We start from the raw sequence: 144179 nt of genomic DNA, 5'->3' as shown, positions 1-144179 counted from the left end.
CTGGCCTTTGTAGTTATCATCTTGACATTCTTAAGACTGTCAATAAACTGTCACCTGTCTATTCATTCAGTTTTCAAGAGTATTTTGGCCACCATCGTTTTCAAGATTATATGGTGTTTAGCACTAACTCAAATAAAAGCGTCTCTAATGACACCAATGCTTCTCCACTTTGAAAACTGATCATCCATTTCTATGTCCTTTCCACTTTTTAACCAATTATTTTTCCATTCAAGGTCAAGGACATGCAGCTTATGGCAATTCAGTGGGCAGCTTCATTCCTTGAAGCTCCTTTAGTGAAAATTAACTGCCAGGCATCTTTTCAATGTTAAGGTAATCTGCATCACTGGGATTGCCCTGATTGACTTGCTTTTTGGCTACTCAAACAACAACAATAAAAAAAGACGAATTTGTGAGGCATAATTTCCCATCACAAAAATTATGCTAATTCTTCTTCCTTCTGAACCCATTTCTGCAGACTGATTGCCTTTGGAGTCTTGTCAGTGCTTCTCGTGGTCACAGGGTCAATGGTTGGTGTACACTGAGGCAGGCCCAGCTTGCTCATGAGACCCCAACTAAAGTGCCACAAAACTAGGAAAGAGAAAACACTGCAAGCACTGAGAGGCAAAAAAACAAACAGCAGTTACAGAATCTTCCAAATGAGATACAAGGAAGGGGTGGGGGGTGCGGTAAATCAAAAATGTTTTCCCTTTCTACTACAGCTTAAACCCAGCTCCACTTTTGTGTACTATACATTCATTAGTCATGACAAGTCCTGGATCTTAACTAATAGACAAAGGCATAGAATAGCAGAGTATTTAAAGGATGCAGTTCGTTTCCAAGTAGTAGTGGTGATGACATTTGTCCCTCTATTACCATAGAAACTGAGTTAACAATAATAGTATTTGCAAATAATATCTCACCCAAATATACTGTATGCTATCAACAATCAATATTTGCAAAATATTTGACAACGACCATCATGCTGGACAATTTCACAAAAACAGGAGATTGGAGAAATTTACTCTTTCAAGATTGATACTTCAATGAAAGCAGTCAAAATTATGTATTTATCTGCAAATGCATATCTCAAACATGCCTAGAAATTATCTCTATACTTTTATAGCATGCTTAAATAGTCTCAGTTTGCTTGTAGTTGCTCACAAGTCTGATGAACAGCTGTTCAAAGCATGTTTGGAGAGGTTATTCTTCCCTTAACTATTGCAGGAGCATGGAAGTGGAACTTAATTTTATTTATTTATTTATTTATTTTGCCAGTTTTAAAATATTTAACTGGTTAAGGATGATGCACCTTATGACCACCCTCAAGCAATACAAACTCAGTTAAAGATTACATAAAAGGGGAAGTATCTACTTCAAGATACAACAGAGAATGCACAGAACAGACTGTTTCCATTTAATTAATGTTTAGATTTTTAATTCAATGCATATCTCAAAATATTCATGCCTCCATATGAAAACCTCAGAGAATTACACAGTCCCAGACAAGATATATGTTTTTTTGGAGTTTTCTGGGGCACAATAGCAGCCAGACAAAGGACACTGGAAAATTGACTATTCTTCTTTTCCTCTAACACCAGTGATATCTGAAGTCCCAGTAAAGTTTTCTGGTTTCATTTAAACGTTGTCTCTCTCACTTTTTTCTCCACTTCTGTATAGTTTCCTCAATGTTTAAAATGCATCACTTATCTGCTTAATAGCACCAGCTGAAAGATTCATATAAACTTTTGCAGAAAAGTATTTGTAAAATAGATGGTGTGAGAGCCTCCACCAAAGGGTTAACAAGAACCTTTCTACTCTAGAAGGTAATTCAGATGATTCCTTTTTGCTTGTGTCCTCCCAACATTATGAAGCTTTTTATACATCAACCACCCTATCCCCCATTCAGCTGGAATTTTAAGAATATGTGGTTTAAAACCACAAATAATTCCATCAACTCTGATAACCCCCACTCATGTGCTTAAAAGGTATGCACCTCTAAACCTCATGCTTATTTTGCATGTCTCTCTCCTCCCCTCAGCAACAGGAACGTCTGCATTAGTATTCAGGCAAACCAGAGTAAGATAGCTGTGCATGTTAAGTGTTCCACTCTAGGGAACACTATTCACATCTTGAATTATTTACCAGCATACTAAAAAAACTGTTCTTTTAAGATAAGTACTCTAGTCAAAGCAGGAATTATGGTTTCATGCAGAGATTACCAGGAGATACCCTTTGGTCTGTGTTGTGAGACAGTCTGATCAGACCCTTATGGCCTTCCCTTCCAGCAACACGTCTCGAGGAAACTGCTGGAAAGCAGTTATTGTTTTAATCACAAAATTCAATGTAAATAACCAGTCGAACTTATGGCAGCAGCTGTCCAGTAAGGATATAGCTTTAAACTCTTCCATTAATAAATCATTAAAACATGTGCATTTTGTGAAATATTACATTGTAAGTACCAATTGTCTCAGCTCCTTTTTGCTTTTGCAAAGCCAGAAAGCAAAGTTTGTCAAATATTCATACCATTATAATGTATCTACTCAATGAAGAACGTGAACCCAGAAAAATTTTTAAATGCCAAAGATAAAAACATTGTCTTCCAGTAGGGTTTGCAACAGTCCTGTGGCACGCAGTCGTCCTCTAAATGGATCTTCCAGTTGCCCATGTGTCCCATTATCCCAGCTTCCTAAACTTTTAGCCATCGGTCCCCTCTGACTGGATTGGTGCTCATCCTACACTGACAGCCCTCAGACTCCCCTGGAGCCTGAGTGTCTGAAGGCACAGGCTGAAGTTGCAGCTGTAACACTAGTATACTGTGAAACCATCTGTGCAGTCTCACAGCAACTGTTCATCTAAATGTCTTCAAAATGCAACACTGATGAGTCTTTTCACTTCTGCTCAGTGGGTAATAAGAGAGCATTTTACCCCAAGCTGTGGCCCAGATGTATTGAACACTAAATGCATTACTTTTATTTCATTTTACAGTGAGTATTAATAAAAACTACCCTTTGCAAAGGATTAGCTCACTCATCTGTTAGCTATCATGGCATTTGCCATGTGGGTCCTTCTAGTCACTCCCTGACACTAAGCTACTGCAGGGTCATTCATAAACCTCCAAGGAATCTTCAGGCCACAGGTCACACTGCTTATTTTAAGACTGAATTTCCTGTCTGCATTGGAAAAATGTCTGTACTGTTCCCTGCCACCTCCTCTTCCCTCTTTCTCTCTGTCCCTCCCAGTTTCCAAAGGTGACCTTGTTAATGGGCTATCTGGAAAAAAAGAAAGCTTTTACAGGGAGTCATTCTTTCACCAAGTGACATCTCTGTTCTCCTCTGACATTGTCTGAACAATTTTATTCTCATGTACATACTTATCTTCCTATTGCACGTAATTGTGCGTCTATCTAAGTAGTTAATGCAAGATGCCAATTTCCAGCATGTCAAAGTTATTCCAGTGATACAGGCCAGTGGCTCTCCTATTCCTCCTCTTCACTCAGCTGATTGCTATAAACTCACCCTAGAGACTGTCAAGTTGGAGGAGAGCAAAGGTAAACCAGGCAGCAACTAAACTGGAAGATATGGAGAGCAAAAAGAGCTGGGAAGGCTGGCAAAGCAGTTCGCATCATCACAAGCAAGTGACTCATTGCACAGAGAGACTCCATTTTATGAAATATTTTATTCATTCATTTTAACTCCATTTACTGTTCCTACTTAGAGTTAGCTTTGCTTCTTTGGCTTTCCTTCTAATTGTGGAGGAGAAGGTGAGAAAGTAGTATGTTGTGCAACTAGAGATAAATGGGTTATCTGCCTAGACGCTAGAAATTTGTAGTTTAGCACCAGCAAAAGGACACTGTGTCTGGTTTCAGATTTCCTTCTTTATCTAGAAAGGCAGTAGAGGCTCCAGAGGACTGTTTTGCAGGAGCCGGGAAGTAAAACCATGAAAATGGGGCTACAGGGCATGAGGAATAGCAAGTTTGTAAAGTTCAGTGGCATGTGGAAAACCTCCAGGAAGTTTTTACCTCATGTTTTCCTACATGTTTACCATCACCTCATGGAGCTTAGAAAGAGCCGGTATCATTGCTCCAATAACAGAGGTAATTTTCAGTTCAGAGAGGAACCACCAGTGCACAGACTGACAGTTAAGATACCTAAGGTAAGAACTCGGACTGAGCACTGGCAGCTCTGAAGAACTCCAGCTACAACCTAGTACTGCTGAGGACTCCACAGCTGGGTGCAGTACCGCGGGGGGTGGGGTGGCGGGTGTCTCGCTAGAGCAGAGTGGAGGAAGAGAATCACCTCCCTCAACCTGCTGGCCAAGCTTCCTTTGGTTCAGGCCAGGAGACAGCTTTCTGGGCTGCAAGCGCACATTGTCACTCTATATAAATAGTGACTGTTCACAGGCATGAAATTGCTTAATGCTGGGGCAGCTTACTCCAATGCTTCTTTCACGGTCCAAACTTTTTGATAAATTAAGCAATCAAGACCAAAAAAAAAAAAAAAATAAAAATCTTATCCTCACTACAGCAATGAGGTCCAGGCAAAGTAATGTAATATATCAGCATCACATCACACAGAGATGTGGAAACTGATTCCAGATTTCCAGGGGCCCCAATCTTGTGCTCCACAGTATAGGACCCCTTTTCTCTCACAACAAGCTTTGGCCTGTGAATTAACAGCAAGTCACTGCAATTCCACACAAGAGGCAGAGTATGTGCAACTGATATATCAGGAAAATTCATTAGGTTTTTGGAAGTTACTTGGAACAGAACTCAAGACTATATAAACAATGCAAACTCAGATAATTTCCCTTAACCTAATAAATCTTTTCCACAAGAGAGAGCACAAGTGTGTACAGTGAATCAGAATGTGCCAAGTAAATTGCATTTGTTTTCCTCAGACTAAGATAGCAGAGGAATATTTAGAGCTGATTGTAGACCCTGGGTTAATCTGATACCTGGGTGTAAGTTTATTGGCTAAGCCACTTTGGTTCTCCTGGATACCAGAAGATCTTTGAGTCTATTCCCTTTCCAGTCAAGAATATCTAGAAAGGCATCATGATGTCTTTTCACAACTCAGAGAAAGAAATGTTTTTTCCGCCTCTTATAATCTTATAAGGTCTAAACAATGAATTATACCTGATGTCAGAATTTAACCGCAGGTATGACAAAACCAGGTGGTCTCAAAAGCAAGAACACTTTAGGATGACAATCTGTTTCCAATTCCTATTCAGATTTGACATACGTATTTTTCATTTGCCCACACGGACTAAGATGCCACAAGAAAAAAAAAAGAAAAAAAGTCTCCCACACAGCCTATTTCAATTCAGGAATTGGAAGCTTGCCCCATTTTCATTTGCACTAAGCGAAGTAATAGCAAGATATCATCTAGTATGTTTGAGCAATCTTGGAAGATGCAGAGGTCAGACATGAGCATCTGGAAATATAAACAATGATCATGTTTTTGAAGCTGCAGGCTTTGACTTTCATTCCTCACTGTTGACAAGGTACTGCTTTATGACAACGTGTTAGAAAAGGCAACAGTTACCTGTAGGGACCACAGGAACACAGAGCAGAATAATCAGGTTGAGTGTGAGAAGTTCTCTTCCTTTCGAGAGTAATGAATGGGATCACAGCCCTTGTTTTGGGATAGACTCAAGGTTCTAACATCCATGTCCCAAAAGTTACCACAATTCAGCCGGAGAAAAAAAAAAAACACAAAAAAAACCCCGTAGAGACATCACTCATGTGCTCCTACCCTGGCCCAAAAGACAAAGCACACCAATGCAGTTCCTTTGTTTGCTGCTACCCTTTCTAGCACTTTGCAAGGGAAGAACATGTCTTATCTGTGCTCACTTACAGAAACAAAAGACATCAATACAGATGACAATGACAAGATGCCCCAAACTACCAAGGGACATAGCTACACAGATAAGTAAAACCTAATGCCCCCTGCCTAACACCCACCCTTTGTAAAAACACCCATTGCTGTTTGTTTTTCTCAGCTTACAACCTCATCCAAGACACTGACTGGAAGAATACAGAAAGACACCTAAACTCATAGTTTCCTTCAAAACCAAAAATTCTATTAACACTCAAGTGAAATGGCCAACAGACAACCAAAATCAGAGCACAGTAGCTATACCGTGCTTTCTTGGATAAACCCATAAGAATGAAGGCAACATCACAGACAAGATAATTAAAAGCACAGTGCTAGGCGCTCTGGCCCCTGGCCAGCAGTGCAGCTAAGTGATAGGCTACGGTCTGTTGCAAAACAATTAGGTTAAGTTTTAGGGAGGACGGCCCAAAAGCAAAGCCTCTCCCACCCCAAAAAGAAAGACTAAGAGTATGCAACAGGTACACTAACTTGGGGAAAGTGACGCTGTGCTAATGGGTTTTGCTGAATTCAAATAAATCTGCTAGAATAAAAGTTACTTTACTCCACACTGATAAGGGCTTAGTGATTTAAATGTTCAAAGGGACAGCCACTGAGGTCCTGAATTGCCTGTTTGGAAATAAGTTGAGGAAAGTGACTTACAGAGATCTTAAAACCTGCCTGTTTGGGGTTTGTTTGTTTTTTTTTAATTTGGGTGGTGTGCTATTTTGGCTTGGGTTTTTTCATTTGGGTTTTTTTTTTGGGTTGTTAATTTTTGGTTGGTTTGTTGGGGTTTTTTTAAAGCTAGTGGCAATTTAATTTTGTTATGATAAAATAATGGGGTTTGTTTGTTATGATAAAATAATGGGTTTGTTTTGTTATGATGGAATAATGTTTTGGTGTTGTGGGTTTTTTTAATCTGATACTATGTAGGCAGGTTTGTTTATTTCTTTAATTGTGTTTACCTTCTGCTTCCAAAACAATGACAGCCATACCTTACACTTTACACAGCCTTGTCTTGCAACCTAATACTTACAGCATTTGCATCCTTAACTTTAGATACCAGCAGCTATTGAGCTATTTCTCTACCCTTTACTTGACTGTACTACGCAGTGAGAACAGGGTGAATCCCAGGGGTATTACAGGTTTAGAAAAAAAAAAAAAATCACAGCCTTTTTATTTCTCATAGGTCTCATCTCACATTTCATGTCACATGCAATGATTTGTGCATTTCTTTTTTGATTCAAAACTGCCTAAAGCCCATCCACTGATGTCCCTCCCCACCATCAGATAATTGTAGTCTAATGGGTCCGATACACAGAGCATAACTGCTGGGCACACTGATGTTCTTCACATGGGAAAATGGTTTCTATGAGGTTAATTTTCTGCCAGTTAAGCTCTTGGAACCAAGCACCATTGCACATGTAGGACAGGATATCACCCGGGGGAAGGCTGGGAAGAAGCAGATAGCCATTCATTAGATGAGGTGTGTCATCAATCTGCATCTCTCAACAGTTTTACTAGAGACACAGGGTTTCAGGAAGACTCCACTGCACTTCCAGAAGGGACCTGGTCACCGAAACTTCAGCTTTACACTGTTCGCAGCTCAGAATGCCACCTTCCTTCTACTTGAATTGTCACAGTCATCACATGGAAGACAGCAAAATGGACAAAGAGACACTCTGAGAACTATAAATACTTCGGTGGTATGACCTTGCTTATCAGCAAAACTTAATTGATAGTAATTGGTGAATGATCTCTCCCCATCCTTCTCTACCTACAAGCCTTTCATTGTATTTTCCTTCCCCTGTTCAGCTGAGGAAGAAAGCAACACAGCAGCTTTAGTGGGCACCTGGTATCCAGCCAGGGTCAACCCACCACAATAGTGTTTTACAGAATCTGCATTTCTCTGCGCTCTCAAGAATCACTGAATAGCTGCCACTTCAGGAAACCATTCCAAAATGGCTTACTTTCCCAAGTAAAGTAAGTCTACCACCAGGACAATTTTCTTCCTTCTGTATTTCTCTTTTCTCTTTCCTTCTCACTCATCGCTTTACTTCCTGTCAAATGAAAATCACATTTTATGTTTTGTTATTACAGACATTACCTTAGAAAACTGCTAGATGGTGCTAGCATATATACATATGCAATACTATGCTAATACAGTGATTTAGTCTACAATCCTCTTCCCTTGATTTAGTCTTCCAATACACCTTGTGATTGCTTGTTGTGTATAAGCCACAAAGCTGTGCCCAGGAAAGCAGTTTTATTTCCTCATACTCTGGAGTGGGGGGGGTTGGGGGGAAGTGCACACAGACTCAGCTGTAATCTCATCAGGGCCCAGGTGAAGGAGATGAACTGACCCAATCGCTGCTCATTGAGAGCATGAAGGTCACAATTTTACACATACATAAAGCAAGTATGCAACTGTATGAATTCTATATTGCAAGTACAAGCCACCATGCATAGAAAAGCATCTTCCAGACACTGTTTTGTTCTTTCTCAATGTAAATATTCTTGTAAGAAGAAAGTGTAGGAAGCAGGAAAAGGGAAAAAACCCTAACAACAAAACAAAACAGGAAAAAACCTGCTCCAAAGCAGGTCTACAGCAAAAGAGAGTTTTGTCAACAGATACCCAACTGGTCTGTGACTCACTCACGTTACCACTCTAACTGATGTTAGTGACTTTGTAGTAGTTCGTGTGGAGAAGTTTAAACATGATATATCATAAATACATGTGATAAGTGAGAGATGCAGTTAAAAAGAAGTACCATAACATTCAGAGGAACAGAGTAACTCTGGAGCAATTATGATTACACAGTACATAATCCATCATAATCTATCTGTAATATACCAGAGCTTTTGTATGAAAAAAAAGTATTTAAAAATGGTATAATATACTTTATTCTTAACACTAATGGCTAAGCATGTGGACCCTGAAGGGAATAAAAAGCCCCAAGCAGACTAAACTCAGCTTTAATTACTGTTAATCTTCAGAGAGTTCCACATCGGAAATATCACCCTGGCATTTTCCTGTTTACCAGCTGCAGATCAAGCTCTGTAACATTTAATCTTTGTAAGTACTTGCCCTTTGAAAACTTTGCTTTCCCTCATCTTTCTCTCAACGAATCACCCACCCTGCTCATACTTCACAGCAGTTTCCTCCAGCCACTCTTTGACTCATCCCCCCACAAAGAGAGTTGGGGAGCCCTCCTTCCTAACTCCTCTCTCCCCTTTGCGGTTTTTCCTTCCTGGGATCCCACACCAGCATTGGGGATACCAGCTTTACCCTGACAACCGAGAAGCCTGGGAGGCCAGGACAGTCAAGGACACATTCCCGATGGTGGGAACCATATCTGGAAAAACAAGGAGAATTTGCCCAGCAGAACTGTATAACTGTCATTAAAGACAAATAAAGTGCCCAAAGAGCTGTTGAGATCAAAACAAGGCATAGACCAGCCTAGAAGCACACAAGCAACTTCAGGAGATCTAGAGCTATTTAGTTCCTAGATAAAGACAAAGTTAACACCACTTTAACAGACCTACACTTAATCAGATTGCAGGTACCAGTGACCACACTGGAGCAATGTTTATCCTTTAGGCTAGCAACATCTGAGAAGGCTAATACCTCTTTGCATTCATCTTTGCCGAGCTACTGTATCCAATAAGGTTTAGGATAAATTGATTTGTTTTCTGCTTCTTATGTACGGGAGAATCACACAAATGAGAAATGTTCAACAGAAAATTTCAGACCTTCAGGTGCCCCCAAAAATCTTTCAGAGTAAAATAAGAACAGAAATGATAAAGCTAATTCACTTCTCGGAAATAACAGTCTTTATAAGGGTCAATTGTGCAAGATTAATCCCCTTACATTCTCCTCCAGGAAAGTAAGCCTGTCATCACATGCATCCTCTCTCTTATGCTCTTTCAGACCCATAGGTAACTGGACCTACCTCCACAAGAGTGCTAGAAGTTTCAGTTGTGCCTCATACTTTCCAAGAATAAATTACATGGAACCATTTTCCCCTGACCTCTTCTTTTCAAGTATACTATTTCTACTTTTAAGAAACCACATATAATCATGAAAAAACCCATCTATTAATGCCTATTTCTACAGGTATTTCAACTGGAGATTTTTAGTAAGGTTATGTGATGTTTGCAAGGAAGAAAACTACTGGCATTTATCAACTTTTTATACTTTCAACATAAAGCATAAGAGATTTAATTTCCTGGGAAAAAGAAATAAAAATCACTGCTGCCCTGTTGCTACTTAGGCTGAGGTGAGCATTTGTTCTTCACACTAAACACAAAAACACAGAATGGGGAGAAAGCCCATAAGATTAATACATTTCATCAAAAAAACCACAACTCAACAGAACTTCTGATCAAAAAGCATCTCAGGAGTATAACACCCTTATTAGCTTTATTGACATTGTGACATTATTATCTGCAAAGCACCAATTAAGAAAGATTTTAATTATATTTCCTCTGCAAAAAAAATAAAAGCCATTTGTTCAAACAAGTGAAATTGAGGATTCAGGTCTTTATTTAGCAAAGCATTCAAGCACATTTCCAGCTACCGCTCTTTACCTATAATTGTTTTTGCAGTAATGCTGCATCAACACATACTGGGCAATGCCTATTTCCTATACCCACTTTTTAGATCAATAGCTGTACCCTGAGATAGAAGCTCCTTTTATATACAGCAGAGAGCACTTAAGTACCAAAAAAAATAATCCACATTCAGAGAACTACAGCCTCTAGATGGTCAACAGAAGTTTCCAGAGACTACAAATCCCCAGATAACACAGCTAGTGAAATCACACTTCATTATCTGCTTTTCCAAGTCAACAATCAAATCAGCAGAGGAAGTTCAGGTGGCAGCTAGTAGAAGAAAATCAAGCTCATCTGACATTCATCAAATGAAGACTATTATTCCCAAAACAGTCTTCATATAAGGTTAATTTGGCATCAATTTCAACACATTCATATTTCAATTGTTTCAGTCAATTCTGCCTGATGCATATCATTACCTCAACATCAGCTAAGCACAACTTCTCTTGCTCCCACACATCTGCACACCCTGTGGCTATGCTTTTTTCCAGGTGATTAAAAATCAAGTAAAAAATTTATTTTGCCACAGTCAAGTCTCTCTGTCCTGCTCCAGTCCATTCTTCCTTGCAATTTCTCTTAATACAAGTTTAACATGGATTAAAAAGCAGTACTGGGCTGTAAACACTACAGTCTGCTAGGTCCTACATTTATGTTCAGGCCCTGCTGGCTCAGAAGCTTACTGCCTTATAGGAGGCAGGGTATTATACTTCATTGCACAAAGCAGCTCTCTCCACAAAGCTCTCTGGAACCCCATCATGAACTGGGAGATGCGGACTTGCAGGGAGCAAAGAACTGTCTGTATCACGTGGCACCATGAGACAGCGTTGAAATGGAGCTGTCTTTTCAAGAATGCTTCTCCCACGAGCTGTGGAGCTCATCAGAGGCTGGCATGGCCCCGTGCAGAGGAAGAGTTTCCTTGTCTGAACAAAAGCATCAGGAGTTTGGAACCCTCCTGTTCCCCTATTCCATTTTTAACACCAACTTCCCACTCTCTTTTTCAGACCATGCAAAGAAACTTGTTTTCTTGGGTCAACATTCTTTAAAGTTCTACCTCTCCACCTGCTCCCCCACCTCCCCCAGCAGACCCACTGGCAAGAATTACTTATCGCTGGGCAATATGTAACCACTGGAGTTTTTCAAGTATCTGACAAAAGCTGAAATATCCAAACATGGAGTTTGGTTCTTTTGTTTTCCATTGTGGAAACAGAATGCACTTAGCCGCATTGACAGCAGTAACATATTTTAACTAAAATTGTCTTACTCAAGTACTCCAGGCACAAATGTGCTTACTGCCTTATTGCTAAAGCTTATTTTGCCCACAAAAGTTCCCATAGCAGCCATAAGACACACAATGCGAAGTATATGGTCTGAAGGGCAGCAGTCCCTGAAGTGTTACTGAAAGGCCAAATCACCTCTTTCAAGTACTGACTTGGAAATAAAAGCCGGACCTGCAGGAGGAATGCTGAAAAGCTGGAGAAGCTCTGGGAGTATTCAAGGCTGGGAGGACACATGGAGAGGTAACAGGTACACAGAAGGGCAGGCTGGAAGCTGCTCACAGTGACAAGGAATGGTCTCCCTTGCACAGGAGAGAGTTCCTACGCGGGCTGTTGTCTAACCTGAGAGAAACAGGCCTGAATTTCTCTAGACCTCCTTACTCTCAACAGGGGAAAAAGTATCTGGATGCATGTAAGTAGTTACCAGGACAGCTGCGGACTGGAGAGGGGGCCCAGTCCGGACATACACAGTCCTCTGGCCTGTGCAGCCTGAGTCCTTTAGGTCTCTGGCAGGGAGGTATCACAGTACGGGGATTGGCTTAATTCAGATGTGTCACATCAGGGTTACCAAAGAAGAGCACCATTACCATTACCATAATGACTCCATGCCATGCACGCACACCTATTCCCTCTCAACTTGGGAAAGGTAAAGAAAACTCATCAATAGAGAAATTAATTTGACAGTAACCTTGAGAGAGTTAGAGAAACTCTTTCGCTTGCCTAATGACTACAGAGGGACTTTTTGCATTGGGATTTCACATAATCTAACTGTTTGCTATTTAAACAAAAAATAATCTTATAGAGCCTGCAACTACCTGAGACTGAGTCCCCTTTCAATTACAAAAGTGATTGTGTTTGAATAGCTGGCTTTCTCCTTCACTGCTCTGCTTGTCTCCACTCTGGTGACTTCTACAGGGAAATCATCTTTCGGACATCATGGTTAGCTGCTCCAGGAGTTAGTGGATTGTAAAAAACTCAGTGTCTCAGCATTACTGCTAGTACTAGGAATGGAAGAAGAGAAATGGACTGTTGAAAAGAAGAGTAGTTGTTTAGATACTTTTGAGAGCCCTTATGCACACCGGAGAAGTCTCCTTCTATCAGCACTCGTAACTAGGAGTCACTTAACCCTTGACTGTTTCATGCAAAAAAATTCCATGATTTATTGGGTTGCCACTGTAGTAATAATTAAGGAGCACAATGTAGGAAATAATAATTTACACTGGTATGTCTGCAATCCCAAGTTCTCAATGTGTTCTACAACTGTTAATGAAAAATATTCAAAAGACAATGGGTTATGTGTTTAGATATGATTAATGTTACAGTCTTTCCCAGTACAGAAATGTCATGGAGGGAGGATGACACCATCAAAACAGAGAAAGGAGAACGCCTGGGGTATGCACTTGTTTTACAGACGTTACTTGCTTAGTTTCACTTTAAACAGGAGCAAAAGGTATGAGGCTGTTATAATTTCATGCAAGCTTGCAAAGCTGTGTCCTTATAAAGAGAGTAATTATACACACACTTTAAGCACGAAGCAGCACAATAATTAAATGAGTAATTACCTTCCCACTTTTAAGCTGTCATGCAATTAAACTTAATTAAACATTCTCTATACTTCACTAATCTTATACAAACAGAAGAAGGTAAGAAGGGTGTGGTAAAGAAAGGGCATTTGGCAGAAGGTTGAGCCTATTATTCTGCCTATAACAAAAAAACAAACCCGCTGTACAGTCAGCACTAGATTCTCACATAATTGCCTTGCTTCTAGTGAGAATATAGCCTGGCCTGAGCTGCAAGACAAAAAAGACAGGCTCAAACAATACATTACCATTTAATTTTATGTAACATTCTTGTATGTAACATTGCAAAATGCTCTTCAGAAGTGACAATTTCAAGGGAAGAAAAATGTTGGCATTTTAGAGCAGAGAGAGCAAAGAATTCCATACAGAAAGGCCAGTGTAAATGTTAAACAAAACCTTTAATGTAAGCCCAAGTCCAAGGTTCCATTTTTCCCCAGGAAAAAAATGACAGAGGTAGGTCCAAAGTAAGACACCAGAATTTTGTTGATACAGAGACAAGACTGCTATGGTGCAAGAACAGTTGTAAACTTGCTCCTATCCTGGTCTGAACTTCAAATGAGCTTTGTAAGGGCACAGCACCCTACTTCTGTTAATTATTTATTCATTCACAGATAAGCTATATCACATATACCGTCACTAGCTGCATGTTATTCTTATGTTGATAGAATTAAGACCAAAAAAAAAATAAAAAAATCCTTCAAGTTACAAGGATTCTGCCTTGCATCACTTCCCGAGACAAAGGTACCAAAACAAGAAGATACAGAAGTAAAGCCTGACCACACTTGCAAAATCACGTTTGTTAACTCCAGGTGTCCTCAGATTCTGGCACCCTCATACCTACATGTGTGCACATGCCTTTCTCCTCCCCTTTCACCGAGCCCTGGTTCTGAGTGCTACAGAAACAATTTCAGCACATCTCAGCAAAACATATCTAGGAAGAGCAATTTTGCCATTTTCCACCCTAATTTCTTCCAGCACCGAGAGCAGTTCCACAAAAATGAAACCCGTCACTGACATTAGCAGAGGGGATTTAAACATGGCTTGAGCCTATCAGCACAATGATGGGACAAAACCAGGATGCTTGAAGATGAATGCTGCTGTCAAACACTATTAGGTGTCATTATGGACATGGGGCAGGGGTGTGTGTGGTGCAGAACCACCCTATACTAAGCAGCATTCCAAAACACTGAGCATGACTGAGTGCTGAGATGCCTGAAAAACAGGTGAAAAATATTGTGCCACACACCCGGCCCTTCTGCCCCATACAAAGATAATTTTTCATTTATTTGCCATAGCCTGATGATAAACACAAGTGTGGTTAAAATGTATCAAGTAAAATTTAAAGTTATGTTTGGTTTTCATGCCATCTTCCATAAAAAATGAAAAATTTTAGTTTGATGAAGCCTAATACACAAATTGTCGTCCACATATTTGGACCAGAAAAGCTTGGGGAGAACATGAAGCAAATTGTAATACAAGTGTGTTGACCCAGCATGAAGATCTAAATAAATATAAAAAAGTGAAAGACTTTCATCCATTCCTCTTAGTATTAACTCTAGTTCAAATCACAAGTAAGGGTACTTTCAGGATCTCTAACAGCCAGAGTCTGTTCACAGCATCCCAGCATAACAGCAACATGCAACGCCACCAGTATCGGCTATGCATTTCAAAGATATGTCACATAGAAAAAAACCCACTACTACACAAGGAAAATTACATTAGAGTAGCAGAACCCAGAAAGACTTTTAAACAACTCCTAACCACTCAGGACTTCTCATCCCACTTTCAAAGCACCAAATTATTTCCAAATGACACTTCCTAACATTGCCAGTAAAAAAAAAAAAAAAAAAAAAAAAATCACAAATATAAGGCAACTGGTAGAAAAGGTCTCTCATCTACCAACCAAAAGAGCCTTCTGTCATGTATTTCTCTCTGAAACACAATACTGTTTCTTATGCACTGTAGGCCAAAATAAGTAAATAAACATCCTGAAAAACATTGGAGGAGCAGCACTTAGTAAAAGACCGCTATGGCTAGTCCACGTTTGCTTGCAAAGAAGAATGGCAGCCCAGGGAACATGGCTTTGGCTGCTGTGACCCTGCTGTCTGTCAGTCCTCTGTGCAGAGGTAGGCAGTGCCATGTAGACGCTGCCAGGCATACAGCTGACAGAGCCATTCTCCCAGCTCCCTTGCTGCGTGGCCCATCTAGAAGCTGAGGACACACTGGGTCCAGTCCCAGTGACTGCACAACTGCAGGGAGCCTTCAGGAGCCTCCAGCCTCAGCTGCTTAACCCAATCTGACAAGTTCCAAAGGATATTTTATTTCTTGTCTGGGTCATTGTATCATTTTGTTAATGGAGTGGAAGTCAACAGTCCTCTATAGCTAACAACAGTTAAGTGCTAGTGACAACTGTGTTATTGAAATTCAGAATCATCAACACGGAAAGCATATCCAAGTTATTGTTTCTGCCTTATGATCCATTGCCCCACCCATACCAGCATGTCCAAAAAGACATTTCAGCAGACCAGAATTCATCCACAACTAACAAGTCCTTTGTTTTCTGTGATTTAGGCTCTGGTTTGGAGTTACTGGCTTTCAGGGGTTTTCCCCTGCTTGTTTCATTTGCACATTTTTCTGCCAGATTTGGTAATACTACCTTAACTCCTCCTACTGCTTTTCGACACAGATCCGGCACAGCTCCTTCCAGCTCCATGAGTGTAATTATCACCTGCTACTGAGGAACTTGGTTGAGGTGAACAGCTTCCATGTTACCTCATCTGCAGAAGCAAAGGAAATAGTCACATGAAACTAACTAGCAAATAGGAGCCCTCAAGGCAGTGCTACCAAAAAGCATGGTGAACTAACCCACACCATTCTGCAATGCTTGTTGTACCCAGCCCAACTCCTTTAAGTTCATTTTAGTATATCCAGAAAGGATGTGAGAAAGAGTTTCCATGGCACAATTTCCTTTTTGCACGGTTCCCATGACGGTACTGACATATTATAACTTCATATCTGCAAATATCAGAAAACCCACCCTCCCTCTGGACTTACAATGTGAAATGAGACTGAGGCACAGGCAGCACAGCATTGTGTTTAATGCTGTGGGGGCTGTCGCAGGGATGTGCTTAACCCTGTTGGGGGTGGTTGTCTCTTGCTGGCTGGGGCTAAAAGTATGGTGGGACTTGTTATTGACTGGGTTTCAAGGAGCACTTTGGTTTATATATATCAGTAAACTTTGCACTGCTACTAAAATACTTACACAAAAAACAGCTGGAGCCTGCTTGCACTAGACTCAGCAGCATGCCTCCGTCTCTGCAGTAGCTGTTTCCTCAGGATTGCTCAGAAGGTATAAGCACGCTGCGTTACAGATATCAGTGTTTATCATCAGCTGAGCTTTTCATACTGGTTCTCCAAAATGCACAGGAACTAATCAGTGTGTGGTTAGGTTGTATAGCACCATCGTGGGAAAGCTAGAAGCAAGAAAACAGAGAAGGTTAGTTTGGGAAGAATATAGAGCTCCTCTAGTACCACCTCCTACTCAATGCAAGGTCCTCTAAGGTCAGGCTAGTTAGCTGAGCTCACTTTCAGGGTAACCTATTCTGATATTTCACCTTATGATCAATTTTTCTGTCCTAATATCTAATGAGATTTTCCCATGTTGCAATTTGTCCCTAACGCCTTCCATCCTATCATTAAATGCCTACAGGAAGATGTTGACTCTGTTCTTTGTATGCCCTCCCTGCCATTAGATTGCAATACATTCTTCTCATCACCTTCTCTTCTCCAGGCTGGAAAAAACAGCTCTCAGCCTCTCCTGCTCCAGCCACCTACCAGCTTGATGGAAACTGTGGGCAGATGCTACAGTTTACCTCTGAAGAATACGAATCTATGAACAGAACAGGATTTCTGTGAGGCTTTTCTCCCTCTTTGTGTACCTCCGATAGCCTTTTCATCTGAAAACTTTTCTTAAGACTCTCAAGCTTTCAGATAACAGAGCTTTAGCTTCTTGTGGGAAAACACTGTGCTTCTGGGTTGAGTTCACAGCAAGACAGACTGTAAGTGAAACAACCTCTATTGCCACTTCCATCTTTAGGGTGTAACTGCCATGCTACCACAGTCTTGCCTCTAATGTATGTCTTTGCCATTGCACATGTAGGCAAGCCCTTTGAGTGTACTGTCCTTGTGACAGCTCAAGAGAACCTCAGCTCTAATCACTAAAGAGCTACAATAATACATTATCTACCTTACAATAGAGAACCATTGCAACTTCACAATTAATAACCGCGCTAAACATTAAGTGAGAAAACATACAGAAATGCATACGTTCTCTTTGAAACAGTCTCCCTGCTACATTTAACACGTAGAAAAACAAGACTCCTTCTGGCTTCACTCTGAGTGAGATGTGTATAAGCTGTTCTCACAATGTTTGTTACTGCAATAATAAATACAAACCTGAAAATGAGAAAGGAAAAAAATCCACTCAGCTCAGAGACTACTTCTTGGCAATCAATATACTCTGAATGACCTACAAAGCTGTGGTATATGAGTTCGTCAGTCAAGTCCCACTGCCCATCCTCCTTTAAACACTGATCTTCCTAACAGCTCTTCATTTAGAAATGTTCGCTTCCATCAGTGCTGCTGCTTAGCTCTGTTCTCTTTCCCCAAAAGGCAAGAGTGAACAGACTGAGACAGCCTTTGACTACACGCTTTCACTTACAAGGCAGTTCTTAACACTGCCTCTCTGAAGTCTCCTCTAAGCTGATTTGAGAACATCCAGGGGCACAGAAGATGCAGCAAAAACTACAGAATTACTCAGATAATTGCTGATAGAGCTCACTAAGGAGCGCAAAAGCTTCACAGCTCTTTTTTTTAATTTATTTTTTTATTTTAAACCTGATAAATTGGTCCAGGGAAGAGTTCTTTCCTTGCAAGTCAGTGGGAATGGATTATGCACATTCATTCTTCCAGTCCAGCCCAGGATGTTAGGACAGAAAAGCACACAAACTGAAATATCTCAAAATAAAACAGAGAAGGATTTAACTTTTCTAAACAGGCATCTAGAACTCTGTTGTTTAGTGTTGTTGGAAAAAAATGCCATTTCTGTAGAGGGAAATGACCCCTTACTCCAGGAAGTGGTCACTGCTAAAACAAGGAGGGCAAGTGTTTGAAATACTATTAGCGCTATTTGTCCTAACACCACAGTCTAAACAGGGGTCCTCAAACTTTTTAACCAGGGGGCCGGCGCGCGGATGCAGTGGCAGGCAGCCATCTGCGGCTGCTTGGTTTCCCCCCCAACCCCCGGCGGGGGGGTCTGTAAATACCGGGGACCGGATTGAGGACCCGGGGGGCTGTATCCAGCCCATGGGCCGTAGTTTGAGGACCCCTGGTCTAAGACATGTGACGCATGAGATAAGAATTGTGAATGATGTTTCATACTACCCAGAAATAGAGTGTTTTCTGCTTATATATGCTGTACTTCTCCCAGAGTGCCTTCCTATATGACCTATTAGGCTGTAAAAGTTGTTTCAGAGATGCTAAGGATTGTTCCCTGCCACAATATCTCATATTGCACTTAAACCCTCAGTCCCACAAGCCCATATCTTACGGGGGAACTCCCTCCAATCCTTCAGACTCTGCTCTAGGTGCAGATTTCTCATATTTCTTGGCAGTATCTCCCACATAGTACCATTTCCAAAGCTATGAAAGTAGCATTAAGCTCACACACACTCCAGCAAATCCAGAATTCCCTTGTAGCAGTTCCCTACCACGATCATCAGACTACAGTGAGAGTCAGAAAGCCATCCTCAAGCACAGAGGAGTTTCACATCCAAAAGAAACTCACAGAGCCAATAGGGGCCATTGCTGAATGTGTGTTAGATGCCCACATGCTTTAATAACACATGCGAGCTGAAAGCTGTTTCGAGAAAAACACAACAAAGAAATGCCAAAGAGACAACTCGGGCTAAGGAAAGAATATTTTTGGGAAGCTTGCAACAAAAAGCTGTAGACAAGCAAAATTCCCTTGTGCCTCCCGTGGCCACTGGTTTGTTAAGTGACTGTTCTCTCCACCTGCTGTAGGAGTGTGGGCATCTGTGGACAATGACTACTCACTAACATCAATTCATTAGCTTGGAATTAAGGACATTGCTCATCACAGCAGCATAAAGGCTAAAGAGAAATCAAGCATTAGGCAGCATTTGCATTGATCACAAAGACAGGTTTAAGCTGCAAACAACTGTCCATGAAAGGACTGTCACAGGCCATAGGCCATGCCAGAGGCGTGTCTGACAAAGCCTGTGTATGCTGTCTGTCCTGACACACAGTTCAGCCATGCAATGGTGGCAGCAGCTGAAAACATGGCAACAGGTACTTCCTGAACTGGAGAGCAGACTATTTATGCCATAGCTGGCATCTTGCACCACATCAGTACTAAACAGCGAGGCAAGTGAGAAACATATGTATGCGGCTCACACGGAAAGTGAGTTATACCTAGTTGATCCACAGGGTGATGCAGCGATAATGGCCAAGTTGTAAAGCCCTGCCCTCGTGTTCAGTTGGATGCTCAGCTCTAAGTCCCTGAACTCCCTCCCATGGAGACTGAATAAATTTCTTCTTGTGAATGGAAGAGCATATCATCAGTAGTTTGCTGCTAAGGGGTTGAATACTAAAAATAAACATTTCTTGTTTTGACACTTAAACCTCGTTCAGGCATATTACATCCATCAAGGAAGATTGAATAAGCTTCTAGTACCTGTTTTTACTCCAGAACTGAGAACAATAATGTAATTAAATACAGACATGACTAGAAGTACCCTAGTATTCAAACTGCAAAAGGAAATCAGTAAGTAGCTTTCAGAGATGAGGTCATTCAGTGTCAATTCCAGTCATACAGTGTCAACTGCAAGATTTGAACCGACAAAATGGAACTGACCACTGATGAATCACACACAAACATGAAAAGATCCATAATGTCAAGCACAGGGAAAATCCTATAAACATTTACTAGCACTTTGCAGGCTGCTTTGGTTACCTTATGTTGATAAGTACACCTCACAGAGGTTTAACTTACTTATGTTGCAATTAAGATTTCAAAAGCAGCATGGACATCTATTAACTCTTCCAACAGTCTAATGGGGACTGCAAAATAAGGCATACATCAATAACATAATGTAAGTCTCAGTCAGCTAAAAGCAGTAGCTGGCTGAAAGAGATGACATTACTTTTTCTTTTTTTAAAAAACTTGCAGAGAAATCCTATAGGAAGCATTTCAACCTGGAATTTTAAGGTGGTACTTTTCAAAACACTTGGTGAATTAAAATATTTAGAGATAAAAATTTTTCATTGAAGTCATCTGTCTTGACCTTTTCAGATAAAATCCTAGTGTATCTATTAAGAGTTCTGCTGCAATCAAGTTACTCCATTCTAACAAGGTACAGATCTACCCTGTAAACATTCTTCCCCTAGAAAACTTCTCTTCCACCTTATACTAAGAAACAATCTCTCTGCCATTCATCCAAGCAGCTGAAGTCTCTCTGGTTCATTTTGTATTTGGCTAAGACACTTTTCAGGTAGAAAACCAAGCTGCAAGTGAATCCATATTCAGTTGTTTTCAGAAGCGGAGATCAAAGATTGCCCAACAAGTAGCTTCTAGGACTACATCTATCTGGATAACCTTGTGTCGTGCAATCCCTTCCCACAGCGACTGCACCAATACTGGCCCTGAGAATGTGCTATATTCAGTAGCACCAGGAATGATGGCCATGCTAATACGTTAGTACCACAGAGGCGCCTAAGGAAAGGCTCAGTAGACAGGCAGTTTGTACTAAACACATCGTCACAGTTGCTCCTGCTGTGCACAGGGACAATCCTGGAACACCACACAGCTGGAATTTAACTTCCCTTGACCTTCTCAGGTTTTAGCTGCTCGGCTCAAACAGGAACAGCAGGAAGTGAGCAGTTAAAATCCCTAAAAAGGCTTTGAAAGCTACTTGCAAGAGCAAAGTTTGGCTATTACAAAACCAGCAGCTCAAAAAAGACCTCGAGGAAGAGTCTAGTAGCTCCCCATCGTGCTTCATTACACAGGGCTCTATTCTTCTGCTAAGGTTCCCAGATGTGGGAAAAGGTACTCCAATTTCCAAAGCAGAAGTTTATTCTGTTCTTCAAAGACAGATTTAGGGGTTTTTTGCCAGCTTTTTGCCCACTGCATCATGCATTTTTACACTTGGCCTGCGAAACTGCAGCCAAAGCGGGGTGGATCCTCCAAACATCTCTGGCAGCAAATCAGCAGCTGGAAATCCTGCAACGCATGTCTTGACTAAGGCTGTTCTGGGATCTTGCTTCACAGGGTCAGTTAAGAGCAAGGAGGAATATCTTCCAAAACAACACCTTAAATCCCAGAAGGGTGACGTGCCATTTTAACAAGGTCATTATCTCAGATATTGACATGTGTATACACTCCTGGGCAATGCCTACGTTTTTCCTTTCACTGCCTTGGAGCCTCATTTGTCTCTGGTCAGTACAGCTCAATTATTTTCTTAACTGTCTGTAGTCTACATCAGTTCACCTGATTGATGTAGACTTCTGGATGCTGAGAACAAACTTAAAAAATTTGCATGGACACAATGGGTAGAAGAGGAAGGATAACATACTGCTATTGGCATTGGCCAGACTGTACAAAAAAACCCCAAAAAAACAACTGTAGCTGATTTGGCAACCGTCCTTATACCCAATTCTGAAGCTCCCCAAATATGTTCCAAATTGAGACCCCAGCAACAAGCTCCATATAAAGCCCAGGAGGCAGCCAGTAATTTCATATTCTGCACAGGGCTTGAAACACGTGAGGTAAGCAAGATCTGAAATTTCAGTATTAAGGAACAGATTAATTCTGTTCAGTGAGACTATCCTTGCAGTATCTCCACACCAGAGGAAGAAAAAAAAAATTAAAAAAAATGTGTGAGATCACTTAACAGACTACACAGGCAACCAGCTGCAGCATCTTCCTAATTCTGAGTGCTCTGCATTGCAGTCTCAAGAATGAGGGGAGGATGTTACTGGGTTTATTATTATTTTAATAAGCTTCTCTCATCACCAAGGAAATATGTACATGTATTTAAATCAAGGATTCCCTGCCTTCCACAAACACATTGGTTCCTGTATCACTAGGGTGGCAACCTCAGATACTTACGAGGTAAAATGAAAGATCTACATACTTAATGGATTCAATTGTCATCATCTCCCCTCCCACCAACCCACCCCCTGCCCCGGTTTGACAGGAAGAGAGGGAGAGTATGTCTAACACCGCTGTGGAGCCTCACTGGCTGTTCACAGGGTCATGTAAAGCTCTGACCTACAGAAGCTGTAAGAGGAAACTAGCTGCTTTGCAGTGTAAATCTTTGCCATCAAAATAGAGCTCAAACTGACAGGTTCCAGTTGATTTCCTTCCTCAGTCTCCGTTAATTACAAGGTCTTTTAATTATTACAGGGACATGAGGGGTGGAAACAACTTAGCTGCTTCTCCAAGATTTAATTACCAAGCTCATGCCAGCAGTGACCTAGCATGGCCCAGTGCAGCAGGAGCTGCTTACTCTCACAAAATCCTGTTCACTAACACAGCCAGTCTCCAACACAGCAGCACCTTCCTGCTGCACTCAACCCAGGAAAGCAAGTACTGGTGGTAGTGGGGAGAAGATCTCCTATCTGCCTTTTCCTCTTCCCATTCAAGCAAGAGGTAGGCACAGCTAGTCACCCACACAACTAGAGCGCTGTTATGGCAAGGAAAATCTTTGTAACCTTCTGGATGGGCAATGTCCATACTGATTATCCCTTCCCCACTTGTCAGATTCTCTCCTTATAACTCCCCCAAAAGATAGGGCACAATGATCAAAATGCTCTCAGGTCACTCACGTACAAGCCTGGCTTCCAACAGCATGCTTTTTTCCCTCCTGAAATACACCGATGGCTGGTGTCTGAAGTGGACTTGGGCAAGAGCAGAGATCCTGATGGCAGCTCAGCACCCTGAAACCAGCTGTACTTGGGAGAGTGGCACACAGGAACCCATGCCATCTCCAGGCCAGCAGCTATTTTGCTGTAGGTGAGCTGGCCCAGAGCCCTAAAGTAGGAACTGTAACCCTGGCAGATCCAGCTGCCCTGACTCAACACACAGCCTATAAAACTGCTAAATAGTGGAGGAGGGAGACCAGCTTAGTCCACATCAAACATAGCAATGCATCCAGAAACCAGAAACACTGCAAATAATGTATTTCATTTTTGTCTTTACAGCATGTTCTTGCACACCTTCCACTCTGCCAGACCAGCCAACAATAAGAACACCCAAACAAAAGGCAGGGAAGAATATGGATTGAAAAAGCAAGCCAGCACTGCTCAGCCCCTTTGAACAGTCCATTTAAATCCAACTGCAGTTCTGTTGAGAAAATACTGTTCTGCAAACCTTCAAAACAAGCTTCAGGTAGCAGCTTTATGGGTCTCAGATTGCAACATGATAAACAGCAGGTACAGAAGCCACTATAGTCTATCAGAAGGATATTAATACCTGGTAGAAGAACTTCAGCAAACACTTAGTAAGCCTGAATTTACAATCTGATCCTTCAGTTCTCTGCTCCAGAAGTGACTAGACCTTGGCTTCTTCATACAATATATGCTCATTCCGAAGTACGGCTTTTGGAAAAAGGCAGAAGGGAACTGAGCTGAGTACCAGCTCAAAACTCTGTTGGTGTTTTACTTGCTGTTTTCTATTAATTCTTTCAAAAAAGAAATCATGTCAACTTCCTGCATAAGACAGAGGAAGAACAGAAGCAATAAGAAAGACAGAAGCAATAAAGGCTGCTAAAAGAATAATTCAGAGCTGTGAACAGAGGTCAATAAATAAATTAGAGACCTGTTCAGCCACCACCTCCCAGAGCTGAGGAGAATTAAAAACCAATTAAAAACCATGCATCTGTCTCCCAATCATTCAAATGGGAAGTGAAGGACAATCATAGGGCAAAAGTTGTCAAGAGAAAATGGATCTTACTGGGACACCTTTTATGGCTGATCATATAGCTATTAAGTTACAAATAAAATAACCCCAAAATTAGGTCTATTATAAAACTTTGGTTCTGGTTTTACAAAGCAACAGACCCCTCTCCTCGTTGATCATCTCAGCACAGTTAGCATTTGATTCATGAAGCTATGCCTCAGGTTGCCAAGAACAGAGCTGCTCATTAATTAATAATAATGAGCACTAGCTCAGGAGCCTCACACTTATCAGACCCCAAAGGAGCACCAACTGAAGCACGGACCTCAGCGGGCAATTTTTATATTCAGCCAGCAGCAGAAGCACGAAGAGATTAGTAACAGATAGTGTTTACAAAAGATGCATTAATCATCTTTGTTGTTCATCTATAGTATCACCAGCATTGTCAAAAGTAACACCTTTTTAGGTTTTAGCAAAGCATTTAGTACCAAAGCCCATGAAACTACCTAAAAGTGGTTGCATCCATAAGTTTAACAGCCGCAACTTGGTAATAACCTATCAGAGAATAGTGAGCAAGTTCACTGTATCCGAGAAACCAAATGCATTTGATTTTCTGTGGCAGAATCTTGTGGAAAGGAAGGAAGAATGAGGCTGTTGCATGAGCAAATAACATGACACAAAAACGTTTACACAAATACAGTGTGAAAGTCCATTGAATGTTCACATTAGGCAGGAATCATTCCACCTTCTGGTTTAGGACACCCAACAACAGCTCTATTGCATACACCAGATCACTTGTTTGCAGAATTAAAACCACTAAAGCACAGGCGACTGATGCTGGGTCAGAGTTTTGTCTCCAGCTCCATCCCCAGAGATAAACCAGCAAAAACTCCAAGTCTGCCAATAAGTCTGACATTCAGTAGTTTGTTTAGCTCAAACAAAGCGCTGGCACACAAACAGGGAAAACTAGCATCTTTTGATCAAGGCACTCATGTTGGTAAGCTTTTCAAGGATCCATGAGGTCCCATTTAGCTGGTGGTGAAATAAACACAAGTGTCACCAGAAAGATCGATGCTGTTGAAAGTGAAAGGAAACTGAACTGGCTTCCATGGAGCATCTGGGGCACCAGGACAAGAAAAAGAAAAGAATTTTCTTTTTCAGAACTGAGCAACTTCTTTTTTTCATTCCCATTATTTAGAGGAGGAAACTAACAGCCATTCAAAAGTGCCAAGAAACCTTTCGTACCTTTCAAACCCTACATGAATCACGCCCACACACAGTAATCCTTTCTAATAATCTGTTTGTCCTAGCCTGGTTCAATACCAGGTGCTTCCACTGTACATTTTCACTTGAAAAAACCCTGCACAACAGCACCGTGCACCTCAAGACCACAGACCTGCAAGCAGCTCTTCCAGGCATCCCCAGGACCACCACCAGCCATTTATTTCCAGCTTTTTCCACAGCACAGGTGGGATTTCCCCAAGTCTCCTCTTGAGAGCCCCAAGAATCTTGAGTCCCTCCCTCACAGTGCCTGGCCCACCTGGCTGCCCCACAGCCGTGTCTCTAATGGCCGGCAGCGCACACACAAAATGGCCGGCAGCGCACACACAAAATGGCCGCCAAGGCTGTGCTGCAAGAGCACAGGGGAGACTTGGCTGCCTCCCCCGGGCCCGGCCTGTCTCCCTGCAGGGTGGCTGGCCTCAGGCCAACGAGGACTGTGGTTGGGGCCCATCACCCACCAATGCTTAGCAGTGACAATTCCCCTTCCAGAAATCTCCAGAGATGTGAAGGCAGCACCGTGCTGGTGCATGTTTTGACCTCATTTCGATGCGCAGTTCCCTTCTAGTCTAACAAGGCCTAACATGCTCCTAGGGATCACAGAAGTCTCAGGATCGCCTTAGGCAAAGCCACAAGCTCTGCAAAGGGTGAGCCCACAGATCGCAAAAATGTCATAGAAGTATAAAATGAAGAGACAGCCCCGGGCTGTGGGAAGGAGTTTCCTGTAATCCCTGGCACTGGTGCTGCTGGTCACGGTCAGCATCACAAGACTCGCCAGGTCAGTCGTGACGGGTGGTCATTGGAACCAACAGAAAGCCAAAGTACTACCCTGCACCCAACTTAGTAACTGCTGAACAGGCAAATAAAGTCTGCAGGACATTCAACACTCGGGCAAACGGCCAGAGATATCCATGTATCTTCCATCATGGTAGGGAAGGCACATTACCTTTGTGCAGAATAAACATACTTCCAAAACGAGAGGAACGCAAGGAACCCAACATACCAAGCAACCAAAACACTTCTGAATAAATGGACCATCCTGGGAAATGGCCTGTTTGACCCATGGCCATTACCTTCCAAAAAAAGAGCAAAGAAAAAAGAAAGGCCACAGCTCTACGCAAAGCTATTGGCAGCTGGGCCAGCTGCTATGGGATTCATGGCTGTGCCCTTCCAGCGGAGCTCCCTCAGGTTCCCTGCCACAGCAGCAGGCTCAGCTGCACTCAGTCACAACACAGGCAAGTGCTAAAGGTGTGACGAGCGCTCATGCACGTTTTCATGGGGCAAATTAAAGGAAGAAAACAGAGGTGGAATCCTTATCAAAGCTGCAGCTTTAAAGAGACTTACAAATAGCTGACTTAAAATGAATTCAAAGAGCATGTGTTTTGTTTCTCCACAAAACAAACCAAACCCCAAAGCTGAGAAGAATTATTCCCATACCTTTGATAGCGCAGTGGCTGACAATATGGCTTCAGACAGCAAGCAAACATCTCTGAGAAGCGGTCTCAGGACCGAAAAGTGATTTCCTTGGTTCCACTAGTAAGAGGTTAATTCATTATCAGCCTGCACTCTGCTGTTGAAGGGCTTGTGTCCTCTGTAGTTACCTGATGAAAAGATGAACTCAGTAACACCCATGGGTCACTATTGAAGGGAGGAACAAGGAAGTAGCTACCAATAATCAAATAAGCACCAAGACCAAATGTAATCAAGACTGACAGGAAAAGCAGGTAAAATGATGCAGAGATGAAAAGTTGGGGCAAGCAAATGGTCTGCAGATAGCTTAAAAAAAAGAAAAGGAAGGGAAAAGATGCATAATGCTCAAAGTTATAAGGCTGATATACATATATATATTATATATATATATAAAATTACAAATAAAAGGAATCCACATATGTAAGCAGCTAGGTGTACCGTGGAGATCCATAGCAGGCAACAGCCTATGTACATGTACAAAAACACCCTAGGGGAAAAACAGGAAAAGGATTAAACTGGTATGGTCATGTCTGCAGAGCTGCAGAATCCCAGCTGTTTCACACTTCTCCCAACTTGGACAAGACTGATCAGATCCGTAGTGGAACTGGACATGTCAAAGGAGAAGCAACAGTCTTCTGGAAATGGAGTCAAAATACTTCAGCAAACAGAACTGAATCATTTCTTCTAGACCCTGCACCAGTACCACTTTGAGCTGTATCACTGATACAGCAGGCAAGAGGAAAAAAAAAATATTAAAATGATTCTTCCACTGCCTCGTTTTCCTTTTTGTTAGAAAACTACATACACATAGTGATCTTCCAGCTTGGCTAGGTACATTCTACATCTGTGTGTTTCCTTTAGAATTTAAAGAAGAATTGCCTTTGCGAGCTCTGCCCTGCTGTCCATGGTCTGTTTTGCAAGGGCAGAAAGGGGAAATAGAAATGAGGCACATATATGCCAGAATACGATGTGGTTAACAGGTGTCTAAATTAGCACCGGCCTGAGCCAATTTATTTTTTCAACTTCCACACATTGTGATTTGAGTGGGACAGGCATAGTTAGCAACACAGTTGTCCTGCTTGTGGTCTTGAAGTTAGTGCAATCTTAGGTGAGTCTGCACCGTCTTCAGCTGCACAGCAAACATGGCAATTGCATGGCCAGTCCTTCAAGAGATTTTACAAGATGTGATGTTACAGCCTTTTCACGCAGCTTCAGCAATGCAGTTTCCTTCAGGCCTGCAACAGCTACTGTCAAACCGTTTATAATGGTGTTAAGTCAGCACTGCCCACCTGTTCTTCATGCTTCTGGTATGTACCAACAATAACTCATATCGTAACATCTGCGGAACATAGGAGAAGAAGCCATTGTTACTTTTTTAAAAAAGACCAAAAAACTCCCTCTGCTGGATTCAGTCTGAAAAACTGCATTATTCTTCAGGAATGGTGCAAAACACTGAGAAGATCACACAGATTTAGCAATAGAAACCCTGTTTGCTGCGTACCATGTTGCATTTCTATAAAGCTTACACCCAAGGTATAAAGCCCTGATTGTGTATTGTTAAAATTAACATAAATTGTCATTTATGAGTGATTCGTTTGCTATCGGTCAAAATAAGATTTTTTTCATAGAAAAGAGGCCAAGAAAAAAAAATCTGAATAAGCACTAAAAAGCAAAAGTTGTATGAGAATGCAGAGACAGGCTAACACAGATTCAAGCTACTTCAAAGGGAAATTTTCAAACAGTTCCATTTAAGGGGTCATTAGGAATCTATTCATGGTGTACTGGAGCAGAACTGGTAGTGAAAACAGTTGAGTCCAAGGTTTCCCTGAGCTACAAATCAAACAAACAAGTCACAATGTAAAGCCCCAGGTCTAATACATCACTAATTTAATTCCCTGAAAAAATGCTCGCTTGTATCTATCTTAATTAAGGGCAGTAACATGTAATTCTTCAATTCTTCCAATCTTAATTCATACTCACTCTACTTGTAGAAATGTTATCTTTAAATTAACACGAGCACAACAGGCCTCATGTTTCACAAAAATAAAATGCAATTAATCTTTATCCCTGGGTTTATTCCACATTAAATATTCTTATAGGATTCCAGTGCATTCTCAATGGTAAGCAAACCAAACCAAGTTCTTAAACATGTTTGTACGTAAAAACCTCCTCCTGTGCAGAATGGAAGGCTTACTGCAGCGGGGCTGCTCACTGCTATAGCCTCTGCATGTCAAGGTGCAAATCTGAACAAATCAACAGACAACCAAGACTGCTGGGAAATGAAACATGGTAGTATAAGCAGGCAACACAAGGGATAGCTTCCATTGCTGAAGATCTGAGGAGGAACTGTTACCCTACTGGATACTCAGATCAAGGAACCTTAGGCGTGAGTAATTTTTTTTATAGTTGTAATGAAAGGATGCTCAAGATATCAGGCTCATTTAAAGCACACTGAAAACTGAGGACCTAACAGCGATAGTGATTTCTGATTCTTTGATCTGTGCTATATACAGTAAATGTCATGCACAATTAGACAGGAAAGAAAACACATATTTTCCTCAAGTAATTTTCCAACAGTGACCACCAGCACAAAAAAGTGTTGCAATATAGTGAAGGGAAACACCTCTTCCTAGGCAAGAAGGATTTTCTTTTCAGGGCACGTTTAGGCACTGAAAGTGCAGTTAAAGATTTCTACTAGGGCTTGGGGTTGCAAACACATTTGTGCATTTAGTCTTTATCTCCCATACCCCTTATAGGATTTCCAACCTGAGCACTCAGTGAGCTGAACGATAAATACAGCTGACTGAAACAAGACAAACCTGTCACAGAGACCAAGCAGGTAAGAACAACGAAGTGATTCCAGTTCAGGTTATACAGCTTCTTTTGCTAAGGTTATCGATATCAGTTTTACCCCCTCCGCCTCCAAACAGATATTGCTTCTTTCTACTGAGCAACGTTGCTTCTGCTCTCCGAAAATAATATTGCCTAGTTTGGGGCTGGCCCATCAAAGCAAACAGGACCGGGTGGAGACAAACGGTCTGTGCTAGCCAAAAAGACACGGCCCCACCTATGGCTGGGAAGGTGCTTTAACGGAGAGAGGAATTCCCGTTACAAACGCGCGGTCTTCCAGCTGCTTGCATTGCACTGCCCTCTCCCGTTCACAGGAGCGAGAGGCCAGCCCTCTGCCTGTGTTGTGACGGGGTGGCGGAAGGGCAAGAACGGCAGTTTTCGCTATCGAAACAGACCAAAAAAAAAGAATTCTCTTTTAAGCTGATCTGAAGAGGGAAAGGGAGTAGATGGAAGTATTTTTCCATGGGATTTTTTCCCAAAATAAGCATGTCATCTCGCTTGCTTTTACCCACCTGCTTTCTATGCATTTACAACTGAAATAATAACACTCAATTCTTGTCCTTTTCTGCCAGTAAAGCTCCAAGTGCTTTACCAAGAAAGCGCATATTACTAGACCTTGATATTTACCCTGCAGACACTAAAACGTTTGCTAAGGTCTGTGCAACTGCTACTCGGTTTAGAGCAGTTAGCACAACATGGAGACACATGCTCTTACAGTAACAGCTGAAAAGCCCCTCTATAACATTTATCCTGTGATCATTAGTATATTTCTAACATGCCCCCTCAAATTTTTTAGTTTCAGTTTGTACCTACACTAATCACGTTGCAGGATAAGACTCTAGGAAACATGCAAAACAGAGGTGATGCAGTGTTCTGTGTCATCGCTGTAAGACACATAGTACTGCAGCATGAAAATAACCCCCATGACCCTTTTTCTCCTTTAAAAGAAATACATTTGTATGAAATCAGTATTACACAACAGAATAATGACTGTCAAAGATAACTGGTTGAGAAAAATAACACCCTCAAAGCAGGTAAAAAAAAGCATCATTAGAAGCATATTTTAAAGGAAATAGGTATTTTGCACGTATAAATACAAACTACTAAATACAGAGTATTTTTTCAATACCCTGCATGTCCCTGAAATGCTACACAACACACAGAGCTTTCAATAGCCATTAATATAATGCACACACATAGACCGTAACTAACTCTTTTGAATTAAGAAATTGAATGCCAGCATAAAATGTACATGAGTATTATTAGCAGAGAGCTTGTGCATCATTAAGCTTTCCTGCACAGTAACACCAGATCTGCAACAGTTTATAAGCATATGGTTTGAACATCATAGACTTTCTAGAAACATAAGTTCAGATCCTGACAGGATCAACTCAGCTTGACAGCCTTCTGTTATGCATCTTGCAGCAGTAACTACTTCGCTACTACTGTTTGGTACATCTCACACAAGAGGCTCTCACCTGTGATTAAGGGCTTCTAGGGTTGCTACTGTAGTACAAAAGAAAAAGCAAGCAAACAAACAAACCCCAAAACACCAACCCACTTTACAGAACAGAACTTGAGAGGGGTTTATAAACCAGGACTGAAACCAGAGCTGCCTGTAGTAGTCTGAATAACACAGAAGTTAGTTGCTTAATTCACTTTGCCAAAGGTGAGTGGAATTAAAAAAAAAAACAAGCCACAAAAAAAAAAACCCACACCCCACAACCACCACAACAACAAAAAACACCCTCCCACAAACTCACAACTTTTAGTATAAACATGACATACACTTTTGGGATCCTCCAGGAAGATGGGGACATGGGTTCCTACTACCCCATGACTCTGTCAGTGTACTCTTTGAGATACATATTGCCAGGAGTAATTCCTTACACGTCTTTAGAGATTTTGTCCACTGTACTGTAACGTAACTCACAAGAGAAACCGTTCCCTCTCATTTACACTTAATGAATCCCTGCAAATAACTGCTGTGGAACTCTAGCAAGATGGCAATTCACTGGATCTGGTAACAATAACGTAGTTCCAATAAGGTCCACAAGATTTGCCTTGCAAGAAATTGCTTTAAGAACTTTATCTTATTTTAAAAACTGGTCTTTGTACATAGCTCAAGCTTTTGAAGTCTCCTAAGCAGACAAATGCAAGCAGACTAATACTATGTCCAAGAAAAAAAGGGAAGACTCATCTCCTCAGGGAATTTTTATCATGCTGTCAGCATAGAATCCTTGCAAGTCTTGACTTTGCAAACACGGGTATTATTCTCATTTTATACATGAAGAAACCTAGGCACAGAAACTAAAGGCAGCATGGGATAATTAGCAGAGTTTGTCAAATGGAGTAGCAATTAAAATGGGATAAAGAACTGTAGGAGTCACTGGACTTTTATATTACCAAGCACTGAAATCTATCAGACTAAGTGATCCCAGTCTTTAAAGGCTCCCAGGTTTTCTATGCGTACACTTCAAATATAGCTAAATTAGCGTTATTTACCATCCCTAAACTTACCACTGTGTGCGCACAAAAGCTATTCTATGCTGATGATAAAGAAATTAGGGAAATTTAGACAGGCTGATTTTGAAGGGTGCCTCTCTTTTTAACTGTAACACGCAAGATAATGATGTATCTCTTCAAAATAAAATTAAACAATTGTTTTGATTGGAGAGGTATTAAGAGAACCATATTCTGTCAGAATGGGAAGCCTCATTGAAATCTAAATGTTTCTCCCAAATTGCAGCTTTTTAATGGAATATTAGGAGAAGAAAAAAAAAAAAACCCACCCCAAAAAAAATTCCTAAGTAACTGTTGGAGTGGCCCATCTCTGCAATGTTTTTAAATGCCTGTTAGTTCAGGTTATTTCAGAGGCTTGCATTGTAATAGGCTTTAAAAGTTAGCCTCTGTCACATAATGTTTCCAATAGCTCAAGTGATTTTCAGAGCCTGTGATTTAAGGGAGCATTTTGAACAGCTTTGAAGTTTTCAGATTCTCCTCTGCTTTGGAATAACCAAATTTAAAATTATTCTTATAACGGAGTTTCTGGTCTGTTATGTAAGGCAATTACTTCTGCCTTTAGCATCATACTAAGAACTCCCACTATATTCAGTGAGGACTTCAAGCAAACACGCAGACCTACCCACGTGTTGTACTAGAGCTGAGGACCCTTACTGCCCATGGTTTCAGAGAAAACAACTGTAACTCCTAACAGAAAATCCCCCTCTTACTTTTCAGATTGACTGATTAGCACTAAATACTCGAGTAACTCATTTTTAGAGCTCTGGCATTTATGTTCTCTGTTAAAAGTCAATTATTTGAAAGAGCAGCTAATATTCACAACAGCGACTAACATTCATAAATAGGGAAAGCAGCAACACATAAATCTGGTTGATGTTACATATGCTTTGATATTAACTAGTCTCGTGGTTCAGCCACATTCAACCATGCTCATAAAAATAAACCATTGGTATACGAGGAAAGATGCCAAGGGTATTGATTCTGGATTGCAAAAGGAGGGAAATGTCAGAAATTTACATCTAACACTTTCTCCTCACACGTAGCGTTCTGCCCGATGCCACTCCCAGCAGAACTGCTCCAGCATCAGGAGACTGTTGCTCTTAGTCCCGTAAGCAGAACATTGCTCATCACTACCACAAGGCTTTTGCTTCTGGATGGGAGGAGGCAGGGAAGAGAGGGAAGCTATGAATTACAGCTTTTAGGAACACTATCTACAAGGTCATTGCATGAGCTGTTTAACATCTGATGATCACAACGGCAGGACTGTAACACAGTCTTGTCCACCAAGTAACAAGGAGCACACTCACCCAGCAAAACCGCAAGGCAGGAGGATCCACAATACGTAGCTGCCTTTTGAGGCCTCAGTTGAAGAAGGCACCTAACACACTTTTGAACTTGGAAACCCTACACAGGAGTCCCATCCGTCCGTCCCCCCAGAAAAACCCCAAACACCTGTGAAAGTCTACAGAGATTATCTTGAAGCTCAAAACAAAACCTTAACGTTTATAAGTACCCATCTGCAGCACTTCTTAAATGTTCTTACTTCAAACTCCAGGATTGTCCCTTTACCAGTCCCCCAAATTTTGACTGAGATTTCAAACTTGAACTTCCACCTACCGAAACAGGCCGGATTGAATTAGTGAGCTGATTTCCTTTTCTCTCAAGAATAAGGAACTATTCAAATCATCAGCAAAATACTGATACACAGTCTGGAGGTTTTTATGAACGTTTACATGCATGCATACGTTCTATTGATTTAGACTCCTGTGGGGAAATAACTTTCTCAAAGTAGTCTCTTATGGTGATAGCTTTAACTAGTTAATTGCATAAGAAAACTATAAATACTTTTCTCAGCTGAGCACTACAGGTGAAATAACATACCTTTTAAAACTAGCCACATAAGTCCTTGTTCCTCTGGAAACAATGCATTAGAATGTTTAGCTTCTCTATGTCTTTTTTTCTTTTATTAAAAAGAAGTCTGACGCTAAAAGCCTGCAAGTCTGGTGGAGAAAGACATTCCATGAGAAAACACTCCAAGTATAAGCATAATCTCCCCCTCCCCCAAAATTTCCTGTCTACAGTCCTATAATTCTGCACAATTAAAAAAAAACATACAAGTGAACAGTCAGGAGAAATGGATACTTATTAGAATTATGACTTTTATTTTTATTCACTAGAGCAACATTGAGGAAAGAATTTTTACATACAGGTTTTTTAATCAAATTTACAAGCAAATTCCAATATACAGTATTTACTCTGGCCTGGGTTAAAAAAACAAAAACAGCAAAGCAGAGAGTAAGGGTACCTCTTGTTTTAGCTAGTATTGTATTTTAAGATTTCACTGACACTGGAATTATATTGTTTTTATTGTGGTGCTTTTACAATTAAGTAGGCAGTGAGCAGCTTTACCACAACAGTGACTGAATTTCCTTGATAGCATAGTTGTAAGATTACTATACTGAGACCTACCACCAGGATCATCTATTAAATCCACTCTGCTCAGAAGAAGCCACTATAATGAGAATAGCTACAGAAGCCCAATTCAAGAACCGATTTCCATTTGTATGGCAAGAAAATGTCCATATTAAGAAGATTATGTGCTGTGCAAAACCAGAAATATTTCCCCCCAAACATGCAACCTACCCAAGTATGACACTTTATAATGTGCATATGGCTGTGACATGCAAACAAAGGAAATCACGCAACTGGTATTCAGTTTTCTAGCATCATTACAATAAATCAGCATTCAGATCGAGGATGAAATGAATTTTACTGACGTATGATGCAATCTAGTTGCTATGTCTAGTCTCAGTGCTATGAGACGTTAAGTTGAGGAACCCACATTTTTTGGAAGTTATGAAAAGATTCAGCACCTGTTTGGAATTTCAGGGCCTTTGTGATTATTTCAAGAAAGTCTAAGAGATAATATTGCACTTCTTAAACAAAAACATATGCTGGGAACATCATTAAGGGCTATGCTAGTCCTAGGGAAGTTTTGCCATCGGCCTTGATTGGCAGTAGGAAGTGCTAGCTTCAGGGAAAGGGAAGGTAATAATCTGGCTGCATCATCAGTATTAAAATTCCACAGTTAAATTAAAGTCATTGCACAACAAAAACTCAGTACATCATATGAATATTTTTAAACATGCTAGAGTGCATATCAATTCTGTGAAAGTGATGTGATGATACCTTGGAAACAGCAACACTAGCAGGGAAATTAGTTTCAAACAAAAGCCACACACAGCAGGAGGCATCTAGATTATTTTAGGCACAACTCCAAGCAATAACGCTCATTTAAAGTGCAATTCCATTTTTTTCTTTTGTGTTTATTCACTTGTTAAAATGCATAATTTTTTCTGTACACACATACGGAACAGTAGTTTAATACTTTTGTGAATATTCACAAAAGAATGAGAAATCAAAAACAAAAAAATGGCAAAAGAAGTTTTAGAAACCTAAAAAAAACCCTGAAGATATCATATCCTTTAATTGCCAACAATCTGCACCAGTACTGATGATATATCTGCACCTTCCGTAAGGTAGATAAATTACCTGAAAATACTTACTTAATCCCATTCGATAAGTTCTACACAGCGCCCTCTTATCCATCTCCCTCTAACGCCCGTCCTCACTGAAGTGAAGCTTCAAACTTCATTACTTCTCTTCCAGTTACCCATCTACTGACAGGCTTTGCTCATACTCTGGACTTACTGTACATGCAACAGAGCCTTCCCTGGTAAAGACTGAAGTGCCAAAATATGTAGTTGTCTTAGAGGGATGCAAGGTTAATAGTTGAATACAAATACAATTCAGGCTAGAATCTGTCATCAAATCCTGCTGTCTACAGTTCAATGTCTCGCTAATCTGTCAGAATAAAATGGGGAAATGCCCTAACAAGGAACAGAATCTACTCATGCTCCGTTGATACAGAAAAAAAAAACCAAACAAAAAAAAACCACCCACAGAATAAGTAAATTTTTGTTCTTCCGGAAAAAAAACCCAACACTAAGAACTATCTTTTTTATGAAATCCTGATCATCTCCTTGCTTCGTTCTTTAATTTTCAGTAAGGGTGCAGATAGATAGATATCTATACTTTTACATGTAAACATAAAAATTTTAACATTACTAAATCAGGCTGGCGATACCTCCAGAATAAGAAGCAAAAGAATTCATAGTGAAATCTTGTTGAAATAGCATCAAGTGAAAGTCACCTTTTTATGCAAAATCATATACAACTAGAAATAAAATCAGCTTCTATTCAAGGAAAGTAAACTTAAAAACCCCACCTTCCATAGAAATCTGTATGGACCAGAACACAAAACAGGAATCTGATCATTCCCTTAGCAGTTTTTAAACTCCTGAGAAACACAGTTAGCTGCCAGGAGCTAGTTTTGGGGAACACAAAAAGTCAGTTTTATTTTCTTATGGAAGGTAAATGCTTACACTGAAGGCCATCTAATTCAATGCTTTTCAAGGAAAGAATTTTTCCTGGAGAATAATTGTTACAGCAGTCTTGAATTGCAGTTATTTGATCCTTTATCAACTGTAACAATTAATGTCACTCTTGTTACTTCTTGCTTACATTGTCTTTGCCCCCGTTAACAGGAAGTCCTGCAGGTCTCTTATTACAGATTGACAGAAGCAGTTCTGAAACAGAACCTCTCCCCCCAGCTTTCCCCCCAAGCTTTTCATTTTTCCATTTCATTGTCAGTTAAAAGAATTTACAGTGTGACAAATCCAAAAACTTTATTGGATATTAGTTACGGACTGAGAAACTTAGGTGAGAGAATTGTATTTTTTCCTTCTCCCATCCAACTAAGGTATCCATCAGAACACCCCTAGTCAAAGGGCTTATATTACAGAAATTGAAATTATTTATGAAATGTCTGTACCTATTCACTTTAATCCTTTCAAAGAAAATACTGTCATATGCCAAAGTCCTATAGCCAAAGCCTAGAAGAAACTATGACTATGTTTTGTTTTACTGACATTATATGCTGTTCAGGAACAAATCTTGAGTGAAGTTACTGTAACAACCTTCTGCTGATGATGCTAAACCAAATCCAGAAAAAAAAACCCAGCCCAATCTGTAACATCCAAGAGACAGTGATGGGAAAGAAGGGGAAAAAAAGGAAATGGGACATAACATTAAGTTTCTGGAAAGCCTCACTGGATAGGCATGTATTTCGCTCACAGGACATGTCTCATGGTCCCATATAGCTGCACCACGATGGGCATATATTTCCAGACCACTTTCAGAAAAAATACTTCTCCTAGAAAGCAGAAAAATGTTTTTTGCTTTATTTCCCCAAAAAGCTCCTTCCCAGTTATCATGCACTTCTTTAAAAATTGAAAAAAAAAAAAATACAAAAAACTCAAACCCAAAATAAACATCTCTGAAAAACTCTTAAGAGCACCAGCTCTGGATTAGGACATAATAGGATTGCTCAAAGCAAATAAGTGGGGCTAATTCATTCTTTCTTGTTTTTAAAAAATAGTCGCTATTTTGATACAAGTTTTATTCTGTAAAATAGTTTCAAATCCTTACACACATGGCAGATTTTGTGCAAAACGTCAACTCAGGTACTTCAGAGTCTTTCAATATTAAACAGAAATCAATAAATACAAGCAGTACAATAAAAGTTAAAATTCTAATTAAAATGCATGTTGTGCAACCTTGACGTAGGTGTTATGGACCCCTTATTCCCAGAGGCTCCCTACTTAACAATTTGTAAGAGCCTATATTGGAAGATTTTGCACAAGTATCCCTAGCACTGCGTTTCAACAATCTACCCGGTAATGTGTCTATTCAACACAATAAAAACATACCACATTCTTTCAGCAAATGATGATGCTTAAAAGAGAAGATCCATTTCACCCTGTGAAATCTGCTTATTGTCTGTGAACAGTGAAAATGGGATAAACAAAAAATAGAGCAACTTCAGACTACAGCAAAACAAAACAACACAACCCACCCAACCCAATAGATTAAATAACATTAAATATGTCAGTCTTGAGATAATGATAAATACAAGGATTTTTGCATAGGCCTCTGGAATACAGAGTAGGAATTATGGCCAATAAAACATCTGCTAGTAAGTCTAATTTTCCACCACTCTAACCTAACGAGTACTCAGAATCAAGAAATTAAACCAAATAGTAATTTCATTGTCTAATAACTCAAACAGAGGTAAGAAATAATTTCTGCTATCCTGAAATACACAGTGCAGCATTCTGGTATTCGTGGTCACCACAGACTTCAGTGTTTGCTTGATTACTAAAATCACTGGGCAATACAATCTTTAAGACAGACCTACATTATAATAAAACACTCTCAAGAAAAACTGCACAACTCGTAACATGAGCCTCAGAACATAACAGGATGGAGTATGCAAACACTGAAGATAAATGCTATTTTTAATATTCACTCAGGATTTGCAAGCTGCAGATAAAGCAGCCTCAAAGGCAGTCAAAACACAGGAAGTAGTTTAATTTATGGCATCATTCAAGGATATGTGGGTACGTTCTCAATGTGTCTTTGGTTTAGGGAGGCGGGAATGCCGATTAGAGGGTAAGCTATCCCCAGAATGCAAACTGGTATTCTGTATCTGCACATTTTCTTTTCTCTGTACCAGTGGCTTTGGGATGTTAGTCTTCAAAGAGGTGTTCTGGGGCTCTGGAGATATTGGTGTGGATTTCTGACTGCTCATTTGCTTAGATTTAACAAAGGACATAGTCGGTGGGCGAAGTTTAGACACTTTCTGACTCTGTTTACCCTTTAGGTTATCCTGACCAGACGTTGGCTGTAGCGGAGTTGAACTACTTAATGGTAGAAGCTCACGCTCCTTGGAAGCAGTGGAATGATTTGCAGATCGTGTGAGAACGGCCATCGTAGGAGGCACTAAAGCATTTGGGGGCTTTGCGATTCTTAAAGTCTTTGGCAGAGAAGCCTGGTTTGTGAACAAGAGTTGACTTTTCACAGCTAATTCAGTCTGCACCTCTCTAGCATCATGAGAACAGGAACGAGATGGTAATGTACCTTCTTTATTACTAGCCACCTCTCCAGGGTCTTCAGTATTTTTATTTTTCAAATTTTCCAAATATGATGCATTCTCTTCTTTTACATCTAACTGTATGCTCATTAAAGAGTTTACATCATTCGGGCTATTTGTGAGGGAGACATTTGCAGCATTTTGATTCTGATGATTGCTATTTTCATGCAGACGATGTTTAGGATATTCACTGTGGGCCTCGATATGTGGCATTTTTATTAGTTTTCCCTGGGCGAGGTCTGTGGAACTGGGAAGGCTGCTGGAAGGCTGTAGTACTTGAGGCTGTAAAGAGAAAATATAATAATATATTAGGCAAAGAAAACACCAGAAAACTTTCTGAATCCAACGTGTGCTGACTGGATGCTTGATAAGGGCTGTATATCTGTTTGTTGTTTTTTTTAAATAAAAACTTTGACTTTGGCAAAACAGGATGATTCATGGGACGCGCACAAATGTAACTTGTAACTCAAATGGAAAAAAGTATACCAGCACTGAAATACACAACAACATAAAGACAAAAAAAGAAAATAATTAGTTTAAAAGAAACATGAAAAAGGCATGGTTGATGGTTTCACCTAAATCTGCAGTAAGAATGGCATGTGAGTACTCATCAATTCTGATTGAAGTGCTTAATAAACAAATGCAATGGCTATCAGGCTGTATCCATCTTTGAATTTCTGTTTGCCGCATATTCAAGTTAGCTATCCCAAATTTTTGTCAGTGTTCCATACTGTACAGTAGGAAGAGAGTTTAATGGACCACATGAACTTACAGTGCATTTTCCTTGCCTTACTGAGGTCAGAAACTTTGATACAGGTGTGTTGTAAATAGGCTACTGACGAGACCTACGTAACTTTTATCTTGAATGGATTTCAAAGTGGCTCATAAAGAAGCCATCTTCAGCAAGAGAGTACAACAGAGTACACGTGAAGCTAAAGTTCATATACTACTGCACTGATAACCGAGGGATAAAGATAACTTAATGAAGAATTGACATTTTATCAGAAGGTACAATCTAATCAGACATGGATCAGACAAAAGAACTGCCAGTACCTCTTCTGGGTCACTTCTATTTTCTTTGCTCTTCCCTGCAAAAAGACTTTGAAGATTATTGTGTGTACTAGCTCCACAAACATATCTTAGACCTCCAACTTGTATTCTTAGAAGACCTTAGAAGAATTATTAATGATTGTGCAATTCACGGCAAACCCCCAAACCTATTAAAATAAGCCGTAGTTTTAGCAAGTTTCAGGTTGGGATGATTTTCTCATTTTCTTCGTAAAGGAGGGGAACCAAACTATTACAAGCTAGTCTTATCCCTAAACTACTTGAATTCTTACCAACTGACAGATTGCATGTACGTAGTAAACAGGCATATATAACATTTGTTTACTAGTGAAATACAGTCAGAAAAAAATAAGCAATGTTTGTCTTTAAGAGATTTGACTAAAAAATATTACTTCAGTTGCTCTCTTGAATTATTCACAATTTCTAAATAAGAAAGCCAATTATTTGTCTGGTCTTTTTAGTTCTTCTTGGAATTAACAGGAAGAACGCAATGATAAATGTGCATGCCCAAGTCCTGCTACGTTTTCAGGACAATAGCATGTCTCAGGATTCTTTTTTTTTTTTTTTTCTTCTATTTTTCCCTAACAGAATTACTATTGAACATGGAATCCTCAAAATTCGCCCCCCCCCCCCCCCAAAAAAAAAAAAAAAAGACAGAAATACCTAGGTTTCTCAATCTAATTTTAACTTATTAGCAGTTCTTCCCTTTAGAATATATCAGAGTTCTACCTGTAAGCAAAGGCAACATCTACACTGGACCAATGACATCAGCAAGTCATAGACAGGTAAGTGCAAATATATTGAGTAGTCTGAATACGATTGTTTTGGAAAGAGAAAGAAGGAAAAGACAAAAAAAGAAAAAATAATTTAAAATGGTGTCAAATGAATATCAAAACATTATTTCTTATGTGACCGAAACTAGTTTAACTTTGTGAAGACTTCTTAACCAAGCAATCCTACAATAAGGAAGTACTAAATACAATAATTCAATATATTAAGAGAGTTACAGCTTAAAAGGAAATGAATCCTCCAGATATTTTTGTCATTTTTCAGTGTTTATGTAATGGGTTACAGAAGACATTATCCTTTGAGCTTAGAAGTTGACAGACAGATGTTAGCCAAAATTATTTATTAACTTGAGACCTCACCTGCAAAACAAAACTGCTAAAAATGAATTCAGAAACCAAAGCATACCTGATTCCCATACAAATATTTCGACAAATAAATCAAATTTCCTAATCCTACCTGAAGTACAAAATTAGTACATTTATACCAGAAAGTATTATGTCAAATGCTAATACATAAAAATAACTGTCAGGGAACTTCCCTCCTCACCTAGAAAGGGTCTCTACATGCCAGTCTTCAAAAACACAGCTAAGTATCTCATCTGAGCGTTAGAAATCCTAACTTTATACCAAATAATCCTAGTTATACTAATCAGTAAAATGAAAAACTTGTCAAGTTAGAGAAGAAACTAGATTTGTATGGGAAGTTGAGTTAAACACAAAAACATCTGAAATGAGCAAAACAGCAAGCTTCCAATAACCTATTTTGAGGGTTTTTAACAAAAACTAGGTAATATTTGAGCTTTTCCACTCAGACAATTTTGCATTTTTACATACCAAAATAGCCAAATATACATTTTCCTCATTATCCTTCATACCCTAAAAAGGTCTAACATGCAGAAAGTTAGAAATTCAGAGGTAGAAAACAGCTACATGCTCAGAATTATGAGGACACTACAGCTATGGTGTCACTTTGCCAAGCTGTTTTAAGTACTGTACTGTTTTCTAATTTTGTATTTCTACTTAGTCAAAGTCTGTCCGATCATCACAATTCCAGATTTTAATCTCTTCCATTTGCTATATGCATTAACAATCAGATGACACTGCAAGCAGAAAAACACCACTTCCAAAATACGCAAGCAACAGTTCACAAGGCACCTAACACTGGAAACTGCGTTACCTTCATCCATAGCTTACATCTTTGCTCATACACAAGTTTTCCTTTTACTAGGGAAGTCCTAATACATTATGACCCCGTTATTAGTCAAAATCACCAGTCGGGAGAAGAACTAGTATTTGGTAAATTCCATCACAAGAAGGAAGGGGAATAGAAAGATAAAGAAGCATTCCACCTTCTAGACATAGTAATACATTTCATGGAAGTCTTGACACCTGCATTGTTTTGAGTATACTTCTGGTAATACTTCAGGGTGGGTCAAACCATGACTTGGTGTAGACTGTCACGCTAACCACACTTCTATTTTTGTTCCATAAAGAAAATATCCATGGGAGGAAGCATCCACATTCCTTTGGGATGCTCCCAAAATGTGAAGTTGGACTCTAAAACATTTTGACTGCAATATAACTGCAGAAAACTAGTTCTCCTCAAACCGAGAGTACATTAGACAAAACGCTTTCTGCACATGCTCCTTTTTGCACAAGAAACAGACTCTTCTGCACTGGCAAGAGCTTCAGAGACTTGCATGTATTGATGCACCAATCAAAATTACTAAATTACAGTCCCCACCACATTAGCTTAAGACACTTTTCTCTTATTTCTCTCAAGTAAAACTGGCTGTTACATCATCCAGAGAAAAATGACAACATATCCACAGAGAGGATTACCATTACTATGCTGTTACTAAACCACTGAGATCATATTAGCTTTGTGTTGGAAAACTGATTCAAGTATGTTATACTGATAAGGAAGTGATAAAGAAGTGAAATCGATGTGGTCATGACAGTGATATTTATCGCAATATCACCACTTTTGCTTTGGTTATTCTGTATCTCTAACTTTGATCCCCATCTCAATTCCCTATATTTAATTCTATAGAGGTATTATAAAGGCATTTTCTCCCTGCAGTATTTTGAGGAATGAGGGAAGTGAAGCAATGAGAAATTTGAGAATTGCATGCACATCTCCAGTAGACATGCATCATGCATAGAAAAAAAAAAAAGCGAAAATGTGTGAGGAGGAGATGGGAAGAAATCTGAAGTTGTACTGTACCACGCTTTATCACAGAAGTAATGGACTAACTTCTCAACTCCTTGCCAATGGCATAATGGGAAAGCAGAGACAAGAAAAAGACAAGGACAATGATGTCAGAGGACCAAGACAAAACAATGAGCAATTGCCATGACAGAACTGCAACTTATAACCATTTCATTCACGATTACCATGTCCCCCATTGGTTTTTTATCCACCTTCCAGAAACAAAGGTAGCAATAGTGTTGAAGTAATGCAGAACAAATATTTATAGCAAGACCTGCACAGAATACCTGTGCTCTTATAACTTGAAGTCTTTTAACACAGTTAATATCTTACACTTAAAATACTGCTTAGAGCTGTAACTAGAATTTGTGTGTATGATTACAACTGTACACATAATATTTGCATCCACGCACATACGAGTTAGATACCTGAGAATGAACACCAATGTCATAAGACACACTGTGTTACATGTTCTGATTGTGTTGCCCATACTGTTTAATAACCCATCTTCCTAGCAACTCATGAGCTTGAAGAGACTCCAAACTATCACTACATTTTTTTTTTTATTATTTTTTTTTTATTTTTTTTTTTGGATGGGGGGACAGAGCAAGGGAAGCCCTGCCACGGAACTTTTTCATTTTCTGATCATTCCTGACACCCCTTATCTCACTGCCTTGGCACAGGATAAGCTATCATTTCACAGGCCTTCAAATGAAGACACAGCCTTGCTGAAAGGCTAAATGGGAAAGCTCTCATTTTCTGTCTCTGGAAAAAAAAAATAAATCAATATTTCACACCATCAATCTGTAGTATCTGCCAATACCTTCATTTTGGAACTTTTTTTTTTCCCCCCCTTCTCCCTTTTGGCTAGCTATACTATCCCCATATTTCAACACTGTAAAATAGGATTCCACAGTATGTAATATGACTTCAAATAATTCAACCCCCCCCCCCCTTTTTAAAACCACCATTCACCACAGCATGAGCGTGTAAAATAATTGCTAATACAGCGTATTGTTGGTTTTTTCCTGCATAGTCTGTATAAAATCCCCAACTTAAATAAAAATACCATCTTTCTCAAAGAAAAAATACTGAAATTAATATATAATTACATCAAGACAGGCATTTCATCCATAAATACAGAAATATGTGCAAACAGAAAAATATGACCATATGTAAAATTTTGTTGGCAAATATACTTAGTTCGGTACAAGAGATACTTCTTTTGTAGTCCAACCTGCAACTACCCAACTTTGGAGAAGAGAGTTTTTCTTAAGACACTTCTTCACATAGATGTAGACTTGTTTCTCAGAGGAAAAATAATTACGTACAAAGGACAGTAATGTAATGCTTCCAGGACATTTTTAATATTTTGATGGAGATTCAACATGAATTGTAGAACTTCCAAAAGAATACCTGAAGCAACTTCATTCTGCTAACACCAACACTGTACACCCTACAATGAACCTGAATCAGTCATAAAGGTTTTGGAAACATTTCATACTGTGAAGCAACATACCTTTGTTAAGAAAAAAAACCAACCCACAAAAACAAAAACATGAAAAATCAAAGCCTGGACCTGTTCTAGTCGATGTGCATACAGCAGCTTTCTTGTTCATGATAAAAAACTATGTGTCACCTGCTAGAATTCTTATGTTATCTTCACTTCTAATCCTTAGATACAAAAAGTCTAAGTACTGTGCACTTCATGGAAAAAGTATGTGGAGATGTGAACAACTGCAACGCTTGAGTAACAAAACAGTTTTCATCAGTGTTTCTGTTTGGAGAAGCACTTGGGGCTAGGGGCCTAGGCATAGTGGTGTAATATTCTTTTATTACAACAAGAGTTTTTCATTGGTTCATTGACAATATGTATTCTAAATGCTGTGTTTCTAGAGCTGCATTATTAAAGCTCCAGAATACAAATGCTGAAGTTCTAAACTGTATTGAAGAAAGCTTGCTTTGTCATCAAATTAGATCTCATAACCAAGAGAAAAATAAAGGACCGTTACATAAGAGTTGCGTTCAGGACACATACGGGAATTATCGGCATAAACACCATATCATTTTGTTAATAAAAATAACAAAAATCAATGTACCATTATTAAAATGTTTATGAAATACAAAACGCTGAGTTGTTTCCAAGGCTGTTGAAACAACATGAAGTTAAATGTGAAAGTATTAAAAATTAATTTTCATTAAAAGTGCAAAACATCCAATTCTAAAGTGTGTTAACAAAGTGCAACAATATGGTAAGTTCACAGGGAATTTAAGCAGTAGGCATGCTAACAATTCAACTGGTGCTAATAGAGAAGAACTGTAAGCATATTACAGTATTGTAATATTATGTAGCAGGGATATATTACCCGTCCTGTACAGCAACAGTAAAATTATTTTTAGTTGTTTATATACTGTAATATATTTAGATGATGTAATACTGTTTACAGATTTATACCCTCATAACCTACAGTGCTCGTAAGTGATCTACGTATCCATCAGCTACTAACAGCATAGTGAAGAAACCTGCAGTATTCCCAAGCGCAGATGATATTTTAGGTTCAGGATCCAGAAGTTTGAGAAGAAATGCTTGAATTCCAAGATCTCCAGACACAAACCACAGCCAAACAAGAACTGAGAACACTTCACATTCCCATCACCTTCTCTATAATATTGCAAAAGAAAACTAACACTGACTTTAAGGCTGTCTTTCTTATTATTATTCCTATTCTCGGTGATGATACCCAGCTCCCCACTTGCCTCAAAATCCCATATTGGGCATTCCATACTAGCTCAAAAACCAGCAGACCTAAAACCACTGAACCAAGGGAAGTAGTAATAAGGAGAAAGACCACCTAGTAATGTTCTTTATGAGACTCCTCATGCAGCGGCTGATTTTGCAAGAGTGTCAGTAGAAACATCCAAGAAACCTCCTATTTTATACCGTATTTCTTATTCTCAGTATTTACTATTTGATCAAATCTAAAATTTACAGAAAAAGGGTAGGATCACTCAGTTACAGGAAACATTTCTTTTCCTAAGCAATAGGTTATTTATAATTTAGGTTAATTAGTCAAAGGCCAGTTTTCATCTGCTTTATTTCCTTTACTAGCAATTCGTGGAATTTAACATGTAAGATTTATGCTAAAAAAAAAAAATCCAACCTGCTTTAATAATAAAAGCATGCTACAGAATCCCTGAGTAAGAAGCTACTGCCATTAGCAGAGGAATGAGATGGGGGCTTACAGAACTACTAAGAGATTAGCCAAGTTTTCCTCTTCAGTTAAGCAGTCAACATGAATGATGTGACACCAGAGGCACCCATCTGGCAGTTCAGACACCATCCTCCTATTCCAACTCTCCGATCAGTAAGCCCCAAACCCGTGACATTTATATGCCACTCAGGTCTAAAACTGATCTTAAACTCCGACTCCCTGCGGACAGGACAGCAAAGCAGCCAGGCTGCGCTACTGCTGGGCCTCTACCCAGATAGAGAAGATGTGATGATTGGCTTTGGGGGTTCTACATTCGTTACACACACACACACAAAGTTCCACATCAAACACCACAGGAAAATGAAGCACATACCTCGATTGCATAGAGAAAAGCCTATGAAACAGGCTGTGCATTCCTGATGGGTTGCTTAAATGAACATTGTCACAGAAACATCAAGAGAGTATTTGAAACACCATTTACAGATTACTTCACAAGGTATTTTTTTCTTGTAATTGAAATAAATTAGGATTATTGCAATGTAAGCTTAAGTTTCTCAAGATTCAGGTTACTCTTCCAATCTCCATTGGCCCTGGAAATCTTAACTTGATTTCCATAATTTTACTTTTCCCCTTTATTTCTTGTCCAAATACACTCTTGGGCTTTGCTAGGCAGTCAAACACACTGTAATTCTCAAATTACAGTACATTTTAAAAATATAACTTTAGCTTTATGAACTAGTTATATTTCTTCAAACAATTATCTGTTTATAATGCAATACCAAAGCACAAAATAAGACTTACCATTTCTCTATGTCTACGTAAGCATACAGTTTTAAAATCAGCAATTGTCTTTTGTTTTGCAGATCCAAGCCAAGAGAACAAATGCATCTTATATCAGCCCACATCGTAGCTAGCACATAAGGAATGTTAAGAAATCATGCAATTTTTGCAACAGCCACTTCAATGTATTAGAAGCCTTTTTTACAACAAATACCAAGGGGGGATGGGGAGGAAATTAGTTTCAGGAAAGCCATTCTGAAAAGTTAAGGAAACTTCTTCTAAGAGGCAATGAAAATGATACTTTCATTTATACCAACATTTTTATGTACTTCCACAACATATGTAAATACATCCACATATGCACGCGTGCAGACTTATGAGCAAACGGGACACATACACAAACAGGATAGTATATTACAGCCATGAAAAAGAAAGGGGAAATGCAGCAAGCAAGATTTATGTTAAGACAAGACTGGAAACAAGGGCCTACTCAGGGTTGCCTGAAGAACTGCTGAAGTAAATCAGCATTTAATAACGGTTATGAAGCTTTAAGTTGTAGCTGCTTATACGCTGGCTGAAGGAAGCGTTTTGGTTAGCCACAGACTATTGTGTATGCCTGTAAATCTGCCTGAGAAAGGAGGATACTACGAGATGAACAGTGCGTGCAAAGGGGAAGCTTCTACTGGAACACGGTGAGGGAGATGAGTGAGAGGTACAGACTCACTCTGTCTGCGGTGCGGTGGAACAGTCCGAGGGATGCCCTGGAATGAGCCCTGCCAGGGAGAGAAGGAGGGAGCAGAATACCCACCCTGTGCAGAAAGAGAGAGGGGGAGAAGTATAATAAAAAAAGAGAACAGGGAAAAACAAGACACCAAAAAGCCACACCATTCTTTTTTTTTTTTTTTTTTCTCCCAGAAATGTATCATTATATTTCCCAGTTGTTCCACTTTGTAAAAGTAAATGCTACAGCCTAAAGCCCAGCGGAAAAAAGTCATTATGATGCCCTATACTAGTCAGAAATCTTACAAAATACCTCCATTTTTGTTCAATATATATGCACACATTTCTGTTAAAGATGTTTTTAAGGGAAAAGTACAGGACCTGAGCTTTGCATGTTAAAAATACATACCAAAATTTGTATTTTTAGAGATTTCAAAAACATTTCAAAGATGCCTCACCAAGCAGTAAGTTGCTTAATACTAATCTACTGGAAAACCAGTCAGCTTTAGTTTACAACAAAAAAAATTTTAACGCATCAAAACAGATTTTCTAGCAAATCCTGGTGCTTTAGAGTCCACTTCACTCAATTTTATTGAATGTGAAATAGAAGAGGTGGCATAACTGTTTTCCTTGCACTTTGAGTCTTCTATCACAGGATCAGAGAACCGTGTACATCAACACCATGCTGGGTTTGCCCGTCAGGTATTTCAGATCACCACAAAAGTGACACATTGTGGTTGCTGCAGTCTCAAAACCAGAAGAACTAGCTTTATGCAGTCTATAATTTTTCTCCATACCCTTACATTTAAAAGAAATCTATCCAAGCTGGAACTGCCCTCTTAAATCACACAAGTGTTGATTTCCTATTTCAGCAAGATAGGTTTACCATCCTTTACCATCCCTTCACCATTTAGCAGCTGAAAGCTTCCTTTTTCATGAGTTCAAGAACATTGGTGCTAACAACTGCCATCACCTCCTGGCTACCAGTAACCAGCAGATATCAACAGCGACCAGTTGTAGCTACTCTTTCAGACAGCAGGCTTAAAAGATCTGAATGAACATCTGTATCAAAGAAAACAGGAACACAGCTCACCCCTTCTCCCTAGTTTCTCTGCTGGCATATCTGCTGTAGATCATACTGCCAGTGCTGGACAACCAAAGTATTTTATTTCCATGCTTATTTGAAAGAATATTAAGCATCACATTTTTTCTATAAAGAACTATTCTGCTTTTATTTATCCTAGAAGAATTTGTAAAACTTCCCTGACCTTCCTGTTATATTAATCTAATTAGATTTTATCCACTGCTATTTCAAGTTTCAGTACTGCTAAGATGTAACTTAAGACATGCATTTAATCAATTCTTAGAATTTGCTAGCCAGAACACTTTTAAACTAGAACAGGAAAAAAAATTAGACAAAACTTCTTTATTCTTTTTCAGAAGTTGAGATAAAACAATTATTGGAGCAAAATCCAAGGAAAAAAACCCCAAGTTCTTTAATCTGATTATCTCTAGATAGAGGAGATATTGATTATTACCTAAATTGTTCTTACAGTCCTCCATCAGTAGCCATTAAGGTCAACACAATTTTTAGACAGCTGCATTAAAGGCCAACAGTACTAGCTTTAGTCATGTTGCATCAGCCAAGCAGGTATTAAATACGGAAATATGCCTTGGAACAAGATTAATCAATCAACGATTGATAAGACATTTACAAAAGGTTTGGATTTTCACAGTGCTGTACGAAAGAACACTTAATTTTTCAGGCTTGTTCACATTTCATCCGTAATGGTGTCAGGGTAGTGGAACAACAAAAATACTTTCCATTCTTTCAACATAACTGAATCTCTAGATAGTAAAAAGCACAGTATAATCGATTACAGGTCTCATCTTGTAGAGACTTGTTTGAGTTGCCAATAGGCGTTTTCCAGACTACTTGGAAATTTTTAACACATTAAATTAAGAAGGGAGGTGAAAGTTTTAGATACTTTCCCTTTCTCTCTCTAAAAAGGGATATTAGGACAAGTACAAGCCAGCTGAGCTACATAACAGTTAAGTTACTGTTGTGTTGTAAAAGCAGGGAAATATTTAGATGTCTTGATGCATTCCAGTATGTTTAAGCATCCTTATTAGCACTTCAAAGCACAGCACTACAATACAGTCTTCTCAATAATTCTTCATGGTATTTAATCATTACTCTGACTGGAGAAGAAAATGAAAGTGCAAGTAACTTGCTTCAGTGTTTTGCCTGCTAAACAGAACTCCTCTCCAGACGCTGTTCAATTCCCTTCTCCTGAATGCTGGAGAACGGTCTATAATCTGAGAAGCAGAAGAACTAGATCTTCCTTTGGCAGCAATCTTGAGTTTACACCGCTCCATAGAGGTGTACATCAAATAAATGGCATATTTCTTATTTGTAAAAAAATCGTAACAGGTATCGTTATGTACATCAAATAAGGTAATTAAGATCAACATCAATTGAAACAAGGACAAGAAATACAGCACTGGGCATTTATTAAAATGGGTGTTATGACTTACACTGATTTTACAAATTATAAAGGTTGTATCAGTCCCATAAATATAGCACGTTAAAAGAAGTGTCTGCAGATAAACCTATTTCATGAAAAGATGACTTTTAACAGTTTTTTTACAAAACTCCAGCAAATTTAGTGCTTCCTCCTCTAAACAACTCACATCCATCCCCTTCTATTAGTTAAATGTGTGCTGAGGTTCCTAAGAAATGCAATAAAGAGGGAGGAGGGGGGAAAGAAATACACACTAGTGAGCACATCTCTGACTGCAGTACATATTAAAAATGCACAGAAAATGTTTCCTACTAAACATAGTAAAGAAAAACCTGAATCACAATTTATGCTTATTAAAAAACCTGTAAAACTCATAAGCAAGCAATATTAGAATTGAAAGATGACAACATTACTTACCTCAGCTTTTATAAAAAAAACCTAAAACATTCAATGGGATTCTGAAGCCTAGACTGGTGCAAGTCTTTCCACTTGCACTGTAAAGTTAAACAGCACTCGGAACAGTTCCTCCCCGAGCTGTTATGTGCATCCAGCCACTAAACTTAAATCCCATTCCTCTCCTTTCCCAGATACAGAGTTGTGAAATAGCAAAAGAATCCCGAAAGAGAAGCTATTCAGAATTTTAAACACCAGGCAAAACAGGAGACTGGGGAGTGGAAAAGCTGAAGTGGGAGCAGCTGAAAGCAAGCAGCCTACAAACCAGAACAAAATGATGAATGTTCTTCAGAGATGCTGATGAATTGTATAATTGCTGCTAAACACTTTATGGTTCTGACCCTAACTGCACTGGAAAAGCTGGTGGATTTTGTTTGGGTTATTGTGGTGGGTTTATTTTGTTAGTTTGGTTGTGGGTTTTTTTTGTTTGTTTGGTTTTAAGGCTACTATGAAGATATTAAGGCCACAGTTTTCCATTGCAATGGAATGCAAAGGAATTGAGAGACCTCAACCTTAGAATAAGCAATCACATGAACATAATCAATTGCTTCTGTCAGAAAAGGACAGGAGAAATATTTCTAAGTTATTGCTGCACAGTAATTTTAGCCAACAGCCAAATATTTCAGCTCTTTTCCCAAGGATACACCAATACCCCAAAATGATACTGCTTTTAAAAAGTCTTTTCTCCTGCAGAAACGCAAATACAGGAAAGACCCATTTTTATCTGTAAAGCTAGAGCCCTCGAGCACTTCCATGAAAAGATTATTTTTGCTGCATCTCACCCAGCACTGCCAGTTCTTAAACTCAGAGCTACACATCATGACCAAACCTAGAACAACAGAGTTCCAAGTATCAACACAAACAAAATGTTTCTTTTCGAAAGTATTCAAGTCTAAAGAAAAAGAAAATACCCCAGTCATGTGCTGGTTTATAATAAACCAAAAAGAATTGCCAGTGAAAGGTTTAAAGGACCTCTCTTCCGTTTATATGCCTACATGTTATGCACTGTCACTGTAACAGTAAGAAACAGGCGCAGAACATTACTGTCTAGGTCCACCTATGGTTCTGTCTCACCATGAATGTACGTTTTAATGGATCAGCAAGCAAACGGCAGAGCACTGGACAATGACAGAAACGTAGGCACAACGGGAAGATAAACGCTCATGTAGTGACTAGGCTCCAAATGTGGAAGTTTAAATTCAGAGTTGCAGAGTCAAAGCATATAGGAAGTTTAAGGCTAAGGTGGTAGGAGATACCAAAACCAAGAAGACAACAGTACACAAAGACAGCTCAAATATTACAAAGGTTCATCAAAACAATTAATGTGAAAGGCTTTGGAACAACCAACTGGAACAATAATGAAACAGAAGGCAAAGAATATCTCAGTGCACAAGCACAAAAGAGATACAGCAAAGAACAAAAATATGCATGCTCCCATGCAAACTGAAAGGTTTTGTTGTCATTTTATCAGAGACAAGAATGAACCTATACACGTTTAGGAAGCAAAGCTTATTCTCGCTGTGTACTGCTCTGATACCAAGGAGAAAAATCAGCTTTTACTGTATGCTTTCTGCTATTGCAGGACATGGGAGAGCACCCATGGACTAGGCGGAGTTGTGTTATGCTAAGCAACTGGACCACAAGGGTCAGAATCTTTTACAGACACCTTCAACCAAATTCAGGACTTAGTAGTTTGCTTGCGTGTCTTTTAGTTCTCGCCATATGCAAACAACCTTTCAGTCTGAGAAATGAAATGATTTGTCAACATAAACTTGACATTTAACCCCTCTAGCCTCAAAATCTTAACAATATTATCAATAATTAGCATTACAGAAACAATACTGCAAAGGCTGCAGGACAAATGGAGCAATGGCTGCTCATGTTTCTTCCCTCTAAGCTTTGTCCATCGACACTTATTTCTTCAGGTAATTTCATCTTCAATACCTTCTTCCAGGTTTGGGTTTTTTTCTTCCATGATAGTTAAACAATAGACAAATTAACAGGAAGTGAACACCATATGAAAGATCTATAAGAAATCCTTCTAGAAAAATCATGGTCTATCTTGTCAGTGAATATGTGTACAAGCCTTTATCTTAAGGGTGGCAAAGAAAACAAGTTTCCTTCTAAGTTACTGTCTATAGAATCAGTCACTTAAGTTTTGAGCATACTGTCAGGGAACTACTAAGAAGAAATACCATGCAATATACACAATAGCTAGATAACAGGTAGCTACCTATTAACTTTTAATATGCCAAATTTTCTAAACATTTTCAGCCACTAGGTTTTATTACACAAATACCAAGTTTCCAGTTACAGAGCTTCTGTTTCTGTACATATTTACCTTTAAATAGGAATGGGAAAAAAAAAAAAAAAAAAGTACTTTCAAAAATTGTAGCCCCTAAAGACAGTAACCCCAGACAAGTTTATAATCACATCGGGATGGGACACTTTCTAGAAATATCTGGTAAGAAAGAAAGAAACAGTTAAGAACATAACTTCTTAAAAAGAATATGACATTCACTTGTCTATTTACTGGGAGAACAATGAAGTGATGAGAAATACTGGGTATTTCAAATGGACAGCAGAACCACAATAAATTCTTGCAATTCACATAGTCTTAAATTCTTGACTGAAATCTTTCAATAGCCGATTTCCACTCTCACTGTTTCCTAGTTTATTCTAGCATCTATTCTTTATGAAACACTACATTAACAGTGTTCATTAAGCACATTTCTGGAAGCATTTAAAGCATTTCTTGAAACAGTAAATTACTGTGTGTTCCTAGACTGTTTTTTATACTTCAGGAATCAACACATCGTATCGTTGCTGCTAGAATTTATAAACTGCCAGAATAATCTTGAAAGTTATGATAACCAAACTGAAGTAGCTTCCTGATATTCATCATCATTTAAAGTGACTAGCAGGTCAACACATAGGAAAAAATGAAAGAATTAAATATTCATCAAGTTTGATAACTATTACCAAACTTAAAGAAGCAAAAATCTTATACACCTCAAAGGAGCTATTCTCTCATTGCCAAGACTTCATTTGTAATTTAAGTTTTTAAAATATGTACTCCATTCATAAACGTTAACTACATTTCATGATTCACACCACATTTAGGACCAATAAACCTGATTTCTCCAAGCCTGCACTCTCAGTTCAAGACTGTTCTATTATACTTCACAGGAATGTTAACATAGAGGAACAATTATTTTAAGCCTTTTTTTTCAGTGAGAATACATTTTACTCTGGTATCTCCTGCTGTTTCCATTTATCCTGCCACAAGAAAAACAGAACCAATTGTCTCTCCTTTCTATTGAAAGCAACACTATGTCATAGGGTTCCAGATCAAAAATTATTTCACAACAAGGTTTTTTCTACTTTTTACTTCTGTTAAGTCATGAAAGGAAGCATACAAATGCATGTTAGCAGAGGAACTATTAAACCAGAAAGTGGAGGTCTGATTATTAAAACCAAAACTTGGCTACAGCACCAAGACTATCGGCCTCCTTTAGGAGCTCTTTTATGTGGGATTTCCTATCAATTTCTGTTTGCTTACAGAAAACCTGTAACTTACAGTTATGCAAATGAGAAGACATTTAAAAAACCAAACCCACACATCCAGCTAAAAATTTTTCCACTATCATTTACAAATAAAAGCTCCTTGAAAAGCAGTGCATTTTGAAAATTTGTCAATACTTCATGAATTTTCCTAATTGCTTTATAAATTTTCAAGAGAAGCTTCACATTCAGACAAAAATACTGAGATGGTTACAATGCACAACTAATGGTCATCTGTCTACAGACATATGTTAAGTGTATCATATACATACACATATCTATAACCACACACACCTACCCCTAACCATGAAAAACAGCAGAGGGTTTTTGGGGGGAGTTTTTTGGTTTAGTTTTGGTGGTGGTGGTGGGGTTTGTTTGTGGGTTTTTGTGATTTTTTTTTTTTTTTTTTTTTTTAAAGATTGCCTCCCTTAACCTGTACTTGCTCATGACAAAAAAGCGTCTATTTCAACAAAACTACTGAATATTGTGAAAGAAATATACTGACCAACCAACCTGGCCAAAACAGTCAATTTGGCTAAATGACTCCTTTCCCCCAAGATACAAACTCACATTCCTCATCTTCTCCAATATCTTCGAACAACCTGCAGTATTAATTCATCAGACAAACTAATGGTTCTGTAGTTAGCAACTAAATTTCAATGGTTACTAATCTGTTTCTGAATTTAATTGGAAAATGAGAGAGGAAGAAAAAAGAACATGAAAACAACAATAGTCACTAACCTAGTAATAGTATTAATGCAGAAAAACATCAAATGAACACCACACATATGAAATGAAACCTTGGGAAAAAGACACAACAGAAGTGCTCAAAAGCTCTAAAGTAAGAGGAAAAGAGACAAATGGGATAAAGACACTACACACACATTCCGGAACAGGGGTGTTGGAACAAACTCAAACCTACTCATGGATATGATCTTTTTACTTTGGGTTCTTATCAGAGAGAAAATTGTTCAAAAGCATGGTCTCAACAGAATAAAGCTGTTTGCTAGTAACTGGTGAACATACAATGTGATGGTATTTCTATCCTAGCACTATATATTTAAGATTAATTATAGAAGGATAGCAAGTTTGATTTATCTTTACTACAATCTCACATCAAGTAACTCAGGGTAAAAACAAAGAAACAAAAATCTAACCCATTTTTAACCTTTCAAAGACATCTCTTCGGATCTTCAAACTATGTCTCTAGTTAGAAAATACTATTTGCTAGGGACTGACAAAAGCTTTGCTCAGAATTCAAAGACAATTCCTTATTATTATATAATGTCACATGTGTTACACCTCCCCCATCTGCAGTATTGAGTTCATGTTCCAGGAAGAATGTACGCTTTATATAATGGAAGCGAATGTGATCCATGCAACAACATATGGGAATGAAGATGTCTTTTGTCAAAGTGATTTTCACCCATTAATTTTTTGAATGAGTCAAATTATTTAAATAAATGATAAAAATAAAAAATAAATTAAAATTATAAAAATATTAACTTTTTTTTTATTCTTAGGGACTGAAACTGGCAACACATTGCTTTTCATCAACAAATGTGGGAACATCAACAATGAAACTTTAATCAGGAAAAAAGCCCAAAACCAAATACAGTTACCTATGTCTTGAAAGTCATGATACAGGAAAATATGTAGGATTAGATATACAGCTTGGACCGACTGTAATTTTAACAGTGCAAAGGATGATTATTTCAAGAGGAGACTTCTAAAGTTTAATTACTTATTGTAAAATAAATGTTTGTAATAAAAGTTCAAATAAAAAGGTGGCGAAAGAATGCAAGGGATGCACAGCAGGAAGGATACCACTCTCACATACAGCACAATCTCTTAAGTAAGGCCAACTTGTGTGACAGCAGAAGTAATAGAACTGGGGAATCAAACACAAAGTCATAACAGAATAAATGGCACATATTACTCACAGAACTTCGCCTCCAGGAGGTTTGTGTAAATTTATCAGCATACATGCATGGTGCCCCTGCAGGTTTTTGACTGTCTTTCTGGCAGTTACACCTAGTGGCCTTAATCACCCCCAAAAAGAGAAAAAAGAACGAACTTGTAAGAAAACAACTAACCAAGGCTCTTGAAAAACACAGTCAAGGCCCAGTGTTCAAATAACATGCATTACTTGACAGTACAGCACAACACAATTAAACTGTAGAAACTAGTATTTACAGTACTGCACAACAGCTTCTTTTCCCAAAGTATATTCAGAAATAATCTAGAATAAAACGTGACTTTTGGAAAGTGTTTTTGATTCACTCGAATTTCTGAAACACTACACTCTCGAAAAAGTCACCTTTTAATAATCACAAGTAAGTTATACCCATCTTCACGGTGGAGTTCCTTAGCTGCAGAAAGGTTTTCAGTTACTACAGTTATTAGGTATATGACCTAGCAGGAAAGGAGAGATTTCCTTGAAGAAATCTTTAAAGGCTGACAGTAAGAATGAAACTAAGCATACAAAAAAAAAATAAAATCTACACTTACTGCAAAATACTAATAGACTTTATTAGACTTTATTAGTGTAGCAGACAATTTCTTTTGGTATGCTGTGATCTGGAATTATGATGTTTAAGCAGCAGAGCAGAAAGCCAAATCTTAACCTTTCATTTTTGTTTTAGAAGGAATGATCTCATGCTAGACAGGGACACTATGAAGATCACAGGTGACTTTCAGTGCGTGTATGTACAAAAGCACATTACAAACATTTTATTAGAGATTATAGTCACATAAGATTGACTCCAGCTATGATAAATAAATATGGTGTGCACCTTCTGGCATTTCATCTACCCTACCTTTCAGATCTTGCTGTGGCTTGAAAACATGGGGTTATTTTATGAGAATTGTCATAGAGGTGCATTTACCAAAACCAAATGCAGACATACGCATGGCAAAATCCAAAGTTAACTTAGCACAACAGTATAAAGCAGAAAGGCATACGTTACTTTTAGTCGAGGACTTACATGTTTGCCTGAACCTGATATATGATGAAAACGTGCCCATAATTTTTATTTCACCAATTTGATCTTACTATTCAACATACTTTATTTTATTGGGGTTTTTAGGTTTTGTTTGTTTGTTTCTGAAAGAGAATCAACTTTGAATACTACCTTGCTCAGCTTTACAGTCTATGGTAGAATTCTTTAGTGAACTAATGGACACTCGGGGAAAGGAGGAGAAAAAAAACCAACAAACCAAGTAGAATGATAGGCCCTATACTTGTTAATTTTTAAAATACTTTAAGCACAAAGTGCCTTACCTTTGCTCATTGTTATTTCTGAACAGCTTCTAGAAGTTTATGTTCAAAGTGTTTCTTTCAGAAATTAAATACATTTAACAATTGTATAAATGTCCTTGCTTAGTGCCACACATGCAAATCATAACTGGCCTACAGAATTAAAGATCCCAGGTGTACAGCTGCAAACGCACTGGAACATGTAAAACAGGTCTGCTAACTGAACCTTCACAGACCCATGAGACAGGTGGGTCTAAACAGAATCCAAACTTACCTTAGTTATAATGAAAGTGTACGAAAAAAAAATCAGATGCCTAGCCCTCTTAGAGCTTTCCTAAGAATTACCTATTGAAGTTACACTCTGCAGCGCACACCTGGGATTTTGTTAAAGATTTAGTAGCATACTTACAAGTTGGTGCTCTAATTGGTTGATTGTTTCGTCCTTTTTCTTCAGTTCATCTTTAAGCTGCCTGATCTCATTCAGCAGATCATCCATCTGCAACAGAAAAGTGGGCAATACAAGGTTTTCTATAAAGGACTACACAATCTAAATCAATGCCTATACAGAACATATCACATGAGATGTTCATGGAGGACTGGCAGTAACATTAGCAGATGTTTTCCTCTTATTCACATGGTGAGATGGGCTGTAGACATACAACTTAAAGAGTGAAGAAACTTGACTAGAAATCTCTTTAAGAGGCCCAGTTGAGCGGACCCACTAAATTTTCAGGCTAAGTCAGTCAGCTGCACTTCTCACGTGGTAGTTCATCTGTCATACAAGCAACTAACATAATGTAGATGAACATCCCTAGCAATCAAACACTACCCATAATCCTCTTTATCCAACTGCAAAAAATACTGAAGCTTAAAGGTTAAGTGAGCTGCTATTTAGAAATCATTAAACAAGAAACAAATAATTTAGAAACGTAAGCATAAGGACATTTATTGAATGCAAACAGCACAACCAATTCAAATACGTCCTACTGAAAACTGAAGACAAAATTATGCAAAGTTCAGAGACTAAAAAATTGGTAAGTATTCAAGAGTGATTTTTTTAAAAATAATTTCTCATCATAACATATTTTTAATGTATTTCATAACTGTGCCACTATAGCTAGGCCATAAATTAAGGGGCATACTTCCATTTAGTAACATACATCTACTATTTCAGTTTCACTGAAGATGTTACTAATTACTGCTTTGGGACCACACCTGATTGGTTGTGCAATTTTTCAAACCATATGCCATCACCAGTTCAAGAAGTGACAATTCAAAGTGTCAGTTAAGCCTAGCCTTTTTTTTTTTTTTTTTTTTTGTTAAGAAGATAAAAAGCAATACTTTATCTTCTGGGAATTAAAACTAAGATTGAGAGATGTGACTGTAGGAAGACAAGCACAACAAATACATCAGACAACAATTAAAGAGAAAAGAAGGCCTAAATGTTAACCACTTAGAAACCAGGGTTGCTAAAGGATGATGTATATGGATATACAGCTTTGGCAAACCTCTTAAACCTGGAAAACAGGATTTGGACAGACAGCTTCCAAATAGGACTAAGACTGTAAGTGTTCTTCCCTTTTGAGAAGCATTTCCAATTTCATTGCATCTTCAGCAAGTATTTTACAGTACCGTACCGATTTTACAGTAACAGCCAAGCAATGCTATAAAACCTTAGCGCTGTAGAAAGCACAACATTACAAATCTGTGACCACAGGAGATAATCCTTTTTGGAATACCCATTGTGATTGCTTCTTCCTTCAGTTTATTGTTTTAGAATGGCCATTAATCTTTGATTTTGTGGGGTTCAAATTGTTTTTAAATTATATCTGCAATACCTCCGTTATCTCAGGGAAAAATTACTTTAGATGAAAAATATTTTGAACTGAAGTCAACAATAGATGTAATGAAACAGACCAAGTAATTGAATAAGTATGGTACGATTAGACTTCAAAGCAAAAATTGTCTTTTCAAAATCCAACACTTACCAAGCAAGCAGAAAATTTTTGAAAGACGTTACTTTTCAGCTGTTAATTTGCATGACTGCTACAAATACCAAAAGGCAAAATTATTCTACCTAATTAACTGTGCTAGCAAGTACATATTTTAAAAGGTCAAATAAACCCTGCTATTTTAACAAAACTGTGAAGATTAAGTACATAAACATTTGCTAGGTTTGCATTTAAATATAAGAAAGAAACAAGAAGCAGCACTTTGTAGTGACACAAAAGTTTTTGGTTTGTTGTTGATAAACACAAACAGGTTTGTGTCTCTTATTCTGTAGAGTAAGTCAGTGTCATTTACCTTAAAAGTTGACTCAGGTTCTTGTGGTTCTGGACTTGGAACTGAGAGTGGGATGTCCTGGAGTGACACATTTTCATCATTCTATCAGGTAACAAAAACAAGAACAAGAGGCTTGAATTACTGGCTGAAACTCCTCCCTTGCAAACCTGCTTTCAAGGATGGAGACACAATCTCTCTGCAGAACCTGTTACGGAGTCTGAACTCTCTCACCATTAATTTTCCTTTTAGTCCCCTAATAGGAAAGCTTCCCTTGCTGCAACATATATGTACAGTGCCCAAATAATGGCCATCAACAGCCTCCCTTCTCCTCGCCAAGCTGTAGAAACAGCTGCAGCTATGTCAAGGCGTGTTGATTTTGCACAAAAATCCACTAAAAAACTGGCCATTGTGTTCAAATGTGTTACATCAGGAAAGAATGATGCTATGTGATTTTAAAAGCTTCGTTTCCTTTAGCGTCCATTCAAATAGTATGTCTAAACAATATCAAAATAAACAGCCAAAACAGTTCAGCTAGGAATTCTTAACTAAAAGCAGCAAAAATTGCTACTGGGCAGACCAACACAACACAAATTCACAGCTACTGGAACTAAACAGCAATTACAAAAACTGGTACCACACAGAAGTACCCTTCCCCCCTCCATGACAGTCATGAAATTAAGCACAGCAAGTAGAAACAGAAATACCTATCAAGGATGTCAAAATGTGTTTGCCTAGGTACGTCCTGAAGCACTTCCACTCTCAGGACAAAAAAACATATGCAGCCACTATGTGCAGTCCTCTAAACCTGTGGTGCTCGACCCTGAAACGTTTCAGTTACATTAGAGTCAGGTCAGACTGAACAACTGACAGTGTATTCTCGTGGTATGTTCTCAGGTTTGTATCGTGATGTTGTGTCCAATCTTAGTGCAACACAAAACTACAACGTAATTACAGCAGTTATTTTATGGTCATGGAAGACTGTAACCCTTCACTTCCTTGGTGTAAAAAGATTTATTCTCTGCCCTCTGCCCCCTCTCTGTCCATCTCCTCCATCTGCTACCTTCTTAAAGTTAAAATAAATAAATTCTCTACCTTACAGTATTCTCCTTTATTTTTAGGGTTCTTAGAGGGGAGTTTCTTTACCCAATGACTCCTCTGCCTAGGATTGCATTTGTAGAACACAAGGGCAGCATGTCCCAAAACCTGTCTAAAACCAGTCTGAAGCCGAATCAGCAACTCCCCAAAACCAGAAGAGTAATACTGCAGCCCAAATGCTAAAGATCAGTTAAGGGAAAAACCCCACAATAGACCTATTTATGTTCTTCATGTTCATGAGGTATCTTTTTTGATTTTTAATCCATCAGAAATTTTTCTAATACATTTTTAACTAAACTGCAAAAAACACACAAAACAGTGAGACTGTCCAGATGCAAACAAAGCACAGATTACGTGATGAACTTTTAATTATTACATTTTTACTCTTTCCTACGGTCAATGCTTACTTGCAACTATGTACAACCATCATCAAACTTAAAGGATAAAAACACAAAGAACTACCACACAATTTCAAATCACAGTTAACATACTGTAGACAGTTAAATTTCATTTCCATCACTTAGATGTAATTTTATATCTTGCATTTTTTTGGTGTTTTGTTGGTTTGTAGGTTTTTTTAAAACTTGGCTTTTTTTTTTTTTTGAAACCTATTAATTATGAGAGCAGTCAAATTTCAAGGCTACAAACTCCTTAACATAGCAAATCCTTCACCTTACACTGTCCGACACACAGTTTGTTCAATTCACAAATAGCCACTTGCCCCTTCTGGGCAGATCGCCAGCAAGTGACAGGCTGATGAAGCAGCAGTTTACAGTCTGTTATGAACAAATTCTAACAGTGTTTTGAAATAGTTTGCACAATAATCGTGTGAAGAAAAACCATTATTCAAAAACATTTATAAAATGCTAGAAGTGAGCAATTAGAATCATAGAAAAATTTACAGATTATATATTTTGTGTGTTTCTTTTATATTCTACAGCTAACAGATTTCCTCAGCATTTACCATTTTAAACAACTAATAAAATACACACACTCAGAAGAGAAGATACTTCAGAAAGTCAGTTATAATTGAGAAGGAGTAATCATGGGAACAGAAACACCACAAGACAAACGATTTGAGACAAAAGTATCTTGCAAGGCTTCTAAAAGCTCTATCACTGATACCTCTGCTATACTTTTTATTCCCATTAAAATGCATATAAGTGGAGCAATAAAACATTGTACAACAGCAGATTAAGACCTAATTGCAAACGAAGTCAGTATGTCACACATTCTCTGGCGATATAAATCAACTACTCCAGCCCTATGCTATATCTAGCTAATGCTCACTAGCAAAACAAGAACTGAGTTCATCTGCATCAATTCCCTTACCACTGCCTTCGTCATCTTAATATACATAATGAACACAGGGCAACTGAAAAAAAATAATAATCAGTTCTAATACTATCACTGGGAATTTAAGCATCCCATTGTGAATATATGCTTGGATGAATCAAACTTTTCTTGTTTTGCTTCTTTCTTGCTCATCACATTGCTAAAATGAGATTGAGGAAAGGGAAATAAACAGAAAAAGGCTACTTACATACAAAAAAGATTACAATTAGCAAAACAAATGTAACTGGTTATACCACATGTTATTTTTGGTAGCATAGGAATTATACGCTATGATATCACCAGACTTCAGGAACTTGGGAAGAACATACACTTTTAACCTTTAGGTAAAACTACAACAAGCTTTACAAAGGTATCATCACATTGCAATAAGCGATATAAAAAGCTGCTACCTTTCCGTTTTTACCTAACGTTCTTACAGTAGTAGAATACATTATTCACTACATTATAACAACATCTTAAAAGCAGTTGTACGAGCCTCAATTGTGCAAACGTAAAAGACGCTGGCAAAAACAAGAACTCAGGATAGTTTGTTAACCATATCAAAAACAAATGCTTATCAAATGCACAGAAAAATAATTTCTACTTATAAACATAGGCAGAAACAATACATTTTAATTGAATTTCCTTAGCAGAAGATTCCTTTTGAAAAAATAGCAGCATAAGAAGGAAGAAAAACAGTTAATATTTGTAATTACTTTCTAAACTTAAAACACTGCAACAAACAACTCAAACCTCATACATTCTGGCAATCCTGGTACAGTTATTTTTAAACATCACTGGCAGATTAGGCATGAAGATAACTTGCAATATGTAAACTGACAGATGACTAACATTGCAGACATTCACATTTAATTAGTTAGGTAGGGACAGTCTTCAGTTATAGATTGATTATTTTAACCCAATGTAAATCCATATATAACTATTTGCACGCAATATTTAAAAATGAAAAGCAGTCAGGTAATATGGCAGTGAGTGAGCATTCAACAGTCCTTTTCTTGTTGCTATGAAAATCAGCAACCAATTTGAATTGCTACCCGACTACAGTCATTTTCACCTCAATTACATTTCCTGGAAAGTTTTTGCTGGACTTAAGTCCGCAGCATACACTTTTGGCCAGTCATGGGTGGTGTGGTCCCTATGTAATAAACTGAAGTAATCAATAACTCAAGGTAAGTTTTAAAGTGGCTTATAAAATTACAGCAAACCTGGAATCAGAAACCATTACAAAATACCCCAGACAGAAAATCATCCCAAATTCACTATAGGTACATAAAGGGAACAGGTGGTTATGTCAGGAAAAAAAAAATCCACACATAAATTCCCTTCAAACATCTTTAGAATACTCAAAGACTAGCAGGTTGCTCTGAAAAAAAACCCCAACTTCACACTTGTCTTCAAAAAGGTAGTGTAATGAGATGTAATTCACCATCTCTCTAATAATGTGTTTGTATTTATGAGCAAAGTGCCTATAGAACAAATAGAGAGGAATGTCTCAAGCTTTACAATCATGACTATCAAAGTAACCTGATTTCAAGCTGAATATTATTTTAGCTTCATATTCCTTTGCAAACAGTATCTGTTGATAAAATTAATACCACCTTAGTTTTCTACAAACCAGTCGATTTTATTGTTTCAGGACAAATTCAGTGAGAGTTACAGATACCACTTTTAAGTGTACACAGAGGCAAAATATGTAAAAATACTTTCTTCCTCAAGTATTAACATTGTCATGCACCTTATTTCTCTGGGGTTTTTCTACATGTCCAATGTTTTTACATGTTTCTTACATGTTACAGTAACTGAAGCATTTTATTATGTTCTCTACTCTGCATCTGTCATTTTTAATCCATCTCAAGATCATGAGCTAAAGTTGTGACAGCCATGATGGAAATTGTTCCCACAGGTACACCACAACTCACCCAAATACAAAGAGAGCCACAAACTGAAACCTGTATTTTTGAGTGGCTGTACTTAACATGCTCTCATGCCAACATTTAACAAGTGTGAAATCTTAAGCACAAATGACACACAAATCCCTCTGCTTTTTTCACTTTACAAATCCCCAAGAACTGACTTACTGCTTTTGGTAAACAGAATACCAAACAAATTTTTATTTAGTCCCAGATTACTAATTATGATCACATACAAGTATTTAGTCAAGAACAGCTTAATAATAATAAAAAAATCTCACTACCTTTCTAACCTGAATATTAGGTAAACTGCTGCTATGTATAGCTAGATTGTTGGGTTTTGAGCACTGCAATATTTCTGCTGATAAACAGTTCAGCAGCTCAAAAATGCTACATTTGCTTGTATTCTCTCCTATCCTCTCAGCAGTTACGTGTTCTCATTTTACATGCCTCTATTTTAAAAAGACAAAAACACAACCAAAAAGAACAGTCAAGCTCCATGACATAATACATCATAATAGTCCCCAGAACATATTTCAGTATTATAAACATGCACCTCCTATACAGCATAGAGACAGCTGTTCTCACTGCCTATGCTTTGCATCTTCCCTTTCCCCCTTGCTTCCTTTGGGTGCTATTACTTGCAGGCTTTAATTAAAAGCACAAGTAAAATAAAGGAAAATTGTAGAACTTCTAGAAGAATAGAAGAAGAGGAGAGATAAAGGGTATTCTCTCTTCAGAAGAAATCTCCCATATTGCCTCAGAGGAAGATACAAAGCTCAAAGCTTAAAGATAATTGTTTCATTATACTAACATAATTTAAATTCTTCAATTACAAAAATCAACCCATTAGAAGCAAATGCATTTTCCACAGCTATCTTGTGGTTCCCAAACAGCATAAGCTGCCTTTTAACACACAGGATTTTAAAAGAATTAACTACTAATGGCATACCAATAATTTAATCTTGAGAATTCTTTCAACATTCCAGCATCTACAGCTCACAAAGTTGAAAAATGCTAAACAAAGCTCTCAAGTTCATCAAGGTTTATTAAAGCTTTATCAAGATCTAGCCTTTGATTCCAAACTCAAAGTTTTTTTGTAAAACTTACTCATTTATTTGAACAGTCTCCTTTGCTAACAGCATTTTTACAAAGATGCAAACAGATGATTCATTAAGCATCCATAAAGTGGATGGTGATACTTACCTGCTGACTACTGAGCATTTTGCACGTAGGTTCATACAGATATCACTATGAATGAGCATCGTACAGTCTCCATTGCCCACTGTCAACCACTGTTACAGTGATAGTCTGAACAGCTAACCAACTGCTTAAACTTAAAATTTGTCTGTTTGCTACTTTTTCTTCATTTCTGTGGTTCTGTTTCTTTCAAGCACAGTTAAGTCACTGAGGTGAACTATTTTGTAGCTAAGAAAAAAAATTCACAATTGTAGGTGTATTTTCTACAACTTAATACATGAAAAAAAATCTATTTCATTAAGTAAATATATTTCCTCCTTGTCTGCAGGCTTCTTAAAGGTAAGTATCTGTTACAGATTGCACCAGATGTATATCTTTCAAGTATTTATTGTGTTCTTTTTACAAGTGACATACTCATCTAAAGCCTCAGCAGAAACATCGTGCATTTTACAGTTTTGCACTACAGACTTCATTTCTTCATTCATACCTCTTCATACAAATGGGCTAGTCATTTCTAATAAGTTACAATGAAGATTTGTGCTTGAAAATATAGAATTTATTTCCCATTCATGAAAGGTAAGTTGAAAAGAAACATTTTTTTATGAAACCTGCCTCCCCAGAAGAAAAGGGCCTCACAAATCTCACAGCTCAGTGAACCCCTTCATGCTTCAGTACTCCTTAGGATATCAGCAAGTGCTTATCTGAGATAAGACACAGCGGTTGGGAATCAATGTGGCCAGTCTTGAGAGAAAGTTACTAGGGAGGATGGTCAATCCTTGCCTAGATCAAAGGCTCCAGGGCATCAGGAAAGAACATTTTGATTTAAGTAAGAATTGTACTAACACATTAGCTCTAGTTACCCTTATCTAGAGCAGCAAGTTTAATAAGTTAATTGAGGAGGAGAAAGACAGAAGTTTGATAAGAAGAAAACTTACTAACTATTAAGCATGCAAATCAAGTACCTTAGTCAATGTTTAAGAGGTATTAACATTTAGATGTCAATTATTACTAGAGTTAAGACTTCCAAAGCATTTTCTTCTTACAATACAAAGTTAGTGCTCCAGTTAAGCATGGAGAACATTCACCAGTAGTTCAACGTCTCCCTGTAAATATTTACAGCTGCATTTAGTGCATGAAGAATGTACTTTTTTTTTTAATTCCATGTAAGCTAGTATAACAGTACTGCAAAATCAGAGAACTTTATACTTAATACAGTAAAAATCTTTAAAAAACCCTGCAGGAGAGACTCCTGCTCCTGGTTTCACTGTTTGAAGGTACAGAGAGATGGCAGCGTGTGAGGAGTAAACAGGCAGCATGTGTACTGCTGGCATTGTTATCCTGGTCACACGGAGTTCAGAAACTATTTGAGCTAGACTGCTCAAATAACTATTTATTTTTCCAAGAAGAGCTGGGAACACAACACCAAAACCATGCTGTTGCAGCTCTATTGCTAGTAATATTCAAGATAATTTATATATGGTTATGTGAGCTCCAGTCACAGCAATGAATCCCATATAGCACATGACGTCTCCCTAGGAATCTGTTAGGTATACATTCGTTACATGCTATGCTCTACAGTAAGCCACACTACAGTTAATTAGATCCATTTTATACAAGTGAATATAGATATTATATCTTACTATAACTGTTTCTGTGAGACCTCACGTCCAAGACCTATCTCTACCTATCCAAATTAAATAATAACACTAAAAGTCATAACTGGATAAGGTAACACCTATACATTTAAGCTTACATTTGCTTCATCTGTATTGTAACAACTTCTGCTTCCTTTACTACGGCTAATGTTTGAAAGGAGCTGACTTAGTATCTCGCTTTTTTTACTTGGTGGGTTTTGTTTTTTTTTTTTAAGAGGACTCAGATCAAGCCCTAGTCCAGTATTCAGACTGCTAAAGTTCATGTCACTGTTTTCAAAACTAGACTTCTGCTCTTCATGGTAAGCAAAAAAGAATTTCAATATTTTAACTCATTTCTGTTAGTATAAAGCTCGATATTTTCAGTTAAGGCTTAACACTTACAAATAATGAAAAACTATTTCATACAAAATTTACTCATTGTTTAGTAAATAAAGGTAGTAATTGTCTGAAGTCTTCCCCTCTGTAGCAGGTTACTTTACTTTTACATTACTATTCATATGTTTATCCAGCCTTTTAATCAAACAATAAGTCCAGCGACGAGTTTTGGAAGCAGTGAGTCAAAGCAGGGGGGGCTAGGTCAGAAAATATAGAGAAATATGCTTGACAAAGTTTGAAGGAATGAACAATGCTTGTTATTACAAAACTAGCTATTACAGGAAGGGAGGGGGAGAAGATCAAGCTTTTGACAAAAGCAGCAACAGATTTTGAAGAACATACATATTAGAAGTAACTTTCTCCCATGAATTTAGGTTTTTTAAAAAACTTAGACTGAGCTACTTGAGGCAAGGTTTGTGTTCTGTAACCTTTTAGAAAAGTCTGGCTGTTATAAACTAGATCAACATTTAAAATACAGTATTCTGCAGGGGCACACACTAATTTGGCTATAAAGTGCACACCTTTACAATTACAGTGAATTACACATACACAAATCATCTATCTAATTGTTTAATTGTCCTTGTGTTAAGGGCACTAAAAGCTCCAGATAACGAGTTCCCCGGTATCTGTTTCATGTACTAATTGCAAGCTTGAGGCTGTTGGGAGGCACAGTTCATGCAGTCCACTATGCAGTTATTTGGACCTAAGAACACACCTTCCATCCTCTCTGACACTATATTATTTTTGTTACAATAGCATTTCTGATTTTGTCAGTGGAAAAACATCTCCAGTCTTCTCAGTTACCACAGGAAGCAAATGCTCACATTTCTAAAAGGCAGGGTCATTCCCTTGAATTAGCCTCAGGGTTGATTTGCTTTTTGTTTTGCTGTGTTTCGTTTCAGTGTCTTACTTTCAGGGCACAAACTTATTCCCATTACATTATCCTGTTAGAAAAGAACAGCAGTAAATCTAGTATTAAAGAGAACATCACACAGGTACTTTTCAGTGCTAATCTGTATATACCACCACAGAAAGTCTCATGGACTTTTTTTTTTCCCTAAGGTAACAAAGGAATTTTTGCAGCCAAAACACCATACTTCTGCTGAATCGTCCAGCGTTTTACCAAGTCCTGGAATTTGCCAGTTTTTGAGGTGAAATGAAAAAGCTCCTTAAAAGCTTATGACAATTCAGTGATTTTATACACTAGAAAGGTTAAATTTGAGCACTTCCAATCGAGATGACCCAGTAGGATTTGCTAAGATTTTTGTCAAAACACAGAGAAAAGATCAAAAGAACAAAGAAAACAAAACCTTAAGAAAAAGCTGTTAGCACTGACTTGCCAAATGCAAGTTTGATCAGTGGGATCAATTTTTCTTTTCTCTCAGCTTTTTAGGATCTTATTAAATAAAAGCTTGTCTTCACATCCACTGATTTTTTAAAATTTCTTTAGCGTTATTTCCTCAGAGATGCAGGAAAACATTATTTAGTATTTTTTGCAGACAGTAAAGTGCTGAAAAAGCGAAAGTAGTACTATTTTAAATGGCAATATAAAGTGCACACTTTCTTGGACACATTAATTCAACGTATAAAAGAAATGACAGTAGCTTAATAATGCCAAACAGAACATTAGCCCACCTAAGCTCCCCCTACAATATACTTTACTGCTTTTGTTCCATTTAAACAGCTCACCTGATGCAGTAATCTCTTCAGTTTCAATAACTGAGTTTTTACAGCTGTGCAGTCTTGGACCATGTGCCGAAGGGTCATTTCATCAAGCATCACAGTATTCTCCGGTAAGCCCACCAGCTGTCTAGGAGCCTGGTAAAAATTCGGTGTTCCATAGCTTTCATAGTGACCAACAGGAGATTCTAGGTAGTTTGAGCCCCTAAAAAAAATAATAAAATAAAGACTAAAAAAATCCAAACAGTGATGAAAAAGTAGAGCTACAGAGCATTTAGTAAAAAAGAAAGTGTTATGTAACCTGAGCTATATCCACATACTGTGGCATAGAGCAGAAAATAAATAAATCAGAAAATGTCAATGCTATTTCACTTAAGTGCTGGACTTTACTTCCCACTTGTACAAATATCTTGCAGACCAACAGCTACAGTACCCTAAAACCAGCCTGCCCATCAGGATTTCTTTAAACTCAGTCATGCAAGCTAGCCTATAAGAACTGTAGGATTACTAGTGAGTTTTTAAATGAAATGTAAGTAAAAACTGTCCAAACATACAAAATGCAAGTAATAAGACAGTGTAATGTCTTTCCATGGAACACATACAGTAATTTAGTCAAGCATTTATATTATCTTACAAAAACAAGTAATAAATATTTAGATTAAAAAACACGACAGAAACAAAAGTTTTGAAAATAAATGGTTATAAATCTCAGTGATGCTCCCATGCAGTTTATAGATGTATATACAACACCTTGTACTCAGTACAAGACAGACCCTTTAATGACAAAGATTTCTCATTAGAGTATTTTAATGGCTTGGGAGAAAAAGAGGCAAGTCCTTTACCTGTTTAAATCATTTTTACTATGGATATAGTGATCAGTATGGCCAAGGTGATAGTGATCCTGTGTATTCCATCGCTGCTGTGGTGTTCTTTTCCAGAATCCTTCCTGATGTTGTCTAGCATTTCTGTCTTGTCTATCAAAACGGCTCATATTTTCACATTCCTCTACAGAGAGCATAAAGTAAAAAAAAAAAAAAGAAAAAATATTTCTAAGACCTTGTAAACAAAATATTGACTATGTGCTGGTAACTTGTAGCATAAAGTTTCGGGGGTTTAATTTTTTTAAACTGATCCAAAAAAAAGAAAATATGCATTTTAGAACTGTCAAACAGACTTCTGTAATGGTGTCACATTTTTAACAGCATATAAACTTGTTACAAGATTAATCTGTAGCAGAAACTACAGAATTAAGCCTTAACAGTATTTCCACTTTAAGAAGAAAAATCATTTGAAGATCTATGGGGAAGAAAAAGTAATCCAAAAGTACCATTTTTTGGTCTGACAGTATCTTCAGATCTTTAAAAAGTTCAAACACTTCACACAAAGTCGTTTTAGAAAAAGGCCAGTACTTTGTTCCAAAACAGAACAGTTTCAGTACTTAAAATACATATATATATATATATCCTCTTGCTCACCGTGTTTGTTTTTCAACTTGAGACACATTTAATCTTGATTTACCTGGACAACAAGCATGACTTAGAACAAGCAAACAAAATCTTTAAAACACTAAATTTTGCAAAGCATATTCCACAAACTTCTTAAGAGAACAAAAACTATTTGGCAACAGCTAGTAAACCACTAGAAACAAATCCAAAACAACTGCTATCCGTGCAGTCAGACACTGGAAAAAAAGAAGCAGACTTTCTCCTTCACTTACCCAAGGGGTTTTTCCTCACACTGTCAGTCTTCTGCTAGAAAAATAACTATACAAGAGCACATTGTTTTATTCGTCTGCCTACTCAGTTGCACATAAGACGCTCATAAACAGGCCTTCCTTCCTGCTTAGTTCCCAGCCTGCGTGTTGTTGGGAAGTGAGCCCAGTTTTACCCTGTGATTTAAAACTGCTATCCTCACTCACTGCATACTTGTTGAGCTAGAACTGTTTCTATAAATAGTGTCCAAGCAGCATCCCAGACTCCAAAGTGAAACAAGGAGAGTTTCTAAGGACCTGGAAAGCCTTAAGAGTCTGACATCACTGAAGTCACACATCATTACAAAAAAAAAATGTTGGTAAGAAGTGCTGTTAAATATGATTATAATTAATACTCATATCTACAATTCAGTTTTTATCACCAAATTCAATAACCAAAAACCAGGTGAGAAAAACTTGTTCATCTAAAGTAACAAAAGACTTATTTTCCTTTAGAAACATCCTTGTACGGTTCATAACATGGAAATTCAAGTGGGTCTATTCAAAATAAGCCTACAATAAGCTTAAATGATTATATTATGATGATTTTCAGCTTTGGAAAATGAAATTGAGATACCGAGTAAAAACACATTATATTAACAACAAACAAGTTTCACTTTTTCAGGTGGTCACATTCACTTAAGGGGAAACCTGGAGGTGGCTTCTGGATTCTTTTTTTCAGATCTTCTTTGCTAAAAATTCAGAGATTTCAAGATAAGTAGTGATTATAGCAGATCCCCAGTTTATGCCACGTTAATTTTATAAGGAAACTCAACTTCTACAAAATGCCAAAAATAGGAGTAATTAGCTAATCTCAAACAGTAAACTTCTCCTGAATCAGCAGCTTACACAAGATCATCATAATCACAAAACATATTCCAGCTATACAAATATTCTTGATACTTAGCTGTAGAAGTGAGAGTAGGTTTCTGTTTATTATATTGATGCAAATAAGAAAGAAGTGAATTAATGATTGCATTTAATCAATCATGTCTAGATTAAATGAAGTTTTTTATGGTTTTGTGGCAAACATTCACCTTAAAATGCATGTATTAACAGTTTTTTAATTAGTAACTTGAAATTACTCATGCAGATGTAATGCATGTTTTATAAACTAGGAATTTTAAGAGAAATTAATCTACCCTTCAAAATCATTTCTTAGTTTTTCCTAACAGAATTAAAGTTAACCTTATTGAAAGAATATCCCCTAGGCTTGGATTGTTACCCATTCTGGAAAAAGTAAAAAAATAGGTGTTAAATTTTTATCTGGGCTGTAAAGTTGAATACTAGCATTATTGTCAATAAGCACCTTTCACACAAGTACTTTGTAAAACTTCTTCTAAGACTGAAAATATTAAGTACTGCACTTCATACGCGCACACTCTTAAAACATGATGTGCCATCGTTGTGGTAATGGAAGACTAGGTATTTATTTACTGTTAATTTAGCTTCGAATCTAACATACACACAGGAGTCTTCACCCAAGGAACTCAAAAAGCTACTCAAAAAAACCTGCATTTGCCCAAACTTCAGCAGGCAGCTGAACGGTACACAAAATAATGAAAGCCTTTTTTCTTTCAGTGCCTGTTTGTACAGCCTAGGGGACTGCAGTGCTCCGTATTCAATGTTTCTATTCATTTGAAGATACATTAGCCTCCACTGAACTTTAAGACAGAACTAATACCTATAATCACATGACAGTGACAATTCTTACAAGTAGGCCACAAATGACCAAAAGCAAATGCTTCCAACTTTTCCAGGCCAGGATTTGAGGAAGTATGTCAATAATTTGCCTTACCTAGTTCATTCTAGTTTGAATTTGTATTATTTTAGTGGCATGCAGGTGCCAATATCCTTCCTGTGAAAGTTTGCCAGCTTCCTTGCTGATAACAACAGCGCATAAAAGACACCTTGAGAACACACATCCTAAATCTTAAGGTTCCTGTTACCCTGAATTGTATAAAAATATATTAGGAGATACTGTAATTTTGTAGAAAAAAATAATTATTTCAAAAAGATTACACTGTCATTCACCAAAGCTGAAAAGATGCCGTTCCAACATTTTCAAATATAGCTGAAGCCTGAGACTGAATGATCAACATAAAAGTTTGACATTTATCCTATTAAAATAATTTAAACAGAACAAACAGTGTGCAACAAGGTTGCATTTTTATAAAAGGCAGTACATTTCTAATTTTACAATTATCTAAATGCAAAGATTGTATCTGGGGAAACAAATAACACACTTTCAACATTTCAGATAAGAAAGAGCTGTTACTTAAAGAAAAAACAATTTGAGGAGTGCATTGGCTTATTAAAAGAGATGTCAGAACATAACTCAAAAAACTCTTAAGTCCATAATGCATCTTCGCAATAAGATTGCTTGGCTACTTTACTAACCTTTGTCATGAGGTGGGTCCTCAGGCAGGTCCACATCAAGCATGAGATCATCATCTTCAAGATCACATGAATCAAGATTATTCAAAATATCCTGCAAGTAAGAAAGCGTGAGATATAGCTGCTTTAATGATACTTCATTTACCCTACTATCATAACATTTTTATTTCAAACCTTTGCTACATTTGTATTGTTCACATTCCCAATGTTATCAGCAGCCTACTCCCTTTAGAAGCCAACATCAATCTTACTTGAGACCGTCTATACAAACAACAATCGTAATAACTCTAGTAATAGCATATAATAACAGTGCTAGATGAAATAACTATGGATAAAAACATTTTTCTGCCTGATACCTACGGAATACTCCAAAGATTTTTCTTCATTAATTCATTAATCCATTAATATACTGCCTCTTCCCCAATCAGAAACATTTTAAAACTAAATTACTTTGCTCACTTAGAATTCAAAAACAGCTATATGAAGAGAAGATGTTGAATCACCTTATTTTAGCTCTCATATCATACTATTGTAACCTAATGGAAAGGAAGAGGGGAACCTGTATTATCTTGATTTTTTTGGGCCAACGAAACTTAAAATATGCTGCCGTCACCACTAAACTCTGCTGCTTTTGACTTTAAGTTTATGGTTCATACAAAGCAGTTTCTAAAGGGACTAACAAACTCATGTTGCATGGGTGTACTAGTAGTACAAGAAAAATTCAGTCAAATGTTAGTACTAAATGGAATTATGCATATTGTAGATAGCAATGTATATTAAAGAAAAAGGACTATAATGTCGGCAAATCAAGACAGTGTTAGGAAGACAAAAACCAACCCCTCTTCCCTTAAGTTTACAAACATTAGGAAAAACTCCAGAGGTCAAGGCTGCAAAATATTCAGCTTATTGAGCGGACAGATGCTGCTAGTATCACGCTACTGAGAAGGCACATCAGGCAATGAAGTGCAGTACTTGATCAGAAATGCAGACGCTGCTTTACCTCATTATTCAAAGAAAGCTAAACTTATTAATACCAAGTGATTGTAACACAAAGTAGGTCTAAGGAAACTGTTACTAGTTATGCAGTTTTAAGTCTTGAGCTCTGTTTTCCCATACCCCACAGATAAAAGCCATAGCTTTAAGGCCCAAGATCAGACTCTGGCACTTGACATCTGCCTCTTTTCTAAGAGCAGAGATACAGATTTTTCTGTATCTAACAGCTACACCCAAAGATGATTCATGGGACCAATACTGAAAAAAGCTACCAAATCTAAGTAAAATATCTGTCTCTATTTCTCACTGGATAATAGTGTTCATTAAATACTTAACTGAATAGTTGCATATAGACTACGCGTGCACTGCAAAACAACATTCACTTGGAAAGCTATCCTTTTGCTGGCTACCGTTTCTTAGGTTTGCTTTGTCAGAGATGTATAGTTGAAAAGGAAGAACATAAACAGGCATTTGTCTAAACTGTTACTCCAACTGTTCTTCAGCAGTCTTCCTATAGTGTTCCCAAAGGACTACTGTACTGTTACAAATGGTGCCAAGAGCTAAGTATATTTTAAAATGTTTTTGTTTGTTTGTGACACAAAACATGAAAGATTCTACATTTCTGCAAGGGAAGTAATTTATTGGCTTAGGATGAGAGTATGAAATGAAAATAGTTCACATGCACTTTGTAAAACATGAGCAATATAAAGGAAAGATGGAACACTTGAGACAGAACCACCTCTTTTGGTTATATTTCAAAGTCCTACCTGAATTATTTTGTTTACATATTCTAAGTATTTACAGGAAAAAACAGAAAAACCTACATATCAGGGCACCGTGAATAATAATAAAACCAACTATGGAAAACTTCACAGAGAAATGAAAACCATGTAAAGCACATGAGGATTTAACATTTGGGAGAACAAGTTGTCTGTACATTTTTACTACTTCTTGTTTCCACTAATTTACATATTCCTAGGAGCTGGAAGACTTTTAATTAACATGCATTTTTAAACATTTTGTAAAAGGTAGGTGCATTTGAGAGGCAGCTTTGGTTGGTTAATTGATAAATTGTTTCTATGCCATGCTTTGATCTTCCAAATTAGTATGAACAAGCATTATTTTCTTCTACTGTAGGAACCTTAATGAGCATGACAAATTACAGTAGTCACAAACACGTAAGGAAGTTGAAAATGTTTCCCATTGCTTTGCGAAAGCATTAAAAAAAAAAGCACAATATAAAAACATAGTATGTCAGAGTGTTAACTATGAACCTAGATAAGCCACTTTAGACTTCTGAAGTTCTGATATAAAGATAGCAATGATGTCAAAGAAGGTGAGCATTCGAGATGCCAAACATACTTTTCTGTCAACACCACATTTCGTTATGCTTCCCTAATTATACATTCCTGCACCACACCGAGGCAATTCTGTGATAGAAAACACAACTGTGAATATGAAGTCTTTGTAATAGCTGAGCCATATGTGAATTCACTTTGAGTACTTCCCAAAGCTATCTACTTGGGAAACTTAATACACAAGTAGATGTCAGCAACGTTGCCTTGAAGTAGCTATAAGATAAAGTTCAGGTTTCATCAAATCATAAATTTGTACATACAAAGCCTGTATTTACAGATTTCCATTGTTGTTCTTACTACTGTATAATGAACTGAACTTAACTACATGGCAGTAACATTGTTAATAATGTGTGCTTAATAGCAATTATCATCGTGAAGTAATGCCGGGCAACAAGCTCAAACAGAACAGGAAATAAATTCTTCAGAAGTGCATCACTCCAACTCCACAGACTATTACGTGTTTCAGCAATTATTAGAAGTTACAGTAAGAGAAGAATCCTTTTTCATTCGTACAGTTGAAAAAAAGAATGGATATTAAAAGGGGTATGTAACTTCACAAGGCTGACTTAGCACTAGATTTTCAAGACAGTACAACCTGGAAAGAGATTAAAGTTTGGGACTGCAAAATTCCAAGTCAAACTACAATGCTGTCCCCGAGCTCTCCCTCCAGAAAGGTTTTCAACTAAACACAGCAGTAGTGCCTTATTCTCTTACTGCAATAGAACTGGAAAAGCATTAGGAAAGAAACTGATGATCTATGACTACTCGTGTAAGAACTGAGTAAATTAACCCCAGCAGCAGGGAATACCCATATTGCCTAAGGAGATGGGAAAAGACTAAATAGAGAGGTACAGGTAAGGCTGGCAAACAATTACACCGCATTCTGCAAGTTTACTTCAATGTTCTGCAAATTCTTTCTGTAGTGATTGCCCTCATGCGTTACGGCTTACCAAAGGTTAAACCAGCACATACCAACAGCTCACATACAACAGCCTGGGGGTTTTGCCTAATTTTTTGAATGAAAGAGATTCTGAACTCTACTCAAGAGGCATAATAATATTAAATTCTGAAGACTAACGCTTTGAACATTGTGGTACTGTAGAGCAGCTACTTTTGCTAAAGCTGAACAAGTTTCAAGTTCAGTATAAACTCATGACCATCATAATGAACTGGGGAAGCAAAATAATTTTTTAAAGAGTTGTTTCCAGTAATTCCTCATGCTACACACATCGTAAGTTCTCTGTTTCACTGAACACAGTATTTTTCAGTCCACCAACTTAAGTTCATTTTAGCTTAAGCATTAGAACTAGGCAAGAGGCCTGATTCTCAGCTTTCCCATTTCTTGAACTAGGTATATAATGCAACTAAAATTAAATTACAACGTGCCAGAATTTGAAGGATAGATGTCTACATTTTCTCCCTATTAAACATACAAGACGTGAACCAATGAAAGTTTGAAACAATGTATATTACACTGGAATTAAAGAAAAAAAGGAAGAAGTCAGGCACCCAGGTTAGTGCAGAAATACAAAGCAACACCAGATAAGCAACCGTTAAACAAATAATTTCTGAGTGTTTACAGAGCTGAGAGAAGTCTGAGCTCAAAACCCCAGTTCGGTACCCTACTTTTCCTGTCAATGTATGCTGTCTTGCTGAAAAGAAACTGCATTGGGGTAGTAACGAACTGTTGGTGAATATTAGGAACAGTGTTTCATCTTTTTCCACAATTCAAGATCTCAGACCTCATTCATTTGTTCTCCCTTTATAAAGCAGGCTGTTAAAGGAAAATAAACTTACTATTTTTGTTACTGATTTAGGGAGTTAGGTCTTGCTTCCCATAATAATCATGCACTTCTGAAGTCAGTGAAAACTAGAAGAAAAAGCTCACATGCAATTTAAACGTTCTATAGTGATTGAATTCAATACACAAATTTCTTTAATTTTACTTGCTCTACATCCTAATTTAAGCCTATCTGCACATTTTATTTCATTTTTTACTTTCTTGCTCAAAAAAGACCATATGAGCAATGCACATAGATCATTTAATACAAAAGATTACAACTCCCTAAAAAACTTCGAACAACAAAAATATTGAAGGATAGGTATCACCACAATGGAAAAAAAAAAAAATAGAAAAAGCACGTCTACAAGCTCAAAATTTGAAAGTAAAAGATCACATATTATTTAGAGCATCAGTATATATCAGCATACCCTTCTGGCATGCCTAGTTTTGATGTTAGTATTCACATATTTTCCCAGATTACTGACATTGCGTTTCTAGAAGCTTTATTTAGTAAAAACTGTACTGTTAAATACGGTTGGATATTACAAACTGTAAACATGCTAGGCTATTTCCAGTATATGTTTTCAGAGTTGTTTACTTAGAGAACACATCAGTAATTACAGGTCACGTTGTTGAATGACAGCACACTAGAGCACATTCCATCTACTTAGGTGTGTTTTAATCTCTTTGTAAAAACAAATGATCACTAGGTTAGAATCAGACTTCAGACTTGTACTTAGTTATTCTTACAGTACCATGCTGTATCCCTTTTGATAAAAATGCATTCTAGCAAGTATCAGTAATTTCCATTATGAAATTAAGGTTATTTTATAAATTCCATTAGTTAAAGGTGCATTACTTATTTTGAACATTGTTACTCTTTACAGCCAAATTTTAGGCTCAGTTTTTCTATATTTACCTCAAGCTGATCTCTGGTTTTCTTGGCTTCATCTTTCAGCAGTTTTTAAGTCATTTGTCCACGTAAAACATTTCCTTCTGTTTTTATGTTAAAAAGATCTCAGACACATACCGGAAGAAAGCTTGACATTTAAATTTCTGACAGGTTTTTGAGATCTCAGTTTGGGCCAAATTTGAGTACGATTAACAGACTTGGAAGATAATGAATACCTAAAACATATCAGAGCAATTTAAGAAACTGCTTAAAGAATGACATTTAAGTCATCCTAAAAATAACAATAATAGAAAAATGAAAAGCCATCTGAGTAGAATTCTATCAGCATCTCCAAAATAACAGAATTACTTTTATAATTCCTTTAGGTAACTAGCATGAAAAAAACATTTTAAAAACACAGTTTTACATAAAAAGAACCCCAAGTCTTAGAAAAACTAGCATCTCTGTACTACAACATACTTCTCTGCAAACTTAGAAAAGCAGTTGTCAAAGTCAAATTATTTAAAGCAGGCATTTCCTTGTGACATTCCATAAAAATAAAAGTTAGAGATCCTTGTCATATGCCATCCTTCATTCTTTTCACACTACTGAAGAGACTATTTAAATAAAACATTTGCTGCCTATGTTCACATAACAATGAAGCCACAGTACCGTGTTTAACCTAAGTCTGATACTATGGCAATGAATATATTTTCTCCTAATACCACACAGGAGAAAAGAGTAATTACAGTAAATCCTCTGGGGCAGGGGGGGAACGAATTAAATAACCACCAAACAAAAAACCCTCTTGAAACATAAAAGGATGTAGGGGGCCGACACCGGGATAGAAAGCTCAATTTCTAGTCCAATGGTTAAGGATCTAAGACGTATCTGATAGTTTCGAGCCAGTTATGCAGTTGATTCACCCAGCGGCAGGAGTCTTCACACTCGCAGCATCAAAAGGACAGAACAGTGCTTGTACATAGGGATGATTCAACACACCCTTCTAATGCACAAGAGCATCCTTCAGAAAAGGACTATGGTAGTGCACTGTATCACTAGTTGTGTTTTTTATTGCAAACTCTGTTTCAGAAATTCCCCGTCCTATCACTTAGCAACAAAAAGGCCAAGCTCTTTTTGAGAGCATGTTATTCACAAAAATGTTGATAAGACTGCTGAACAGACATTGTATCTTTTGTCAAAAATTTCAAGTCCAACAGTCTTAAGAACTAGAGTAAGCAAAGCTTTTTCTGCCTTATGACTTCTGAAATTAAGTAAAACATCACAATACAGCCTTAATACACATCTCAATAGTAAAGTCCTATCACTATACGAAGCAGCCAAGATGGAGCTGAATAGGAGGCCAGTTACAAGATACCTAGCTTCCAGGATTTATTGGGAAAACGTATTACAAAAAGCATGAAGATTACCAAAAGCATCAAGCAAGCATTGACTCATAGGGCGCTAGTCCTGGACAACAAAAACCATCACAAGACAACAGACAGCTTTCAAACTAGTTTTGTAAAGGGAAACCTCTGTATGTCTTCTTAGAACATCAAAAAATACCTACTCTCAAATCAAACCTGCCTTATATGTTTTTGTTTTGTTTAAACTGGAGGGTTTAAATGCGATACACCAGAAGGGCAAGCACTCCAAAAATCTAATTGAGAAAGAGAATTAAAGTCTTGGCAACCATTGCTCCACAATTTGAATTCTTGTTGACAAAAAGCATCACTGGAAAACATGAAAAGTTCTCTTTTCCTCATACGTAAAAATATATACTAGACTTCTTTTAGTTATACTACAACATCTTTTCATAGATTACATTTTTCATTACATACCACAGTATCTGAATATTTTTATTTAAAAAATGCACACCATCAATAACCCTGCCAGCATGGTAGAAATACCTACAAAGACATGCTACATAAAAGAACACTACTTTAAACCTTTCTATTAGCTATTCATATCGACTTTCTTTGTATCATCTGCAGCTAACATGAGAGGAGTATTAAGACATCACAGTATCCCAGATGAAACGTACTCCTACTATTTCATTAGTAGTTGTGTCTCTGTAGTTGTTAAGAACTCCCAGCTGGATGCTTCTGGTGTGACATTTGAATACTACAATCAACATATAGTTCTCCTTCCAGAACAGAATGCCTTTTACTGTCTACAAGAGTTCATTCACCTGACTGAAAGTAGGGACCATTGCAGTGAGCTGTCATAATTTTGGAAGAACAATAAAAATATATACTGTCTGTATGACTCTCTGTAATTTAATATTTGAAAGGAGAACAATTTGAAATTGTACTACTTTGCACCTGAAAGTGATTCATAATGCCTGTGGTGTCAAAGTGTATTACAAGTCTCACGCTATGCTAAAGAGGTTACTGTTATTTCATTCTTTTGCAACTAAAACTTAGATGTGCTTTATGCTCAGAAAAACTAGCAGCTTCAGATGCATGAAATTCTACAGGTATTTTTACACCTGTTTTCTATGCAGTTGCATAAGCTGCATCTCCTCTGGCAAGATGCTGAAAATTAAAAAATTTGGATTATCCAGTAAAAAAATATATTGAAGAGGAAAAAAAGTATAAAAAAACACCACAGAAGAAAGTTCAACAAGCATAAGTAAAGGGAGAGAACTACAGAATAATGTGTCCAAAAAACTCAAGGGAAGTGAAGAGTTTGAGAAAAGTACAGAAATTAACAAACTATCATTTCAGGTACTTCAAGACTGAAAAAAGGAAGTTGCTTTTAAAACAAACACTAAACACACTGGGTAAATCAGTTATCTGGAGGGCAGTTAAAAGGATAACTGTGAGTCAAATACGATTCAAGGATGTCAGTAGAGAAGAGGGACACTTCCAGGGTCTTTTCCAATGCTATTGTCAGCATTTGACAACATCCCAGATAGACAGAGAAGAGACAAATAGAGAAACAGGAATTCCATACAAGTGTCTGAAATAGCAACTGTTAAGTAAGAACTGAAGAGAACTCTTAAGTGAAGGCAGAAAACTGACAGAAGAAAAAGACACACAAAGGCACATACCCTACTACAGGGCTGAGAAGTAAAACCCACTGAAAATAAAGTCATAAAAAGGATAGAATTCTGCAGGATACCAAAAACAGGATAAAAGGGAGTTATCTTAAATGCTGTACATTGAAAGTCACATTAAAGACAATTAAGCCCAACAGCCAAACAAGTATTTCATCATGCTCTGTAACAGAAGGTTGCCATGACAACAAATGCAAGAACTTTGTTCTGAAAATCCAAGACATTCTACATTTAACTATTAGACATAATGATCTTAAGATTTACTATTCTTGAAAACATTTATGTTCTATGTAGGTTTACAGAAAGTAGACAAGAAATAATTATTAGGTTATTACCTACTGTATCTCAAGAAGTAGCTATGCTTGCTGCTTTTTTTTTTAATTTTATTATTACAAAATCAGATGTCAAACTCGTGTATGAAATCTGAAGTTCAATAACATCGAGAAAAAGAAGAAAACCAGAAATATTAACTGTTCTGTTGAGACTTCACCAATTCATAAGCAACAGTACTTTCCAAACATGTAGTGCAAATCCCACAGCCACAAAGAACATTCCTTGGCTGCCATCTAGCCTCCATTAATAAGCCTACAAAAAAAGCAACTGAACAAGGAGGCTGGGGGGGCAGGCATTTTGACCATCTTCCTGCAGAATTCCAGCAAAATTTAAGAACATTTTCTAATTGTTTTTTTCTAAATAGGCAGATGCTTTTAAGCAGAATTTCCACTGCACTGCCAAGCACAGTAACAGAAAGCCATCAGCCGTATGTATGACTAGTAACATAGAAGTAACACAGGCTGAAGAAAAGCTGTCCTTTCTACTCATTGCTTCCAGTCCATTTTCAGAAAAAAAGTCTACTGATACCAGAAGTTCAGCATTGCTTTTTGTCCTGGTTTCAGCTGGTATAGAGTTTATTTTCTTCTTAAGCTGCTGCAGTGATGTCTTTCATATTCAGTGTGAGAATAATGCTGCTAACACACTGATGCTTTAATTGTTGCTAAGTAGTGCTTACTGTTAAGTCAAGGACCTTTCAGTTTCCCATGCTCTGCCAGTGAGGAGGTGCACAAGAAAGTGGGAGGGGACCCAGCCAGGACCGCTGACCCTAACTGGCCAAAACAGTATTCCACGCCATATGATATCAGGGGACAGCTGGCCAGGAGCCACTGATCACTGTTTAGGGGGACTGGCTGAGCATTGGTCAGCGATCACCTGTCTATCTTGGGGTTTATCTTTCTGTTTTCAAGACAGTTATTATAACAGTTATATTATTACATATTATTTTAATTATTAAACTGCTTTTATCTCAACCCACAAGTTTATCTTTTTCTCCCCCAATTCTCCTCCCCATCCCACAGAGCCAGGAGAAGGGGGGAGCAAGCGGCTGCATGGTACTCAGCTGCTGGCTAGGGTTAAACCAAGACAGTCCTTTCTGGTGCCCAACACGGGGCTTGAAGGGTTGAGGTAACGACAGAACTGACCCAAACATATTAAAAGAAATTTGTTATAAGCATTCATTGCATTAGTTTAATAGTCACCGATGACAAACTTGATTTGCTCTCAGAGTTGCATTACCTAACATCTTACTTGTAGTATGTGTCCCGTTGTGCTGTTTGTCATCTCTGGGACCTGGGCTAAGGTTATCATTTTGTTGTACTTTGTAACACTGGTTTATGATACAATAGAATTGTTAAACTAATCTGGTATTTGTAGTCACCACTGCTGTCACCCGTGTACTTTGGGAGCCATCTATTGGAAACTACTACTAACTACACCTTTTAACTTTCTTCCTCGGCCAGACAACCCGTGGAGGAGACCTCTTCCTACATCTTCCTCTTCCCCTCCAGGGTAATTACAGAACTGTTTAAGAACTCTGAAAATTTTTAATATCCTTGGAATGTCGAAACCAGCACGGTCCCACTACTAGGAACCATGAAAGTGGTTCAGGTCTTGTTTATAGTGTTAAGCAACTATTTGCCTCTATTCCAACCCTGGTGACAGGCACTGCAGTTTCTCCAACCCCTTGGATTGGAGATTCAGCTGCTGGGTGATGCAGCTGAACCAGAGAACCAACCCATGCCAGTATCATTTGCCCCATACACAACAAGAAATAAACACAAAACCCAACTCATTTAGTAAAAGAGGATGAAGTAGGGACATCACGAGAACAGGACGAAGAAGCAGAACAAGTGGTAACCACTCAATCCCTACCCCCGAGTGAGCTGAGGGATATGCAAAAAGATTTCAGCTGTTGTCCAGGTGAGCACATTATCACTTGGATGCTCCAATGCTGGGACAAGAGGGCTAGTAACCTGGAATTAGACTGTGGGGAAGCCAAACAGCTGGGATCACTTTCTAGGGAAGGTGGCATTGACAAGGTCATTGGAAAAGGGACACAAGTCCTAAGCCTCTAGAGGCAACTCAAGTGTGAAGGAAAGGTATCCCTTCAAGGAAGATGATGTATGTCACTCAGGCAAGTGGACAGCAATAGAGAGGTATCCAGTACTTAAGGGAATTAGCTGTGCTAGAGATAACTTATGACCAAAAAAACGCGCAGTCACCCACAGATCCAGACAAGTCCAATGCACACAACCCACAGGGTGGCAATTTCTGCAGAGCGCACCATCATTATATACCAACTCATCGGCAGCAATGACCTGGAGAGACGAAGAGGCACCGGTGATGGATCAAGTAGCTTGCTGACTCAAGCAGTATGACAAAAATCTCTCTTCCTCCCTACAGACTTGTATCTCAGCTGTGAAAAAACTGTCCAGGAAGTGGGAAACTGTTCCAGGAGTTTCAGCAACAAGAAGAAAACAGGTCCCACTCACCACCTGTGTGGACCAGTATCTCTGCTATTAACAGTAAATGCTCTTTTGCTCAAGAGAGAGGATCTAGAGGGTGCACACCATTGGGTACCCTATAGTTTTAACTGCTGGACCCATGGACAGGACATGAGGAAGTGGGATGGAAAAATCTACCTCGACCCTAGAGGCAAGGGTATGTGAATTGCAAGGAAAAACAGTCACAGATGGGGGTTCTTCCAGGAAAGTGGCTGCTCCAGTTTCCCATGGGCAGCTGCCCAGAGGGCAAGGGCTGATCTTACACCTGATCCTATGGCAAGGAATTCTAATCTGTTATGAGAAGTGGAGAATCCTATGATCAGGACTGGAGGGCCCCTGCATCCAGCCAGGTGGAAGAGAGGGACAACCAGGTTTACTGGACTGTCTCGATATGATGGTCTGGCACATCAGACCCACAGAAATACAAGTCTCTAGCAGATACTGGTACAGTGTACCATAATGCCATCAAGCTATAGAGAGGTAGAACTCATCTGTATTTCTGGAGTGACAGGAGGAACTCAACAGCTAACTGTATTGAAAGCTGAAATAAGCCTAACTGGGAATATCCAGTAAAAGCACCCCACTGACTAGCCCCGAGTCTCCACGTGTCCTTAAAAGACTTTTACAGTCTACCTACAAATACTGGAACATTTTGCACTATAAAGCAATATGTAATTGCTACAGATACTCTCAACTATCAAAAATAATTGTGAATGATTCTCATTTCACTGACTTGCACTTGTATTATTAGTCTGAGGTTCAGTTTAAAGGAAAATGAGGAGGCTTCAAATAACTCCTAGCTGAGAAAGGAACCAAACCATAGCCTCAAAATTCAGAGGAACACCATGGGCAGGACTGCCACCAGGACATCAATTAAGTTTCCTCTGTGAGGTAAGTTTTAATCATACCCTAGCTAGATTTTTGGGGTAACCCAAATATGACTTGTTACACATCATTAATATGTCCTACTCTTATACAGTCATCTTAATATACTTGTTTCTAATTAATAACAAAACAAGCCTCAAATACCTCCCAATTATTTTCAAGTAATGCTATTTTGACCAATCTCTTAATTAACTGCCAACAACACAGGAAGCATCTTGTCACTTACTTGCACACATTGTTGCAAAAGTATATTCTCACTACATTATATTGATACATTTCAACAGCCTGAACCAAGAACATAAAAACACCAAAATGCTCTTTCCTCAGAATCACCTCACATGTGGAAAAGCAGCACTCTGATAAATTTCCAGTCTCAAAGAGGATGACAATTATAGTTATAAGGTGATAACAGATCGCAATTGGTATCAATATAGCCTGAATACAAAGTTAGGCATTCTTGAAAAGAAAAGTTAAAGTGCATCTCAAATTTAGAACTGTGGGGACAGTAAGATTGAAGTTTGAGTGTACACATTTTATCCAGAGGGACCAAAGCTGTGAGTACTATAAAAAAATTGGCCTCAACATGTATAAGACACTGCCCCTCCCCTAAAATTCTGATGCTTCGCCACAAAATAATTCAGAGAAAAGATTCAACATTACCATTTCTATAACATACTAGGACAGTATTTTAGGTAAAAATTAGGTAAAAGGAAACTGTGTGCCAATCTAGGTAGTTTTAATCATGTTATATGTAAAACATTCAGAAACCCCGTTAGATGGGTTAGATATATGTCTCAATTTGTTTTACATCAGTTTTAAAAACGCTTTTCTTGTTTATACTTACAACTTTAAAAAAATACTTCAAGACTACTGTTCTCTCTGGGCACATGTTTACCTGCTCACTATGATTTGAAGATTTCCTACAAGTATGGAAAACAACATGGGAGACTTAAAAATTCAGCAGTAGTTAGATGAGGTACACTAGAGTAATTCTGAAGTGCTACTGTTACTGAGAAGTGATGCAACTTGGTAGAATAAAAAAAAAAATCAAAAAGGAATAGCTATAAACTCAAATTAAAATTTAACATTGGTTATGCAGTTGCCAACTCATACAGGAAACGTCACTTACAAGCTTATGAAATAAAAGTAGTTCTAATTTCTACCAGTATTTATTCTCATATTTCATACAACACTACGAACTGCTGCTCTCTCTCCCTCTCTCCACCACAGAAATTCCAAGCTGTCATTAACAGCTACCTACCACAACTGAAATCCAGGAGTACAAGTGAAGTTCGCTTGATTTTACCAGCCAAAACTGTATAAGACTCACTGTGTCAGCTCTGAATCAAGCAGCTCTCAAAGGCATATATGCTTTCCTATCCCAAAGGAAAAAAGGTAATTTGCCATAAAAGCTTGTTCAAAATGTCATGCCTCTCAAACCAACATCACAAGAGGTTTGTGCACTGCATATAGTCATATAACCTCAATAATATTTGACAGCAGGGACGCTTACATCACACAAGACACAGAAATGCCATCTCATTAAGTAATTCAGTTTTTCACTGCCTCCCATTGCTGTAATAGTTAAGCTCTAAAGTTGAAGACTAGAGCAATAGTGGGAGGATAGACAGTGGCTATTTTCACTCTGAAGGCAGTACCTCTGAAATCACAGTCGCTGCTTTAATTAGAGATTTCCTTTCTCTGACATGAGCAGAAAACCATCTGCCAGCAAACTCTGTCAAAAGAATGGCTGAGGAACCCTGCTAACAAAACATACTGAGAAACAAGTTCGTACTCTTAGCTCTGTATTGACAAGTAATAATACAGACTGAGTTTTACATACCAGTTGCACAATTTTCTATTAAAAGCGTAACTGTGGCCATGTTAATGAAGGATTCTCTCAGATGAATTTGAGATGTCCACAAGTATTATCTGTTCATAATGGAGACTAAATGCAAAACAGGTGACACAGCAGAAATTGAACCTCACACTGTCGAGCAGCTTTCTGCCACAAAACAGTAAAACTGCTAGGTATTACAGTAGGTAGCTGAAACAGGACAGCTAAATGTTAAGAGAGAATACAAATAGACAAATTTAGTCTCTGCTGCTAATTTACAGAGCCATCACAACTGCTCCACTAAGCATCAGTCTTCTCTACAGAATTGAGCAGAAATAGCATCAGTGATTTGGTGGTCAGCAGCACAGACCAGCTGTTGAAAGGAATATAAGGAATAACAGTGAAATGACACTCTAGGAATTTAAGTCCTTTCAAGTTTGTAAGTGTTCAACCAATCTATTTGTTGCCTTCAAAAGTAGGAATAGTGGAATAAGTTACTTTGCTACACAATCAGAAAATTAAATCATTTTCACCCTGACAAGGTCTCAAAAAAACATCCATGTCCTACTTAGTTGTAAGTTCCCACGGCACCATCTTATGAGAGGGTATTTAGATGTCTATAGCTTTTAAACTTCCTACACCGGACCGCATATTTTCTCTGTAATTCTTGGCTGTTAGCGAAGAACATAAAGATTATCCTAAAAGAGGCCAAATTTACTTTAATCCCCTGCCACGTCCTTAAAACAAAGCTCTACTGAGCACAGCAAAGCTACCTGCTTTTCTTCTCCCAAAAAAAGGAGGAAAGAAATTGAGTAACCAGCAAGCTGCTTCCATTGTCTTTGTATTCTGATTGCCATTCCAGAAGCCTAGTTAAAATCCTCTCTGCTGAAATTGCTCTTCACTAGGATTACCCAGTAAGAGCGGCACTGCCATCTATAGAAAGGTTTAGGAAAAGCATTTAATAATTCTTGATACTAAGGATGATACAGCTTAAAAGACTAATGATACAGGATAGAAGTAAAATAAAAAAAGATGAATTTTGCACTAAACACTACCAATTACTCAGTTACTCGCCATCTAACTACCTGAACTGTTATTCAGCTACATTACTTCCACTCACCCCAGCCTGATGCCACGGAAACTCCAGAATCAACTATCTGCTCTGAAGATTTCCCTGGAAAAATATATTCCAAGGGGCAGTCAGGCTAGCATTAGCTCAAGCACTCAAAATTCTTATATCTGATTCTTATCAACTCAATTTTTACACACAGATATTAACTTTTACCCTCACCACACTAGAGGATAGAAGCCGCATAATTTGATCACGTATCTCCCAGCAATCAAAACATGTGATGTGTTGACTAATCACAACAATTATTCTCAACGCCTTCAGTTCTCTATTTTTTTAACCTGTCTTTATACTCACAGCCTGAAAAGAAAAAGAAAAACACGGAACAAAAGCTTACATTAACCTACCCAAGAATGTAATTCTTCAGAAATAATAAAAACTATCTTAGAAATTCTTCCACATCTTCAGATTAAAAATGATCAGTGTTTAATCTTTAGGCTAAAGAAATCAAATACATCATGCTTTCTGCTAAAAACAACAAGCACGGGGTTGGGGGTGGGGTGGGGAAGACACCACTAAAAGGCAATTCAACAAACATCTCAGAGCTACAATTTCCCCCCAAAACCCAAGCTGAGTGAAAATACATTTATGCCTTGTAAAAAATAGATGATTTATTATTGATGTTTCTCTCATTTAATATAAAAATTCACAGTACAGTAAGCACTGTAATTCTGGAACAGCACTAACAGGATAAAAATCAAAATGGGTGGAAAAAACATACAACTTCATAGATTCAACACTAAGTCTTACTTATACCTCCTCCTTTCTCCACTTCAAAACCTAGTAAGGTTTTTAAGCCCTCTCTAAAAGCTACTTACTTTTAATAAAGGAATAAATAAACCAAAACAGTAAAGAAAAATACAAAAAGCTTCTAACGTATGTCTGCTCCACAAGGCTTACAAGAGCTTCTCTCAGTCAGAACGCTGCTTGACTATCAATTCATACACATGCATAAATTAATGCATGGAGGTTGCATGTATTAAAAAACTAGATACATAGTCCAAAAGCATGGGAAAGCAGTGCCTTTGATTTGTTTGATAAATTACATTGTATGTATAAGAGATATTTATATTTAAAATTTATATCCAGGACACAGTTTAACAAACTGCCATTCTTCCCCAGATACATGAACACACATGCCAGCAAAAAGGGTACTCATTTTTGCCGTGGCCTACGCTAAGCTTGTTTTGTCCCCTGTAAACATCAATACAGCTACAAAGCTCACACTGGCAAAGTCTCAAACTGCTTTTCCAAGCTGGCCACAATTACCACAAGAAGTTAATAATCATTTCTAAACTCTTTTAAAGCAGTACATCCCAACATCATAATTCAAGACAGAAAACAAACACCATCACAAGCAGCTGAAAACACATCAGAAATTTGTATGTAGTTACACATAAAAATAATTACGTAGCTATGCCCAATTTTCAGGGGAAATCCCTGCTGTTCTGCTCTTGGGCTACAGCATACAACCCTACTGAAAATACAAAGTCCAAGTAGGTGCCACAAACCCTGTCAAAGTTCAAAACTGGTGTCTACATTACTAAATTGGTGGTGGTGGCACAGCACATAACACACCTGAAACAAATGAAGCAAGACACATTAATTATACTACATTATTTTTGTTAGAAGTTTTGATTGTTAGTGTCATGTTAACAAAAATCTAAGTTGCTTAATTGAAAAGTCTGTTTGGATAAAGGAATATCATCAGTGAAAAGCGATTAAGGGCAGACAGCATTTTCCTTACACCCACTGAAATCTCCAGGTTGGCTCCCTGACCTCAGCTGGAGGGTCACAGCACCGCAACCACTCTCCATCCATTCTTCAGACTGGATGATGTTTCTTGCAGATGAGTTATAAGTTTAGCAATAAGGAAAAGGTTATTATACATCTTGTGTATTGCACTTGAGACATACAAAGAGTCCTGCTACAGTAAGCTACAGTCAAGTACATACTTTAAAGATTCTATGCTTGAACAAGCTGAAATACCAAAACAAACTTCAGTTCGAAAGGGTCCTACGTGTATACAGTATAGAAACAAGATGATGGACGAAGTCAGATAGGCAACAGCTATTTTCTGGCTTTTTCACTCCTAGGTTTAGAGATGGCTGGGAGATATTTACCCGATCATTTGCCAAAGTTCCTTCATTCTCTGTGATCACTACCACAAAATTGTGGAAGAGCAGGCCTGTTCTGTTCTAACTTGAAACTAAGGGGATAAAGTTTCAAAAAATCTACCAACTATAAAGGATAGAAGAAACAATTATCCAGGAAAAAAATCATTGTTTTAAAAATATACTTAGTAAGCAATAAACACAAAACACTAATTCCGCAAATTATGCATATAAATACATACTATGCTGTTCATTTCTGAAGAGTCGTAACTTCCACATGGATGGACACTTCCAATAGGTTCCAACCCTTCTTCATCCCACATATACGTGCCATCAGAGCTGTCAGATGGAGAAAGTTCAAAAGATGACCCAGCTCTGTAATTCATCTCTGAAGAAATCACATTCTCAGCAGTATGCTTTGTGCTTTCACTGTTGTCATCCACTGCTTAAAGAAAACAGGAGTAGTTAAGACTAAAAATAATCCAATATTCCAAAAATAAACATTAAGATGTGTATTATTGGAGTGTTAACTCTTCTGAAACCATACTGTAAGAGAAGTATCTTAAAGCATTCTACAGTATTGTTCACTCATCCTAGAAGGAAAAAAGTTCAGGCTGCTTTGGTAGCTACAACTAAGTATCCTTCCAGCCTACACATTTGCTAGCCTTTTACACAGCAGTAATGCGCCCATCATGAAAGCTACTTTCTAAAATTATGCATCTTTTAAAAATATTAGAAAGTGCGTCCAAAAGTATATCCTTTGGATCCAATCTTTCAGCTGTAGCTTCTCTCAAAACAAACATGTACTATGAGAAGCCCACCAGAGACTTGAAAATGTGGCTTTTAAAAGCACCTTCTGTCTCCAATAATTTTTATGGAATTAATATAGCATGTGTCAGGAAAAACAAAAAACCAATGACATTCCTATTTATAATTTAACTGATTTTAATTAGACACCTTACACTTATTCACAGTACTTAGAAGCAGTTAAAGCTGTTCTCTGCCTACAGAGGTGTAGGGGGCAGGAGGGGAAGAGAAATTTTCCTAGCAGTTCATCAGTCCAGAGAAATGAATGGCAAAGCAAGGATATGACGAATCCCACAACCAATTCACAAGCGTGGTTGAAGGAGGTATCATTCATTCTCACCCCGAAGAAAAAGAGGTCTTCAGAATCATGCTTGGGAAAGATAACTATCTTGCACTGTAAGAAAAGAAGTGGGCCAGTATAGAGCCAAGTTCCATTCTGAAACAATTCATAAACAATTGTCAATTACATAAACCAGCTTACAGTTACAAAATCTTTATTTAGTACTTGAAATGTCAAACAGAACATAACAAAGTATTTACCAGACACGTTTATATCAAGCCATTCATCAGCATTACAGCAAGATCCTCCACTTTCCTTGAGAGAGGCGAATGGCTCGATCGACATTACACTCCCATGCTCTAAATCTTGAAGGCAGCTCTCCTTTTGCTGTATTTGTATAGTTCTGTTTGGGTCTTCTATATCTATGAAATCATCACTGAAGTCTTCACTCAAATCATTTTTTTCTGAGGATGACAATGAAGATATAGATATTTCATCTCCATCATCACTCATACACATGACTTTTGACCCATGTTTTCCCACACTTTCATGCAGACCCTCATCAGATTCTGTTCTTTGAGAATTGCTCTCTATAATACTGTTTTTCTCAATTGCTCTATTAATATTTGTTGAAATTTCAGAATTCCGCCCAATGCATGTGTCAGGAGTTGTACTTTTGCTGCCATCCACAATGATATTTCCAGCAAATCGCTGCCTGGTAGGCTTCAACAGAGAAGGTCGACTTAATCTGTATCCAAATGAAGGTGCTGACCCAGATCCATTTGATAGCGGGGGCTTCTTTGAACAAGGAGTTGACATGCTCGAGTAGGGCCTGGTAAATCCATACTTCACAGGTTCGTTTCCATTGGGTACATCCAACTGACATGCATTTCTTGACAACAAAGTCGACCTTTGAGATGTCCTGGCAGCTAGATTTTGACTATGATAAGGCCTTGTAAGATCCACAGCTTTATTAAAGGAATGCGACCTGGTTAAAGATGCAGTGGGAAGCAAAGAATTCTGAATAGAATGTGAAAAACTTTGTGATCTTACCATTTTTTCACAGGAGAAAGCCTTACTGTTGTCTGTAGATTGCGCCAGGCTTTCTCCCGAACTTGTCCTTGTGGCACTGGAATTAGCTCGAGGTCTCTGCAAACCTACCACTGGCCTATTTCCATAAAATCCATTTAAATGTGATTTTGAAGCATTGAGTCCAGAATATGAGGTCCTTCCTGACAGGGTACCTTTGGCGAATTTTGCTGAACTAGAGAGTCCAGGCAAAGACTTTGGATTTAATTCCTCAGTAGAAGACACAAACATACTGGTTTGCTTTGCTGCTTTTGATGTAACTGAAGCAGTACTGTTCAAACCCACCCTGAGCACATCATTACCCAATGCTCTTTGGGACTGAGAATATTTCTCAGAATCAATTAATTTTTCATTACAGTTATGTTTAGAGTTGGTCTCTCTCCCATTTTGATCATTAAGTTGATATTTATTTGATTTTTTCCAGTTGAAAGAAAAGGAAGACATGCGAACAGTGCCACTGTGCTTGCTGAAATTTTTGCCACCATTGTTCCCTGCTAAACTAACAGCCGTCCCATTTGGCATAGGTTGCAAAACACTTCCTAAAGTTTTCGTTCCATATTTCGGTAGCCTGGAAACCAAGGATGTCCTGCTTTGATTTTTTTCTTCCATGAGCTATTGGGTACATTGGTCCTCAAAGGGTGCTTGAATCTAAAGAAAAAAAAAATATATATATATTAGATCTGAAACAACCACACATTAAACAATTTTCTATACCTTTGCATCTGTATGTTTACGACATTCCTGTGCCAAATATACCATAGTGATACCAAGTAACCCATACACATTTTGTGAACTCCAGAGAAATACCTGTCACCAGCAGTTATTTGGTAGTAATGTTATTCACATTGCACCTCCCTCCCCCAACTTTCATTCTCTAGAGAAACTGCCTTTTTTTTTTTCTTCTCCTCCTACTTTTGAAATCTATGAAGTAAGCAAGCTTAAAAAGAGGTTGGAGGGGTGGTTTTTTTTTTCATTTACTTATTTTGAGCAGCAAACCAAATTTTTCAACTGCATTACAATTATTAAATACCTAAAACTTCACACTTAAAAAAATTCCACAAATAGAACACAGCACAAACCTGTGGTCAGTAATGTAAAACTGCAAAAACTATAATGTAAAAATCTGACTACAAGCTAAAGTTTTGAAATATTTTTTCTTCCAGTTTCCCCAACGCCTATGTTACAAGATACAAAATAATCACTCATCATCCAGCTTCTCCACAGCACTTTTCCCCAGATCTCATTGATATCCCCAGTTCAAGATGAACATTCCTAGCCATTTTTCCTTCTGTATGGGAACTGTCGTCTATTTTGGTCATCTTATTCATGTACAAGAATTAAGTTACAAGGCAAGAGTTGCATAAGGTCAGCGTTAGTGAAAATTTTACTTCTGTGCCTTAGCTACAAAAGTATGACATAAAAAAATAATTACAGGATTCACACATTACTTTGTATCTTGAATTTTGCTCCTGTCCACCTGATTTGGAATACAGGGACTCCACTACAGTCTTCAATGAAGATCAATGAAGTTGTATCTCAACTTACAGTTGTGTCATTTTGGTCTATTTTATATCACATTTATTTTACAAAGCCATGACGGCTTTACAGACATAACTTTGCCTTGAGAATTTTTGCCTTGAGTATTCTGATCTCCTTGCTTTAACACACTGCTTTTTGTTTCTTCCACACTTATCTACGTATCCATCCTACTATTTGGACAACTGTGTCTGTATCACCCTTCTGTAGAGCACCTTAAGTCTGTTGTTTTCCCTGGCTATACAATACAAATAACTTATCTAAATGTTATTATTGAAGGCTTGCAATTTAGACAATAAGGCCTCGAAAAGTCTCCAAGTTTCAATGTTGCAACTTCTTAGGAAAAGTTTTATTCTTGTGTTAATTTGGGTGTTCACAAGACCAGGTTTCTGTTTCTTTCAAGACAGCTTTAAAAGTATATCTTGCTTATGCTAGCCTGGATTTTACATTTTCATCAGTTCCACCTCCAAGTCTCACAATAGTGTAAAGACACAGAATTTCAGTCATTCATATGTTATTCCCTGAAATTATTATCTGTGTTTCTCTTTTCACAGATCTACACAGAACTGGCAGAACTGAAAAGATATGAAAATTCTTTAACCACAGAAATCATGATAAGAATCAACATACACCAAGCAAAATGTTATTTGCTCAGGTTATAGAAAACACCTGTGTAACCACAGCAAGCACTACCTTAAGGTGAGTCACTCCCCAAGCTCCAAGACCTCACTAAGTAATACTTAAGATAAAATCAAGGTGGCATTAAATTTATGCAAAATGAAGTACCCTTAGGATTTTGTAAATTACTAAGATGCCCCAGAGCTGTACTTCTGGAAGTAGATCTATATTAAGATACGAAGAGAAACATCCTCAGAGACATGGCTTTTTAGGGGCTCCTAACCTAGCAAAAATATCAGAACATACACCCTACAGCTGGCAGAGTGCATTTCCATTAGGAACACACAAATCCAGAGTTTTCAAATACTAAGTGAGCTCTAGAACACCAGAGACATGACCCTCACCTAGGCATACAAATAAGAACACAAGTATTTCCCCCTGGCAAATTTAACTCATTTTGTATAGGCATGTGCCTGTATGTGAATTTAAGTGTCTCATGTCAGATGGATCTCAAAACCACTATGACCAACATAATTACTAAAAAAAGCATTCACAGCACCTCATTCACTATCTGTACTCATAAAAAAAACAATAAACCCCCATGCCTACAGTATACGCATGTATACCTTGCAAATGAAAAAAAAACATTATACTTTAATACCAAGTGTATCTATCTTTGATGCTGGCTTTATGTCAAATATATATAGTAAAGCCAATGAAGTACACTTTTAAAAAATCTCTCCATGATTAAAAAATGGCCTTTAGCCTCACAATGAATTCATTCACAGCAAGCATCATACTGTAGATCCATCAAAAGATACCCCGACTAACAAAAAGGCTCAAGTCGCAAAGAAATCTTCCAAATTAAAGAAGTTAAATTAGAAAGCTGCTAATGTAACTTCCATGCTTTATAGATAATTCCCTTTTCACATCTGTCTAACATCTCTTAGGTGACAGCAAAATTTAAATGAGGCCATTTAATTAGATTACTTCTAATCCTCCACCAAGTGCTGCAAATTAAACTTAAAAAGAAGAGCTTTCAGTTCTTTAGGAAGGGTGCCTGCTCATTTATTCTTAACTAGGGAAAGACAGAATATTATCTGTCAAGAAAACTGATTACTTAAAACATTTCAGATAATTAAACAACATGCAATACTTGTTTGTGTTTTGTTAGCTACATCACTAACTACTGCGTCACCTTTCCTATTCTAGGTTGTATTTGTTTCTTTGAAATACAAAACACCCCCGAAATTTATCAGTATTCTGTCTGGCAGGTGTTACTTTTCCCAGAAAATGGGAAATTTTCTCACCAAGTTCTCTTAAATATCCTGCATCTTGACATCTAGTTACCACTAGAAATTACACTACCCTAACAATGGAATTTCCTTATCAAGAAGCACAGCACCTGCAAGTTAAAATATTTCTGCATTCCACAAAACTCAGGTTGAATTCAACTTCTGTGACATTCAGCTGTATTATGAAGAAATTCAAAGTAGCTTTATACCTCAGCAATCTATAGAATTTTTAAAACAGACATCTGGGCAAACAAGTCTTACATGCTTTGCCTTGGGAAATACATTATCTAGTGCACACAAGACTAATCAGGAATTAAGCTAATTATAAAGAGCCTCGTCTTACATAATGATCCAGGGAAAAGGAATTAAAACTCACAGACACTCTCTGAAGTATAATCTGAATCAACTGAAAAGCTGCTACATCCTTACCTTCAAGGATATTCAAGATCCTGGTGATAAGTAAAACTATATTCACTCTCCTTTGTGCCTTCTGTATAAGATTATTTACACCTCGGGATACTCCAATGTTAGTTTCAATTAGCAAACACAACATTCACCTTCACTTTATTTACAGTCTGTTTTAACACCAGAAAGGCAGTTTCCTATATATTAGCTTCTCAACAAAGTTTAATTTTACACCCGAGACTCCACCTTACATGTTGAGGAATAATTATTAAAGCAGAAGACAGCTTAAGGCTCATATATTTAATGTTTGGGAATCTTAAAATATTGTGATCCCTACGATCCATGCCACCAGAGGGCTAAAAGCATTTTCAGGTTCCGAACAGATTACAATGAGTGGGACCAAATTCCCCTCCTATTGTCATAGCAGTATGGAATAAGCAGCTGCGCGATTAAATTTATCTGACAGACTAGGGCAATTCTGCAGAACTATTGCCATGCCAACAGTTTCAGTTGTATGTTTCATACTTCTTCTCAATTTCAAGACCACTAAATAGAAATGCTGAGTAGCTAACTTAAGCTACTTTTCTTAAAGCAACTTCCTTCCCAGAGTGAAGAAATTTTTTCTTGAAGCAGAGACAAACATAAGTTTGTGTAACAAGATTGTGCTGGAAAAGCAAGATCGTCACCACCTCCTTGCTGCTTCTGGGTAACAAAAATGGTACTTTCCTGTAGGTCTGTAAGGTGGCAACTATAGCAGTACACAAGCTTCCTTCCCTACCCAGAAACATTACATCCGTCAGTGTCCATATATCACCAAACACCAGCTATTAATCAGTCAATTTTGGGTTGTTTTTTTTTTATTTGGTGTGGGCAGACTGTCAGAATAACTACTATGAAGCTATGCATAAATGGATTATTTCTACCTGCCATCACGTGCTGGATGTTACTGAAGCCAATTAAGTTTAACAACCACATTTGCCAAGCCAGACCTTATACTCCTATCACTTGCCTTCTGCAAAAGACCTAAGAATTAAGATACTATCCAATTTACTTGTTTGGCTCAGTGACAGGTGAGCTGAAGCAGAAGTTTACCCTTATGCATGCATATTTATCTTGCCAACTCTACAGTGCAACAATTTCCAGGAACCTTCATGCTTTTTCCTAAAAGCAGAAGTACATTTCTAGTATACAAACAGCACGGACAGGAGGGTGAGAACACTCCTCCAATGGCAGCCTGCGTTATCTCCTTTAATGAAAAGCTTACTTGGCCACAGCACTACATTAGAGCGGAAAAAAGAACTGTTAACTACTGCCCAAGCAACACAGAAAATGAGTGAAGCCCACCCTTGGGAACTGAAGAGCAAACAGCAGGCAATGAGCAGATGGCTTCAGGCAGGCACAATCTACTTACTACCTCAAGCAACAATTACATCCTGTTTTCTGCACCACACTTGTAACAGGAGAGCCCTGCTGAAACCGGAGACACAAGACCAGCTCTTCAAGGTGCTACGGACATGCTTCAAGGCAGCTACTCCTAACTTCCCACTGGTTTTCATGGTAAATAAGATACGCGCTTGCCAATTTGTTGAATAACTGCAGTTTACTTCTAGTTATCATCTGCTGAAACTAGATATACCACATGACTTTTGTGAATTTAAGCACATGCCTATTTCACTTCTGTCCACTGTACACGATTTATAAAAGCAACCTCTGTGCACCTCTGGATTTTAGCATCACAACTTTTATTTATTTTTCTGTTCGTGTCACATAGAATGCAGATCTCTTCACTACTGATTCGTGCTGAAACAACAATAACTAAAGAAGTATTTTTCTTAAAAATGTAATTTAAAAATGCATTAGGGGAGTTATGTGAAAATACCTTCTTTCTTCCAGTGTAGGGAGGCATTGAATGACATAATGGAAAAATCAGGAAGGCCCCTGTAACAGATGCAGCAAAAGGCTTCTTTAGCAAATACTTAAGAACACTGCAAGATGGGCAACATGGCTGCAAGTCAATTTTCAGCTTTAAAAGGACCATAGGAGCTTAACAAAATGAAAGAAACTGGCAGGAGATCTAGCTAGAAAACACCTGCTCTGAGCAGGACAAGCCCTGCGGAATTAAAGAAGATGAATCCCCAGGAAATTGTGCATGTTTAATGAATTAAACTGAATCAGAATACAACTAGAAATTCTGATGCTCCAAGACTGAACTTCTGGTATTTACAACTGTCATATATTCGTTTGTGCTATTTACCCTGCACAGACTGGCTCCAGTTCAGCCAGAAAAAAAAAGCGACCTCTCAACTCCAAGATCCAGCACGATTTATCAGCTCTGCAGCATAATCTTCCAAGCCTGCCTGCCTTCTTGTCTTCAGTGCCTCAGAAATGCCTGTTCTCGAGTCAATTCCCAGTGCTTTAGGAAGGCATCCATGAATTTTAGCATCTCTCCCTTTCCTATGTCCCAACTGCACAGTGATTAATACTAGCATCCTTGACAGTCTGCCTTTTGAAGGTACCGTAATTATAAATTATGGTAAGAAATTCCAAGACACTGAATGCTTATTCTTCTGTTTCTCTGAAATCACTTTGGCCTTCTACATTCAAAGCTGTCAGATTCTGTTCCCCAATCTCAGAGAGGTAAGTCTTTTCCTCTTCCTCCTCCCTCACACTCAGGCACGTTGATGTTCTACCCACTTGTAAAGTTTGATCTATCAAATACCAACCAAAGCAGTTAGCCAAGCTGATGTGCTGAATTTCAGTTAGTGTTGGTCAGAATGCACTAGATCAAGGAAGATAAGCACAGCATGATAACAAATGGAGTTAAAGGGAGCAGAGAACAAGAAAGAAACGATGAAGATATCGGGGCTTCTGTATTTCTAACATTGAACAGTATCTTTTGTCGATACAGTAAATTGATGTGACATTCCATGCAGTCTTTAAAAGCATTGTTGATATTCATCAGAATACGGTTCCTTAATGCTTTGTAAGGCTAGAGGACACAAGCACTTACTGGAGAAAAAGAAATAAGGAAATTCAGCTCTACTTCGTAGAAGAAAGCTACCAGAATACTTCCAGAATCAAAAATTCCACTCACATTCCTTAGGGCCACGCTCTCAGTTCACTCTGCCATTAATGCTATTTACACTGAGTATCAGGCACCTCAAGGAAGAAGAAAAGGGCTAAGTGCTATCTGCCCAGAAATGTATGTTTTGTAATAGTTTGCCCATAGAGACTACACATTTTAAGCCCCAAATTTTTACAACAAACCTTACTAAAAGGTTGAAATAAGACAGGAATTGAGTTATGATAAAACCCTGAAGATTTTATTGGGGTAGGAGCTGGGGGGGGAAGTCATGCAAATTTTAACTACAAGTAAGACCTCCGCTAAGGTTTCTCAAGTAGGCAAATCTGTCCTGATTTTTCACATTCTTACAAAACTAGTAAGTCAGAAGGCAGTCAAGGTCCAGATGCTTAGCCAGGGAACAGCTTCAGGACAAAGAAAAGAAGATGGAAGAAGAGATACTTGGGGGTAGGGATATATTATTTCTTCCTTTTTGGCAGGCCTGATACTCTCTTTTATTGGGAGTAGACTTTAAACAGTGCCCTTTCACATTCCTCTTAAGTGTTAATACAGGTTATTATAGTTCATTCGTAAATGAGATATGAAATGCAACAACACTTTTCTGTATCAGTGCTGACAGCCTAACTGTTCTTGGGGACAGAGGTCACCCAGCAATCAGAATAAAGCATTGCAGAAGCACACAGCCCCTCTGCAGCTGCCAAAGATCTGATGCATCCTCACGGAGGAACTCATCAATTCGCTTCTTCAAAAGATCTACTCTTCTTGCCACAGCAGAGACAAAACATAGGTCTACTCTGACTTTGTCAAAATTCTGGAAAATGCCTTTAATTTAGAACTGATGGGGGCTCAGAAACCGGTGGCCAATGTCTTCTCTTTCAGTTTGCTTTTGCGCACTCATCCACTCACTCATCCAAATGCAGCAGAGATATATCCTGTTAAATCTGAACTAGCAAGGTTAACTACCTGCAGATATGAACACCACGCACTTCCTGCATAACCAACTCTTCAAACCACAAGATCGAGAACATAGTAAGGCTTTCACTGGAAGTCTAGAGAACACTGGGTGCAGCTGATGAAAAACACTCCATTAGGTGTCCCGATCCCAAGAACAGCTTTCAAACATTGTAACAGGCAGATGAGATACATTGTAATAAATCAGAAGCAGAAACAATTGACATAATCAGGACTAATATACCTAGCTCCAATGCAGAAACCCTCCTGATAGAAGGAATTAAATTATGTGAGTTACTTAATTTGTTATGCTTCACAAGGAACAGCCTTCTGCAGACAGAACCAATTCAGCAGATTCAACCTTAGCAAGCAAGTCATGCAGACCAAGCTTCTTCAATAAGGTAGCTTAACATCTCCTAAACTGCAAAATATGTATTGTTCTCAAAATTTTTATTGAAGAGATACAAAAAGCCTTTATTTTCTTCAATTCTTTAATGACATTATTCAGTTTTAATTGTTACTGAATCTATGAGGATAACAAAGGGGAAAAACAAACTAAGAAGAGCCATACACTGCCTGTCTGCCTTACAGATCTAATGCTCTGCAACCTAAAGACAAAGTCATGCAGCTACAAAGAAGAAAAAACCTAAATTATCATATTACTCAATCATTATTCACACACGTGTACAAAAGTACTGCAACTATAAAGCACATCTATATCTAGATTATTCTCCTGTGCTGTCTTAAAGCTTGCTTGTATTTGGCAAGATTTCTGTCCTGGAAGATAACCCATAATTATGTCTATGTGTGTACATATATATTTGAAAAACTCTGATCTTTCCCACTTGACATAATAGCTGCCTTTCAGAAAAGTTTTTAAACTGACATCACTATTTATATCATAAAGGCAAATTAACTTTTATGCCATAGTTAAGATTGACTAAATAATCCTAAACATCAATCGCAGGCTAGAATCCTAGTTTTCTAGAAGTGAAATGATGGATCTCAATCTCTCCTTTCAAAAATTTTGTGATTATGTCTGCAAAGCAACTGACAGCAAAAACAGGCCACTGCTTTTGCTCATGGCGTTATTCCTTCAGCAACAGCATTTCATGCTAGCAATTTCAATCTTTCTGATTTTATTCTTACAAAACAGACATACAATTCGAGTTCAGACATACAAGCAACGTCATTCTGCAAACAGGTAGGAATTACCTGCTGTTGTCAGTCAAATACTTCGTTTAACAGAGGAGCCACCCTCTTCCCTCAGAACTATCCACCGTCACCAAATGATTCAAACACACCACTCCCATCTCTAACTCTACTAGGAAATATTTACCTCACCATTGATTCACTTAACAAACTTAACAGCTTCCAGTTATCGTTTTCTGTTACTTATTTAGTAACACATGCTACCTGGAGCAGGATTTTCTTGCTGATAAGAATAAGCAGGCTGGAAGCCAAGTGAAACTTTGAATACAACTGATTATAAATGGAAATATCCCTTCTTAGACTGCCACCTTGTCCATCCTACTCATCTAGTTTATTTATTCAACTGGTTCATCGTCTCCTTAATAAGGACATAAAGCTATCTTGAGCTAATACCTTGTTATGGTGGTACAGAGTTCAATATGTTTTTGTATTGATTGTACAGAAACAGATATTACATACTACCCATCTGAACCACTGCTAAACAGCTTATTTATGTAGGTATCTTAAGATTAAGAATTCCCATTAGTTTAAATCTGCAACAAGACTGCCCTTACCACCAGTACCTAAGATACTTCCCCCGCCCCCTGGCTCCAGCCACACGTGCTTATTCTTTCTACTGCTGCCTGAGTAAGGATTCCAGTTATAGGCTAAGCTGAATGACAAGCAGAGATAACTGAAGGAGGCTGCATGTAATTCATAGACTTACTGGTACTGAGAGTAAGTCTGAAGAGGTTCACAGGTGATAACTGAGCAAGACTAGACAAGCTGAAGCAGAAGGAAGACGGAACAGTTCTGGGAATGCCTTTTCTACATATTATCAATGCTATTTCAACATAGTTTAGGGTTTTTTCAGAAGATCATGACCTTGAGACAGTAACACGTGAAACCATTGCTACAGATTTAAAAAAAACATATCACTAAGACAGCCACTGCTGGATTAAAAGAAGGCTAGAAAAAGGACTGACAAAGAAAACTTTTAAGACTTAAAGACAGTAAGTAAACCCCAGATAAGCTTGAAATATTATATAAATCATAATGTTTCTCTGGGTCTGGATCATGGTAATTCAGTGTCCAGGTTCAATTTTCCAGCTCAGCCATACAGTTCCAGCAATCAGTCTTATTTTAAAGGCAATGAAAAAAAGTCACATTGTCTTCTGCAGTAGCTTTAAAAAAATGCACAACAAAGAGGATGAACAGGGCAAGCATAGAATGCTACCTCGTCAATCTTCAACTAACTTCAATTCATAGTATTTCTTGAATTTGGCAGTTTGTTTAGGAACCCTCCCCAGATCTCTCCTCCACTATCTTGTCCAACCTGTCCCTGAGCCCCCAAAAACTCTTTCCATCCATGCCTGCCTTAAGCAAGGAGTTCCAGAGCTCTACTAATAATTCTTTTAAAGGTTATTTCATTGCCTTGCACAGGATCCTGAGGAAAACTATTTGTAAACTCCTTACACAGCAAGAACCGGCCACTGATGTCTGCTCTCCTTGCTACCCAACATACCAGTTATATCGTTCAGTTTGTTTCATACCTACGTGCTTTCAAGAAGCTACTGGATTACTTGTATTCTTTGAAGCGAAGTTTCACTTCTCTTCAACATCCATCCTTAAACAAAAATACTGCAACCATATACTGCCATACCATAGCTTTCAGCTGAAACTTTCTTATTTTTGAACCACATCTTCAAATTATCATTTTCTTGCTATTAAATTTCATTTCATTAGTTCTGGACACTACAGCTTCTGTCTACAATTCAATCAATATAAATCACTTATCTATCTCAAAAACAAACTCTCTAAAAATATTTCAGTACCAAACCACCTCACTAGTTTGCCACAGCATAACAAATATCAGTATGTTTTTAACCACTGGCAGGCTTTTGTAAGTATTTTAAAGCATGCTTTGTGTTTTCTTATTTATTTGCTGACAGCTATATCTGAATGTACCTATCAAGGTCCATTTTCTGCAATGAGAAGGCACAGATACTTGTATTATTTGCAATTGAAAAAAAACATTCTCAAGAAACTGACATGTGTAACTTCAGTTACTAGTGACAGTTTGTCCACAGGATCAGTTTCTCCCACATGAGCTTAAAGAGTTACACAGACACAGTGATCTATGCTTGCATTTAACTTGAATGTAAAGGAAGTTGATACATACAATTTGTTTTGTTTAATCAAGATCTCAAATTTAGCCATGGTAAAATGTTTTTTTTTTTTTCCTGTTGGTTGGGATTTTTTGTTTGTTTGGGTTTTTTTGTGTTTGGTTTGTTGGGTTTTTTTATGAGCCACCATTCCAGAGAGCTTTCATAACTGAAAGATCTACATAGAAAGGGATTAGGATTTATTTATTTTTTAACTCTGTTTAGTGATGTACAAGGCTGTGCAGGATGAAAGATTCTGCTCCTTTCCCCAAGTCTCCTGCAACTAACAGCAGTAGCTTTGGCTTTGCCAAGTTTCCACCTATGCAAGTTTACCCTACTGCAATGACGGTTAGTTAAAAGCCATAGCTTCTTCCAAATCATCAAAAACACATGTATGGAATAATTTCATCATGTGAGATCAGGAAAAAAAAACCCAAACATTTACCTAAAACCTATCTTTAATATGATTCAAAAAAAGAACATGGGTCGAAGTATCATACACATTCACACTGTAGTGAGAATCTCTGTATCTAGAGGAGATTCTTCAATCTCCAGCTCAAAGTACACATGATATTAGTGAGACAAGAGAACACAGGATATTCAGTTCTCCCTTGATGCTTCATTTGTGCTCTTGTGTGTCACAACCCATCTGGGCTAATTAAGCTAAAAGCATAGGAGTTCTTTCGCTTCAGGGAATAAATTCAGGAATTGTTTGCAATTTAAGGGTTATTCCAGGTCTATAACTTGTTCGACCACCACATAAAAGTAAAATCTTATCATCAGCCATTTCCCTTTGGCTAAGAAACCAAGTCTCCTTGCAGCAAGAACCTTGCCAACATTAACCTTCCTTCTCCTTCCATCAAAGCCATTAAAATGCACTCTGCAGAAGGCTGCCTCAACTCATCATGGACTAAGTGCTCATGAAAATCCCAACAATCTGTAGTGAAAAAGGCATTTTACTGAGAACTTGTGACACCAGTTCCCCATGTGACCAGGGATAAGCATCCCCCACACAGAGAAGACTTTCTCGCTTCACTTATTATACAATACTATCAGCTGAACTGCTCTAGCTGAATCCTCCCGTTAGAATAGAAAACGGCTAGTGAGCAAAGTTCAGATCTCTGCAAATCAAGCTACTTTTGATTAAGGAGGAAACAATATTCTCAGAATGTCTTCCAAAATGCACCTATCTGACAGAAGTTTAAGAGCGAGCTAGAATATGTGTTCCAAAGGTACAAAGAAATGCAAAGACCTACACTGACTAGCTAAACTTAAACTTTGGAATAATTATTTTAATGCTGTTGGGATTTTATTGTAGTATACATGTGTTCAGGTATCCAGAGATTTACATAAGCTTTTTTTATTACTCCAACTGAAATACAATACAGGATTTTAAACCTAATTATCAAAAGCACCATTAGTATTTTGAACTTCTTGGCATGGAATTTAATCCTGCCTGAAAACTTCCAATTAAAATGATGGTGCCGCTGTTCACACTTCCAAATAGTGGCTAAAAGACAACACCACAACCACTGCTGCAACTGGCTACCTCTTATTCCATTCCCAGAGATCTGCGCTTTCTAACAATTTTAGGCAAGCAACGTTCATCTGAAGACTAATGGCATGATGGTTTTTAATCTAGACCGGGGTCCTCAAACTACAGCCTGCGGGCCAGGTACGGCCCCCCAGGGTCCTCAATCCGGCCCCCGGTATTTACAGACCCCCCCGCCGGGGGTTGGGGGGGAAACCAAGCAGCCGCAGATGACTGCCTGCCACTTCATCCGCGCGCCGGCCCCCTGGTTAAAAAGTTTGAGGACCCCTGGTCTAGACAGCCAGTGCCAACACTTCTTTGTCACCGGTTTATTCCAAATAACCAATACCTCTTAATGGATGATCGGGTCCAAAAGCAATACGTTTTACTCCAGTGAGCTTTCACATGAACAGTTCCATTAAACGGGATTAGTCATTAGTAAAACAATACATTAAATTAGGTCATTATGTTGATTGATATCATTACTATTAATTTTTCCTATATTCATATATATTATTATTTCAGTTCAATAACATCAAATACAGTAATCTCCTAAACCTGAAACAATTCTACCATTTAAACAGCTTTACAGTTAGAAGACAGTAATGAGCAGCTTTCAGAGACCAGACATTGAGATTTCTATAATAAGAAGCACTAACTGCGAGTAAAGACTGAACTTCAATTTAAAAAAAAAAAATTCCACTGCAAGTTGTACATTCATGTAGATCCTTGGTTAACATTTAGGTAGCCGGTTATTACTAATGTTCATTTGTTATGCATTTACCTCTTCAGCTTAGATGCACTAAGTTCAAAATGGGCCCACAGAATATGGTTACGTGATCATTACATACACGATAAAACATCTGCCAAATTTCACTCAGTACCACCAACAAACACAAATATTTGCTGCCTCATGCTAATATGATGAAGTTTTGTATTTTCGACTACTCTACAAGAGATATTTTTAAAGTTTCAGAGTATACTTGATCAAATGAGATGTTTCGCTTTCAATACCTTTGTAACAAAAAGTTCTATTTTGCATCAAATTGAGGCTCAAAGCCCATAAACACCAAGAACAAGCCTGCTATGAGCATGAAACACCAACCCCATAAGTAGAACCAAGTCCCCTGAGAAGTGGTAAACATCTTTATATGGCAGACCTGATTGACTATTAAATCTACAATCCTTAATTTGTTGTCTGGCCTGGACACTACTGTTGTGCTACCACACAGCTCCCTTTCAGCTTTGCTTTCTCGAGATAAACAGCTCAATTTCCTCCAACTCCAAGTTAAAGGCTGGAGTTGCCTATATTTCATTGTGTGTCAAAGTACATTTGACAAAACATAACAGCAGGCTCCGGATGATGAAAGCAAAGTCCCAGTGTCATTAAAGCAAAATCATCATAACATACAATAATGTTCCCAAGCTGCTATAAGCAAAATCCAAACAGATTATAGCTGAAGTAGATATTGCACCATTATATACGTATTTTTTTTAAAACTGTTGTCTTTGCACAGCCACATACTGGGTATTTTTGCTTCTTCCTCTTTTTGGAGCTACAAGTAAATCTCTGCGACCCGGTCCCCTTCAGCAGCTGTTTCCGAATACCCCTGTAGATACGTCTCAACAAAACGGAGAATTAAAAGACGCATAAAGCACTGCAAAACAGGCGCCGCCGGAGGAGCAGCGGGCAGGCCTGCCGTGCCAGGCTGCCCTCCACCCGCGGCAGCGGCGCAGCTGTCGGAGCCGAGCGCCAGCCCCGGCCGCGCTGGCACCGCCGCAGCGCCCTGCCGGCCGGGGGGCACACCTGTGGCACGGCCGCCCGCCCGCGGCACTGCGGGAGCCGCCGCTGACATTCAGGCCGCCCCAAAGGTGAAGGCTGCGCCCGGCGGGGACACGCAGGAGCCCGCCCTCCCCGGCCGCCCCGCCGCCCTGCCCCAGCCCCCCGCGGCCTGCCGTGCCGCAGCATCCCCCCGGCCGAGGCGCCGACCCTGGCCCCAGCGGGAAGGCGGCCAGGGAGGGGGGCGAGCGGCAAGGAGACCCCCAGCGAGGGGCGCGGCGCGGCCCGGCCTGAGGGGACGGGGGAAGAGCGAGGGGATGGCGGGGCGCGCCCGCCGCCGCACTCACCGCCGGGACGGGCGCAGGCCGGCGCTGTCCCCTTCTCGGGCAGGGCCGTGGCGCTCTGCGCCCTCAGGTACCGGCCGCCGGGCGCCCCGCCCCGCCCCGCCCGGCCCGCGGTGGGAGGGCCGGCGCGCAGCAGCCACCGCGCATGCCCCGGCCGCCGCCACCGCCCGCCCGCCCCACGCCCCTCCGCGCCCCTCGCCTCACTCTGACGTCAGCGCGCCCGCCCGCCCCGGCCGGCGCCCGCTGCAGTTCCCGCCGCGCCGTTCCCGCGCAGCGCCCGGCCCGCGCCGCCCCGCTCCCCGCGGCCCGCCTGAGGCGGCAGGCGCCGCGCCGTGCCCGCCGGGCTGGCTGGCTGCCGGGCTGTCGTGGCGCGGCCGCACGCCGGGCTCGCAAGGCCGTGAGGCCTGCGGGGCCGCTGGAACGTCTTGCGGCCTGCCCTGACAATTCGGGGACGCGTTGACTGAATCACATAAAAATTGAATGGAAGTTGTTGAAGGCGTTAGGGAAACGGGGCTGCGAGTGACCTGGCTCTGGGACAGGGAGAGTGCTGTTAGGGGAAGGAGGCCCAGCCTGAAAAGCCTGGGAGGACCCCAGCAGCCAGTAGCGAGGTGCAGAGCCAGAGGAGACCCAGCCTTTCTCTGTCCTGGTGCTCGCAGAAGGACTGGAGAGTTTAATTTCCTCAAATTTCCTGTCTGTGCCAGGAATAAGACACTGACAGAACATCAGAAACTCCTGCAAGGGTCGAGAATTATTTGCCTGGGGTTATGTGAGATGGGTCAGGATCGTTTCACTGACTCGGCATTTACACCCCCACGCTTTTCCTAGCCGCTGTGTTTGGTGCGTGTGTTTCCGCATCTCCCATGGTTTGGGGCCTCCTTGTATGTGTGGCAGCATTTCAGCGCCTGCATTGCTGTGCTTCAACTTCAGATTTTCAAAATTCCACTTTTTCTCAAAAAGTTTTGACTGCCAGCACTTCAAAATTTTTGCCTGCCTGTTTCACCAGGTCTCCCAGAGGAAGAAAGCTGCTCAGTAGCTTCAAGCTGTGTTCGTGTAGGGGAAAAAAAAAGCCAAACCCCACTCCGTAATTGGTAAGCATAACTTGTCGCAGCGCAGCCTCCTGACTAGAATTTGGGCGCACTGCCAGGGTGTGAGACCTGCTTACAGATGTGGGCCCAGGCACTGAAGGTGCTTCCTCAACTTTCGAGACAACGGGCGTGAAGACTCCAGTACGTTTGCCTCACAGATAGCAGAAAGGCCTTTTCTAAAAAATAATGAACAAAAAGTGAAGCTTGTGTATATCTTTTTGTCTGAACCTAAATGTACCAGCGGCATTAATGCATTTATTCTTAGAACAATCTGAAGCATAATTACTCCCCTGTGGTAGAGGGGATGGGGAAAGGCAAGGAGAGAGATTACATCTCTTACGCAAAGCTAAAGAGATAGCAAAGCCAGGAAATGAACTCAGATTTCCTGAGTCAGGCGTCATTGCTTTAACCACACAGTCATGCTTTTTTAGTTGTTCTCAGCTTCTGAGCATTAATGTAAACATCAACTGCATTAGCATAGATTTGATTTTTCCCTACTTTGTTCATCAGGATGACTTCACTATGTCATGAAACTTGGAATTTTCCTCCGATTTAACTTTCTTCTCCATTTCTTTCCCAAAAGTGAAAGAAATTATATTACAGACTCACTGGGGGGGTGAAATGGTATCACAGACTCCCTAGGAGAGTTTTACATTTCCCAGTGCCTTTCTGCAGGCCCTGGCAGGTGTTTCTTCAACCCCAATACTTCAAGTATCAGCTCACAAAGCAACGGTGGAGCTTCCATGGTGCATCTCTTAGGCAGATACCCAAATGCACAGTGAACAAGATCAAGGAACAAATTGTTCCCTGTCATCGTACTTCTCAGCTAGATCAGAACACTTGTAACCAACACACAGGAGGTACATAAAATGGAAGTGGTGATACAACCACCCTTTTTAACTCCAGCTCATGCTTTTATTATCTGAAAATGATTATAAAACAAAAGTCTAAAAAAAACTACATATATAAAAGAAGAAAACAACCCAGAGATATTTTAGGACAGGTTTGAGAGCCTCCAATATCTGTTTAGACATTTAACAGATTTCCACAATGCTTATATAGCCTCAAGATTGAGATCTAGTCTTTAACCAGAATTACTATTTTTTGAAAAATGACTTCAAAAAAGGGAGGCATTACATACACAACTCCAGCTGCTAACCACTTAAAGCCTGTCAATCGTACTGACAGACTACAAACTAAGATCTAGCTACGATCAAGTGCCGTATCTTTTATTAGTTTAATAGTTGATATGCCTTCAGCTCGAGGACTTCACATTCCATTGATTTTTATACTAAATTGATTTAAATGGACTTTATATTACACTGGGAAATGGACTAGAAGCTTATTTTACCCACTTCACTCACTGACCCGGTATTTTGCTGCCTCCAAAAATGCATTGGCAGAGACATGCCAATGGATAACACTAGCCACCCAGAGAAGGGTTTAAGATAAGAGCTGGATGAGAAGATAGTGATAATCACACAAATATTCTCCCAGCCCCCAGCAGTTTACAGGCCAGGGACCCCTTCCTACAAATTTGCTGAAGTGTGAGCAGCTTCAGTGCAGGGAGTGTTAGGGAGGCCTAGTTCTCCTAGTAGTAGTTGAACAGGTATTTTGACAGTATCCAGCCATAACCTTGCTGGCTTCCTTAGTTTCAACGAACTTGCAGACGGCTAGTGATAATGAGAAAGGTGCAATCAGCTGGCCATACAGTATGAACCTTGTTCGTTATTGTAAGTAAGAGTATTTTCCAGTCAGTATCTGTATTATAGGCTGGTTTGAAGGGAAACCCTGTTCATTCTTTTGACTTTGGATTGGTTTCAGTTTTATGTAATTCTGCAAACTGGAAGTGCATGTGTTTCCCTAACCAGTGGAAAATGAAAGGATTATTCAAATTTGTCCATACTCTTTACAAAATCTGAACTTGATATTTCCCATCCCCTGCATTACAATGAAACTGAGTTAGTCTGCTTGCATTAAAGCCATCCTCAAAGGAAGGACAAACGCCTTCCTCACATCACTTCATAAAAATCATCTTTGCCATGATGTCCACACAAAAAATCCTTGTTAGGTAGCTCATATGCTGTGACTGCTGCTAACTAATCTGTTCACAATAAATTTGGGTTTACTTTGTGCATCCACTTTCTGTTGCTGTATTCAAATACTTTCTACTTACACTCTGATTTTGTATCATCTGATACACAACCCATGTTTTATCTGTTTGCATTGTTTCTGCTTCAGAAGGGCAAAGCAGCCAGATGCCATCATTCTCCCCCACATATAAATAATAATTTATTCATTGCAGGCATTTTACTTTTACAAAAAAACTGTAACATGGACTACCACTTTCTCACAAGCATTCAAAAAAAGAGAAAACAGAGGTTAGAATTAGAGAGTGTGTGCTTCTTGGGGTATAGCTGGACTTTTGATGAAATCTATGACAGTGCATATAGTTGGATGGTTAGGGCTTGAAATTCTTAACTTCAAAATGTCTCATTGTGTGAAATATATTCATTGACAGGTATCAAAAGATAAATTGTCATCTGTTTTCTTAATCTGTGTTTCTACAAAAATTTCTTTCATTAAGGAATACATCCTTTATATATTCCAAGTTTTAATTTGACACTAGAGAGTCACTGTCTCCAGAATAACTGATTTTATTTTCAACTTCTTGTACTTTCTAAACTATATGAGTAACTTCATTTTTGTACTACCTTAAAAATATGTACTAAAATGAGTACTACAAGTTAATGAACTTGTTTGCTGAGATAACAAAGAAGGAAAAAAATGGGCTAATGTCACATACAAAAATACTCACATGACTGTGCTCGTACATGTGTATATTTATTATTTCCATGCATGGTGTCCACAGGTCACTAAAATTTGTACCATTCTGAAATAAATAATTGTTTAAGAAGTAAATAATTAGTAGGAGATTCTGCTTGGTGCAAGCTGAGGTCTTTACAATGGTTCACCATCACTGCATCTTTTGTGTATGTGAGGGGGAACACAGAGATGAGCTCAAACTCATTCTGCTGAAATACATTATAACCTAGTCACATGTAAGACTAAGTCCTGTATTTTTCTTAATCACTTAAAAAAGAATCGAAATTAAGTACTTGAGCATTTGATATCTTTTCAGGCATTAGTGACATCTACCATTTCTGAATAATAGTTAGATAATATTTAAAGAGGATACTGTGTAAATGAAGAACTGTTCATTACCAGTTGGCAGCTGCTTCATTGGATGTGAAAAGAATGTTGCTATATTCATGGTTTTGGTGGATGAATGATGAGCTGACCCTTCCTACCCTTCTTCTTTCTTTCTTTTCTTTTTTGCGGGGTTGTTTTTGGTTGGGGTTGGTTTTGGTGTTTGTTTTTTTTCGGGGGGTGGGGCAGGGGGGGGTGGGGGGGATGGTCTTGTTTTAAGTCAAACTTTTCTCCTGAACATTAATTAAAGAGTACTTAACTATTAGGCCAGGACATTACTTTTTAAAACTCCATAATGTGTTACTCTCTGGCTAGCACTGCTGACATTCAGAGACGCTCAGAATGCATTACACTGTCTATTCATGCTGTGAAAAACAGGGATGTTACACATTTTAGTATTTCTGATGTAAATGAACAAGTGGGCAGAAAGCTTTCCTCTCTGTCCCTCTCTCAAGGCAGGTGTACCAACTGTAAGTTAAAGTCATGTGGATGAAGATCACGTGCTTGATGTTACCTTTTCTGTACCCTGGCAGTGCTGCAGTAGAAGTAGCCAGGATCTGTTCAATAAAATCTTCCATTAAAACCTGCCTCGGGCAATCTTTACACCTTGCTGCTGTTGTGGCCCTTTCTTCTAAGGGCTGACCACGTGTCGTGGTTCAAAACACTACATTAGTTTAAATAATTTAGACCTGCTAAGGTCTAAATTATTTAAACAGACTGTTGGTTAAACTATTTAAGCAGCCTAGTGAAAGCTACTTCGTAAAATACTGCCAGGGTTTTTTTCTGCATGTCTTCAGTGGCCATCCATATTCCTACAATACATACCACCTCCACAAACACAGAAAAGCATTTCTAGACAGTCATTAGAATCATACTGCCTATTTCTAAAATCCAGATGTGTTTTCATTTCTTCTTAAATATGTGTTCCTTAGTATCTAAATGCTAAAACAAATTAGTGTATATTTCATTTAAGTCTAATGCAGTTTCTTTATTTTTCATTGCAACTTAATTTGTATTCGCATAGGCTGAATGCCCAAAGGAATGCAAATGCCTAATATTTCCTTTAAGTCAGTGGGATTTTTGAGGATTCTGAAACATAAATAAAAGCTCTTATTTCAGCTTGATTTACAGATATGGAAATTATTGCCTTTTGTATAATTAAAAATTATTCTAAATCAGACCAGATAAACTTTTTTTGCATTTTATAACTGAAAGGTTGATTGATCGTCTCAGAAATAAAAAACCTAACCTTCTACTAGTGACACTGTCATGGAAATGTATCTAATATGATTAGGATTAATTTTTTTAATCTTACTGGTGAAGGCTTCATTCATTACACAACAGAAAAACCAACAGATTTATGTTTCTAATAATGGCGTCCAAATGTAACAGAATGAGAAAAGTTGACTAGATTTCAATGAAATCTCAGTAGAATTCAGTAAAACCATGAAAATATATTTGGCCTTATATGGCTTATTTTTATGTAAACAGTGTTAAAAAGGATCCTTTTTAAAATGAATGCTAACCCTAAGCTGATGGATGTGGGTAATTTGTATTTTTGTTATTTTTGTAATTTAGTAACATTTCAAATACTACAATCCTTAAATTGTTTAACAAAAATGAAATGAAACCTGTTTTGTTTGTATAACTGGTGTCCTCCATTTTACAGTCTCATTATAGTTTTTAATATTGAGATTTGTAATCTACTTATAATCAGCAAAGCAGTTGATAATGTAGCAATAAAGCTATACATATTAAACAAAAGGTAAAAGGAAGGAAAGCATATAGTAAAAGAATGCATACAGTAAGAGCATTGTATTTATGTGTTTGTTTTCATTTCACTGCTCAAAGTGCAGCTTTCATATTAACATTCATCCACCCGGAAGACTGTCAGCATCGCTTAGCAGCTGGAAACGAAGAACTAAACATGATCCTTTTGAGCCTTGTTCAAAAAGTATTTAGAAATTATGCATGGCACCTGGATGGTGTGGTGACCAAAGTGATTTCTACACACTGTTAGCACACAAATAAGTGCAATATACAGAGTGCAGTTGCTCATTTGTACCCCCACTGATCAGTCTGTGCCTTGAACTGACAAGACAGCTGAGACACACAGGTTTGATTCTGGGCAGTCTCCATGTTATCCTCTCTGCTAGGTTTGCCAATAATTTTACAAGCCCTAGTGGCAGTTAGATTATATGGTGTGCCATCAAAACTCACATAAGAAAGTTCCTGCATTTCATCCTCATCTGTTTCATTCTAACACTTGTTGATTTTGCTTTAGAAGGTTTAGGGAGTGTGTAAAATTACCAGTATGGGCTACTAATTTTGTTTCTTTAAATACTCTTTTTGCCAGTGACAGATATTCTGTAATATGGTGAGAGACTATATAAGAAGCCAATGACAGACAGAATTACAGATTAATCCCACCTTCCTTTCTTAGGGAAAATTCCCACTGACTAGGGAATTATATGAAAAAGTGTATAGTAACTGAAAGTATTAAATGAGATGCTTATGCATACTATCAGGAGGCATTAATGATTAAAATGTGTCCTCTGATCAACTTAATTATCTACTTAGCAGTGCAGATAGATAACAGAGATCACAGAAAAGAAAGCAAAGAGATCCTGCACTTCAGCTGTACTTCACAGAGATTTTGGCCACACCAGCCTGAAATGGTGTGGCTACAAATGCTCCTGGCGAGGTGAAAGAACAGCTGAGACTCTTGCCTGATAGGTACGGACCATGTTCCACCTCCCTGAACTTGTGTGCTGGCTGTGCACGGCAGGCAGTCCTTGGCTGAGCAGTTAGTTTGTGGAACAGCTGTATGTTGTGCAGGATTCCAGCTTACCAGAACCCACCGCAGAGGATACTTCCCACTTGCTCAGATGAAACTTTAATTCATTCTTATTTATCACAACCCAGAGAGAATCCTTTTAAGAGGAATCATACATTTTCTGAGTCTTGAGTCATAGCTGAAGCAGACTGCAGAAAGGAATTAGCTCAAATGAAATTATATTGTTTCCATGAATACTATTTCAATGATTTTTTTTTTTTTAATAGGCAAATAATTAGTTTCAATTGACTTAGAGACTTAAAGAAAAATACAAGCAGACTGCTCCAGTAGCAAGCAGCACTTTCAAAATACGGTTCAGGACTTTAAAAACAGTTTTATTCCATATATCTATTTGACCCTAATATTTCTTGTCTGAACATGTAAAAACATCAGAAGATAAAAAATGAAAGCTGAAATTCCATTTCTCAGTGATTCAATTACATTTTCAGTATTAAATACCAATGAGAAACAAAGCTCAAAGATGCAGATTAAAGGATGCAATTCTTTTCCTCTTGTGCACATGGGAGTAACTTGTGCATTGCGAAAAGAGTTGACCTTATCCAAAAATATCTATGTGACCAATCAGTAATTAATTAAATGTTTCAGAGCTCCATAGGAACATCAAAGACACTTAACACTATATGCTGAAAATCACAGTTGCTTGGAAAAATGATGAAATATTGCCTCAGAAAAAATTTTATAAGTTTTTTTTTTCTTTTTTATAGTTAGTCCTTCCCTCCTTTTTTCATTAGGTCTAGTTACTCAGGAAAGCAATGCTTATATATGCATGTATGTATAAATAAAAATATATTTATATCAAATGTAACTTTTCAATATACCCTGATATACATGTATATGTGCGTGTATGTATAAAAAAAGTCATTCTATGAATTTGGAATCATTTGGAGAATGTAAGTGGCTAATTAGATGATTACTAAATAGCGACCCTGGGATGCTGGAGATATAATTTATACAGGTCACTAGTCATTGCTTCTCCAAGTGGGGCTGGTTAGCCCATCTCAGCACAGGCTGGAGGATACGCTATCAGTCTGTCTCCAAGGTCCTTCCTTAACGCTGAATCCTTCCGGAAACTGATTTCAAAGTCAGACACAGTTCAGTTGCAGTGTGTGCTAAGTACTTGCTTTCCTGTCAACTAAGAAAGCTGGATTCTCACAAAGACAAAACAGAAATTTTATTCTTAAAAGGTGGCGCCTGCCTCTGATTCATGGACTTCTGAAGACATTATCCCAAGAGACTCTGACAGTTCCCTGAAATACTGGCACCAGAGGTTCAATCACTGCTCTATCTAGTGAGGCACTTAGCAGGCTTCTGCTATACTTTTAAAACAGGAGATGTTGAAGGTGTTTTCCTCTGATTTAATAATTACTAACTGTAGATAGCAGCAAGTTTAGAAGAGACTGAAGGATTTTTGAAATGCGTGCAATAAATAATAATGGGTATGCTTTAGATGGCTGTCACAAGGCTCAAGGACAAATTCTAAACAGCATGACTGGCATTTTAATGGCTAAAAATATGTCTTCAATCTACACTGTGAAATAGAAAATGCTGGCAGAAGTTACATGCAAAATTATGAGTACAACTGCTGCTGCTCTTTCAGTCCCACTGTAAAAACAGATACAAAAAAATATTTTGTGCTCCGGATCCTCTGAAATCAATGAACACCTGGTGCTCTGCAAACAGGAATGTATCCTCAGAATATGTTTTCGTAGAGTTAAGGCTACTTCTAATTAATTTTTAATAAACTGATGTACAGAAAGGTGCCAGGATCAAACTGGCATGCTAGTGTCAGAGACAAAACTGGAATCGACCGTTCCTCAGTGTCAGATCAGTATGTTTAGGATGGGGCCGTGCAATACACTGTGTGAAACTCTCCCATACCAAAGCGGTGTAGAGAAAGAACATAAAATCCAATACACTGAGTATAAGAAAGCTCTAACAATAACACTGCAAATAAATTAGGATATATTTGTGGATAATCGCCTAAATGTTGATGGTTAAAAACAGAGGTTCTGAACAGAAGCTCAGGGAGTCTCAGAGGTGCAGAAAAAGAGGATAACACAAAGTGAAGGATCTCTCTTTACTGAGGTTGCAGTTACAGTACAGAACAAACTCAAACTGCAATGATGGACATACTCAAAGCATTATTAGACAAGCACTCAGAAAATTATAAACCTATAAAGAATGCACAGATAGGTGGATAAGCTTTTAGGGAACGTCTGGCTTTCTTCCATCCTTTAAATATAATTTTAAACTTTGTGATTGCAAACATTTTTTAGATGTGTGTTTGGGGTTTTTATGCTACATTTTTATAAGCCATTGTGATCGTTTTTCAAGAACAGTACGATAGTCTGGCAACATAGCTCTAAGTTGCAAGAAAAAGTGAGGACAAATATTTTATAGAATTCAGTAAGTACTATAATGACAGCTGCTGGGTTTCAGTATGATATCTATGGCTAAAGGAGGATCTTGGTGAAAGGGGAATGTTCTTCTGAATTATTCACTTACTAAAGTGAGAATGCTACTATGGCTTTTCCAGTGCATGCAGTAATGCATTGTTGTACATTTATAGTGTTCAATTCCTAGTAACATCCAGATTCTGCTGCCGTGTGACATACAATGTTACACACCTCTGCATGGAATGTAATTTTTTTCAGGTTCATCAGAAAGCACTTAAGGGAAAAAAAAGTTCTCCTTTTGGAGTTAGAATTTCTAGTCATAATTAGCTCAAGACACACTGTGATGTCCAGAGGAAAAAGAGGTCTGGAGGCCTTTTTTTTACAGAAGAGATACCTCATTAGTCCTGTGAAAATCTTCAAAGATGACAACCCTCATTAATGTGAAAACTTAGGAACTGACATTCTCTTACTGATTCCAAAATACTTTACAGGAGAGAAACTAGACAGAAAAAAAAAAAAAAATTATGTTCATTTTCTTTAGGACAAAATTCTTTACAGGTATAATCACCTAAATAAGTAACTGTACCCTTCATCCTGGCAGAGGTAATGTGATAGTCTGCATTTAAAATGGTGTTTTTGAGTACTAAGAAAGCAGTAGCATGTGCTGCTGATGCAGATAAGTCACGAGCAATATTGCAGACTCTTGCTAAGAGAAATGAGCTTTAGTCTTCCCTGGAGTTGTGCTTTTCTTATAGTCCCAGTGTCCTGGAAGTCTTTTACTTGTGGAAAATATAGAAGCAGCTGCAGATAAGAATATTAAGCATTATTTCTCTAGGTGCAGATGACCTAGATTGGACCAAAGATGGGAGAAGACAGAGGGGAATAAGAGATTGGAAAGAAAGAGAAACCAAAAAAAAAAACCCCAAAATGAGACAGAAAAAGGTTTTCCTAACCAGGAGAAGGCAACCTTGTTAGTAAGAGAAGATCAGGTCTCATAAAATATTGGAGAACTAAAAAAAATAGGCCTGACATTTTCCCCTGGAGTGGTGAAAGCTCCTACTTTGCACTTGCCTCATGCTGCATTTAATTCCTGATGCTAAGACAGGGGCATCCCCTGGCTAGCTAGAGACACAAGAGTATCACTGGGGAGACACAATTATGATCTGTAAAATTTTACACCTGAGGCCAGATTTAAGTACTTAGCTAAATGTAGAGTTTGTATATTGAGTGAATGAATTAAGATATATGTATTGGATAAAATAGGTCTGATAAGGTCCGAAAGGAGAGGTCCTTAGTTCTGTTTTTAAATCAGCGTTTATAAGTACATGTGAATCTCTCATTGTTTGTCACTGAATGAACAGGTGCCACTTCATGAGTCATGGAAGTCTGTTGTAATTTTAAATGCAGAAATGCTTACCTGGCAATTTTAGTACATTAGTACCCAAGGTTGCTGGCTTTTTAAAAAAGCTTAGGCAAGGATCTGCAGTCCCGTGACACTTCTAGTTCCATCCTGCTCCTCCAGGTACAAATTGTAGATTCAATATCAGCTTGGGTAATATTTTATTTCCAATATAAATTAAATTAATTCATTCCATTCACATATTTTCTGTAGGTTCACGATGGATATGCAAACGTTTACCATTCTCATAAGATTCTGGTTTAAACACAATGAACCAGCAGATTTATTACTTGATTTAATGTGGTCTCACAAATAAAATTTAACATTAGGATTATGGTTAAGGGCATATTGGAAGATATTATCATCTTCCTGCATCCTCAACGGCTCTTTATATTTTTTAAAAATGTACTTAATCTCTTACTACTGTTAAAGATTATAAAATCACTGAGTTGCCTGCTTTCTTCACCAAGTTGTTCCACAGAAGTATGTTGATACCAGTTTACATGCACCAAGACTTACTAAAGGGTTCCACAGCTGATGGCAAATATCAACACCAACAGTAAAAGTTAATTTGAAAGAAGAACAACCCACAGATATCTTTTCAGCTCTTCCCATGATTAATAATTCAGCAGAGGATGACTTGGGCCTTTTATAAATTTAGAAGGCTATGATAATAAAGGTATCAGATGAAGAAACCTGAAAACCAAAATCCTGTATTTATACACGACTTAGAAACAGCTTTAAGGAATATATTGCACTGCCAACATATCTCTCCTCTAAGCCAAGAAATCCTCTTCAAAGGAAAAGACACTTTGGATCCATGTCTAGTACAGTCTATAGCCTTTTTTTTTGCCAAAACTACTAACGTTAACATTTGATTTTATAGAATAAGAAGTATGGTCTCAAGACAGAAATATTGATAACCACAGAGAACACCAATTTTCACTGGAAGTTTGATCACTGAGGGCTGGACACTAGGGCTAAAACTTACTCTGTTGCTCTTTTAATAGCCTTCATACCATATTGTCTGTCAGAAATAATACATCATCTTCACTGAGATGTGACCCAGTTGGTGACTGCGAATTGAATCTCACTATATTCCCTTTACTACCTTTGAGATAAAGATCCTATTATCCATTACTTTCTCTTTGTAGGGCATGTAATTTCTTATGAAATTTACTCATTCAAAAGCTAATAATGTGTTTAAAGCTCTCTGTTAGATGGTCTTCGATCACTGCCAAGAAGGAATGACGCTAACGGTAGAAGTTAGTCCACGTGTATAGTAAAAATAGAAACAGATTAGTTAGAATGTTTTTTGCATTTGCTTTGCAACACTGAGTTATATAAAATAATATATACAAGTCCAGATACATTTCCATATCAAATGCAATCCACAGCAGGAGACTATATTTTGATTAGCATAGTAAATTATGTATTGGTCATCTTACAAATAAACTGGGGGGTGGGGGTGGAGAATAAGAAGAAAGGAGTATATCGGAGAGCTATCTACAAAGATATTTCTTTTCCTACTGAGGGGGGAAAAAGTATGACAGGTGCTTTTTTGTTTGTACTTAACTTTAAGAATATAAACTAGATCCATATTTTTGGTTTATGCTAATTTTTGACATTCTCCTGCCTTGATTTTTTACATTTATTTATATACATCTACATCTATATATATGTATTTTCATATATATATACACCTTGACAGCTTGTTCTAAGAGGAATAACTTCAAAGACTCAGTTCCATTGGCTACTTGGAGACTTGGCAAATATTCACCATCACCAAGCCATTTCAGTTGCTGCTTTTAACTGCTTTACAGGCCATCAGCTTATGGAAATATTGAGACAGTAACTCATGTCTTGCTAATGCCAATTTTTTTTTTTTTTTTTAAGTAAAAGATGAGAGAAGAAAAATAAGGCAGAGAAGGAAAAATAAGTCTTCCCAGGTTTTGTTTGCTGGTGGAGATGAGACCACAATCTCAATATTCCTTATCTCTGGCTTATCTAATCCATGTATATTCCTGGATCAGGCCCAGTAATGATGAAGTTTTGAGGAGGGTGTGGGGGGAAGCAGGTGGGCTTCTCTAAATCCCAGGGATACTAAAGATGGCAAAGATGACAGTAAAATTCCTTCCATTCTCCCAGCCTTTCTCCACAGCTACTTCCCACACTTTTTAATGACTTCAAAAAACATAAGGAGCAGCCATTACCCTGCCTGCTAGTTAGTTCTAATTGCCAGCACATCAATTATGATCCATTAATTTCTGGTTCCATTCCTCCCTTGTCTACCAGACATGATGTCAACGCAGTCCTTGGGTTGTATCAGTAGATGTTTTTGTTTTCATTAGTTCAGTAAGCCACCCTCTCTACCATCTCTCTCAACAACCATTGTTATAGGCAAATGGGACCTTTTATGAAATGTCTTTCACTTAAAAATCCAGCTTAGAGTTTGGTTCGGCCCTGTAAGACTTCAGTGATTACAAGGGAAAATCTAGTACACGAGTGTCTCCTAAGAATTGATCATCTTTGCTCTATTTAAATGTTAAAGCTAATGCCATTACAAATTCAAATTACCCTGCCCTCTAGACCTGTAATAACATTTAAGTAGGAAAAGTATTGTGCTCTGTGTTCACTTTGACAACTGTGTCACTCCTGGGTGCTCCTGGTACCAAGAGCATTTCCACAAGGGCAGTACTGGTTTTATTCACCCACTGTATGCAGCATGTCAAGTCATTCTTTTCACATTATGCACTAATTAAAAAATAAATATGTAGTATGAGAAGTTAGATTCAAAAGTCCCTGAAGGACAGACCCGCATACAGCAAGTCATCTGATAGACTGTGCCCTCAACTCTGACTTATTCCTATTCTCTTAAATTACATTCTGCCGGCTGATCAGTTCATAAAGTAAATGGACAGCTGCAGTAGAGAGCAGACATTTAAATAGCAGAATGCTGTAGATATGGCTGACTGCCAAAGAACACATTGTTAAAGCAAGCAGCATAAAATGAAAAATTAAGATATTGGCACCAAGACCTACTGGTAAGAGCTGAGGGTCAGTAAAGGACACAGCAATAATATAAAAGATTTTTTCCACTAGATTAAATTTAGGGCAGGCAAAGCATCCTTGCTTTGGAGAAGTGTTCTGCGGTGCTGGGAACTGAGACAAGTCTCAAAACAAAAATAAAAGACCCTGTTGGCTGTCCTGGCCAGCGCAGCTTCCCTTCTTAGCCAATTTACAATTTGGTGCAATCCGTCTTTATAGCACAACAGTCACAGCTGGACATAACACCACTCAGTTCACTTCTGAAATGTGCCTTGTCAGTAAACAATACATATTTTAATGTATGCATTTTATTTGATGCTCTGTTGTGTTTATTCAGAAAACATCAACAATTACTTGAAATTATGTTTTGCCTGAAACAGGTGCAGAATAACAGCAGCAAGGCAAAAGAATATATTCAGATGGTCCTTCCTCAGTACCTGCCACCATTATTACCGTTAACACACCCTGCATATGAAAATGGTTTTGAGAAATTGTCTAGTTAAATGGCTGAGCATTCATTATTCAGGAAACTCCAAACATACAATTGCACACCCCTTCCTCTGGGTACAGACATTGTGCCCCAGTCTTTACTCATCATCATGTACTGTTACTCAAATAGTATCATGGGGGTTTTATTGCTGTCCTATACAATGACTACAGTGTAGCCTGTGATGTGTCTTTATTTCCCTCAGTAATTCTACTGTCACTGTGAGCTACTGCCTCTTTATTGACTCTGTCTTCTTTACATAAATTATATTTTACTCCACAGATACATTTAAGTAGTTTGTCAGCATCTGTATACCATCTCATTTATTTCTGTGCCTGAGAGTGCTCCATCCTTTGGAGCAATTTAGAGCTGAAGCAATTAAGCAAACAGCTACAAATTGAGATGGCGAGACTCTTTAACAATGTCTTATAGGACCTGTGACTTAATATTGTAGTATAATCCTAAACATTTTTTTACTTGTTTGTTTATATGGAGTCTGTCTAGTAGTATTCCCAGTGGCACAGCTAAGAATTAGGAGACCTATTCTCAAGCTTCAAAAGCAACAGGCCATCATAGCTACAGATTTCATTATTTGGAATCATTTAGCCAAAATCAAAGGTATGAAATACAGTCTGTGTGTGCCAGGAAATCTTGTCAGCTCAATGCAGTGAGATTTTCTCTCTCAAAGCAGAGAAGCTCTGAAATTTCTAAGGTGAATCATGAAGAGTGTCCTTTTGTGTATTTTTATTGTAAAGCAGGAGCATTACTCTTTCAATAATTTACACAGTATAATTGAGCCTGAACGTCTTCAACACAGTATTCATTATTCATCCACATTAGCTGGGCATAGCTCAGCCTTCCCTAGGTTGCATTGGGCAAGTAAGCAGCGTGTCTGATAATCAGCAAAGACAGAGCCAACCCTGCCATGCAAGGTGGTGGGAAGAGGGAGGGAGTAGGAGAGATGTACTCAGCCATGTGATGGCAAACGCGTCACAGGGCATGGGAGTTTTTGTGCCACATCCAACTGTGCTCACATGGGAGAAGGGCCCCTCCCCTGGTTTTTTTTTCTTTCCTCTTCACCCCATGTAAATCCAGCATATTCACCTGTTGGTTCAGACTGTAAATGCTGCCTCATTGGGCAGATTGCAACTCTCACACTTTAAAGTTAGGAATTTAATGTAAGGTATTTGTCTCACCTTGCTCCAGATTATTTTTAGACATCAGGAATGAATTACTGTTGCGAATAATGGTGCTTTCAGACATTTTGAATTAGGAGACTATACAGAAGATCTTGGGAAACATTACTAACTTGTATCAGTGGCTTAATACAAGCAGATGAAACCAATGGAAAAAAATGAGCCTATTTCACGTTACATATTTTAACAAGAAATTGTGGCATTTGTACCATCATCTAATTTCTTTTATGCAGATCATCTCAACAGGGTATAAAATGAAAAGTCCATTCCCCTAAACTTCCTCCACGAAAGTTTCAGCTTGGATAACCCTGTGTCTGACACCCAAATCAAAAGGTGTTTGAAAATGCAAGCCTCTTAAAATACATAACCAGATTTAGATGTTTTATTTTAACTACGTCTAAATGGATTTTTGGGCTTATCCATACTGGCCCTCTTTGATTGACTGTCCACTCACTTTATTTTAGAGCAGTCAGAGAGCCTGGGTCAATTTCTTCTTAGAAAATTGAATTGCATTTGCATAATGTTAATACAGGATGAAGAAACAGGCTGGATATAAGGGAAGGTTAAAATCTGGCACAGGAAAACCAATGTGACTCTACTTATGCATGCCTGCCTTGTCTTGGGCTGTACCAATCAGGGCTGAAACAAATACAGATATTAAGCTTCCTTCCATTTCAAGCAGCATTATTAAAAAGACCTGAAAAGTGGGACAACTTAGCAGCTTAATATCAGCCTAACACAATGTGGAGACTAATCTCTAATACCTTTATTCAGGACACTCCTTCTCTGGGTTCTCTGCCAACACCCTTTCCCTCAGCCCTGTCTCAGCAAGGGAGGATCTAGGTCCTGGAGCGATTGAGGTCACTGGGGCAGCCAGCCCCACTGATATAATCACAAGACTGCAAACCGTCAGCATTTGAGCCTACCATAGCTGACAAAGTCACGGCCGCTGGCTGACCCACGCTGGGGGAGAGAGGAGACCCAAACAGACTCACAGCTGAGCCAGCCGTCAATACAGATGCCCCAAGGCCTGCAAACAAACATAATTTCTCACTGATCTTCAGTCTCTCTCAGAGCAGGAGGCATTTTAAGCATCGGTTGTCACTAAGATCTCTGAACAGAACACCACCATAAATGGCATTTAAGTGACTATATTAAAAAGGCTACAAAACCAGATTCTTTTCTGAGGGTTGAATAGAATAGGCCAAGTCTAATCAGGGGCTGAAAATTGAAGGCTAATATGAATAATCTTTGTCCTAATACCTCCTACACATATTATTGCTGATAAAGTTGAGCTATAAATATGAAAGGCAATTTTAAGGAAAAAAATTAAATACAGGCATAAATTACTGAAGCTGGAGTCAAATACAACAGTAACAATGATAATGAGTGCAATAAAGAATATCAATTTGTTGCATCTTCTAGAGATGAGACTCTCAAAATAATAGAAATAATGCACATATTAAGTATGTTCAAGGTTAAAGTAACACCAAGGCTCACTTGTTTCAGTTCCTCTGCTTTCTGAAATCCTCTCTTACATTTTAAGGCTTCAGTGACATCTGCTGTTGAAGACCTATTTAATTAATCAGTTGTAATTTAACAGATATTCCCTCTAGGTGAGTTCTGCTTTCACAGAGTTTCTGTTATTCAATTCTATTTGTAAAGTTCCCTACCACCATGGAAACCCTTAATCTGATCAGAAAATCTCTGAGACTGAGCTCTTTTGTTGTTCTGTTCATCCAACAAGCTGTTAGATTGCTCTTGTTTTGTTAGGCAACATAAATTTTCTCTGCTTTGATCCTGCCCTTCCTTCCAATTTTAATACGTGGAAATTGCATGAGCACATGTATAACTGCCACTAAAGCTGTTCTGGATGCATTCACATCCATCGATGGAATACCAGGACGGAGTTTATGATCAAAAAGCAACCATGACAAAAGGCTCTGTGTAAAATGATCCTGTAACTTTGTAAATCAATGCTTCTGTGCTCTCAGAGTAGCCTGTAAGGAGGACTAGCAGAAAAGAATACACTAATGATTACCCTTGTTAATTAATCTGTGCTTCCCTTTCATATGTGACTTCAATGCTCCCAAGAGCAGAACAGAAAGGCCAGCAGGCTCCTGTCAAGCCCCTAATCCAAGCAGTTCAAGAAAGGCTAAAAGTAAGGCTAAATGTCTGATTCTTCAGGTCAGAGCAGAGACAGAAGAATTCAGAATTAAACTCGCTGCACTGGTCAGTGGACACCACCAGCTGTGTGATATGGTGGTTACTGTCCTGGCTAAAAGGTGGTGTGTCGACATAATACTCCATTAACAAGATATGGTCAAGCAGTATGCAGAATACTGCTGTTCAGTTACATTTCTTTCTTCTCATTGAAAAAAAAAAAGATCTTTTAACCTTAAAATTAATGGCCCATGCTTCTCTGGTGCATTGGAGTGAAGGCCACAGAGTTGGGGTCCAGAATTTTGCATCATGTTCTGCTAGAAAATTGCTGTATGAACTTGAGTAAGCCACAAAGTCAAATCTTCAAAAGCCTTCTACATTTCTGGATGATCAACTTTAGACACCAGATTTTTCTTGTCAAAGTACCCAGTACACCAAAATGAAAGTGACTGGAACAGGTGAGTGTTTTGCACCCAAGAAGCCCTAGACTGAAGTCTACCAAGGTGCTCACCTGGATATAGAAGCATTTAGCATTTAAGTGTCTCTTGAGAACACAGATATCATGTCCCATTTCACAGAGGTTTTGTGGTTCAAATATTAATTCCCAGTGTTTAGGCCCTGTTTATTAGTATTACTGAAGTGCCAATGAATGTCGAAGTAAAATGTGATGTAAAACCTAAACTACCAAAATCCTGACTCCTATCTTCTCTTGCTACCAAATATTAATAGTGCATTGTCTGAGTTGCTTGCAGAAAAGGCAAAAATATACAGAACTGTGACATTTTTATTTTAACATTTGGAGCCCATAGCAGACAGTGCCCTTTTTATTTTATTTCATTAAAAAATTCAACACGTTAGAAAGTCAGAGGTGAAGGATTAAAGTGAAGAAGCCAAGGGGAAACCTGCTACTGCCCCATCAAACTTTCAGTTCCCCACATCATTGTAAGCCAATGGAATTTAACCAGTTACCAAATATATGATTGTATTATTTATTTCTGATCTATTATAAACTGTGGCTGTGACTGATATGTCCCTTCTCTTGAGCATTTTGACCTTGGGTACAGCTGTAGTAAACAGAACCAGTTCAATTTAATGCTTTTTCCTCACTGGAAGGTATCCAGATCCAACTTTAGCAATCGTTTGTAAATTCTTAAGAGTTTCTGTACAGCTGCCTAGGCAGGGCAGGGTCCAAGGGTGTGAAAAATGATGGGCTGAGGAAGAGACCTCTCTACCAAAAAGAGGTAAGCATCAGCAGTCCATAAATTTAAAAGAACTAAACCGAGTGGTAAGGAATGTAAACTCCATTTTAGCTAATCCATTTAGGAGTAATTTTTTGCAGTGCAGAATTAAATTAAAAAAAAAAAAAAAAGAAATTTCCTTGTCTTTCTAAAATGTGTTTACAATATACTTTAAAGTTGGATACAGTATACATTGTTATATACTATTAAATTTTAAAACTGTGGTTGTCATAAGAGTTTTTGCCAATATTTATCAACTAAATAAAGCTGGTTTAATATGGAAAGCTTATTTCAAGGTCATTTCCCTATTTTTGGAATCAAAGCCACACAAGTGTTGTACCAGTGAGAGGTTGTTCTTGCACAGAATAAGCAATATTGTTCGGTTTGCATTTTGGACCTTGTCACTTCTTTAATGGAGTATTGGTTGTATTTTTACTCATTTGCATTTTTGTTAGGTTTCTTGAACTAGAAAAAAAAGCGCAAAAATTACAATGTTGCCATATTTAAAAAAATTAAATATGATATTCTTTTAATAACTAATTAGTAATGTTAATGTATATTAGTAATATTTAAAATTTTGGTAAGTGCTATGATTTATTACCTGAGAAATTCTCTTCCACTTTTAGAATTTATGACGAAGTCTTCCTTATCTGATTTATGTTTTCCATTCCAAACCAAGTGGAATATGGATAATAATATAAACCTCTTTTTAAATTAGCTTTCAGGCGAGATATATTTAGACATTTTAATTTTATTTGGAATACATCGCTTATATTTTCCATAAACCCTCACTGCACTGCAATACAAACATGATACCCAGAAATCCAAAGCTATACTGAAAGCAAGATGATCTGAATTTATAAAATCCATATATTTATGAAAAGTTACACAGTTCTACCCCTGTAAGAAGCTCAGAACTGCACACTGCTAGAGCTCTTTTTCCATGTGACGCTCACGTTCTGGCAAACCTCCTGCACCGACGCAGCTTTCCTTAGGTGTGTCTCGCTTCCTCTGTGAGTCAATTTACGTGGGGAAGGATATGTTTATGCAAAAGGATCCCTGCTGTAAATAAAGCTCCTGTGGTCTGCAGCAGGGAATTTGTCTTCTGCTACTTGGAATGCCAAAGCTCTGAAAGAATGACAAGAACTGAAATAATTAGTGGGTTGGCTTTTTTTTTTCAGGATAGATAGTAATTAGGCTGCTATATTTACTCAGGCAAAATTATGTTTTTACTAACTGAATTAACATCATTTTTTGAGCTAAGTAGGTGCAAGATTGATCTTTTTTTGCACTTCTTGATACTCCAGACTAGCATATAAATTCCTAAGAAAACATTTCAGCTTCCATGAAAGTAGGGTTTCTTTATCAAATAATTTACAGCAAGTTTAAGTCAGGCTTTTGTATATTCTTCGTGAAATAACTTCAATTAGAAATTAAGGACTTTGTCCATCAGTGAACAAAGGGAAACGAAGCTGGGGGAGAGTCAGGGGCTCAAGTCTGATAAAGAGTGGCTGAGGAAACCGGGGGTGTTTTTCCGGGAGAAAAGGAGGCTCAGGGGGACCTTATTGCTCTCTACAGCTGCCTGAAAGGAGGTTGTAGACAGGTGGGGGTAGGTGTGTTCTCCCAAGTAGCAAGTGACAGGACAAGAGGAAATGGCCTTAAGTTACACCAGGGAAGGTTTAGATGGGATATTAGGAAAAATGTCTTTACTGAAAGGGTGGTCAAGCACTGGAACAGGCTGCCCAGGGGGAAGTGGTGGAGTCACCATCCCTGGGAGGTATTTAAAAGATATGTAGACGTGGTGCTTAGGGACATGGGTTAGTGGTGGACTTGGCAGTGTTAAGTTAGCAGTTAGACTTGATGATCTTGAAGGTCTTTTCTAACCTAAACAATTCTATGATCCTATGAAATATTTTAAACACAAAGGCTATGATTATCTCTTAAGACCTTGACTGCAAAGTGCAAAGTTGTAATAGAAGTTAAACACTAAGTTTGACTTGCAAAAGCTACTGCAAGACTGTATTACACTGTAATGCCTGCTTTCATTTTATCGGGACGCTATGGGACTCAGGCTGTGAATACCTAGTGACAATTCATCATCACATACCTGATTTTACATCCTCTTACTGCTAGGCACAAAAATCCCCAGGCTGCTTTATTCTTTGCTAAAAGATTAGTAGAACCAGAATGCCAATAGTATTCTATCCCCAAAAAGCTGTGAAGGGGCTAATTACAGAGCTGAATAAAACTTTAAATACCCTGTTTGCTCAGGTCTATTGTGAACCTTTTCTCTTACTTATCCAGCTGTTTTAGACATGCCTTCCTCCTTTCTGTATCTGCCATAGTTGAAGTGAAATGCCTCCATTTGCTTTTCCATTGCCTTGAAATTATGCTCCAACTAAGCATCTCCTTTTAAATGGCTTAAACACACTATTCTAGTCCTTTGACTTGCAAAAATGACCAGAAACAGGAGATCAGAAGGGAAGCTATCTGTATCTGAAGGAAACTGTTCAAGTCCAAGGCCACCCAAAATATTCCATTAGTTTGGGAAATGAAAACTGGTGCATTCATTGCTAGAAAGCAACCTGAATTCCATCACAGTGCTAAGAAGTCTGCTCGGATGTCTTCTAATGTTTCGTTCAATTAGATGAATTAAATTTTAGTTTCATTTGAGCTACATAAGAATCTTAAAAACTTTAAAAACAAAAGCCAACAATCCAATTGCTTGTTACCTCTTTGTACTATGATTTTCAAATCTGTGGATGTCCCTAAAGTAAGGCTGCCCAGAAGATGGAGTTCATATTTTGATGTATAATCTACAACTCAGGCCAGACACGGGCAGTAGGTAGGCATCATCTTGGCACCAATTCTGCCATCATTTCCAAACATTACAATGACTTAACTAAGAATTAAAGTGATTGCCCTCAAGAAGCCCAGTTCGCTTCCATGTACATGAGGAGACCAAAGTTTGAAACACAGCAGCCCTCAAAACACCCTTGAGCACTTTTCTTTTAAAGGCTGGAAGGAACAGATGGCTTTTGAACCCTGATGCTATTGGTGCTGTCTGCATGATGAAGCACTGTATCCTCATTTGTACTGATTGGGGTCAAATCAGCTCTAGCCTTCTAATTCACACTAACCACTGAGTATTTTTTCTAATTAGAATATATGTCATTACCTATTCCTACAGTAATGATAACCTACTGAACTCTAATGAATCAATCCCATCTGCCTTGCTGTGCATACACTCAGCCGTTTCACCACTCAGAATCAAAAGAATTCACCATGGCACACAAGCTAGGAATCAGAAGAACTGCTCTGAGTATTACAATGTAAATTGAACAGTTATTCTGGGTTGCGCTGTGATTTCATGCAGAATTGTGTCGCTGAAGAGTTTGTAAGGTCATTCCCATGAGAACTTTTGACAGCCTGCAGAGCTAAACACAAAATACAAAAGCACGGACAGTGTTCTTCAGCTGAGAATTGATGGTCTTTTGTGAAGGACAGGGATAAAGGGCACCGAACAGATGCAGTCCATCTAAACACCAAATGTTAAGCTCTGGTAGGAGTTCATACATTATAGATTGAATTCTGCTGACTTTGACACCTGGTTTAGATCAGAGGCATTTGAGCATCACCCCAACAGGTAACAGATGTGATCCTGGCAGCTACTACAAAGTGCTATTCAGACCCCTCGCAGATCTGTTGATGTCCTGGAACACTGGTGCAATAGTTTGTTTTATCCTACCAAAGATACCTTCCAGGCAGGAGAGCCATGGAAGGCCCACATGCCATGTGTTAGCTCAAAAACAGTTTAGAAACTGCTGCTTATTTAAAGAGGATTTAACTACTGATTCGAGCTCATTCTGCCATAGACAGGAATGTTTTGCAGGAAAAAGAGGACAACAGCAATTAGATCACTAACATTCCATCAGGTTTAAAGACAGTTTTCACAGTTCTACAGTCTGGGGGAGAATAGATTTGCTGGTTTTTCCCCCCATAATCGTGCACCTTCAATATACTTTATTGCCTTACATTTTTTTCTCTTTGTGCTTTTCTTCTTGCTTTTGTGTCCACCTGACTGTTACTCTTGTAAGACGACATGTGGGAAGAAACTCAGGAACTAACAAAATTAATTCAAAATTGCTAGAAACAATTGTATTTGATACATGACCTAACAATGCAAGAAGCTGAATTCACCTGGGAGGTCAGACTCTGTGTGCAGAGGAGGTCTGCTTGGCCCCATTGTTTTGAGCTAGAACATTATCAGCAGTCTTCAATGACAGAGTTTTAGGGAGTATGGAGACCATGGCCATGTTTCTTCAACCCAAGCGACTGGCCCTGCATTTGCCTGCCTAAAGGATGGCAAAGGAAACATACGCATCCTTCAGATGCGTTTAAAATTTTGCCCATAAGTAGTAACTTACTGTTAAACTGTACAGCAGCATAGTTCAGCAGAGAAGCAACCTGAACTGGGGAAAGGATTCAAAGACTGGCAAGATTTAGGCTGGCAAATACTCATCTTTATCCATTAACTCACAACAGATCTCAGGTGTCTGAATGAGTTACAGCAGAGCAGCAGAGCCCTACAGAATTTGCTTAGTTGTGCATATCAACAGTGGCAGAAAAAATCTGCTTCGATCAGCCTCACAAGACCTTTGTGGGAATATTCTTTCCTCACAAGGATGTTCCTTGACACACAGCCTGGTTATGCTATAGCAGAAAGATTTGATCTCTCAAACTGGCCACTCTGAGTTGGCCTGCAGTTATACCAGTGGCTGAGAGGGAGGATTGATTGAACTGTTACATTCTTTTGGCTAAAACACATTTGTGCTTACTTTACGCACAGCTCAAAAGTGAAAGGAGATGCTTCTAGCTTCTACCTTTGCGTGTCCAGCATAATCCACTCTAGATATCTCTATTGTTTCCCAAAGGAAAAGCTTAGGAAAAATTGGCTTGGCATGCAAGACACTTTTCCAATCAAATTTGTATTGCTAGATTTTGTCAAGAAACACAAATTTAAATTCTAGATTCAGACATTTGCTTCTGGAGCAGGAAGAACAAAAGGATTTTTTCTGGATTTTCCCAGTGGCAGTCAGAAATCTGCCAATCAAACACAGACGCAGCAACAAACCCCAGAGATTTTGTCAGCATAAAACTGATGCAGAACAACTGGAAATCTGTAATGACAGATTCTGTATCAAGTTGTCACAGAAGGGATGCACCAGGGATGAATTGCTATAGGGAGGAACTTTAGATCAGCGTTGTCCAGCTACCCATTATCAGCTCGTCTGGAGGGTCTCCCGAGTTCCCCAAGCCAAATGGCACCAGGAACACCAGCGTCCCATTGGTATTAATTATCAAAATAACGAGTTGCTTTCTAAAAGCTTGCTATACTATTTTCTTTCTAGTCTGGAATCAGCACAAAGAATAGACAACAACTGCCAGCTTAGGCAGAAATGCAAGATTACGTGCTGTGTACCTGTGGAGCTGCGTGAGTTCGGCAGGATTATATGGCATGGCTACTTACAGTACCAGGGAAATAGAACAGCCAAAAAGATCAGTTCTAGCCTCACGGTCCCGTGTCACAGGCTAGCCTGCTTTGGGCCTGAAATATCATGCTCTGTTAGCAAGTTTTAGATTGATCAAAGAATGGATTTAGTGGGTGTAATAATCCATTAATGCAAGTATTACATTATTGCCTCTGCATGTAGGAGGCAGAGGAGTAGAGACCTTATGAGAGAGCACAAGCAGTCGTCAGTAGGCAACATGAGCACAGATCTGCAGGTTCACTGAAAACTGGTCCAGAAAGGATTTCAAACATCATTTAGCAGTCTTTGGGGGGTTAGTGGGAAAGGCTATCTAAAGTACTCCTGAAATGATGTGTGGGTCTGTGGAATTTGGATCAGGCCCACAGCAGCTCTATTAGGATACAAAACATGTTATCTGGGACAACCTTACTCCATCTAATCTGACTGATCCCTGGAGCCAGTGCTCATCTACAGGATAAGCCCGCTAAATGGAAAAGAGTGTGTGACATCTGATTATGACATTACATCCCATGATACAACTTCAGGCCAGGATTTTGTGATGTCTGCTTCTTACATGACTGAAAAGCAAGCTTAGCCTGGGACTTGAATATGATGTTACTTTTTTCCTTTTCTTGGCTTCTCTGAGATTTTAAAAATGACAATCTCTGCTTAACTATTAACTACATTAAGAACCATTCTATTAAGTGTGCCTTAAGGAAGTACATCATGTTCACAGAATAATTATCGTATGATTTAAAATAAAATTTGCCCAATACTCAGTTAATCATATAATGGAGATTTTATTGTACTTGTACATTCATGTATTTAGACTTCTTATACCTCTACATAAAACCGACCCTTTGTGTAGGGCCAAAATCTTTTTCATATTGACTGTCTGATACCATAATTAGGACAAACTCAAGGAGAGAACTACCACACGGTACCAATACCGTCTAAAAGAATACAAAAAACCAAACAAAATCAAAGAAGATCTGAGCTTCTGTGGTGGGCTGACCCAGGCTGGATGCCAGGTGCCCAAAGCCGCTTTGTCACTCCCCTCCTCAGCTGGACAGAGGACAGAAAATATAATTAAAGGCTCGTGGGTCAAGATAAGGACAGGGAGATCACTCACCAATTACCATCACAGGCAAAACAGACTTGATTTGGGGAAATTAGTTCAATTTATTACCAATCAAGTCAAAGTAGAATGAGGAATAAAAAACAAATCTTAAAACATCTTCCCCCCCCACCCCTCCCTGCTTCTTGGGCTCAACTTCGCTCCTGATTTCTCTCCCTCCTCCTGCCCGGTGGTGCAGGGGAACAGGGAATGGGGCTGGGACGCTGTCTCTGCTGCAGGGGAATCTCTGCCCCGGATCCTGGAGCACCTCCTGCCCCTCCTGCCAGTGCAGCAGGGGGGCTGCGGGACTGTTGCTCTCACACAGTCTCACTCCCCTTTCTGGCTGCAGTTGCACAGTTTTCTTCTTCCCCTTCTTAAATATGTTACCCCAGAGGTGCTGCCACTGTCACTGACGAGCTCGGCCTTAGCCAGTTGCAGGTCCATCTTGGAGCCAGCTGGCATTGGCTCCATTAGACACAGGGGAAGCCTCTAGCAGCTTCTCACAGAAGCCACCCCTGTAGCCCCCCTGCTACCAAAACCAAACCCAAGACAGCTTCATATCAACAGCTGCAGTAACAGAAATAAAATGAGAAAAGAAAAGGTGATAGTAGAGTATTTTTCTAGACTGTCTAGATATTCTTCTATTTCTTTTTCCCTAGGATTGAGCAAAATATATAAATTCTTGAATAATTTTTAATTAACAAGAATTAAAATAAATGCTTTGCAGCAATGTGCATTTTCTCCTCTAGATTTTAGTTTAGGAAAATATTAATGAGTTATTTCACCTTAATTGTTATAGTAATTATTACACAGATTACTTACCCTTGTTTATCAATGGTAACACACCTATGCTTACGTTATATTTCTGCTTCACCTTGACAGTCATGTAGATACACTAATTTGATGAAATCCTTTGCATTCCTTTACCGACTTTGTGCTTATAATCACTAAACACTTTTCAGTCAATGGGATGCTTGACAGCAATGCCATATAGCGTGAGTAAATCCAATTCCGTTAGTCACTCTTGAGAAAAAGCTTCAGGTTGCTTTTGAGAAATGCTCTGGCATCAGTAATGGAACAAGCTGATTACAATTCAGTCTTGAGGTAGGGATTTGCATGATAGATTGTTTCAAGCTGCCAAAGCGGAACGGAAATAGCTTTCAGGGCAGGTCCTCGTAATGTTTGAACGGCAATAACAGAAGTTGCTCTAAGGTTTTATCTAAAACTTAGCCACTGAGCTACAACGTTCAAAGGAGCCTATGAAACTAAAACATAGTAGAATAAGGCCTATGAACACTTGCTGAAATTCCTTCAAAACCAAAGCTTTAAATAATAGCGAGATCAGGAAACGCTTCCTGCGAAAGTAAGAAACCCTATCCCAGTTCCTCCCCCACTAGTTACCAGAGAGTTTGATATATAACCTTGAAAAGGAAGCACTATTTGCATACTATGGAGCTGCAAGTGTTAGCAATTATTTCTAGTATAAGCATGGACAAACATTTTGCAAGCAAACCCAGGAGCACACTTATACTGCGGAAGCTTTTCCCTCCCACCGGCTTCAGGAATATTCCTGACATTTCCCACAATGTCAATTCCAGCAAGACTCTCTTTTCACACTTTTCAATTAACACAGCTGCATATTAAAGTGCAAACAGAGCACAAACTTCTCTTCCTAGGCCACAGCAATGAATGTTTACTGAAGGTCTAAACTATTATTTAGAGTAGTATTTGCTTATGCACGTGAAAACAGTTTAAGTACAGAAGGAAGAATTTTCAGCTGGTATGAAACCTAACTCTCTCCCATGTAAACACACCTCTGAGGAGCAGACCCTTTCTTTGCAGAAAGCCTGAGTTCAGAAGTGTTCTCCCACCCTCAGAGGCAGGGAAGTGTAGGTGAAAAGATGAGAAGCAGTGGAAGATTTACACTGTGTTCACCAAGAGATACTGGGCCACAACCCGATCTCTCGTACCCTGGTGTAAAGACTGGTTTCTCTCTCTCACAGTGGTATTGAAAACATTTAAAACAGCAGCACTCTTACTAGAGCACTCCTAGTACTTGTTAGTCAACTGCCAGCAGGGTTACGTGGTGTCAGCATGGGTGATGCAGCAGCCAGCCTCACACTGGTCCCATTCCAGGGTGATGTACATTTTACTTTCACGGGACAACAACATTTTACGTTGGTGCTCGTGGAAAGATTGATCCCACACACAGTGTCCCACTGACCAGCTCCGCAGTGCTGCCTGTGCGTTGTTCATCATTCTCACATCTTTCCTCAGCAGAAAGCTCCTCTTCTACTGTCACGAGAGAAAAAATATCTCCGTGTGCTAAGGAAGAGCTAGGTATCAGAGCCACGTGGGTTAGCTGACGGGCCTGGGAATTGATTTGTCCGCAGTGGTTTAACAGAATGATGCACGCAGGATGACACTGCAAAATGAGGGAGTCATACCCCAAGGGATCCAAGAGGAATTTTCCTGGTATCTGTGCACCATAGATAGGTATCTAAAATACATTTTGCTGTGCTCATGAGGCTGAAATGGACCTGTCTAAGGGCATCCAGTAAATTCTGCATCAATACACAAAATGTTTACCACATAAGCGATATACAAGTTTAACTTGCAGATACTACAGAATTTTCCTTATGTTTAATACAAGGGGCAACAGTTACAGAACCTTGATGGAGTATTAATCAAATCTATTTTATTCTTCCCCCCACCTCCCTTAGTCTATGACAGCTTTCCTGGCTGCAGGCTCGACTCCTGCTCAATGAGATTCATAAACCAACTTCTGTTTTTCACTCTGACTTTTGCCTGCTATATATAAATAGCTTGAAAATTCGAGAAGCTACCTAAACTTGTATCAATGAGTTAATCTCTCAAGCTTTTGGCTCTTACCGTCATCCTAATTATGACAGTAATAAGAACAATCAAAGCAGTAATAACAGTCATTTTCTTCAAAGCCTTTATCCTGTGGCATCTAAAAATCTCCTTGGCCTCAAATGAGAGTACTCACAAGGCAGGCTGCGGAAAGGCAAGGACACAGCCATCCTCCAGGGACGTGGCCAGCTGCGCTGAATGTGCATGTCACAGCCAAAGAGCCAGGGTCATTTTTTATTTTTTTTTTCCTTAGTAATTTGTTATCAGTCTGGCAGCTTCCAAGCCAGCACAGAAACAGGCTTCCTGTGCTAGAGCCTAATGCTAGCCACTTCAGGTTATTATATGTATTACTTTCTTCATTTTGCTGGGAGGGGGGAGTCCTTTCTGAGGTTCCATGTTCAGGAAGGGCACAGGGTGGATGCTGAAGTTTCCTCCTGGCCACCTAAAGAAAGAGCAAGGAGGCAGTTGCTGCCCAGTAGCCCCAGGAGACGGGTGTATGTGGAATATACTATTACCCTGTGAAGGTACTCAGCCGCTTCCCAAGGGCACCGTGTAGCTCTAGAGGGCTGGAGGAGCACAGAGCATCAGTGTTGCTTCAACCTAGGCTACAAAGCAGATTAACGCTGCAGCTGACCTATTTCTTCATAGCACCATTTATTAGTTTAAGCCTGGCTACATGCAGTCTGGTGAATACATTTAGGGGTTAATTCTGCTTAGGTGTATGACAGTTTATGGGAGTTACTTGTAAATACGGAAAACCCAAATCCAGCCTAAAGCAAAGGGGAGAAAATATTCCATGAGAAAAGGAAAAACAAGTTTCAGCAGTTAGCACGTAGAACAGAGTATGCTGTGCATCTGCTCTTGAGTTACTGCAATGACATTTGTAGCTAAATTGCCATATATAAATGGTGATACGGTAATTATAGTTTAAGAGCATTTTCTATTCAGAATAGCCATTTTCTTCCTTTTATAACAGCCTCAAGCTGTATAATAGCCTGAAGTAGATCATGTAAGTTCTAGCCCAGAAATACTAAATGAACAGCATAACCGTTTTTAATTAGGGGAGTAAAGAAAGTTTTATTTTAAAGTACCCCATGGCACAGATTACTTGGTATGTGCATCCACCTAACCCAGCTCTGATTCTTCCCAGCTCATAAGCCTATTCATGGCAGTACCTAGAGACACGAGATTAACACTTCCCATTGCATCCAAGCCCCTTCCCCTTGCGCACAGGCTGTCTTTAGTGCAGTCTTAAATGACCATCTGGATCTCAAACAGCAGGAGTCGATGTAGGGCTTTTTTATGGTCTGCCTTAAAAACATGGGAATGCTGCAGAGCTGTTGAAGAAACGCCCTACTCCTGTTGGCTTTCTAGTGTATTTGATGGGCTACTGATGGCATGACAGGTTTTGGCAATTTCTGGATGAGTCACTTCTTGCTATTCCAGTTGCAAGCACCTCAATAACAGTGATTTTTGCCTCAAGTAACAGATAAGTTGCATACCTGGCACTGTCACGGACTTTACATGCAGAGGGATGCTAGGGCGTATAAATCCTTGGCACACAGATGACATTAGAGTGCCAGAGCAGTCTTATCATCTGCATATCCTGAGACAGAGACTGCACCTGCAACAGTGGGTGCAGAACCTGGGCTACGGTTCAGACACTTTACACTATAGGCACATGGGACTCGCAGCTGGTGTGTGGACCGTGTTGCCCTCCAGGAGGTGGGGAAGCCCTGAAGTCAGGCCAAGGTGGCCTGATAACAGCTTAGTGCTTGCCGTGTCCCTGGTTAATCTGACACTACGCTGACATTATTAAGGCCTGTAATTTCTAGAAGCTCTACCTGCTGGTATACAGACTTTCAGTCAATCTTCTTCCCACCCTGGATGACCACAGCACTTCCTTGTGCTACCCCAGCTGCTGTGGGGCCCAGCGGAGAGCCACACGCGTCAGCCTCACGCAGCCCTTGTGCTGGGAAACCCGTAGAGGTGGCTGTGCAGCCACCACATAAGAGCAACATCTGGAGTCCATATTACTTTCAGGAAACCTGCTCATTAAGACATACACACTGATGTACTCCTTTATTGCTTGTCTTTTCTCCGTCACTTCTTAACAGCTCTTCTATAATTACAAGCCCTACTGACGCCTCCTAAGTCAGCAGAAGATTCCCATTGGAGTAGTTCCTTTGAAGTTTTTTTTCCATAGTCAATTTAGTTTTGAATTAACACTACAGAATTTCTACTGTATTAATTTCATCATAAGTCCTTTTATGCAGCTGAGTAATTAATTTCAATTCTCAATAAGGGCTTCCATTAAAGTATTACTATTGTTGAAACCCTATTTTCACAAAAGAATGGGGTATTCTTCTCCGGAAAGATATTAAAACAGTTCCTCAATTTTAGATAAAGTTACAGTGCGATTGAAATTACTCATTATATACTATTCAGTTTAAGTTTTATGACATTTCCAGGCCCATATCTAAAATTAAAATGAAGGTCAGCTTTTTTCACAAGCTCATACAGGAACTGCATTGTTTCTGGCTCCTTAGTAGCCAGCTGTTTTGATTTGAATTCACATTGTACATAGTTATCTATAATAAAATAATTTAACCAGTTGATACGCTCTACTTAATAATTTCACTTTTTAAAATAAATGTAATGTACAGGTGACAGCCTACATTTTTTGTTTATACATTGCCTCAGCAGCATGAGAGTTTATTATTCTATGGAGTTTTATACAGAATCAAAATCTCTTTTGTTCCCTTTTTTTCACATGCCTACGAGGCACTAACCAGCGCTACAGCGTTTTATGTACGTGTATCAAAGACTGTAGGAAAACAGCAAGCAAGATCCCAGTTCTCCAGGCTCCACATGGGGAAAGGAGCAGTGAAAATAGGTTGCCATGTAAAACCTTTGTGCTCCGAAACTGTTTTTGCAGACCTGGTCGTAATCCACATTCTGCACAGCCAGTACAAACTGGAACGAGCTTGGGGCATCTCAGCCTCTACTGTGCTCCTTATATCCACTGAGGGGGTAAAGAACAGCAGTTGTCCAGTGTACTGACCTCCACCCGCCCTCCTGGATCTTCCACCCTGCCTGGCCGAGGCTGGGCTAACAGACACCCAGTGCCTTAGTTGCAGCTCCAGGATGCCTCCCACATAGGATGGTTTCTGTGCTATTTCCAAATCTTCTATCCACTGGAAGATCAATAAGAGGGAGCCACAAAAGAAAAAAAGCAACAACACTATGCTAATGTGTGGAGTGGTTGACAGCAATGAAGTTAACTGTCCCTGAGGGGAAAAAAAAGGGACCCATCCCTAATGGGCGCTGCTGGGTGCTTTGGAGGCTGACCTCAGCTGCAGCACTGTCGGTCTGCTCCTGGTGCTGGCTCTTACTGAGCCCCTCAGAGCCCAGAACTCTCTTCTGTGAGGGGTTCTGGCTGATGCTGGGGAAGAAAGAGAATGTTGTGTGGGATGCTGTATAAAATAATATGGTGTCTGAGTACTGACTACCTGAGCCCTACCCTAAAAGCTGAGAATAGGGCTTGAACAAGCCCTGCAAACATGGTGGTTCCTTTGTCCCAGGCTCTGGAAAACTGGGATAAGTCTACATGCTTATTCTTCGACTTCCTGCACTGCTTTTCAGAAGCAAGCCTTTTTTTTTTTTTTTTTCCTAGAGAAACAGTAGAGCAGGTATTTATTCTGTGAGAACAAACATGATTTTTCTGTCTGTGTTTTGAGGAGGAATAAAAGGGCAGCAGTAAACAGCAAAGCTTCAGATTGAATAAGCTACTTAAAGCAGCTGTGCTGATGCCTCCAGCCACCAATATGCTCATTTCAACAGCTGCATGGCATAAATAGAAGCTGCTTACTCTTATCTCTCAGCTAAATACAGGCCTATGGGCTTTAACCCCTGTAAAAATCTTGTACTCTTCCTTCAGGGGAAAGCAACTGTTTCCTAATTGAAATGCCTCTAACCACACAGACAACAAGTTAAATCAGCAGGAGACCTGCTGTAGCTTCCTCTTGTGTACATATACAGAGTCCCTGAGGTCTCTCTGCTGGGGCCTGAAATAAGGACATCTGACCTGCATACTTATCCCAGTACGGATATTGTCCAGAATATTAAAAAGTTAAAGTTATTTAAAGTTATTTAAATTAACACTTAGCACATAACCTAAGCATCCACAAGAATATTTCAAGCAGACACTGTTACAGTCACGACCTTCCCATATTTACACTTCCTCATTGCGTTAAGAGCACATCCCAACCTCCCATGCACACGCAGAGGCAGACTTCTGGTCCATCGGCCACCTGCATGCCACAGCGGCCTGGCAGCTTTCTGCAGTTTGTGAAACTTCCTACTTTGACGAAATAAGTAGTTCCAGTATTCCTCAGTGCAACAAGGCCAACATATCAGGCTCACAACAATGCGGCTGGCTGTAAGGGAAGAACCGCCAGCTCCCCCTCACCCCCAGGTTTGTACTGTAACAGTGCAGAGGGCACAGCCAGAGACCTGTTATACCGAGCACCAAACAAAACCCAGTTTATGTTGCTCACCATCAGCAAAGGCAGTACATCAAAAGGACTACGTCACAAAAATCACAACGCAGGTCAGCAGCCCACTGTCTGACTCTTGCTAATCACAGTACTTGGTACACAGTTAGCAGTGTGTGATCCCTAGGCAGGGAACGGTGGACCACGGGTTAAAGAATCACTGCACGAGAGGTGCCTTCTGCACAGAAGCCAAGTACCCCCGCCAACTGCTGCCTCATACAAACAGTTAGTACCAGACATAGGCTTTGATGGAAAGGGACCTTGACTCAACATTTCAGAAGCAACTGAAACATCAGCATAAATTGTTTTACAGTCTTTAGCACTACGCTAACAAAGTAAAAAGCAAAACATCGCTTCTAACGCTTGCTTATTAAAAGTAATAAGCAAAATATTCCAGCTGCAAAACAAATAGCATCTAGAATTTTTTGCCTACCTTTAATTCATGTTAAATAAAATGTTTTAGACATAAGAAAAAAAATTTCTCAATGTAATTTACACTGTCATCTCCTATGTCTCTCAGATTGTTTTTCAGGATTTGTTAAATAAGACTCAAACAGTTCACTGGATACCCAAATTCATATGAATTGTTTTTAAGAGGTTCCTTGCGAGGTGTTCAGAAAAGATGTAAAATGTAGAAGTGACTATTGTGGAGGAAATTGCCATTTCTTCCTAATTAAGGGAGCTGTTTAACAGCATGCACTGCAATAGAATTTTATTGCCTGTGTGAACAGGGGTGTTTAGTACTTTAAGAACACCACGTCTTCAATATAGGGATAAGTTATCCTAATTATACAAAAGATACGTTCCAAGATGAGGAATTTTACATGAGAAAAATGAAAATATTGTTGGGGATGGGGGGGTGGGAAGGCACCTTTCTTTCCAGCATTTGGTGAATTAATGATATTTCAGAGTATTTAATAACACCTTACCATCAAAAGTTAACGCATGAACTATGAAAGCTTCTTTTAACAGAAAAATCCCAAGGGGCTGTTCATACATTCTCTTCTCAGAGCTGAAAAATGATGATTTATCTATTGCTCTAAAAAGTCCTTGTGTTTTTCAAATTGAAAAATTATAGCAAAAATACATGTTACAAGTATTTCCAGATGCAGCCTTGTAATTACCAACAACAGCTACTTAGTGCATCATGCTAATTATGTTACCCAAATACATGCAAATAATATGAAAAATCACAGGGGTGGGGGTGGGGCAGGAGGCATTCTTAGCTGCCTTTACAGTATTGGGCAATTAGACTAAAAGATGCCTGTAGGCTAATCCCAGCCTGGATATTCGAGACAGCCAGGCATTTTTAGAAATGTTCCTGATTGACTGGAAATGTAACTTATTTATAAAACTGCACAAATTTTAAGGCCAGAGCTGCAAGATGTCCTCATCCAGATTAGGATGCAGGAGGTAGCTATTAAAAAGAAAGCTTTGCCAATAAGGAGAGCTGCTGAAACAGAAGTTTCAGGGGATTTGTAAGAGGATAGCAAGCTTTTTACCCATATGTCACCAGTTCAAATCCTGTCCAGATGGGAAATGAAAGTAACTAGAGGCCTTGGCAACTGGCTAAATGGGTTTGTATTCTCAAACCAGTTTTAACAAGTGAAGTCTCTTCTTAAGACTCCAGGCGTTACTGCAGGCACGAGCACCTGCTTAGGGCAGGCATTCTTCCTTGAGGCACTGCAGCTACGATCTCTAATTACCAGTGCAAAGCCCTTCAAGCTACTGAGAAGTGTTTTGTACTACAGGGAATTCTCCATGGACCCTGCCATACTAAGCGGCTCCGTTCACTTTTTTCACTTTAGCTCAGGATTTGAAATCACAGCTGAGGCAAAACCGACTAACCGCTGTCTTTGCCACCGTTGTGATTGATTCTGGTGGGAGCGGGACAGGACTGCATCACGTTTCAGCCCCACCTCGGCAGACAGCAGGCTAGCTCTGTAAAGTCTAGCCCAAACTGAAACGACGAGGTTGGAGTAGCACTATCATTTACAGGGCTGGCTGTGATTATGTGCCGCTAGATGAGATACCATTACTCCCTCCTCGTCCTGCACTCCTGGCACATGAAAGCTTCTGGCATCATGAGCTGAACTTTGCTGACATACCAGGCGCACAGCACGGCCCTCGGAGGGCTTGACAATGAGTCTGTGCTATGTATGTAGCTGTATCACACTGCACGGGAGAATAAATGGCACAGCTGTTAAGATTTATGGCAGGCTGCACGCATGGCTTTATGTTGCTGTTTCCTGAAGGTACAGATACAGACACAATTTCTGTCGCAGTATAGAAAGGGGTCATTTTCACTAGCCTTATTAATCCTGAATAAGTAATTAGGATAGTCACTTACCGCAAGCTCAGTTTACAGTTTAATTAACCTGCATCTGCTCCCAAGAATCAAAGGCAGAAAAAACATTGGTGAAGTATTAGATGATAGCTGCAGTTAAACTTTCAGGGCATTACACAGAATTGGAGTCATACAGCTCTTACTTATTTTAGTGTGAATCGTGTAGCTTAAATGCTACGTAAGGCTTTGGAAAACCTAGGAATTAGAAGAGTCCATCTGACCTGCTCAGCATGCTGAGCATTCAAAAGCAGTAGTGAACACTTAGCACAATTAACTGAGGGAAAACAGGTTTAAAAATAGGTTTAAAAGTTATTGAAGCTTCTAATATGCACTTAAAGATTTGAGTTGTAAAGCGATCTCTGGAGAAACCGCTGAAAGGGGCAAATAAAACTAGGAGATTCAAGAATTATTCTAGAAAACAGTACAAGTCCTTAAGGAAGAATGTCACAGGTTAATCCATAATACAGCAGTACTATTAAGTAATGCTGATTGTCACTCAGTGACTCAAGGCCCCAACTCTGCAAGTGGGTGCCTGCACAGGCTAAGCACTTCTGTCTTCAGAGTCAGAACATGGCATAATGGTGCTGTTTTCTAAAACAAGCGCTCCGTTTTTACTTTCCTGTTTGTTAACCCACCTTTCAAACACAGAGCCGTTCCATCCCAGGCAGTGATACAAGGATAATCTTCCCAGTTCAGACCATGATGTAGTATCTTCAGGGAGGTCATGCAGCAAACAAGCAAAGGTAGTTATGGCTATAGAGGTTTATATGGTAAACTCCTCTATTCATGTTTAGATGCTCATTTTATAAATGGCAGTGAGGTTCATTTTATCCATTACTCTTGTGTTTTCTAGCTATCAGCAGGAGGTATAATGCAGCCAAAACCCATTAAGTCTTTCTGTCTGCTAGAGGCTTAAATCTCGTACAAAACAAGATGCAAGTG

At 38.7% G+C, this 144179-nt stretch overlaps 1 protein-coding gene across 5 annotated transcripts; it reads right to left on the bottom strand.

Annotated features, from left to right (window-relative positions):
• Positions 1-34573: 34573 nt before the first annotated feature.
• Positions 34574-107863, bottom strand: CCSER2 (coiled-coil serine rich protein 2). 5 transcript variants are annotated; one of them, XM_056351806.1, is made up of 12 exons: positions 107737-107863; positions 92007-93483; positions 90902-91104; positions 73774-73864; positions 70466-70628; positions 69633-69828; positions 60374-60454; positions 58479-58565; positions 56754-56852; positions 48273-48357; positions 43572-43611; positions 39570-39770 (listed from the first exon to the last, which is right to left on the bottom strand). In XM_056351806.1, the coding sequence occupies exons 2-12, from the start codon at positions 93442-93444 to the stop codon at positions 39707-39709; spliced, it is 2547 nt and encodes an 848-aa protein (XP_056207781.1). In that variant the 5' UTR covers positions 93445-93483; positions 107737-107863; the 3' UTR covers positions 39570-39706. The 5 variants fall into 5 exon arrangements, with proteins under 5 accessions (XP_056207778.1, XP_056207780.1, XP_056207779.1 ...); XM_056351807.1 differs by lacking the exon at positions 43572-43611 and having other exon boundaries at positions 39544-39770; XM_056351803.1 differs by lacking the exons at positions 43572-43611; positions 48273-48357 and having other exon boundaries at positions 34574-39770; positions 107737-107862.
• Between the last annotated feature and the right edge of the window lie 36316 nt (positions 107864-144179).

Source organism: Falco biarmicus, chromosome 9 (genome assembly GCF_023638135.1).
Source record: "Falco biarmicus isolate bFalBia1 chromosome 9, bFalBia1.pri, whole genome shotgun sequence".
Lineage (NCBI taxonomy): Eukaryota > Metazoa > Chordata > Aves > Falconiformes > Falconidae > Falco > Falco biarmicus.
The sequence above is the reverse complement of the archived record's forward strand: the minus strand, read 5'-3'. Positions and strand labels throughout refer to the sequence as shown.

Excerpts from the sequence above, each read along its gene's own strand:
- CCSER2 (XM_056351803.1), bottom strand. The coding sequence starts at position 93,444 with ATGGAAGAAAAAAATCAAAGCAGGACATCCTTGGTTTCCAGGCTACCG. Across the intron at positions 60,455-69,632 it reads TGAAGAGATTACTGCATCAG|AATGATGAAAATGTGTCACT; the intron begins GTGAGCTGTTTA and ends GTTACCTGATAG. Across the intron at positions 56,853-58,478 it reads ACCAATTAGAGCACCAACTT|GCCACTAGGTGTAACTGCCA; the intron begins GTAAGTATGCTA and ends GGGGTGATTAAG.